At 41.0% G+C, this 144,179-nt stretch overlaps 3 protein-coding genes and 1 non-coding gene across 6 annotated transcripts; 1 reads left to right on the top strand and 3 right to left on the bottom strand.

Annotated features, from left to right (window-relative positions):
• Positions 1 to 2,721: 2,721 nt before the first annotated feature.
• On the bottom strand, positions 2,722 to 14,736 carry LOC101551537 (cytochrome P450 7A1). Its single transcript, XM_004602594.2, has 6 exons — positions 14,624 to 14,736; positions 11,884 to 12,124; positions 9,839 to 10,413; positions 7,195 to 7,325; positions 5,705 to 5,880; positions 2,722 to 4,522 (listed from the first exon to the last, which is right to left on the bottom strand). Exons 1-6 carry the CDS (start codon positions 14,701 to 14,703, stop codon positions 4,223 to 4,225), a joined length of 1,503 nt encoding a protein of 500 aa, XP_004602651.2. The 5' UTR covers positions 14,704 to 14,736; the 3' UTR covers positions 2,722 to 4,222.
• Positions 14,737 to 28,111: 13,375 nt separating this feature from the next.
• Positions 28,112 to 28,248, bottom strand: LOC129402984 (small nucleolar RNA SNORA70). Its single transcript, XR_008628983.1, has one exon. It is a non-coding gene; the product is annotated as a small nucleolar RNA SNORA70 (small nucleolar RNA).
• Positions 28,249 to 43,892: 15,644 nt separating this feature from the next.
• Positions 43,893 to 66,614, top strand: SDCBP (syndecan binding protein). Of its 2 annotated transcripts, none has more exons than XM_004602434.2 (9): positions 43,893 to 44,027; positions 51,196 to 51,261; positions 54,342 to 54,420; positions 56,013 to 56,122; positions 57,156 to 57,314; positions 60,385 to 60,560; positions 62,455 to 62,626; positions 63,475 to 63,566; positions 65,448 to 66,614. In XM_004602434.2, exons 2-9 carry the CDS (start codon positions 51,211 to 51,213, stop codon positions 65,500 to 65,502), a joined length of 894 nt encoding a protein of 297 aa, XP_004602491.2. In that variant the 5' UTR covers positions 43,893 to 44,027; positions 51,196 to 51,210; the 3' UTR covers positions 65,503 to 66,614. The 2 variants fall into 2 exon arrangements, with proteins under 2 accessions (XP_004602491.2, XP_004602490.2); XM_004602433.2 differs by having other exon boundaries at positions 57,153 to 57,314.
• An 874-nt stretch (positions 66,615 to 67,488) lies between these two features.
• On the bottom strand, positions 67,489 to 134,420 carry NSMAF (neutral sphingomyelinase activation associated factor). Of its 2 annotated transcripts, none has more exons than XM_055126645.1 (31): positions 134,212 to 134,420; positions 115,541 to 115,630; positions 109,516 to 109,594; positions 109,355 to 109,422; positions 109,237 to 109,273; positions 108,750 to 108,800; positions 105,828 to 105,899; positions 105,290 to 105,337; positions 105,134 to 105,186; positions 97,435 to 97,564; positions 94,895 to 94,966; positions 92,813 to 92,921; positions 90,571 to 90,747; positions 88,774 to 88,853; positions 87,949 to 88,039; positions 87,082 to 87,145; positions 86,103 to 86,154; positions 85,861 to 85,981; positions 85,303 to 85,434; positions 84,350 to 84,392; positions 83,837 to 84,000; positions 82,343 to 82,451; positions 80,417 to 80,475; positions 75,638 to 75,705; positions 74,152 to 74,219; positions 72,546 to 72,669; positions 71,136 to 71,219; positions 69,559 to 69,709; positions 68,869 to 68,971; positions 68,595 to 68,704; positions 67,489 to 67,934 (listed from the first exon to the last, which is right to left on the bottom strand). In XM_055126645.1, exons 1-31 carry the CDS (start codon positions 134,268 to 134,270, stop codon positions 67,840 to 67,842), a joined length of 2,763 nt encoding a protein of 920 aa, XP_054982620.1. In that variant the 5' UTR covers positions 134,271 to 134,420; the 3' UTR covers positions 67,489 to 67,839. The 2 variants fall into 2 exon arrangements, with proteins under 2 accessions (XP_054982620.1, XP_054982621.1); XM_055126646.1 differs by having other exon boundaries at positions 82,343 to 82,442.
• Positions 134,421 to 144,179: the final 9,759 nt, after the last annotated feature.

Below are 144,179 nucleotides of genomic sequence, written 5' to 3'. Positions count from 1 at the left end.
AAAGTTGTAAGTTTAAGATTATTTACAAGAAAATTCATTTTTAATGTAACTGCCTCACACTTTTTAAAGATGGAACAACATTGTAAATCGTGTTTTCTTTTTTAAAATGTCTTATTGTTGTTAAGGTAACATTATACAATAGTGTTAACAGTTATGATTTTTGTGTATGAAGTCAATGTACCCCTATCACTATCACTATCATCCCACTGATCCTCGATTTTCTCGAGTGGTCTCAGTAACGTCTCCATTCGTCCTAGCCCTGAGGTTTTAGCAGCCTCTCTTTACTCGTCCTTCCCAACAGTGCTGCATTAGAGGCTCTTTCAGGATAAGGAGAATGAGACCCTTCATTGTTACCATATTTGGCATATGAATACGCCACAGGGAACTTGCCAGGCTCTCCCGTGTGGACAGGAAAACTCTTGGTAACTTGTCAGGTTCTCCAAGAGGGATAACTAGGCTTTAAGATGTTGTAGCCATGCTCTTCCAGGAGCTCGGTTTTATAGTCTCTGAATGCTAGCTGTTGATGGGATTACACGGTGCTGGGGGCAGTTTCTGGGTGTGACTGTCTAGCTACTGGAAAATGAGGGATCTGGGTGGAAGAGACCCAGTCCCGATCCTAGCAGGTTTGGAGATCTCAGCCCCAGGTCCCTCACACCTGGGTTCCTTTGCCGGTTCCTACATGCGTGTGGAGAGGGGCATTGAGCATGGCTGTGGCTGGGTTCCGGAGGTCTTCAGCTGCCGGGGCTCTGCTCATAGCGGGGAGGGAAACTCAACCCATCTCCTCCAAGGGGCCCTGGTGAAGACAGCCAGGTGTGGGGGCAAGAGACTCTGCCAGAAGACAGAGTAACAGGCTCTACTTGAAACACCAGACCTGACAGTGCTCTGAGACTGTTCTGTATCCTCTAGTTTTCAGGAGTACCTTCATGTCGTAGTGTGTATGAATATAAAACGTACCCCTGACCCCACCAAAATATCAAAGATCTTTCATCAATGTCCTTGTGCCAGTTCTAGTCTGTCCCACCTCTCACCTCCCTCATTTTCCACCACTTGTAGCTTAGTTCTGTAGTCAAAGTGCAAAGGTTTGTTTTCATTAGATAATGACTATTCCCAAGAATGAGATCATTTAGTATTTGTCCTTCTCCTCCTGACTTGTTTTGCTGAAACGAGTCTAGATTCAGCAAAATTGTACCCAAAAAGCAAGTTTTCATCTTTCCGTATAGCCTAATATAGTATTTTATTTTGTATTTGTACTACATTTTAGTCACTTTAGTGCTACGACAGTGCTACAGTGCTAAGATAGACACCAAAAAATATATTTTCTGTGCCATGTGGAAATTTTATTTTTTAATATTTTGGGAAGGCTCCATACTAAAGATGTTAACCAGATGACATTCCCACCACTAGTGAACAAGGATTCTTAATTCAGCACATCTCAGTTAACACTGATTGTTCCTAGTCTTTTGTACATAGGTCATTCTCACTGGTATGAAGTGATATCTCATTGTCATTTGGATTTCTATTTCACTGATAATGAGTGATGATGAAAACTTTTCCATATGCCTTTTGGTAACCTGGATATCTTCGAGTGTCCTCTCATCTCTTCTAACTTTTTTAAATCACAGTCTTTGTTTTTGTTTTTAGGCCACATTCAGCTGTACTTCAGGCATACTTCTGGTGGGGTTGGGTAACCATATACAGTGCAGGAGATCAAACCAAGGTCAACCATGTGTAATAAAAGCACCTTAACTTCTCTACTCTCTCTCTAGTCCTCATAGTCTTTTTTTAAGTAGAAAATAACTTCATATACCAATACACATATATATTTAACACTTGTAACTTTAAGTTAATAAAGTTAATGTTGAAATTGGCATTTCTGTACAACAGGAACTGAAATTTTCTGTAAGGACTACTTTAGGTTTCACACCAACACTCTCCATTGAAACAAATCAGCTCAGCAACTATTTTACAAGAACAGCCCCAGAAGCAAATCTTGAGTGTGCCTGTGCCTATTCACTTCAAATTTATGTCAAAGTCTGAGTTTTTTATATTGTTATATGTTATAAAATATAATTCTTTTTATCTTTTCAACTCTTTGGAACTGTAGTGACTACAAAGACATTAAGTATGACATTAAATCACTTTCCTGACAAGTGGCTGCTTCTGCTGTGATCCGGATTCAGTCTCCAGCACCACATATGGTCCCCCAAGCACCATTAGGAGTAGCCCCTGAGCACAGAATCAGGAGTAAGTCCTGAACACCACTGGGTATGGTCCCCAAAACAAACCATTTAATGGGGTAGTGATCTAGCTCAAAGGGATTTATGCCTCCTATACATATACACTGTCAGGTCCAATTTCTATCCTCATGCTTGATGGTTTTCACATGTGCCGCCTGGCTACACACAAAACCATCAGCAGTCACCAGTGTATGGAGTGTCATTGGGTGTGACCCTGAGTCACTAGCTCTTCTGGAGAGGCCTCTAAAAAAGTTTAAAAACTTTTCTTAACACCAAAACATGTGGAAAGGCACATGTGTCCTACCAATTGCCAACCTCTGGTGTGTAAAAAATAAAGATGTAGAAATACGTATGAGTACATTTAGGAAGACAAAAAATATTGTAAAACCATATTTTAAAATATATTTTTTAAATCTAATATAAAAGAGAGTTTTATTGATCATGAACTACATCTAAAAGAGTTTAATTTTTTCACTATGAAAATAATTCGTGTGACAGGTAATTCCATGATAATATTAAATAACAAGATTTTTTAAATTGATAAATGTTATGATTGGTAGAGAAATTTTTGAGTGAATCACAATTTTGCTTCTTATAAGGGATAAATTTTGAACATAATTCTTGCAGTTTTCAGATGAGTGTATTAAGTATTCTGAGTATAAAATTTAAAACATATCCACACATATTTCTGAAAGGTGAATCATTTAAAAATTATAAAATTTAACAATATATTCTAGTACAGAAATATTTGTAATACAAGAAATAAGTAAGCATAATTTATAAATAAATATGTACAGAAATACCAATAAAATGTAACTGATAACTCCAATACTTAAAATATCTTACCTCAGCACTGTAATACACAATAAAAGCTATCAAATAACCTTAAATTATATTTTCTTCAACTGAATGATATTGAAATATAAAAAGTATTTAAATACAATACTAGATTATATTAAATTATCTCTTTCATGGGCTGGAGCGATAGCACAGCGGTTGGGCGTTCGCCTTTCACACGGCTGACCCGAGTTCGATTCCTCTGCCCCTCTCAGATAGCCAGGCAAGCTACCGAGAGTATCGAGCCCTTGCCCTCGTGGTAGAGCCTGGCAAGCTACTCACGCGTATTGGATATGCCAAAAACAGTAACAATAAGTCTCTCAATGAGAAGACGTCACTGGTGCCAGCAAATCGATGAGAAATGGGATGACAGTGACAGTGATCTCTTTGATATCTCACATTTTATGTCCAATGCTTTTAAATGGCTATTTAAATAACTATTTAAATGGCTATTTTCTCTTATAGGGTTAATATTTTATTTTAACTTAAAAACATGCCACATAAAATCTATATTTTTTAATTGATTCAGGTTTAGTAATGCCAGAAAAATTGCCTTTTCTGAAAAAAAAACGCACATTAAATGAACTCTAATAAAAACATAACTAAGATAGTTGAAACCTGAATTTAAATGGAAATATTCAACTGTCTTTAATGTAGTTCAGGAATTAATGTTATAATTATTTTTTAAAGTGTGAATGCTTGATATAGGGAAAATTAAAAGATGTTTTCTTCTTATTTAAAAAATCATGGTTTCACTAAAACGTGAATTTGTAACTTTTTCAAATTTACTAGATAACTTCCATAAAAATAAGTTCATTTCCCTAGGAAAAAAGGCTGCCAATTGGAGTATTTCATTCTGGACAAACAAAAAGCTTTTTCCTCTGGGGGAAAAAAAATGAAGCTCAGTCCTGGTTACATTACCATTCACTAACTCATTCAAACAAAACTGTTGTGCTTCTAACTAGCATAGGCTGAGATGGAATATAGAAATTGTCACCCAAATATTCAGATTCACCAGCAAAGATCCGTGAACAGAATTAGACTTGCTGCATCACTTTCATTACCAGTTAAGGCATCTGCCCAGAGAGACAGATATACAACATGTTCTTCAGTCCTGTAACATCTCCTCTCTCTGTCTAACAACATAATCAAAAAGATTTGAATTTATATTTAAACTCAACATCATTTAAGGGTGGTAAAACACCTAAGCCTGCACGGGACTGGTCCAAAGGAGGACATTTAGCAGGGTTTTCCACCAGCTCTAGTTCAAAATAGGTAAGCATAAGAATCAAAAATTGCTTGATTTCCAGGACAGCAAATATTCTCCCAGGACATATTGTGACTCCTGATCCGAAAGGCATATAATAATACTTTAACTTGTGTCCATTTCTGTAGAAGGCAGTCTTTATCTTCCCATCTTCATCAAGATAGCGATCATATTTAAAAGTCTGAAATCAAAATACAAAAAAAAAACTCTATAAGTTAATTGTTCCCTTTCCCCACCCCCTTATTTTTAGGGACTGGGGGAACATCCAGCAGTGCTTAGGGCTAATTCCCGGCTCTGTGCTCAGGAATCACTCTTGGCTATACTGGGGCTATATATAGTGCTGGGATTGAACCTGAGTCGTCTGGGTGCAAGACCATCACCCAACCCTCTGTACTCTCTCTGCAACCCCTAAACTACTTTAAATGGAATTTCCTTCCTCCTCCTTGACCTAGAATATATAGAGCAATTCTCTTTTTAATTGAAGTATCATTGCATTACAATTATTTATGTTAAAAATTTTTAATTGATTGAGGTTTCATGTTTATCATATTGCTATTAATGGTTTACACACATAATTCCAACACCCATCACCAGTACACTAGTGTACAAGTATTATAATATTATATAGTTATCATGTGAGTATCATTAAAACCAATGCATGCCTTTTTCCTGACTTTCCCAACTTCTAGTTTTCTAGCTTAACATTTTCAAAATCTAAAAATCCACTAATTGGTCAGTTGCTAAATATCCAAAGAATAGGAATTTAACATTCTCTGTGAAAATAGCACCTTCTATCTTTACCAGGTGACTAATATCTGGGAGAAGCAGATCTTCAAAAGGTCCAGAACAAAACTCAGGGCTGGAGCAATAGTACATCAGGTAGGGCTTTTGCTTTGCACATGACTGATTCAAGTTCGGTCCCTAGCATCACATATGGTCCCCTGAGTACTGCAAGGAGTCATTCCTGAGTACACAGCCAAGAGTTACCACTGAGCATTGTCAGGTGTGACTCAAAAAGTTAAAAAAAAAAAGGTTCAGAACAAAACTAGAAGAGATGGTATATCTGTCTAACTTCTGGGATATGGGGGTAAGCATTTTTAAGAAGGAAAATAAAGCAGGAGACTTTTTAAAAGACTCCAAGCTACAAATATATTTGAGCACATATTGTGTAGTAAGATTAATATCAGGAATAAAAAGATTTTGCCCATTATATCTATATTCTCAAAATATATAAATATTCAACATGATGAATGAAACTATCCTTATGGCCTCAATGATTAAAACAATTCTGCAATGGTAAATCTCTATTTTACTTCTATCTGGAGAGACAGCACCTGCATATTAAAGTTTGATAGCCACTTACCAAAGGGTCTGGATAAATTTCTGGATCTAAATGCATTAGTTGTGGATAAAGTGCTATGATGTCATCTTTGCGAATATTAAAGGAACCTTCCTGAAGGTGCAAAGTGAAATCCTCTTTAGCAGGCCGAATGTTCAGGGAGGCACTAGAGAGCCTCAGAGACTCCTTGATGATACTGTCTAAAGATTTTTTTAAGTGAAAAAAGAGAGAAGGAGGAAGGAAAGGAAGAAGGAAGAACAAATAGAGCATTTAAAAACCATGTCAAATAAAGTCAAATACTTCTAGAAGTCTGTAACACAAAGCTAAACAGACTATGGGCAGGTGGTTAGACAAACATTTCCTAAGCTTTTTTCTATTACCACTATGCTAGTCAATGATTCACTTGTGTCTGAATGTATGTTTTTTATTTTTAACCAGCTCAGGGACTATGCCTGGCTTAGTCCTAGAGAGACCATGTAATGCCAGGGATCGAACCCAGCTCTTCCGAATGGGTTGTATTTTCATTAATCCATCGGATACTTTCCCTGATCCCTAACTGTACTTTTGTTGCCATTGTTTCAGTGCACAGGGATCAGCACCTTCATTCAGGAATTTTGGGAATCCATAGAGCATATAATACTCTATGACTTAAGTCACATACTTGACTCATTATTATTCAATATGATTATCTGAGTTAATAATAATTTTTGATAAAGAATATATTCTTGGTCACAAATAGGAATTAAACTTTCAGAATTTTAAGAAAAAAAATTTATTTTTACTATTTTGGGGCATGAGGCACGCCCAGCTGTGCTCTGGGCATATTCCTGGCTCTATGCCCAGGGATCACTTCTGGCAGAGTTTAAAGAACCATATGGGATGCTGGGGATAAAACCCAGGTCAGCTACATGCAAGGCAAGCACCCTACTTTCTGTACTCCAGTACAATAATATTATTTTTTATGACACTAGGTATTTATTGTAATTGAAAATTCAATAAATCACTTTGATGTGTATTATCAATTTCTAACTTAATATGCCTATAATTATTATAGCACAGCGGGTAGGGCATTTGCCTTGCATGCAGACGACCAGAGTTTGAATCCCAGCATCCTATATGGTCCCCTGAACACCGCCAGGAGTAATTCCTGAGTGCAGAGCCAGGAGTAACCACTGTGCATCACTGGGTGTGACTTCCCCCCACCAAACTAAGCAAAAGAAAAAGAATATTAACAATATGCTTCTATCCAGTATAAAATGTGTGACAATAGTAAAACCCAAGGAAACAAAACAGGGTATACAAGCAGTTGAGAGCATGTGTAAAATCAAGTGCCTTAACACTGTATTCATATTTTGCCCTAGGCTGTAACTTAACTAAGTGCATTTGCGTTTGCTGCAGGTTTGCTATAAGGGTCAAATGGAGGAACCCATCTGAAACATTTAACAAGATGCCCAGTACAATTAAATTCACCACAACAAGTAGAACACAGTAAATGGAATATCACATAGTATTACCTAGCACAGGCATGTCATTCAGTTGTGTTGGACTCAAAGAAATAGGATGGTCCTGAGAGCTGATGTTTTGACCAGCATTCTCCAGAGTTTTCTTCACTTCTTTTGTAGCTGCTTTCAATGCTTCCGGGTTCCTGTTAAAAATTAAGAGAAAAGAATAGATGTACGAAAAAGTGAATTTTTTGTGAAACTGAGTGTCTATAAGCAAATAGGGATTTCGTCCTTTTAACCAAGTCCAAGAGAAGGTGGGAAAGGGACAGTTTCATTTGCCTTTTATTCTATTTTATGAATGTGTTTAATTCGTTCTTTATTACCAACAGTTACTGCTTTAAAGGAACCTTGCTCTTTAGAAGTTAAAGTTTGGCTAACCAGTTATGAATAAACGTTTTCTCAAAAAGATTAAATGGTCAAGTTATTCATAAATCAGAATGGAAAGGGAATCACTTGTTTGAGTATTTTAATTTGCTGGCTGAGAGGCTAGAGAGGCTGTATCCTATGTGCTTGCATGCAGCTGGCCGAAATTTGTTCCATGGCACCACATGGTCCTCTGAGCACCACTAGTGTAGACTGAAAGACCTACTGAGCAACCTTGGAGTGGCCCGGGTAGTTCCAGACACCCAGGAAACAGCCTGTATCTTCAATCCCACACTGAACTGTCGGTCTGGTTGACCGAGAATTGATGGGACTGAGCCCTGGACCCCCTGAGCATTGCTTGGAAGTCCCCCTGAAAAAGGGGAAATTTGAATTAACTCTTAAAATGCACACTGTGATTTCAGATAAAACTTTATGTGATAAATATTGTACATTATTTATATTTACATTATATTTATTTTGTAACTATATTATAAATTTTATACCATTTTGACTTATAAAAAGACTGGTGATTCATTTTTGTACTATTTGCTGAATTCTCAGTTTTATGGGATCTATATACATAAGGAAATAAATGAAGCTTGAGAAATATTTGATCATATTTTTTGTGTCTGCATAAAATGTCTGCTATCACCTCAATGATACTAAACTGATGCTGCAATCTTACTGTAGATATATCAATTTATTCAAATAAAGTTTACATAAATAAAAACTGCAGAAGAAATTTTGTATTTGAGGTAAGTTTAGAAATGGGATTTTTTTTTTTTGGGTCACACTCGGTGATGCTCAGGGATTACTCCTGGCTCTGCACTCAGGAATTACTCCTGGCAGTGCTCGTGGGACCATATGGGATGCTGGGAATCGAACCCGGGTTGGCCACATGCAAGGCAAACTCCCTACCTGCCATGCTATTGCTCCAGCCCCTTAGAAATAGGCTTTTATATCTGCAATTATTTTAAATTATGTGTGTATGTGTGTGTGTGTGGTGCTTGGTAATAAACTCATATTCTCATACATGCAAAGTATATAGTCTATCATTAAGCTACATTCTACCCCCAAAATACTTTTACATTAAAGACATAAAATGATCAACCATCTATGAAAAACCTGACATTCTCGATCCAACAATTATATTCTACACAGGAATTAATTTTCTTCTCCAGTTTAGGGGAAAGGGGCCATACCTGGTGGTGTGCAGAACTTACTCCTGACTCTCTGCTCACTGATCACTATTGACAGTGCTCAAGAGATCATGCATGGGGTTGGGGATTGAGTCTGCATCAACCACATGCAAGACAAGTGTCTTAACCCTTGCAGTATCTCTTGACCTCCTACACTTCCAACTGACCTGGAATAATTCAATCAATCATTTCATTGCCAAACCTCAAATGATTAGCACTTGAGGGAGAATTTATATTATATAACATACAATACATAGAGTTTTTCTTTACATATAGTTTTAAAGGCAAAAGTCCATCAATAATAAATAATTGCTTAATAAATAATGTATGATATAGCTGCTCCATAGATAACAGAGTTGGCCAAACAGTAAAAGTAATCACTAATTGAGAGAGAAAACAGTGCACAAGTTAGACACAAGCACTGCCTTATTTGCCATTTACAGGTCAATAAGCCATAACTTAAATATACCTACATTTTTTTTCATCATTAATTCTATATTCATGAACTTTTAGGGTCACCCTTGTTTAAGGCAAAGATTTTGCATTAGATTTTCAGAGTAATTTCCAATCCTCATTCTTTCCCCTAACCTTGACTCTGCTTCTCTAAGACACATGTTCCACTGCTTATGTTTTTGTGAGAATTGGATGATTTGAAACATATTAAACATGAAGATAAATATTGTGCTCTAGTGTGATAGCACGGGGCTGGAGCAATAGCACAGCGGGCAGGGCATTTGACTTGCATGTGGCCGACTGGGGTTCAATTCCTCTGTCCCTCTCGGAGAGCCCTGCAAGCTACTGAGAGTATCCCGCCTGCACGGCAGAGCCTGGCAAGCTCCCCGTGGCGTATTCGATATACCAAAAACAGTAACAACAAGTCTCACCATGGAGACGTAGTAACGGCCGACTCGAGCAAATCCATGAACAACAGGACGACAGTGCTACCGTGCTACAGAGTGATAGCACGAGAAGGTTCTACAAGTGGTTCTGCTCCCAACACCATCCCTCATTCCTCCCACCACCACCATAATTGAACTTCTGTTTTCTACTAAAATTTAAAAGGGATAAATCGAAATGGGTAAGCGGTTAGTTACCTAATCATCTGAAACAAGCACCAGAATGAAGCAGGAATAGTGTTTGCTAACGAAGCCCAGAGTAGAGCGACATGTGACTTGGCCTTCTCCATGTCATCTAAGGTAGACAGTGTGTCATTCATAATCCTGATCAGTTCTGATATGTGGTATCTTTTCCCCAGGTTCTCATGCTTGAAGTTCTCTTCCAGTTTTTCTCTGGCCTGGTGCGCAGTCTTGAACATGTGGATGGGAAGGCCTGCTACCAAAGCTGGAAAGATCTTGTCAAATTCCTTGAAGTTGTCAAGGTTATTAAGAATAAGTGCTTTTTGTGTATCTGGCCCTGCAACATCTCTGCCAAAGAGTGTTACATATCCAGCTTCAAACATCACTCGGTAGCAGAAGGAATACATCCCTTCTCTTTCCCAGGTGGACTGTGAGTTAGCAGTAACTTGAAGTCTCATGACCCGTTGGAGGTTTTCCATCATTGTTTCCGTGAGGGAATTTAAGGCATCACCCTGTAGGGTCTTGATCAAAGTCTTGTTTATGTTTTCAGTTGTGTCTCCATCATTTGGATCAATGCTTCTGTGCCCAAATACCTAATAACAAATAAAATATATAAAAAAAAATTAGACCTGACCAGACAGTACTAAGGGCTGTAGCACTGCAGCACTATCATCTCATTGTTCATCGATTTGCTCAAACAGGCCCCAGTAAGTCTCCATTTTGAGACTTGTTACTGTTTTTGGCACATTGAATATACTATGGGTAGCTTGCCAGGATCTGCTATGTGGGCGGGATACTCTCAGTAGCTTGTTGGGCTCTCCGAGAAGGATGGAGAAATCAAACCTGGGTTGGCCGCATGCAAGGCAAATGCCCTACCCGCTGTGTTATTGCTCCAGTTGTCAGTCGGTATTAAGAGCTAAACTGTATTATATTATTTCATAATATTTTATTTGTTTAAGAAGATAAAATTGTTTTTTTCCATCTTATCTTCTCACAATTTTATAGTGCAACACAAATGAATGACCAAATAGTACCTTTTTTTAAAGGGCCTGATTTAAATCTCTTCTCTTCAGTATAAGCCTCCCACCTATCCCCCAACTACTACTTGGTGCTTAAATTTCTTATTTTTCTTATGGTACTACATTTATTTCTACATTAATATGGTGCTAATTAATATGTCTTAACAAGATTTTAAGCTACTTAGTGGCAGAGACCCTGTCTAATTTTTTTACAAAGCCTCAGTAAAATTTAGTTAATTTTTCTATGAAAGATACTATTGGATAAAAATTATATAATAACGAAAATGTCTGGTCATGTCTTTAAAAAATTAAATAAATATGTATCACATGTGTGATTAAATAAATGTTAGTATTGTATTTCCAGCTTTCACATGCACTCTGGGCATTGTTCAGATATTTCTGGTCTGACTATATTTGTACCTCTTACTCAGAGCCACCTATTCAAGTAAAGCATTCTATTTTTACATGATTCTCATTAGCTGGTTAATAAATAGCAATATAGATTCGTGGGGAAGTAGCACAGCAGATTAAGTGCTTGCCTTACATGTGGCTGTCCCAGGTTAGATCCTTGCCATCCCATATGGTCCTCCAAGCACTGCCAGGAATAATTCCTGAGTACAGAGCCAGGAATGAACCCACAGCATTGATGGGTGTGGCCAAAAAAACAAAACAAACAAAAAATCTGGGCCAGGGAGATAAACAGTCCATGCTTTGCATGCTGGAGGCCCTAGTTCTATACCCAGTACTACATGATCCCCTGAGCACTGCCAAGAGCAAGTCCTGAGCTCAGCAAGAAATAGTTCCCGAACACCACCAGATGTGACCACAGAAACTAAAACTAAAATTGGTCATTCATATTCTTGACTTTTCAAACTATTCGTATTCATACATTCAGTCTAGTCTGATCTAAGATCCAACATGTCAGAGTAATTCTTCAACATCTATAACTAGAAATATATTAAAATAATTAAATATAATGATACACCGAAAGGCAGAAAACAAATAGTATTCTATACAAATAATGACTAATGCAATATGGGTTACCTTTACAGAAGTAGTAAAGTGAAATTTTTTCCAGTCAAAATATTTCCCATGGCATAACACTTTCTGGTATGACAAGGGATTTGTTACAAAGTGGACATAGTTTCCCATTAGTTTGCAGGTGAAAATATGACCATGTTTTCTTTGATTTGCTCTCAAGAACTCAAGAGGATTGGCACCAAATTGCAGAGCACATCCAAAATATGGAATTAACCCATTCTCCAGAGGCGGTTCACCTATTTGCCTGTGAACACAAATTTATGATAGATATAGGAAATTACATTCTTTTTAAAAAATTTAAATCAGATTTGCCATTGATTTTTAAACATCAAAATATTACCTATAGTTTATGCCACTGAAATGTAGTTCCTGCTCCTTTACTATATTAAGTCACTTTAATGTAATAATATGTCATAGTAGTAGAAATTCTAATGCCATCAACCCACATATGCTTACTTTCATCAAACACGGATTGTCTAATATGTTTACTTTTCCCAATGGTAGAATAAAAATGCTAAAAGATAAAAAAAAAGTCTTCCCTTAGGGCAGAAATAAAGCTATATATATATATATATATATATATATATATATATATATATATATGAGGTACAGGCTTCAAGCAGTAAAAATGAGGCCTGGGGTTACTCCAGAGACATTTGGTCAATCAGATCAGGAGTTAGGAGCATCATCAGTCCTTGGCATCCCGTAAAGTCCCCCAAACACCACCAGGAGTGACTCCTGAGAACATAGCCAGGAGTAAGGCCTGAGCATTGCTGGGAGTGACCCCAAAACCAAAAAAAAAAAAAAAGACAAGAAAACAAAAAAAAAAAACCCTAATAAAAACAGGTCAGGAGTTCAGGAATGCAATGACAGGCCTGAGGATGTGGTGCTTCTCCGGTTCTGCCGGGCTGTAGACCAGCAATGCTACCCAGAAGTGCTGAGGGGCCTTTGGAACCACATCCAGCAGAGTTGGGGATGGAGAGCTCTAAGCACACACTCAGAAATGTCTGGGAGGGGGGCTGGAGTGATAGCACAATGGGTAGGGCATTTGCCTTGCATGCGGGCGACCCGAGTTCAAATCCCAGCATCCCATATGATCCCCCGAGCACCGGCAGGGGTAATTCCTGAGTGCAGAGCAAGGAGTAACCCATGAGCATCACCAGGTGTGACCCAAAAAGCAAAAAAAAAAAAAATGTCTGGGAGGTCCTGTGTGCTGAGGATTGAAGCTTCGCTATCTACACACATCTCTAACTCCTGCACTCTCTCCTCAAACCAATATAGTTTTTCAAGGATCATTTAATTATATTTCTCAAACCGTTTTATTTTACCATTTCCCAGTTTTCTTGGGGAGCTGCATGGGGTGGTGCTTGGTGGCTACTCCTCATTTAGTGCTCAGGCATCAAGCCTGGGGTTCTGACATGCAAACCACACGTCAGCCTATTGAACTTTCTCCCCAGTCCCCTATTGTTTTCTATAATTGTATGAACTACTACACAACACAGAAGATTATGGAATTGAAATTTTCAGAATCTGTCTAGTTTATTTTATTATATAATGATAGCTGAAGAGATGAAGAATCTCATCTGAGAAATTAACTTATGAAAATTAAATTAAGTGTTGGTAGGATCAATTTTAGTATTCTTCCTTTTGTTTTTCCTTTTTGGGTCACACCCGGCGATGCTCAGGGGTTACTCCTGGCTCATGCACTCGAGTGTTACTCCTGGATGTGCTTGGGGCACCCTGTGGGATGCTGGGAATCAAACCCAGGTCGGCCAATCAAACCCAGGTTTGCAAGGCAAATGCCCTACCTGCTACGCTATCGCTACAGCTCCAAGTTTAGTGTTCTTTCATGATATTTAAATGTTTTTAATTTAGAATATGAATGTTGATTTTCCAACATAAGTCACTGTCCATCTTAATATAATTTCATGTAAAATACTTATTTTTATTTTATTAATTAATATGTAACTTAATTGAAACTAGAAAGTATCAGGTCTGAATTAAAATATCTTAAGAAACAAAGAAGGTTGTAAAACACTTAGGATCTACATAGCTGAAGGTATTTTGGGCAATTCTACCTTTGGGAGGTGAAAATAAGGATATTTACATATCCATCTCTAAATACTCATTAAACTAATCAGAAAAACTATGGCTATACCGTGGGAACTTATTGTATTATTATACAAATTGTACATGAAAACATGCTAATGAGTGTAACATACTTAGCAATTTCCCAACTCACATTGCTCTATTAACATTAATAGATAATCAAAGATTCATAAGAATTATCAATAGAGACTCTATGTTCTTGTCCATACTATACAAAGCATAAAAACTGACAAAAGAGCATGGATTTAGTCAAAACCTCTATTTGATCCATACAACAGGAAGAAACCGTTCTTAGTGCAATTCCACTTAGCATTTGAATCTTTATTAAAATTGATTTCCATTTTACATAAAAACTACAAATATCTTATAAAATTTATGCCATTATGTTTATCAAATTTATATATTTTTATATTATCACTGTTGTATGTCAAAATTAAAAACACTTTTGTTAGATGTACTAGACACCACTTTTAAAATTAAAATTACATTTCAATAATTTAATTAAAGAAAGTAAGGAAGAAAATACAATATTCATTTCTATTTGGAGGTACAGATTACCACACTGATTAAATAGCAATCAATGTTAAATACATGAACAAACTAAAATGTAGTTTAAAAATAAAGCTCTACTTACCTTCTCCTCATTCCGAGAACAAGCCACAAACAGCAACACACAGCTATCACAACTCCCCAGATCAAAGACATGGTCAGCATATTGCAAATCTAACTCAAACTTCTATACTTAGAAGGGTAAGAGTGCAACTAAGCAGGGCCTCCAGCTAGACTTTTTATATATGGTTGGATCTTGCACTTGAGTGATCAAAGTAAACAATTATTTGTTCATCTTATTAGAAAAAAAAAAAACATCAAATGTCCTTGAACTAAGTACACAGGTATCAGAAGAGCTTCCAAAACAATCAGAGAACTGCAATACTCAGTAAGTTGAAGGTCTCTCAAATGAATGTTGACTTAATGTTTGGACCTAAAGTCAACAGCAAGTATTACAAGTTTAGTATGCTTATTAAAAGTTTGAAAAACCTTATTCAGAATGAGTATATAAAGTAGACATGTAAGATCTGATAACGGAAAGAAAGATAAGCATAAGTTATTTATCAAGCCAATGGTCTCATGACTTTGAGGAAGAAATCAGCCTAAATGATTTAGGAGAGACTGAGTGACTAAGTTCAAAGGAAAGAGAACTGGGTGAAAAGTTTCTACTGTTTCATGTTTCAGCACTTTTTAAAAATTAGGAATATTTTACTATATATAGTAACATGAAACCTACCAAACATTTCAAGATAGGTAATATGTCACATGAATTTATATTCCAGATGAAAACACAGTTCATTTATTTATTTATTTATTTATTTATTTATTTATTTATTTACAAAGCTTTCATGTTTGAGTTTCAGTCATACAATGATTGAACACCTATCCCTCCACCAGTGTAGTTTCCACCACCAATGTTCCCAGTATCCCCCGCCCCCCTTCACAATCTTCCTCTTGCCTCAATGGCAGAAAATTTCCCCATACTCTTTCTCTACTTTTGGGCATTATGGAAAAACACAGGTTATTTAAAACATCAAAACTTACCGATCTTTTTTTTTTTCAAAAAGAAAAGTTGTATGACCATCTTTACTAAAGTAAAATAGTTTCCTTTTCAACTAAAGGTAAGACTAGCTGAAACAAAACGTGATAGGAAGTGAAAGTCAGTTCTTAATTGATCTCCCTTCCTACTTCCCACTCAAAGGCAGCACCTCTTAATTATTTGGCACACATCCTTTCTCACTTCTGAAGTCTCTGCACACACACATATTAATTGAGCACCAACTCTGTGCCAAAGATTCTTCATAAGTATTCTGGGAAGAGGAGTTAACAAAACGGAAGATTCCTTATGCTAATGAAGGCTGTTTCAGTACAGAAACATAATTGAATATGTATTAGGAACAAAATCACGTGTAGAGTGCTCGTGGGGAGGAGAACAGGAAGAAATTTCTTCTTATTTTCCCCATCAGCCCTAGATCTAACCTGATAAGAAGCTGTTGCTTGTTGGCTTGCTTATTTGGAGACATGAGTGAGTCTGCCATCTTCTCAAGTTGGTAGTGCCTGCGTGAACCCTTTTTTTCTTGCATAAATGCTTGTCTCTTGGATACTGGCCTTACAGCGGTAAGCACCATACTTGGATTCTGTAAACAGAGCTTGGCAGAGCAGCCGGGAGCCAACAGTAGCTCTCGCGGTGGCTGGCCTTCTCCGTGACTGAGTGTGGCTGGCTCCAGCACCTACCAGGGCTTTCAGGATCAAATTTGTTGAGAGCTGAGATGGCCAGTGTTGTGCTGGCTGCCTGTGATCAGTGTACATAACCAAACAATCTCGAGTTTGTGGCATTCAGGACTTTTTTTTTTTTTTCCCATTTGAGGTACCTAAAGAAGAGTAACTGACTGTCCTTGCCATTAAGAGGGGTTTTGTTTGTTTGTTTGTTTGTTTGTTTGTTTGTTTGTTTGTTTTCTAAATCAGGGCTTTTTGCTATTTGGGACCATCAGGGCCCTGAGGTACCTAAAGGTGAATTAACAGACTTTGTGATCTCTACCTCTTTCCTCCTTGGATAGATTTGCATTTGAAGGAATTCCATTTGTATTTATATTTTGAATGCCATTGCTGCTTTTTGTCCTTGAGTTTGCACTTGTGCTGGGAATTTGGTTTCATTCTGTCTTGTGATGCATTTTGGATTTGGTTTTTACATGTTTGCTTTAGTCTGTTTTAATTTGCAGTGGGAAATTCAGTCTCAGTATCTCTGGAAGCCTCCTCAGCCACTCACCATTAGTTTTGTGCAAAGAAAATGATTTTCTATTGAAAACATGGCCCATCTATGTGCTAGATTACTATACTCTCTTAAAACTAGAATTGATTTTTGTCAAAGATCTGGTAAATGACATGCAATAACCTATGTTCATGTTTTTATGTTATAGCATAGCAAGGACTCCTCTCAAGAGAGCTGCTTAATTATGGAGAGGGAATTGGAAAGGCATGACTTCTCTCCCCAGTCGTAAAATCTATAGAGAAAAAGATGAGGATAGAAATCTTAAGGAACGGGACTGGAGTGATAGTACAGCATTTAGGGCATTTGCCTTGCACGCAGCTGACCCGGGTTTGATTCCCAGCATCCCATATGGTCCCCTGAGCACCACTAGGAGTAATTTCTGAATGCAAAGCCAGGAGTAACACCTGAGCATCGCTGGGTCTGACCCAAAAAGAAAAAAAAAAAGAGAGAAATCTTGAGCTTTTGAGTCCCTTGTACCCTCTTGTGTATGTCCCTGTGTCACCTCAGCAGAAGCCAGCCCTGACTTTCCCGTCATCTCACTTCAGGCAACAGCCTCCCTCTCAACTGAGGAAAATGTTAACTGGCTCCTTCCTCAGTACCACAGAGCGCTGGGAATAGTGCTATTCCCTGTTCAGCATGACTTATCCTTTTGAAGCCAGGAAATTGATATTTGAAGAGTTTTAAAAACTACTCTAAGTGTAAATCAGTTCATAGAAATGAGGAAAATAACTGAGTACCAGGAGAATAAATAATGTATTTATGATGAGACAAGGCATCAAAATGAAAATGTTTTTGTTAAAAGCGTTTGCTCTCAAGGTAACGTTGATCATTTCTAACATGATAAGGAAAGCAGAATATTAGAAAAGACAAAGAAACATTTGTCTTTTATTATTTATCTAGTTATAATTAAGCTAAAATTTGGAAATAGAAAGCACTATCTGTTTCCTCTAAATTGTTTTCAAAGATTGATTTTAGAGATACTAAAGTATAGAAACTCTGTTTTGACCGTCTGAGCTACATATATGACAATATTACAAAATTTTTGTAAAAATTTAGTTTTTACTACTTATCTTAAAGCTAAAGCTGAACAAAATGCTCACTTATCTTGACTATGGCAATGTTACTGAAAACAAAAGGGCAGATTAGAAGTCCTTTTGTTAAGTTTTTTGTTTTGTTTAGTTTTGGGGGCGATCACAGCTGTCTGTACTCCAGGCTTACTTGCATATCTGTGCTCAGGGATTACTCCTGGCAATGCTTGGGAGACCATATGGGGTGCCAGGGAGAGAAGCCGGGTTGGCATGTGCAATGTGTAGGCAGGCAGGCAGATAGGGAAGGCCCCCTCCCAAGGCAATGACAAAAGCCAACGTTGAAGAAAACAGGAAAAAACAGGACCTAAGGCCTGATAAGACCCTCACCTATCTACAGCAACAGATTCAGAGAAGCTCCTGCAGAAACAGAAGGCCAGGAAAGGAATTTGAAAGAAGACCCATGATCACTCCAAACCCTCTGAGTAAGCTCCTAAGCATCAGACTTTGACCTAGGTAGAAGTTCACTTGGGGGCAGGTTGGAGAAACCCTATAAAGGCACCTTGAACAAAGGGCGGGGGCACATATGCTGCCCAGGCCCATGTGCTGTTTGTGCCCACGTGGCTGAGCACATGTGGCGCTGGAGCACATGTGTCTCCCGTATCTCCCCTCTTGAGATGTGGACATTCATGCTCTCGTGCCTAATGCTGGGGTGTGTGTAAGGGTCTCTCTGCCCTTGGAGAAGCCCTGGTTCTCTCTTGAGCACCTTACTCTCCACTCTCCCACTTTCTCTTCCTCCTTCCCTTCAAAACCTCGGAATAAAATCTCTTTTACTTCACTGCTTGTCTACTCCTGAAATTATTTTCTATGAGGCGAGATAAGAACCCAGTAACCATGGGCCTGGGTGGCGGAGGCGGATTGAGAGAAAGTGACTGTCTTTCTCCGCCCCTCTTTACATGAGCCACCAGTGGGGCCCACTGATATCATTTGCAAGACAAGTCACTTTCCTACCATAATATCTCTCTGGGTCTGCCTATGTTAATTTTTTCTTAATCTCTTATTTCGTTTTTATCAATTGTGCTTTCCACAGTGCAAACACATTTAGAAAAACCATAACTCTGAAACACTGCTATCCGATTTATCTGACACTGCTTAATCATTACACTAGTTATTTTACATAGTCCGCAGTATCTATGATTGGACAAGGATACTGTGTTGGATAACTAATCCATAAAGATAGTTATGCTGAGGCCTAGAATGTGTTTCAGTTCAGAGCATATCTCTTGCATGTTGGAGGCTTTAGATTCCATCCCTGGCAGCTAATGCCTTACCTCCTCCACTGTACTGCGCAAAGTGTGATCCCACACACAACAATTTTAAAATTTTCTTTTTGCTTTTTGGGTCACACCTGGCAATGCACAGGGGTTACTCCTGGCTCTGAACTCAGGAATTACTCCTGGCAGTGCTCAGGGGACCATATGGGATGCTGGGATTTGAACCCAGGTCGGCCGCATGCAAGGCAAACACCCTACCCGCTGTGCTATCACTCCAGCCCTCTCCCACACAACATTTTAATTTTTTTTAATTATTTTTTAATTTTTAATTAGTGAATCACCGTGAGGGTACAGTTACAGATTTATACATTTTTGTGCTCATGTTTCCCCCATGCAAAGTTTGAGAACCCATCCCTTCACCAGTGCCCATTCTCCACCACCAGTAAACCCAGCATCCCTCCCACCCTCCACAGTACCGTCTCCCCCCACCCCACACTGCCACTATGGCAGGGTATTCCCTTTTGTTCTCTCTCTCTGATTAGGTATTGTGGTTTGCAATAAAGGTGTTGAGTGGCCATTGTGTTCAGTCTCTAGTCTACTTTCGGCACGCATCACCCTTCCCCCGAATGACCTCCGACCACATTTTACTTGGTGTTCCCTTCTCTGAGTTGCCCAGAATGAGAGACCAGCCTCCAAACCATGGAGTCAACCTCCTGGTACTTATTTCTACTATTCTTGGGTGTTAGTCTCCTAGTCTATTATTCTATATTCCACAGATGAGTGCAATCTTTCTATGTCTGTCTCTCTTTTTCTGACTCATTTCACTTAGCGTGATACTTTCCATGCTGATCCACTTATATGCAAACTTCATGACCTCATTTTTTCTAACAGCTGCATGGTATTCCGTTGTATAGATGTACCAAAGTTTCTTCAACCAGTCATCTGTTCTAGGGCACTCGGTTTTTTTCCAGATTCTGGCTATTGTAAACAGTGCTGCGATGAACATATAAGTGCAGATGTCATTTTGACTATGCTTTTTTGCTCCTCTGGGATATATTTCCAGCAGTGGTATTGCTGGGTCAAATGGGAGCTCAACCTCTAGTTTTTTGAGAATCATCCATATTGTTTTCCAAAAGGGCTGAACTAGTCGGCATTCCCACCAGCAGTGTAGAAGGGTCCCTTTCTCCTCACGTCCTCTCCAACAGTGGTTGCTTTTGTTCTTTTGGATGCCACGCAACATTTTTAAAGTGTTAAAAAGATAACAAAATATTGACCATACTGATCATTCCAACACATTCCACTGTGAAGAGTGCACAGCTACAACTTCTCCCCAAAATTTTTACAGTCCTAAACGCTGTTTTATTACCCAACCAAAACCTCTATTCCCATTTTATAATTTAAGTCCAAATGAGCCCAAACTTTTAAATTGTCTCAAGTTATCTCTTAGTACACTAAATACACAACACATAAATATAATTTAAGTATTAAGAGAGCTGTCTTTATATTTTTAACATAGGTATGTAACTTGTGGATATTTGTGGATACTTGTAGTATCCAGAGATACTACAGTCTTTTTGTAGTTTCAGAACTAAGCATGATTTGATTTACCTTTATCTTATATTCCAGATTTCTTTTTTGTTTTGTGTTGGCTTTTTTTTTTTAGGGTAGGGCACATCTGGTGGTACTCAGGGCTTACTCCAGGCTCTGCATTCAGGCATCACGGCATCACTCCTAGCAGACTCAGGGGGAACTATACGGGGTGCTGAGGTTGAAGCCACCTACAAGGCAAACAACCTAGCCACAGAACTACAGTTCCAGCCCCTCTAAATTTCTTTCTTTTTTTCTATTTGGGCCACACCCGGCAATAATACACAGGGGTTACTCCTGGCTCTTTACTCAGGAATTACTCCTGGTGGTGCTCAGGGGACTATATGGGATGCTGGGAATCAAACCTGGGTCGGCCGTGTGAAAGGCAAACACCCTACCCGCTATGCTATCGCTCCAGTCCCCCCACCCCCCTAATTTTATGTATCGATAGTTTGGTACTAAGTTGTAGATTATTTTAAAGTTTTGTATTTCTTTACATTTTTACACCAACAATTAGATCCTATATTTCGCCAGCATTACTCATCGCTGTTTTGTACAGTTCATGTATTTCTTCCTTTTTAGTCATTGTTTATTTTGCTAGGTTGTCTCCTCAAGCAACTCTCCCAGAAAAGACAAGTGCACTAAAACAACCTTAAGTTATGTTGCCCTAACAGGGAATGTTGCCCCATCAACACCTCTTGGGTGCTTGGGAGAGTCTCAGGAGATAATTTGTTCTACTGGGGCCTGTCTGAGGAAGCTCACAGCACAGAGGAACCTCCCAGTTGAGTATGATATGGCTTTGGTGAGTTGTGTTCGAAGCAGAAAAATAGTATAGTGTCTTCATGTTCTTACAGTGACCATACATGCTAGAGCAGAGCAGTAGAGAGAATATGATCTTCTAAAGATAATGTAAGTACTAAAATCCGGTATACACATATATTAACTTACATTTAAGAGGAATTTTGTGGCATGATGAGTTAAGGATTATGAGATGAGGACACTCGCCTGTGGGCTAACTGTAATCACAAGACACTCATAACAAAGAGGAAGATGATGAGGGCAGAGAAGCCAATGTGGTTACAGAAAAGAAAGTTTGAATGGCACACTTTGAAGATGGAGGGAAGATCCATGAACAAGAGAAGGCAGGCAACTCACAGAGAGTGGAGAGATAATTTATACCCTAAGGCCTCAGCCAAGGCCTTGATATGAACCTATAAGGCCCATTTCCAACATCTCACCTTCAGAACTTTAATAAAACTAATTTGTGCTGTGTTAAGGCACTAAGTTGGTTGTAATTTTTACAGCAGCAAGGAAACCTAGATTAAGTGGCATCTTTCTCCAGAAATAGTGATTCTTTGGTGTGGGTTACCTATCCTCCATTCTAACTTCAAGGAAGGGCAGTGCCAGACAAAGCAGCCCAAGCTTTAGAGATAAAGCTGATTTCCCCCCCTTCCCTAGAGTTAAAAGAACAGATATGTGCGGCACAGATGGGAAGCTATGGTGATTTGCACTTCAGTGGAACAGAGCGGTTGGATCTGATTGGATGATGCAAAGGCAAAAATAGCTCAGTAATGTAATTTCACTAGTGAAAGATGAAAAATATTCAGGAATGCTGGGTGGGGAAGAAGCAAGCAATAGAAGGTTTGTTGGACCCTGATGACACCATCTCTGAGAACTGAAATGAAGTCATATTCCAGCTACTAAATTATCTGCGCTAACCATTCTTCCAGAAGACTAAAAGCTGTGCATCTACAGAGAAAAAAAAAATATGTGAATCTAACGGAGAGATCCGATGGAAAAGGAATCTGTTGAATCTATCCTACTAGTCTACATTCTCAATTGTTACTTCTAGATACAACCTCTTTTTTTCAGATGTGCATGTGCTTCCTAAACAGAAATTAGAGACTGGACCAGGCCAACTCTGGGACTAATCAGTCACCAGGGCTGGAGCGATAGCACAGCGGTTGGGCTTTCGCCTTTCACTGGGCCAACCCGTGTTGGATTCCTCCGCCCCTCTCAGAGAGCCCTGCAAGCTACTGAGAATATGGAGCCCGCATGGCAGAGCCTGGCAAGCTACCCATGCATATTGAATATGCCGAAAACAATAACAATAAGTCTCTCAATGAGAGATGTTACTGGTGCCCGCTCGAACAAATCGATGAATGTCAGTCACCAGAACTGCAAGCCTCATTCCTTCCTGTTACTCTCTGCCTCAGTGGTACAGCAGACTCCCCTTTAACCATTACAGTAATCCCTTCTCAGTAGCACCCTATTCCCAGACTTGGCTCTGAAAATGTATCTTTGTCACCCTCATTGATACTGGGCGAGTCAGAACTTTAGAATTGTAGGATAAGGGGTATCATCTAGGCTTCTTTCCTCCAAGAAGTCTCTGAGATCTTAAACAGATTGATGCTTATTATTCCGCAAGTAACAAAATTCTGCTCTAGCTGATTTTTATGTTCCGAACTATGACTGTGAAACAAGTTCTACATTTTTTTTAATGTGACACAAATCTGTGACAAAAATCTACCTTTTCATCATGTAAAAAGAATCACTTGTATCACTTATCTTCCCATTGATCTTCTATTTGCTCCAGCAAGTCATGTAAAAAGAAAAGAGAAATAAATGTAATTTGTGATAGAGGACTTTGAGGGAGGGCACACAATTGTAGTAATACCGTGGAAAAATTGCTGATTGCCTCCTCTAGTGTCCATGTTGTCTTCTCTAATGAAAGATCTCTGAGAAATATGCTTGGCTACAAGATGATATTTCTCAGACTAGATACAACCAGAGAGATATAATTTTAGAGCTTTGGGAAGCTTCTAAGGAGATTTTATAAAAGCAGAGGATTCTGTGCCATTTAGCCCAACTGTTCTTTCTTATTTTCAGTATCCAAAATATACATACGATGGCTGAAATAGAACAGGAATGTTGCCTCATAACGTTATTTTTGTTCCATATTTTTTTATGTCACACAAATCTATGTCTCTCTGGTTTAAACTATTTAATTTTAGGTCTGCATGTAGAGGATTGCAAACTTAACTAAATGAAGAATACTTTTTCTGACTAGAAGAAATGAAAGCAAACACAGAGAGTATTAGGAAAGAGTTGGGTGGGAGGAGGAAGTTCGGAGGCAAACAAAATCAGTGCTAGGTTTTAAGGGTAGTAAACTTCCTCAAGAATTTCAAAGAACAAAACATAGTCTGTTTTGCTGTTACACGTATTTCTGCACTGCAACTGGTAGATGGGGAGATGATATCAGTGTGACAATGCTGACGCTTATTTGACTCACATGATTTCCAAGAAAGCACGAACAAACTTTTTCCACAACTAGAAGACTTTGATCAGCCTCTGTGTCATGGCACTATAGAATATGTCATTTATTTCTCTTCTTAGAGCTACAACTGATGCATCAGCTAGTTTCTGACAGGGATTCCTCTGTTGATCACCCAAGGACACTACAGAAATCCTGTATTCAGCTGCTGGTGGTAGGCCCAGGGAGTAAAGGTGGCAGGGCCGCTTTCCTGAACAATAGGCAGAGAGAGCAGAGGTTCGACACAGTGAAGAGGCCCATGCCTTTGCCCATGTAAAGCCCAAACTCTAGAGTTGAGTTCACCACTGCTCAGGCAAAGTGCTTTCGACTTCAGTTCCCACCATTATTAGCATTCGAGCGGGTACCAGTAATGTCTCCATTGTGAGACTTGTTGTTATTGTTTTTGGCATATTGACTACATCACGGGTAGCTTGCCAGGCTCTGCTGTGTGGGCAGGATACTCTCTGTAGCTTGCTGGACTCTCCGAGAGGGATGGAGAAATCAAACTTGGGTCGGCCGTGTGCAAGGCAAACCCCCTACTCACTGTGCTATCGCTCCAGTCCACTTAAACACACCAAATCAGTAAGGCTGCCTCACAGTGTACTGACATTTGACTAGCAGGTAGTCTCTGATCCAGAAGCTCAAAGAGCAAAGGTACAGCGATTTGCACATAAACTAAGCTTTCCTTATGTGGACTGTGCACAGCAGTGATTAATCCCACTCTGTAATTTCCTCCTTAGTGACACAACAGAGATTCATCCACCCTCCTAGGTCACCTGAAGTGCCACCAACAGCCAATGGTAACCAAAAAAACTAAATCTACAGCGCCACCTATTCCCATAGAAGAAGAAAGACAGCAAATGATTAAGTTGCTATTTAGATTTTAAACAAGAAATGAAGATGGTGCTAACCAAATGTATAGAGTATTATACTAAATGGAAACTTGAGACTTTGAGGCAATTTGTGATCCCAAAAAGATAATGAAAACTCCCAGGAACCAAACTAAAAAAATATACAACATTGCAACCATGATAAAGAACTCAAAAGAGCTGTCATGAAAAAACTCGAAGAAATATTTTTAAAAACTTAGGAAGGCATTTCAAAGAGCTCAACAATTAAGTTACCTGACAGAATTACTTCGTAGATTAAAAAAATGATGGAAGCTAAAAGTAAAAATCTATCAGAGATGTAGGAGTGGTATAACCAATAAATGAGATAAAGTGTGCTACCAACTGGAAGGACAATTTAGAAAACTGGAAGATCATCATCATCACTTGTCATCACTTGTTATTCCACTGATCTTCGATTTGCTTTAGCAGGCTCCAGTAACATCTCCATTCGTCCCTGTGGCATGCTAGGGTAGCCCAATGGTATCTACTCACTCCAGGAATACGAAAAGCCTCAAACCGTTCATTCAGGGATTGGAAAATCAAATCCTAGAATTTATTCAGGTGGAAGACAGAGATATAAGATGTTTAAAAATGGAAAATGCAAAAGGTGCTATCTGATTCCACTAGGAAATTAACAAAAACAACAGGTATCCTAGAAAACTTTTTTAAAAAGTTAAACATAAATAAATAAATAAATAAATAAATAAATAAATAAAAGTAGAGGGAGCTGCAAGCTTATTCAAAGAAGAAATAACCAATAACTTACAAAACCCAGGAAAGAAACTAAATATACAAATCCATAACAAAATACCAAATTAGCAAAGTGGAAAGAGGCTTGCACCAAGATACTTATAGTGAAATTTGTCTAGTATCCAAGACAAACAAAGAATATTAAGACTAGGAAGACAAAAGTATGCAACAATCAAGACACTCCCACCCTATTTTCAGCAGAATTCCATGGGCCAGGTGAAATTATTATTAAAAAGCACTCAAAGAGAAGACTATCATCTAAGAATACTCTTTTCAGCAAAGCTATCTTGGAGAAATGAAAGAAAAATATGTTTTCCCAGACAAATAAAAGATGAAGTTCAACACCACTAACCTTCCCTTACAAGAAATGTTGAAAAAAGCTCTTGTATATGAACAAAAACAACAATATCACTTTCTTGAATGAGAAAATCTGTGGAATCAGAAAGTCATGACTCTATTCCAGAACAGAATATTAAAAATTAAATTTTATAATAGGTCAATAGGAAGGCAATCATAAAAATAGTTGTAGTCACTCAAATGTACTAATGATGTCACAGTATTAAAAGGTAATGTATGGGAACCGGAGAGATAGTATAGCTAAGAAGTTACTTTTCTTGCATGAAGTGAAAGAGGATTTGATTCCCCAGTATCTTATTTGGTCCTCTGAGTACTGCCAGGAATGATTACTGAGCAGAGAGCCAGGAGTAGACCTTAACACTGCCAGATGTGGCCCCCAAACTAACAAAAGATAATTTATGAAAATAAAAATAGGTAGAATTTGTATAAGTAAATAATGATAATACAACATTAACTAAAAATAAATATTATTTGAGATAGTAGTATATAGTATATATGGAGCACTCTAATGGATAGAACTTATTTGTGACACAAAACAAATGTAAACAAAATCATAAAGATTAAAACCATATCAAGTATCTTTTCACATCAAAATTCTGTAATAGTAGAAATAACCATAAAAAGAAAGCTAGGAAACACTCTAAAAATTAAATAACATGATACTGAAAAATTGGGTCAATGAGAAAATCAGAGAATATGTAAAAAAATACCTGGGGACAAATTAAAATGAAGACAAGAGTTGCCAAAACCTCTGGAAGGCAGCAAATGGTACACCAATAGTGAAACTTATAACAGTGCAGACAAACCTCAGGGAACAAGAGAAATAACAACTCTTTCCTCATACCAGAGGGAACTAGAGAAAGAAGGGGAAAACGAAACCAAAAGTCAGTAGAACAAAGGGGAAAGGAAAAATAAGAACAGTGAAAACAAAATATACCCTCACCCCAAATATTTTTAAAAGAAATGAAGAGCTGGTTTTCTGAAAAGATAAACAATAGAGATATCAGACTCACAATTTTTTTCAAAAGAGAGTTAAGATAGCTCAAATAACTTCACCAATAATAGAGTCACAACAGAGACTGAAGAAATACAATGGATGGCAAGAGATTACTATGAATATCTATGTAGCACTGAAGCATTGTCTTCTAATTGTTCCTTGATTTGCTTGAGTGGGCACCAGTAACATCTCCATTGTGAGACTTGTTGTTACTGTTTTGGGCATATTGTGAATATGCCACGGCGTCACAGGTAGCTTGCCAGGCTCTGCTGTGCGGGCGGGATACTCTCGGTAGCTTGCCAGGCTCTCTGAGAGGGACGGAGGAATTGAACCGGGGTTGGCTGTGTGCAAGGCAAACACCCTACCTGCTGTGCTATCGCTCCAGTTCATGAACATCTATATGCCAACAAATTATAGAATCTAGAATAAATGAAGAATATCTTTTTTTTTTTTTAACATAGGAAGCAGGATTTATCGAGACGGAGTGAAATGAGTGAGGTGGGGAGGGGAGGGCTGGGAAACAGGAATTCAGAGAACTAGGCTCCAAAGCTCTCAGGAATGCTGTGCTCACCATTTGTTCAGAAATTCATTATTATGGATGTATTATGATCTCACATCCATCTGAGATAGCTACCTTTCAGTCTTCATGCCTTCAACTTTATCTGCACTCAAATTGGTAAAGTCTCATTACTTGAAAATGTACGGGCTGGAGCAATAGCACAGCGGGTAGGGTGTTTGCCTTACACACGGCCGACCCGGGTTCGATTCCCAGCATCCCATATAGTCCCCTGAGCACTGCCAGGCATAATTCCTGAGTGCATGAGCCAGGAATAACCCCTGTGTATCATCACCGGGTGTGACCCAAAAAGCAAAAAAAAAAAAAAAAAAAAGAAAGTAGATCTTCTGGGGGACAAGGAATTTGAACTTGGCTCAGTGATAAACCTAAATCCTATGTTCCTTGTTTTGCAGTCCAGTGCAGACAGACAAGATGACTTGAATAATGTGGACCACGGCAACTATTCTCTGGAGTTTCCCACAGGCACCATATATACCTGTTTTGAGCCTATGGTGTGGGTCAGTAGGAGGGCAGATATGACTAACCACTGGAAAGAACTGTATCTAAAATCCCTTATGGCAACATGTAGGAGTAAAAGGCTGAGTTCACTACAAAGGGGCTGCTATTTGTAGCCACTGCACACTGGAGTGGAAAAATTCTTAAAAACACATAGGAATTTTCCTAGACTGAAAAATAAAGAAATTGAAAATCTGGTAGACTAATCATGAGAAAGAAAGCTGAAACACTAATCAAGATTTTCAAATACTAAAATTCTAGGACCAGATAGCTCTACCAGTTAATTTTAATCCAGTGGTCAAAGAAACAATATGTATTATTTTCAAACGCGTCTAAAAATTTGAGGTGGCAAGAAAGTTTCCAAGCACATTTTATGATACCAGCATAAGTCCATTTCCAAATCCAGACATCATATGAAAAGAAAATGATGGATTAATATTAGAAAATTTGGAAATAACTAGCATTACGGATGTGGTGTAAAGATAATCTCTTCTCTATAGGTGGGACTGTCTGGCTTAGCCTCTGTGGAAAAAAATATGAGAGTTTTGAAAAATTTAAAATAGAGTTTCCACATGACACAATGAATTCACTCCTTGGCATCTAGCTCACGAATACAAAAACATTCATTTGAAAAAATATATGCACATCTATATTGATTGCAACACCATTTACAACTGTGGATATTTAGAAACAACTGAAAATGTCCAAGAAAAGATAAGTAGATAAGGAAATGTAATAAAATAATACTCACTTTAAGAAAGAGATGTAAGGGGGTTGGAGCAATAGCCTTGCACGCAGTTGACCCAGGTTTGATTCCCAGCATTCCATATGGTCCCCTGAGCACTGCCAGGGGTGATTCCTGAGTGCAGAGCCAGGAGTAACCCCTGTGCATCGCCAGGTGTGACCCAAAAAGAAAAAAGAGAGAGAGAAAGAGAGAGAGAGATGTAAGATTGCCTTTTGCAGATTGCCTTTTGCTATACAATTTGGATGGAACTGGAGCGTATCATGTTAAGCAAAATAAGCCAGGAAGAGAAGAAAAATAACAAAATATTTTACATGTGTATGGAGCATGAAGGGAACAGAAATGCCCAAAGAAAAAAATCTTGTAATTTTGCCAACAAAACTGCCAAATGGTGGTAGTGTGGGTTGAAAAGATATAGGACCTAAGGCAGGAGGGAAGGTATATTGGCGTTCTGGTGGTTGGCGTGGAGTGGTAATATAGAATAGCTATAACATTAATATTAATTCTATCATGTATCTCAATAAAAATAAAACTATAGACCAATATCTCTAATAAACATAGATGTAAAATTCCTCAACAAAATACTAGCAATTTGAATTCGTCATTCAACAAAACATCATTCATACAAGATGATTGCACACAATAAAATAAAATAAAAGTGAGTATAAGTACAAAACCCACAAAATAATAAGGGACAGACATAAAGGAATACAGCTAACATCATGTCTAATGGTGAAAAACCTTTCCTCTAGTATGAAAAATAAGGCAAAGATGCACATTTTCATCCTATTAGTCCACATAATATTGAAACTCCTACTCAGAGCAGTGAGGCATGATAAAGAAACAGGTTATCCAGATTATAAAGGAAGATGCAAACTATAGCTGTATTCAAGCAATGTAATACACTATATGAAACCCTGAGAACTACACTAAAATTATTAGAAATGTTCAACATACAGAGATCTGGTGCATTACATACACAAATCAACAGAAAGCAAAATAGAGCAATCCCATTTATAACTGCATCAAAAGGAACTGAATACCCAGGAGTTTAACTAAGTTTAAGTAATACATTTAATAAAGGAGTAGTAAGGGCTATACACTACAAAATATTGAAAGAAATAGGTGACACAAAGAAGTGGAAAGATACATTGTGCCATGATTTTAAATGAACATAATTAAAATGTCTTATTGCCTATGTCAATATACATAGTCAGTGCACTCCCCAACAAATCCAAATACTAGTGTCCACAGAAATAGAAAAGTAATTCTAAAATGTATTTGAAATCATGAAAAACTCCAAAGGCTCAAAGAAATCTGAGAAAAGGAACAAATATAGAAGTTTCACAATCCTTGCCTTCAAGGTAACCGACAAAGAGTAATAGAAATAGCGTGATAGCAAAACAAACAAAATGAAAAACCAGACAAACAGATCAGATCGACAGTACAGTGCTGACACACATAAAGCCAAACATATATGGACTTATGACAAAGGAACTGAGAACATATAATAAAGGAAGTAGTGCTTAAGTATACTACTTAATTCAGCCACGTGACAGAGAATGAGACTAGCTCTCTTACACAATATACAGTGAATTGAAAATGGATTAAAGATTTAAATGCAACACCAGAAATTGTAAAACTAGTAGAAAAAATAAGAAAAAAACTAGAAGAAGATAGTAGACAATATGTTGCTCAATACTGCTTTTGAGATTTCTTTGAGGACTCGTTTCCAATGGCAAAGGAAATAAAAACAAAAATGAAACAAATGGAGCAATATCAAGCGAAAAGGCTCTTTTGCACAGAGGCAGAAAAAAAAAAGTCAAAACAAAAAAATATCCTGGGAACTGAAATATGACTCTACAATAGAACAGATTTCTTGCACACATGAAACCTGGGTCTGAGCCAGAAAAAGAAATATATCATACTAAAGGGGAGAAAACGTTTGCATTTCATACATCGGCCAAGGGCAATGTTCAAAATATAGAAAGAACTCCTACGCTGTCACTAGAGAACAGCTGAGCGGGGGTCGGGATAAGAGGGCATCTGGGAGTGCCTTTTGACCTTCGATCCTGGTCGGTGACTTCCTGCTCAGGGAGGGCTGTCACCACCAGTCCCACAGGGTGGCTTCAAGGAATTCCTGATTCTGCTGGACCTGGAAACGAATCCTGGCCAGCCTGGATTTCAGGGGAGAGAAAAAGCTAAGATTAGGACAAGATTGAACTCTTTCAGGTCCAGAAAAATATGTGTGAATGGCCTCCATGTGAAAATCCATGCTCTTTGATGTGTGTAAGAAAGAATTCAAGGACAGGATACAGAGTACATCACAGCAGAATATTTTTTTTTTTTAAGGAGAGAGGACACCTCTGAGATGTGGGTGTGAAGGGATTCAAGGGCGATTCACACATTGGTTGTTAGGGCAAGGACTGATGTAAGGAGTGAGCAATGACGGGGAGAAATCTGCAGGAGGCGCTGGCATGAGCAGCGTGACAGGGGTGGTGCTGAAGATGCACTGAGTAAAAGGATAACATGCTAGTTCATGGATAGCATGTATCATTAGTGTCTAATATGTTCTAGATATTGGCTGTCACTTTTTTCTAAGCCCTCTTTTGGGGAGGCGGGTGAGGGCACACCCAGCTGTGCTCAGAGCTTACTCCTGACTCTATGCTCAGGCATCACACCTGGCAGTGCTCAGGGGAACATATGTGGTGCCAGGAATTGAACTTTGGTTGGCTGTGTGCAAGGTAGATGCATTATCAATGTATTATCTCTCTGGCACCCGAATCCTTCTCTATCAGGACATTGGTAACTGCAGGACGCTGGCTTGGTGGCTCAAGGTTCCTTTAGTTTTCTTCATGGAACACGGAGATAGTCTTTTTTTTGCTTCTCAGAGCAGTTTTTCATAGTCTCTCTTACAACACAGTTGCACAACAAAAACAACCATATTAAGTAAAAATTGGACAAACCTAAATAGACATTTCTACAGAGACAAACAGATGGCCAATAAGCACATATTCATTATCACATTTTTTAGAGAAATGCAAGTCAAAAGCACAATAAAGTATCCCCTCATCTGTGAGAATGGCTATTAACAAAGAGGCAAGAAGTAGCAAGTGTTAGGGACATGTATATATGGCTCAGTGATAAAGCATATGCCTTGCATGTGTGAGGCCCTTGGTTCAATCCCTGGAAAAGGAATGAAGAAAAAGAAAAGAAGGAAGAAAGAAAGGAAGGGAAGGATTCTTTGTAACGTTATTTATTATAACAAAGATTTGAAAACAACCTAAATAACATAGAGAAGGATGAATACATTTTTTAAAAGTGGGACATATAATCACAGAACACCATTGTATTATTACAGAAAAAAAAGAAATTTTAACAAACAAATTTTGAAGGCATTATGCTAAATGATATGTCAGAGAGCAAAAGACAAATTCCAAATTATTTCACTCTTCTATGGAAAGGTAAAACTATAAAATCATTGCCAAGCAAAGCAAGATGAAACAAACTCTTTAGACTAAGGATGTTTGTAAGGATTCTTAAGGATAACATAGACATTACCAGATTGTAAGGGGGAAGGAGGTGGATAACTAAGGTAAAAGAATAAGTTGTATGGGTGGAAGATAAGAACTAAAGTTTTTGTAGGGATCACAATGTAATATGTACAGAAATAAAATACACTGGTATACATATCAAATATATTTAATTTTATAAATTAATATTACTTCAAATTAAATAAAAAAGAAAAGTGAAATCTTAGCAGCATGCATCTCTTTTTTGAAATCCTACAAACAGAACTTGCTTTAGTGTAAATATTGACTCTTAATACTTTTGAGAACATTTGTCCATGTCTGGACAAAATTGGTGTCTATTGTTTCTATTTGTGCTCTTGTTATAAAATTAGCGATACAGTCTGACTAATCTTTATGCCTATGGTTTTCAGCATGTGCTTTTGTAGAAAACAAAGCTTTATATAAACACATATATTATTTTATAAACTGCCTATACTAAGGGCAGAAGAGACTAGGAAAGTGAGAAAGGAGCTAGTGAGGAATGAAGGGCAAGAGGGATTGAGGAATGAAGAGTGTGTGAGATGGGAGAGACGAGAAATTGAATAAATGGCAACTAGTCAGCAACCAGCTCGGTTCTTGTTATTCCTTCGTCTGTCCAAGGCAATAGCTGTCCTGGGTAGAGAAGCAGCTCAAGAGCACCAAATGTGGGAGGTGAGAGAGAGAGAAAGAGAGAGACAGACAGAGAGAGAGAGAGAGAGAGAGAGAGAGAGAAAGCCACCTGCATAGCCCATGAACACATCCTTGTGCACATGTATTTTTTACAGTATAAGATTCTTCTGTCCCTCTCAGAGAGCCTGGCAAGCTATGGAGAGTATCCTGCCCGCATGGCAGAACCTGACCAGCTACCTGTGGTGTATTCGATATGCCAAAAACAGTAATAACATCTCACAATGGAGATGTTACTGGTGCCCACTCCAGCATATCGATGAACAATGGACCAGTCCTGATAATAATCACTGGCAGAGTGGGTATGACAATGCTCAGGCTATTGGTGCCCCCCATCCCCACCAGGACTGTAGCCTGGGTATCACGGGCTATGCAGTGCTAGGAATCTAGCTCATTCTTGGTATGTACTATTCCACATAAGATATCCACCCACCACACATACCATGTTTGGACAAAAAATTGGTGTCTGTTGCTTTTATTTGTGCTCCTGTTATAAAATTAGTGATGTGGTCTGACTCTAATCTTTTTTTTTTTTTTAATTTATTTATTTTTAATTAGAGAATCACCGTGAGGGTACAGTTACAGATTTATACACTTTTGTGCTTATACTTCCCTCATACAAAGTTTGGGAACCCATCCCTTCACCAGTGCCCATTCTCCACCACCCGTAAACCCAGTGTCCCTCCCACCCTCCCCAATCCCATCTCCCCCCCACCCCACCCTGCCACTGTGGCAAGGCATTCCCTTCTGTTTTCTCTCTCTAATTAGCTGTTGTGGTTTGCAATAAAGGTGTTGAGTGGCCGCTGTGCTCAGTCTCTAGCCCTCATTCAGCCCGCAACTCCTTTCCCCCACATGGCCTTCGACTACAATGTAGTTGGTGATCGCTTCTCTGAGTTGACCTTTCCCCGGAACGTGAGGCCAGCCTCGAAGCCATGGAGTCAACCTCCTGGTACTTATTTCTACAGTTCTTGGGTGTTAGTCTCCCACTCTGTTATTCTATATACCATAGATGAGTGCAATCTTTCTATGTCTGTCTCTCTCTTTCTGACTCATTTCACTCAGCATGAAACTTTTCATGCCCATCCACTTGACTACAAAATTCTTGACCTCCTTTTTTCTAACAGCTGCATAGTATTCCATTGTATAGATGTACCAAAGTTTCCTCAACCAGTCATCCATTCTGGGGCATTCGGGTTTTTTCCAGATTCTGGCTATTGTAAACAGTGCTGCGATGAACATACATGTGCAGATGTTGTTTCGATTGTACTTTTTTGCCTCTCTGGGATATATTCCCAGCAGTGGTATTGCTGGGTCAAATGGGAATTCAATATCTAATTTTTTGAGAGTCGTCCAAATTGTTTTCCAGAAGGGCTGAACCAGTCGGCATTCCCACCAGCAGTGAAGAAGGGTCCCTTTCTCCCCACATCCTCTCCAACAGCGGTTGCTTTTGTTCTTTTGGATGTGTGCTAGGGTCTGACTCTAATCTTTATGCCTATGATTTTTCAGGATGTGCTTTTGAGAAAGCAAAGTTTTATATAAATACATACATTATTTTTATCAACTGGCTAAATTAAGTAATTGGTACAAATATCTTTAGAACAAACTATAGCATACAACATTTTCTTTCATCTTTTTTTTTTTTTTTTTTGTTCTTGGGTCACACCCGGCGATGCACAGGGGTTACTCCTGGCTCATGCACTCAGGAATTATTCCTGGAGGTGCTTGTGGGACCATATGGGATGCTGGGAATCGAATCCGGGTCGGCCGCGTGCAAGACAAATGCCCTACCAGCTGTGCTATTGTTCCAACCCCTCTCTCATCTTTTTTGGAGGTGGGAGGTGGTGGTTCCCAAGCTATACTCATGGGATACACTCCAGTAATTCTTCACTAAATGGACCAATGGTTGAGGTAAGGGCCCTACTGAATCTTAGTCACAGTACTCTCTCCTGCCCCTCCTTTGTCATATCTTAACACCAATTCTACTGTTAAGGTTTGCTTCTATAAATGTTAATGCTCTTTGTCTTTTAGAATAAAGCCTTGAACAATGTGAAGACTTAAGTATTTCCTCCCTTTTCTTTCCATTTCTCAAGAAGCTTCTAGAGGACAAGCTAATTATGCTCTCCTTAAAGAAGAGAGGAGGGAGTGGATGTAGAAGTGAAAGGTTTAGTGGGAAAGAGTAGCAAGGTCACTGGATGGACACCGAGAGAAACGCTCTTCCCATCACTGGCAGAAAAGCAAACTGCTGAGATGAGGTTCTGGAAGAGAGGAAACGAAGCTGAAGGACTCTGACATGCTTAAGAGCATGAAATATTAATGTCTGGGGACTGGAGCAATAGCATATCGGGTAGGGTGTTTGCCTTGCACAAGGCCAACCCGGGTTCGATTCCCAGCATTTCATATGGTCCCCTGAGTACCGCCAGAGTTAATTCCTGAGTGCAGAGCCAGGAGTAACCCCTGTGTATCGCTGGGTGTGACCCCTCAAAAAAAGCAAAAAAAAAAAAAGTAATGTCTGAAGGAATGTTCCTGATCTACTAAGGACACCTAAAAAATCAGAAGTACACACACACACACACACACACACACACACACACACACACCAGTTCTTACTTAGGTTGGAAAACAAGCGATACAACAGAACTTGTGCTTTTTGTTATGTCTAGTGAATCACATTTGTCAAATTGGCACTTAGTATTCAAAAAAGTTTTTTAGAAGTTATTTTCCTGTTGCTTTTCAGGAGGTCTAGTATCAACCTTGTATATTTAATAGAAGATTTGCTTGTTCTGAGAACAAGTAACACAAGAAACACTTCCTGCCTCTGTGTAAGTTGGCATAGCTCAGTCATCTCCTCCCAAATCCTGGTCAGGAAACCCCTGATTGGATCACCCACGTTGCTCATCCTGAGTGTTTGTTAGACCTGGAGCTGAAGTTGAGATATTCCTCTCAGTTTCCTTTGTCTAGTCCAAATCTTGTAAGTGAAGATTCCTTGGCGCATTTAATTTACCTCTTTAACGGATGTGAGATTTATGATGATGTAGGTCTCCTCTGTGGGCCCTCAGAACGTTAAGCATTCAAGAAGAGACACAAGATAGACTCAAAGATAGATTACAGGGACTAGAGAGATAGATTAGCAGGTAAACTGTTTGCCTTGCACATGCCAACAGGGTTTGTTTTCTGGCATCTGATATGGTCCCCCGAGATCTCCAGGAGTGATTCCTGAGTGCAGAGCCAGGACTAACCCCTGAGCAGTGCTGGGTGTGGACCAAACACAAAGAAAGAAAGATTAACTAATACATTTCAAATACTTAGCGTGTAAGAGAAGAAAACCTCACCTATTTCTGGCATCATTTGTTGTTTTTGCACAATATGTTTCTTACCTAGTGGTTTTGAGTTACCTCACAGTGTGTAATCTTTGGAAGGCATTTTCAGTGACAACAAAAATCCAAACTTAAGTAAAAACGTTAGGAGTTGAAGTTCAGTGAATGTGAAAAATAAAACCAAGGTGAAAAGTTCTGCAAAGGATATCTTCTAAGCATGCCTAAAGAGTATGCAAAATGAACAATCTCAACTTATTTTTTCACCTGGAAGTTTAAATATTCTTTTGATATTTATTATTATTATTATTATTATTATTATTGTATTATTTTGGGGTCACACCCAGCAGTGCTCAGGGTTTATTCCTGCTCTGCACTCAGAGGTCTTTCCTTGTATACTCAGGAGACCATATGGTATCATCTCTCCAGCCACATTACTACAGAAATGTTTAGTTCTGAGGTTCTGGTTAGAGGGAACAATCTATTGCAGATCCTAGAAATAAGTCATTATAGTAATTCTAAAATCAAACTTTTCTACCTCTCAAGTTTTGTGGCAAGCATCAAAGACTATTGAAAGCACAGCACCAGCCCTCAGGAAGGTTCTGTAAAATAATGTCAGTTAATACAAAATAAACACAGAAGAAAACGTCACCTCTGGTGCCACTCAAAATAATACAGTAAAGACTGTAATAAGAGTTGAAAGATGAGGGTGAGTTCCAAGGCCAGATTAATCCAATTTCTCATTTAGCCACACACAAGAGGCTAAATAAATAAAAAGAAACTATAGTAATTTTTCTTACGAATGCAGTTCAGAAATTCTGCATTTCCCTAACTGTATAAAAACAACTAACATGGTTGATTCTGAACATCTGGTACTTTTGGCCACGTAGAACTTGGAAGAGTGCCCTTGGCAATCTTTAAGTGTTTACAACTTAGGGAAGAATCCCAAGTAGAATTCGACAACTAAAAGTAAAAATCATTTCCCGCCATTCCTTTCTCTTTGTTGTGTGGCAGTGGTGCACTGGGGATGCACACACTTGTTTGCAGAACCACACCGGCACAGCAGGCATTGCACACCACGAGGTGAGGTGAAACTGGAGACCAAACTCATAGTCTCACAAATGCAAGGCAGGCATTCTAGCACTAAGCTATATCTTCAGGTCTTACAAAAACAAATTTTAACATACTGAGACAGTACCATGACATAGCCAATGAATGAGGAAACAAGGACAACCCAAATGCCAGTATGCACACAATTCCAGATGTGTGCGAGATTTTTTTTTTTATGTTTTTATTAGAATGTCAAGGATCTAAGAAGTATTTCAAATATTAAAAAGTAAACTATATATAAGAATACACAAGGCATAATAATAAAAGTTCTATAATTTTTTTTGAGCAGAACGATAGTACAGTGAGTACTTGGCAGACCTGGGTTTGATCACCGGTCTCCGGTCTCCCCTATGCTCGCCCGAGCCTTCTAGGAGAGATCCCTGAGCTCAGAGGTAGAAGTAAGACCTGAGCATTGCTGGATGTGCCCCCAAAACAAAACAAAACAAAAATTTCTGTGAGTGGGGAAAAGGGAGAGTGCTGTCAGGACAGAGAAAGTATCACTAAGACAATGATAGTTGGAAATGATGAATCTTGTCAAGAACTGAATACTGAGAGGTGGTAAAGTGATAGACATCATAACTTTCCAGTACCTATATTATAAACGACATTGCCTAGAAGGAGAGAGAAGAGAGACTGATAGAAATAAACAAGAAGGGGGAGGAAGAAGATGAAGTGGAGGAGGAGGAAGAGAAAGAGGAAGAAGAAGAAGAAGAAGAAGAAGAAGAAGAAGAAGAAGAAGAAGAAGAAGAAGAAGAAGAAGAAGAAGAAGAAGAAGAAGAAGAAGAGAAGGAGGAGGAGGAAGAGGAAGAAGAGAGGAGGAGGACGAGGAGGAGGAAGAAGAGAGGAGGAGGACGAGGAGGAGGAAGAGGAGAAGGAGAAGAAAGAGAAGAAGGAGAAGGAGAAGAAAGAGAAAAAGGAGGAGAAGAAACTGGAAACATTGTGGTGGGAACTGTACAATGGTAAAGGGATGGGCACTAGAACCATTGAACGAAATCAAATGAATATTTTTGTAACTGCATATCTCACCGTGATTCAATAAAAAGTAAATAATAAAAAATTAAAAACAGAGATCATGTGAAAGGGCTTCATAGTGTGTGCATCTGGGAAAATGGCATCTGAGGAATGCAAACTTAGAGCATTTCTTAGTTTGTCATACATACTTGAATCTTATACTATGAAAGAACAATGGTTTAGTGGTTTCCTGGCACTGGAAACATGTGGAGAAATGAAAATGGTGAAGAGCTGCAAAATATATAGAATATAATTTGTCTGCCACATGTGAATAAGACCAACGAGATAAAGTAAAATACAGAATCTTAAGACACAACAAACGAGCCAGTTGAAAACTGATATTGCTTTTCCTAAAAGTTAACAATCATTTTGCCTTTTCCTTATTTTTTCAGCACCCACAATTATTCTTATAATGCAGGAGAAAAACATTGCTAAATATGGTAAAGTTTGTTTTAATTTCTTTTTAGGAAAACAGAATTCAATGCACACCTTTGAAAGTGAGCCAAAATGGACTAAAAGTATATTTAATTTATATTTATAGTTTGTGACTTACTTACTGGTATGTCAAACAAATATATTTTTACCACTGACCAAAGGTATGACTCATAATTTGGAAGAAAACTAGGACAAATGTCATCTTCACTTTAGAAAAATAATTTATGGTGAAATAACTTTTAAAATGGTTGGTAAAAACTGGAAATAACATCAGAAATACTTAATTTAGTAAGGGCAACTGTTATTACTTATATAAATAACACTCTACTTCTAAAATAGCTAGTTATTATGGATTAACCATTTACTTTTACAGTTTTACAGGTTTTATAAAGCGATACATTTCAATATTTCAATGTTATTTTTAGTAGTGACTTCTGGGCTACTCCAAATGGGCTCAGAAGCTACTGAGTTCAGTGCTCGGTGGTCTCTGCTGCCAGTGCTCTCGGGACATGTAGTCTCAGGGGTTGAACCTGGGCCTCCTGAAATGAGGCATACTTGAAACATGTTAATCATTCTGGCCCTCAACCTTCTTTCAGACTAGGGAGCACCCTGTGTCTTTAGAAGGTCATTAAATTAATGAAAAATAATGTAGACGATTTTTCCAGAAAGTTACTCTCTTTCAAATGAGATTTTCTAACTATACATACAACTTCCAGGAAGTTCAACCAAGTAGTTTTTTTTATGTGGTGGTTTGTTCAACAAAACATTATTCAAATTGTTTAACAAAACATTATTCAAAATCTTGCTGATATAAAACCCCGAGGAGGGAACTGTGTTCCGGAATAAAGGCTATCATTAAAAGGAGTTTAGGACTGGCCGGCTGTCATGTGATTGAGATGTTAAAAAGGAAAAGGCAATTTCATAATTCAATAGCACAAGTGACCTGCAAGTGAACTCTTCTGTCTTTAAGGTAAAATAAAGCTTTTAGAAATGACATCAATGCTAACTATGGTAAATTAATATTTCACAACTTAAACAGAGAAAATTCTTTTGAAGACTGAATAAAATATTTAGGATTATTCTCATCTTTATTACTAGCCATATGTAGTATTGTAAGTCAGGAATAGTTCTAAAAGGTTTTTTCTTTTTTGGTCACACCTTGTAATGCACAGGGGTTACTCCTGGCTTATGCACTCAGGAATTACTCCTGGCAGTGCTCAGGGGACCATATGGGATGCTGGGGCTACACCTAGTAGCACTCAGGGCTTACTCTTGGCTTTGCACTAAGGAATCACCCCTGGCTGGGTTTAGGAGAATAAATTGGGTGCTGCAAATAGAACCTCCTGGGTCAGCCACATGCAAGACACCCTCCCAGCTGTTCTATCCCCCTGGTCTAAACTAGATTGATCTTAAACCAGTCCTTCTTTTACCATTTCGGTGTAGCCTTCCTGGAATGCACCAAGTGTTAATTTAACTACAATGTTTTCCTGTTTGTTATCCTCTATGTGAAGGATAGTTCCTTTTACTACTTGGCTAATTTTCACTCTTCAGCATAAAAGCTGTCTTTTTAAGGATATTATATTTGAAATCCTATGCTAGGGGCTATGGTACAGGAGTTAAGACACTTGCCTTGCGAAGTTGTCAAGCCAGGTTAAAACATGGAAGGAACAAACCCTGAACACTTCCCTCAACAACAATATCATCATCAACAACACCAGCAACTTTGAGAAATCATGCAGAATATTGGTAATATCTTTCTATGATAATATTTATTCATAGTCCTGGGACCTTTTTGTTTTGTTTGCTTTTTGGGCCACACCTGGTGGTGCTCAGAGATCACTCCTGGTGGTGCTCAGGGGGCAATATCCTGGCTGTGTTGGTTGCATGCAAAGTAATGCTTTAACTTCTGTCATCCCTCAGCCCACTCTGAACTTTCTCTTTAAACACTCATCATAACTCTCTTTAGAGTTATTATACCTCCAATTAGTAGAAAAATCTTAGAACAATTTTAGATTTACAGAAAAAAATGAGCAAATGGTAGAGCTATTGTGATGCCACTTTCTCTGGCATCTTGTATTAATGCAGTGAACCATAAGATCAATAAATAAGTATCAGTACATCCTTATCAACTAAAGCCCATAGCCTACATAATGTTTCACACTTAGTGTTACGCTATGTGTTTTATTTCATTACCAATTATTTCACACTGGAAAAATGGCTCAAGGGCTGGAGTGCCTGTTTAGCATGTGGGAGCTCTGGGTTTGATCCCTGGCACTCCATGGTCCCTCAGGTACTGCAGAAGTGCTTTGCCACCCACACAAATATATTATTTGACACAAATTTGGTATCCTATAATTCAATTCTATTATTATAAGGTGGTTTCAGATGCTATAAGTTAAAGAAAACCATATCTAATGAAACCAACTCATTTCACATAGGAGCTGCAATTAGGGTCTAATTGATATCTCTTCTGTTCAGCGTGGTTCCAATTTCAACATTCCCCCTTAAGGTACATACTCAGAGAGAACGCTTCACAGAAATCATTGAAAGTACTATACTTGTGACTGCAGACTTATCATAAGAGCAAGATTTGGGAGAGATATAAGTAGAGGAGCGCTCTGTCCTTCTGGCATTGAGGTGAGCATCACTGACCATGTCCATGAATGAATTTACCAACCAGAAAGCACCACTGGGTTTTAGTGTTGAGTTTTTATTTGGCTTTTCATGCATAAGATTGATTAAATTACCCTGTTCAAGAATGAGATTTCTGGGGCTGGAGCGATAGCACAGCGGGTAGGGCGTTTGCCTTGCACACAGCCAACCCGGGTTCGATTCCCAGCATCCCATATGGTCCCCTGAGCACCGCCAGGACTAATTCCTGAGTGCAGAGCCAGGAGTAACCCCTGTGCATCGCCAGGTGTGACCCAAAAAGAAAAAAAAAGAAAAAAAAAGAATGAGATTTCTAACATCCTCTTCTTTCTGAAATTTTGAGAGTAGGGGTGAAATTTCTAAACCTATAATCTAATACTTTTTTTTTAAGGTGACAACTTTCATAATGAAGCTATGTATCAGGAGTCTCTTTTCCCACCTGAACTACTGAAACTGTGAATGACTAGTATCACAGCAAGGACACGACACACCTATTTATCACTCATGAACCTCCAAGAATATATGAAGGTCTTGTTTATGTTTTATTATACAACATACTGTCCTGTGGCATTGGACAAATGCATGATGTAATAAGCCTATTATTACAGTATCATACAGAATAGGTACATCATCTTATTAAGAAAATTCCCTGCATGTCACTTAATTATCCTCTATATTCCCCAAGCCGCTGACAACCACTGATCCTTTTTACTATAATTTAATTTTTATCCGGAATGTCATATAAGAATCACATAGTGTGCACTGACCTTTTACTTTTTTTAATTTTAAATTAAAAATTATTTTTGGGTTTTCCAAAGTGGTGTTCAGAAATCCTGAGGGATCACCAAGCTGAACTCTATTAAGTGCAATGGCACAGCGGGTTGGTACCCAGGGATTATCCCAGTTAAGCCCCTACCCCACCCCCACCAGTGTTACTGAGGGAGGAAGCTCCAGGATTATATGGGCAAGCTTGGGGGACCATGTGGTGCTTTGAATGGAGCTGGGGGGTGTATCTCCGAGCCCCTACACTAGTTTTGCTTTTTTTTTTTTTTTAAGAGTGAGTTCTTTCTTAAATCAGTATTTAAACTTCCTCATTGTCCTTTCAGAACTTGATAGCTCATTTCTTCTTGTTACTGAATACAATTTTATTGTGTGGAAGCACAAAAAACATTTAGCAATTTTCAGCCATGGTCTATGAAAATGCTAGTGTAGCTTGCAGGTGTGGAAAAGCACTATGTATTCTATGGTAAACTTTTGCTTTATTTGCTTTTCGGGTTACACCCGGCAATCCGGGCTGGAGCGATAGCACAGTGGGTAAGGGCGTTTGTCTTGCACTCGGCTGACCTGGGTTTGATTTCTCCATCTCTTTCAGAGAGCCCGGCAAGCTACCGAGAGTATCTGTCCAGCATGGCAGGGCCTGGCAAGCTACCCGTGGCTATTGATATGCCAAAACAGTAGCAAAAAGTTTCACAATGGAGATGTTACTGGCGCCCGCTCGAGCAATTCGTTGAACAACAGGAGGGCAGTGCTACAGTGCTACCCGGCAACCCACAGGAATTATTCCTGGCGGTGCTCAGGGGACCATATGGGATGCTGGGAATCAAACCCAGGTCGTTTGCCTGGAAGGAGAACGCCCTACCCACTGTGCTATCGCTCCAGCCCCATTCTATAGTAAACTTAAACGCATTATGCCTTTGTCCTATTGTGTGTCACTAGGGATGTAGTATCTATGATACAGGTTGATGTAAGGACAAAGGAAAACATCTGCATCAAGTTCTTAGGACATTATATGGAACACAATTAGCCCCCCAAAATTTTGGCATTAGGACACATACTATTTTCGCGTGGCACCACATATAAATGCCAACAGCGAAGGAAGGTACAAATTATGATCGGAGATAGACACAGAGTAACAAAAATCAGTAAAAAGTCCACCAAGAGGGGAGGAGTTGGAAAGTTTTAGTGGCGAGAACGTTTCTGAGCCTGCAGCAGGTGGAGAGGTTAAGCAAAGTCTGTGAGAAGCGAGACCACGGGGGTGCAAGTGCTCAACTGGTCCAGGACTATTCTAAGGACTGATTCTGGGGACCCTTTGTCTAAAGGTGCAGACATTCACTGTGGACCAGTCGAGGGGTTAGGTAGTGAGTGGGTGGTACCCGGCCCTCGGGCACGCACAGTCGGAGGGGAAAGGCTCGGACCGGGGCCAGGAGACCCCCCACGGCCCCCTATGCAAAAGTAGCGGGAGGGGATCCCACCCCGCTCCGCCCCGCCCCGCCCCCGCCGCCTCGTTTCCATGGGGACGCGGTCAGCTGACTGGGCGCCGCGCCTGCGCGGGCGGAAAGCGGGGGCGAGCGGGGCGGGCGGGTCCTCGGGCGCGCGCCTGCTCGGGCCCGCGGCGTCTGGTCAGTCTGTGCGAGTGGCCCGAGGCAGCGGCTTCCCGGAGCGCGGTTCCTGCGGCCTAGGTGAGCAGCCCCGGGGGGAGGGGGCAGGGACGCTCTCGCGGGGGCCGGGAGCTGGCAGGTGGGGGGTCCCCCCGCGCGCGGCGCTCCTCCCCGCGCCCCTGCGGCTGCCCCGCCGCGTCCCGGGCGAAAGTTGGCGCGCGCGCCGCGCCCCTCCGCGCCTGCGACCCCCCGTGGGCTTCCAGGACCCCCTCACCCCCACTTCCACCCCCCACGCGGCTGCTGGTGGTGGTGGGGGGATGCGGCCCGGCCTGGGGGGGCGACCGCGGCAGCTCCGGCCGCGGCGAGTGGACTCCTGGCCCCCGTGGGGGTCCCGTCTCCCGGGACGCGGGGACGGGCGCGCCGGGCCGGGGGCCGCCGCCCGGCCTCGGGGGTCGGGGTGGGGGTCGCTGGGGACGGAGGAAGGATTTGGCGCCCGGGAGGGGCGCGCCCCGCGGCTTTCCACTTTGCGGGGGGCGCGCGGGCGGGGTCCCGCCGCGGGAGAGAAGTTTCGGGAAAGGCGCGGGGCCAGTGGAGCGAGGGAGGGACACTCGGGTCGGAGGCGGCGGGGCCGGCACCCGCTGCAGCAGATGTCATGACTCAGAGCCTGGGTTCCAGGATCTCCGGGTCCGAAAGCGAAAGAAGAGGCAGGTCGACGGGGGAGGTTCTGGGTTTCACCCACGGGGAATTATTCTTATTCTTAAACACCGAGTCTTCCCCCCGGGACACATCTCGGAAGGCACCGCCAGGGCTCTCGCCCCCCCTGCATCTGCGTGTTCACTGGGTGCTGCTTCTCCCTGGATGGGGTTCGAGACGGAGAGAGTCCCGCTTGGCGGAGCAGATGCGGCACGTCCACTGGGTTCTCGGGCCGGGGTGGGGGTGGGGTCAGCAGGTTTAGAAAGTCAAATTAATTGGAAAGCCAGCGGTAGCTTTAGCTCAGATTCTGTGGTTCAGCGCACCTTGTGTTCTCTGTCTCTGTCTCTCTCTCTCTCTCCCTCCCTCCCTCCTAAAGTGTTCCCCTCCTTATTTCCCGTTAGACCCGAGTTCTGAGTTCTATCAGGCTTTGTGCCTGAAATGGAACATAAATATTACAGTACAAATGGTTATGCCCACAGAAGAAAAAACACGGAAGTGGGCTCAATGTCTTATGTTCAGGAAATGGTTACTTCACTGTACTCCAAATTTAACTTCAGCAACATTAATTTTTGGTTATGTTTGGCATTATATGAACGGATATAAAAAAGTATGACCAAAAGAGGGAGCATTTTTTAGTAGGTGGCAGTTGAATGTATGATTCAACAAATCTGTATCCTAAATTTAAAATGACTTAACTGTTTTTTTCCTTTTTGCAAGATTTAGATGATTTATTTTTAGGGGTAAATAAATCCCGAAAGAGATTTTCCCACACAGCTTTAAAATTACCACTTCCATCTAATGTTAGTAATATTAACATTTATTGATTTATTTCCAAGTGCTTCCAACAATTTTAGTTTCCAAGGAGGCAAGTAATCACATGACTAATAAAAACGTCTACAGTAGGAAGTCTCATTTCTCTATCCAACCATATTCCCTTCTTTTTTATTTTGTTTGATAGCAGCCATCCTAATGGGGTTGAGGTAGGGTACCTCAAATCAAATTTTATTTGCATTTAACATAATTATTAGTCATGTTGAACATTTTTCACATTCTTACTGAATGATTCCTTTGGAGAAACATCCATGCAAAAGTTTTGCTTCTCAACCCCTACAGCCCCTTTGAATGAGCTTGTTTATGTTGAATTTTAGGAGTCATACAAATAACGTGAAGATTAATCCCAATTGGATATATCCAGATATTTTCTCCCATTTCATGGTTGCCTTTTTTTTTTTTTCTCTTTTCTTTTTGGGTCACACCCAGCATTGCACAGGGGTTACTCCTGGCTCATGCACTCAGGAATTACTCCTGGCAGTGTTCGGGGAACCATATGGGATGCTGGGAATTGAATCCGGGTCAGCCGCATGCAAGGCAAATGCCCTACCCGCTGTGCTATCACTCCAGCCCTTCATGGTTGCTGTTTAACTGTGAATACTATCTTTTGGCCTACAGAGTTTTAAAATTTGTATTAAATTCAGACATATCTTTTTTTTCCTTTGTTACCTGTGCCACTGATGTCAAATCATTGCTAAATTCAGTGTACTGAATTTATTTTAGGTCATATGCTTGGGTCCTTCATTGGTGTTGAATCCTTGTGTTACATGCTGTTAAAGATTGACCTTCATTCTCATTCTTTTCCACATGTATATCCAGTTTTTCCTAGCATCTTTTGTTGAGAAAACTGTTTTCTGTTTTTCTAGAAAAATGGGAAAATCTAAGTACAACATTAGAGAAATACATATCACATAAGCAAAAGAAGAACAAAAATATCACAGATCATTGAATGTTTTTGCCTTCCCTTTGTCAAAAGTCTTTCGATAATGCATGCAAGGATTTCTTACTGTGCTCTGTTCTATTTAATTTCTTGCTTTGTGATTTCAGGAAATCTGAGTCTTCCAGTTTCTTTCTCGAGATTGATTTAGCAATATGGTGTTCCTTAAGAGGTCATGTGAATTTTAGGAATTTTTTTTTTCTGTTCCGGTAAGAGATCATTGATGTTTTAATAGACTTTGCATTGCTTTGGTTTTGGTTTTGGGGACCACACCCAGCTGTACTCAGGGCTTTCTCCTCTGCTCAGATGAGCTGCATCCTCCTGATGAGACTCGGGGGACCAAATATGGTGCTGGGAATCGAACCTTGGGTCAGTTGTGTACAAGGCAAGTGCTCTACCTGCTTTACTCTCTCTGGCCCCTAGTTACCATTTTTGATTAATTGTTTTCTGGTTGATTTGTGATGCTTTTCTTCTTATTTTGCTTGTGTGGTACGAATTTCTTTAGTGTTGTACTTAGATTTCTCTATTTCTCTTTCGAGCAACTATTGGATTTTGTTTTGTGATTACCATGAGTTTCACAGAAACAGCTTTATTGTTATCTATTTCAGGTTGATAACTTAAATTCAAATATATTCTAAAGTACTACATTTTTAATCACCCCAAGTTTTATATCTTTGTGTATGCATTAACTACATATGGCTATTATTACTACTTTTGTTTCTTAACCTTCATACTAGCTCTATGAAAGATTAGTCATGGCATACATGTTACATTATTTTGAATTTTGCTGTATATTCTTCTTTACCAATAAGATACATACTTTCCCATGTTTTCCTGCTAATTACTTGTGCCTTATTTCTACTTTAAAAAAGGGGTCCCTTGATTGTATTTTGTAAAACTTCCATTTTGTGTTTTTGGTCTGAAAACTATGTCTATTCAGTCCTTTATTGTTCTTGCTGCTTTTGAGTCACACTTGGGAATTCTCAGGGCTTATGCCTGGCTCTGCACTCAGGAGTTACTCCTGGAGGTGCTCAGGGGACCATATGGGATGCCGAGGATTGAACTCCTGTCTCCCGTGTGCAAGGCAAATGCCCTACCCCTTTAAAACCGCTATACTATCACTCCAGCCCCTTATTCAGTTTTCAAGGACAACTTTGCTGGGTTCAGTTCTTTTGGGTAGTGTTTTTCTTTTTCAGTACTGAAAAAATATACTATTCTAGTCTGTAAAATTTTCTTAGGACATTCTTCTGTGTCTTACGTAGGGGTTCTTTGTGTCTATTGCTTTTTTTTACTGCTTTTAAGGATGTGACCTTCAGTGAATTATTAGTGTCTTGGTAGGGATCTATTTGTGGTGATCTTTTGTGGAACTTTTTGAGCTTCCTTCCTTAGATTAAGGAAATCTTCAGCCATGGTATGTTAGCAACTTTCTCTCTCTTTTTCTCCTTGGAGCTATAATGAGATTGTTGTTCTATTTGATATTGTCCTATTGGTCACTTAAGTTGTGTTCATTCTTTTACCCTTTCATTTTGCTACATTGTTAAGAGTTAGACTGCTCTGCTTTGAATTTAGTGATAGTTTTCTTCTGCTTCATCTGGTCAGCTGTTGGATCCCTGCTGGCCAGTTTTTCAGTTGTTAATATGTATTTGTCTTTATTACAATTCTGATGAACTCTCTGAGATCTTCATAATCTTTATTCTAAATTTCTTATCAATATTACCATTTCCATTTAAGTAAGGTATTTTTATTCCCCTTCCCCCCCCTTTTATAACATTAGCCTTGGTTCTGTCTTGGTTAGAGTCTATGATTAGGTAAAATCCTCAACTTCCTTGAAGTCACAGTCTCTGTAAGAGCTTTATTCCATTTTTCAACCCTGTTACAGATCTTAGTTATCTTGCAACCCTTTGAAATCGACCCAGCAGCGTTTCTAGTGGCCCCAGAAGTTGAGGTTGTGCCAAGATCTGTGTCTCACATGGAAAGGTGTCAGAAACATTCTGATTCTTGCTAGAGCTTCAGAGTAAGTTTTTAAGTGTGCAGATTCTTCTCTCAGAGGGGGGCTAGGAAGAGGGGTGTTCCTGTCTGCTCCACTAGACTAAACCCTGCATTGATGCCTAGTTAAGGACTGTCTGCGGTTACACCTGTAAACATCAGCCCCGCTGCCCTGCAGAGCTGGCCTTCCCAGCAGTGTGCCCTTTGAACAATAGCCATAAATGTCTGGACGTGGGCCCCAGTTTTTTTCTTAGAGATAGGCAGTGTGTGCAGTGGGCAGCAACCCCCCCTCCTCCCCCAAGTTTCTCAGCCTGCTGTCTGTCCACTGAGCCCCAAAGGTGTGGCAGTTAAGAACTGTATGTCCCGTCATTACATTCTTAAAGGACCTGTGTGTATGCGGCCTTGCTGGCCTCTCGAGCTGGAGGTGTCTGAAGGGTAGCTGCTGCAAAACCCAGAGCACCAAGTGTATTTTTCCGAAACTCAGTGATTCTGAAATCTCAACTTTTATCATCCTAAGGTGTTTTTTGAACAACTCAAAATTGAAGAAAAAAAATTGGCGTATTTAGTTTTCTGTTAACCCCATCCCTTTATTAATATTATTGCCCTAACCATGTCGCACATATGCCTGCTGTGGAACATGCGTTGTTTCCCAGCTGTGGTGCTTATAGGGGGTTGCACTTCAGGTTTGATGCTTGCACATAGCCGCAGTAGTCACCTTTGTTCAACTGAAATTATCACCCGTTCTTAAGGGAGACTGGTAAGAGAAGGTAGGTATCAAATCAACAATGAAAAAAAAAACCAACAACGATGCAGTAATTGCCATTCCTGGTGATATTATCAAAATATATGGCTGTGGGTTTCCTTCATCACAGTAACAGAAAACAAAATAAGGAGCTATTCTTAGATATCAAATATAGTCTTTCAACTATTGAGATTTTGGGTCTGTACACTTAAATTAAAGAGTCTGAGGAATTTACCTGGATATTGCCTGGAAGGGAGGAAAGAAGGATTAACTGGGACAAGACTGAGGCAGATGGTTGTTTCATTTTAAAAATCTTTAAATATCCTAAGGAAACCCTGAAACTATTCATTCTAGAGCACTGAGAAGATTCTTAGTAGAAATCTACTTTGGGACTGTTTCCTAAGGGTTAGAGGTATCTTGGGTGCAATAGCTACCCTTTGAAACTAAGGCCTTCCGTAAAGCATGGAGAGTGTCAGGCAGTCGCACAGCACAGAGTGGCCTGAGCCTGGCTTACAGGTATTGTCCCTACAGGGCCTGAAGGGGGAAGGACAAGAGCGGGGAGAGAGGCCACAAGAGAGCTATCTGACTGCTGCGTTGCCCCCCAAGATGTTCCTTAGTGAAGTGAGTGTCCAGGAGGTCTGGGCACTTGTGCTTCCTACACAGCTTGGGCCGTCAAATCCTGCGGCCTCACCAAGACAGCCATCAAGCTGAGATCCACATGACCTGTGCGGCATGGAGCTGTTTCCTACCACTAGAATTTTGGGGAAGTTGTGGTTCTCAGGATGAGACGAGGCTATGCTCTTTGCAGGAAGTCAGTCCTGAGTTCCACCGACTTTTTCTAGCTTTGTTGTTTGTCTCTCAGACAGTTTCGGGAGATATATCATGAAATGAAGTAGTTTGATTTTGGAAATCTGGGAGAGCATCAGTGGTCTTCAGCCACCAGTCCATGGGCCAGTGCTGATCTAGTGCCAAGAGTTTGAAAACCACTGGTCCACTGCCTTGTTATAACTGCTGTTCTGTGGACCGGTGTACTGGACAGAACACAGGTGTAAACAGGTTGGAAAGCACTGCTCCAGAGGAAAGGAAGAAGGAACGCTCTGAACTTGGATGAGAGCAACCCCAGAATGGAGTGAATTGAGTTCCCTTGTGTTCCAGAGGCCTTTTCCAAGTTCCCGAGCGGTGCTCTCTGTGGAGGGAAGAGTCCACTGCAAGGGTGTCGTTGCGGATCCTGAACTCTGCTAATCCCCTGTTTTCCGTCTTCTAGAGACTTTCATTCCAGTTGTCTGCTGAGCCAGCTTTTGGGTTTGGGATGGGGTGTTAAGACAAACCTCAGCCTGGTCTTAAGTCCAGAGTCTCAGATTGGTCTTAACTCTGGATTGCGGCAGAATAACTTCATCAGATTTTTCTTGGCTTTGTGGCTTCCAGAAATTGGGGGTTTCACAACTCTCTCAATATACTGAAGTCTATTAATTTACATGCCATAAAAAATGAGTTTTATGATACACAGAAGTATATCAGTTACAGAATCATTATAATGCAGCAATTCAACCAAGACACAGAAAGAAACCATATATACAGTGGAGGTTTAGCATCCAGAATTAACTAAAATGTGATGGAAGAAATAGGTATCACCAGTTAGTAAGATAGAAGAATAAGACCAGTCAGATTCTGAGTGGTAGAGCACTTCCTTGTATGTGTGAGGTCATGGATCCAGTACCCTTGACATACAAAAAAAAAAAAAAGAATAAAGAGAACACAGACTTTATGTTTATTTATTTTTTGTCTAAATTTCTAAAATGATGGGACATTTACCATAAAGGAAGTTTAAAATCTGAATTAGCTACAGTTGTAGAATAGTAGGGAGAGGGAGTGGTTGTTTCATAACACTTAATCCTTTAACAAATTTTGGAATAGCCTGGAGGTCAGCATTTTTCCATGAATTTTGCAACTGAAATGTTTCTTACTGTGTTAACCATTCATACATGTCTATGTGTATGTTGCTGGGTACAGTATTTTTCAGTGGAATTTGAATCAAAGAAATTCAATTTTGTTTTCTTTAGAAAAACCTTGCAAAAATGTCTCTGTACCCATCTCTTGAAGATTTGAAGGTAGACAAAGTAATTCAGGTATGTTTAAGTTGTTTAAGTACTTTTTGTTTATCGTATTCTAATTACAGGTCAAGTGGAGCAAGAAACTTAAATGGCAATATATTCTTTTTTTTAACTTACAAACTTTTTTCCACTTTATTAATTGCAGTACAACAAGTTGGTGATTCTTTTTCATTTCTATTTCATTTCTTTTCATTTTCTTTAAAAGTAGCTGATTTTATTGCTAAAATATACACTACATGCAATTTATTTAAATTGGTAAAGTATGTTTAAACTATTTAGACATTTGAAGTTATTTAAAATTGGAAAATTATTTGGTATCGTTAGGTATAACCCTTTTTTTTTTTTTAATTTGGGATCTGCTAGAATTCTCCCTGGCACTGCCGCTTGGTGAGTAGAGGTCTCAGGGCCCGTGGGAACGCCCCAGCTCCTGTCTTCCCTGGGAACCAGTCTGTTGCTGGTGAAACCTGACATTTTTCAGAGAACAGCATAGATTAATTGGCCTTGTTATTGCTGGCGGCCGATGGGTTGGGACGTGGAAAGCAGACATCTTTGGATGTTAGCAGTACTTCAACCTTGCCCTTCACTTGAAACTTCAAGGACAGTGTTCCAGCAGTTTCTTCCTAACTCCTTTCTCCCTCCTACATGCACCCTGTTCACTAGTGCATGTATGTAGGCACACTCCTTCAGCCTTTATCTTCACCACTGTCTCGCCTAATAAACTTTTATCATATGACTACACGTCTGTGGCTCATGTGGCTGACTTTGTCCTGGTCGTGCTGCAAACTCGAATCTTTGACCATTCACTGCTCTAGGTTCGAGGAGTCATCTTTGCATTCCCGGGATATCAGTAGCTGCAGAACAGCTGCAGGGATCCTGAGGTATAACCAGTTTTAGAAATTATTCCTTGTCCGCTCTTGAAGGTTAACAGAAGTAGTGAAAGGCCTTTAAAAGAATAGTTGAAAGCACAATGAAAGTGCAGACTTATTTTCTTTATGATGTAAGCAGCAGATAGGCAGATATTCTACTTGTTCATTCTCTGATCATGTCAAGAGTTTACATTAATTCTAATTGCAACTGTTTTTTTTTTTTTTTTTTTTTTTTTTTTTTTTTTTTAGTTCTCCATGCTACGTATTTGCTTAATATGCAAAAGCTTCTGCTTTCTAAAGAAAGCTTAGAGTTCAGGAAGTTTGTGGTTCTAGCTATTTTGTAAATTGTTACTCTTTTTCATGGGGATAACTTGTCATATTTAATGGGTCAATCTGTTCACAGTTTGCTTTCAGCACACACACACACACCACAGTCACACACACATTCAAAATCTCTTCAGATACTGTAATTTGTAAGAGAAACTGTGCTTCTTCCTTAGTCCCCAAATCTTTTGAAATAGTACATGTGATGAAATTGATTCTGAGTTTACTTAGGGCTGGGATCACACTAGGTGGTCCTTAGCTATTCCTGATTCTGCTCAGGAGTGATCCCTGGCAGTGCTTGGGGGACAGTAGACAGAGCTGGGGGTTGAGTCCATGTGAGCTGCATGTAAGGCAAGTGCTGTTACTTCTTGTTCCATCTCTTTGGCCCCTTCAGAGCTTTAATGTTAAAAATCCTGTTCTTTAGGTCTTGACCTGTTTACTTTGAGATTTACTTGTGCAAGAGCACAGAGTTTATGAGCAGGATTAGCTCCTGAGCTCTGCTGGGTGTGATCTCAAAACAAACAGAAGAATAACAAAACTAGAAGAAACGTTATGGAACTTCACAAAAACAAACATTTTCACTAATGAAATGTTGACTCTTTTTAGCTTAAAAAATGGTAATGGTAAAAAAAAAAGTGTGTGGATATAATTATTAGCCATGTTGGATGATTTGGGTGAAAATAGTGAAGATTATGAACACGTATTTTTCATCCGCTGTGGGTATTATAATGTGGTTTGTACGTCTCCAGCATCTACTGTTCAGCTGCCAAGACTTTGAAGTCTCACAGTTCTAAGTGGCCTGTCCAGTCATCTGAAAAAGCTCTATCACTTCTTTCTTTGGTATTTTTCTCCTGTGGTTTTATTTCCCCAGAATTCAACTGAATAGCATACTTCTTTTAAAAAATGCTTTTTTTTTAATCAGAAATAGCCTTTAAGAACAAAAAATGAAAGGTCCAGAAAAAGAATTCAAATGGGCCAGTGTGCATACTCTGTACACCATAATCCAGGCCCAGTTGCTGGCACCACATATCCCGTGAGCACGGCCAGGAGCCACCTCCGTGCAGCAGGCCTGAGGGACCCCTGACTACTGGTAGTTGTGGCCCAAAGAAACACACAAAGGACCCAAATTTAAGCTTTTAAGATGGCATCAGAATGCGAATTTTTTTTTTAAAAAAGCCCTATCTCTGTAAAGTAATAAACTTTTCATCTGTGGAACATGGGCTTTAATGACAATCTGGACAGGAGCCCCCTCATACTTGAGCATGCCTGAAGTCATCAGGATATAGCTTGTTAAAGTGATTTTGGCAAGGTTGTTTAGCAGTTAGAAATTACATTAATATCTTTTTTATGTTGATAATTTGTTATGACTTTGCGTAATTCTTTGCATTTTTATGTTTATGTATATTTTAACTGTACACTGCCTAAAATGACAGTTTAAGTGGGATGTAATAAAATAAATGAAATAAGTATTAGCAACTTGTGTAAACTTTTAGATATTTTTGTTAGTTACTGGTATGTGACTTTTTCTCCAACTGTTGTTGAGCTTTTTTTCTGTTCAGCTAAGGTACTTTTTGCTTAGGCTGATTAGAAAATAGTAATGAAAATATGAAATGTAAAGTTATTCATGTTTGATTGTCATTGAAAATATTAATTTGTTATAGTACTATAAAATATTGATTATTGTATACATAGAATGATGCAGTAAAGATTTTTTTCTGGTAGCATTAAAGTATCTTTAGAATATGTAATGCTTTTGATCTGCAGATTTCCTTTGAAGTGTTTGGAGTTAAACTGTTTTTGAATAGTTTCAGTGTTTTAGTTCCTAAAAGTGCTGAACTTACAAATTATGTTGGAGTTTAAGTATATATAGTATTGTCATTAGAACTTTCTTCTCGGCTTTTTCAGGCTCAAGCTGCTTTTTCTGCGAACCCTGCCAACCCAGCTATTTTGTCTGAAGCTTCTGCTCCTATCTCTCATGATGCAAGTAGGTATACTATTAGGGTTCATTCTGGAGTAGAAATGTTTGTTAAAACTTATTTGATGAACTGGACGATCCAATTTGAATCTACGGAACAAAATTGACTGCTAATGCTCTGTTGTAAGAAGAGAAAATATTATGTCAAAAAATTAATAAGCCTTTAATTAAGAAAATGAATTATGGAGCTAGAGAGGAGGTACAGCAGGCAGCTTGCTTTGCACATGACCAGCCTGGGCTCTGTCCTCAGCACCCTGTATGGTCCCGGGAGCCCTGCTAGGAGTGATCCCTGAATGTAGTACCAAGAGTAAACCCTGAGCACCACTGGGTTTGGCCCCCAACCCAAAACAAAAAGAAAAGCAAATGGATTTTAAGTATGTGAAGATAGATTTTACTTTCTTGGAAATGTGAATGAAGTCATAGCTCTCATAAGTCCCTGGCTTATGACTGATTTATATTTGGAAAATAAAGAAAATCATAAGTGAACTCTACTCCATACTATTGTTGTTGAGCTTACAGTATCTTCTGATTGGGGCAGGAAGGATGGGTGAGGCATTGGAATTTCTTGCCATCACCTTTTGGTGGGTAACTTATCAAATCCTGGACTTTGTATCCGGTCTCCCTAGCCTCTTAGTCTTTGTTTTCTAGGTTTAGAGGGATTTATCCTTGTGTCCCTAAGTATAACAAAATATAATAGGTTATTGTGACATGTCATAACTTCTATTTTTGTTTTGGGGCTGCTCCAAATACCCAGAGGCTGCTTACTCTGCATCCCAGCTCAGTGCTTTGGGGTTGCTCCCTTAGGTGCTCAGGGAACCATGCAGTGCCACGGGCCAAATACTAACCATCTCTTTAGCCCCATAATATTCTTGTGTCAATCGCAAATAAGCCATGTAATAAAGAGCTTTTAGAAGTAGGGCCCTGTGGGGCCCAGTACAGCAGGTAGGGGGGCTTGCCTTGCACGGGGCTGACTCAGGTTCAATGTCCAGCATCCTATATGGTAACTTTGAGCACCATCAAGAGTAATTCCTGAGTGCAGAAGTCACAGTCAGGAGTAAAACCCTTGAGCACTGGTGGGTATGGCCCAAACCTTTGCTGCTCGATCCCAGGAAAGAAATAGTGCCCAACTCTTCTAAATACTATTGATTGATATTTCAGTAGCATATTTAATTTCATACACTGTTTCTATAGTTTTATTGGAGTGAGGCTAAAATTCTTAAAAATGAATATGACCCTTGATAAATCTACGTGGTTTGATTTTTAATACATTTTTTTGAGAAATCATAGCCATGTTCACTAAATGAGTTACGAAGTAGTTGGTTTAGTAAAAATTGTTTTAACAGTTGTTCTGATATTCTTACAAAATTGTTTATTCAAATAGGCTTTTTTTGAAGAAAAAGCAAGAAAACTCATTTAACAAAATATTGAGTTTCTTTCTATTATAAATGCTTTTAACTATATGATCTTGTTACTACAGAGATGCTTTTCCAGAATTGTTGTTTTATCAACTTAAGTGGAAGCTGATAATGGCAGCAGATTTTATTTTGAGTATTCTACTTGTGTTTTTTTCCTTTCTTCATCCATTCCTTCATTTTTATTAGATCTTTATCCTAAATTGTATCCGGAGCTCTCTCAGTACATGGGCCTGAGTTTAAACGAGGAAGAAATACGTGCAAATATGGCTGTAGTTCCTGGAGCACCAATGCAGGGGGTAGGTCTAGTTTACTTTTTCATTATATGAATCATACTGTATACATAATAAGAGCTTTGCTGTTTGTGACTGACTCACAGATTTATAACCTTGTTAGAAACTTTAGACTTCATTCTGGATACCACCTCTTAAGGAATCTTATTTCCTTTGGCACTGCTTCCACTTTTCTGACAGATGACTTGAATTAGTTCCTTCTTTTTCTGTTTTTTTCTTTCCTTTTGGGGGGAGGGCGGGGGGAGTTTTGGAGCCATACCTGTGGGTGCTCAGGGATAACTCCTGGTTCTGCACTCAGAAATCATTCATGGTGGGCTTTGGGGACCGTATGGGATGCCGGGGAATCAACCCAGGTTGACTGCATGTAAGGCAGTGCCCTGCCCGCTGTACTATCACTCTAGCTCAGTTCTCGTTTTCTGTGAACTCTGTCTTTTCTGTGTTCTTTGCTTTTGGTCCTTTTGCTGATGGTCCTTTTTTCTTCAGTAGCTGTTCAAAGACAGTAGCACCTTTGTAGCACATCTAGTTAAATACACCAGGAAAAGGACCCGTGTCTCATTCGTTGCCCTAACCCTAATGCTCAAAACGGTATCTGGCATTCATTTATCAAACATTAAATGAAAAGTTGCATGTATCCAAACATATCGAGGACCCATTATCTGAGAGCAATCCACTTTCCCCTTTGCAATCTGCGTTAAGTGCCTGAGCCAGTTCAGTAACCTCTTCTTGTCTTTGTTTTAGTAGCATGTGAAATTAGGTGGTGATTTAATTGAGGGAAAACATCGTTGTGATCTCATTGTGGAGGACACTTTTAAATAACACCCTCCAATCTGCACAATCAAATGTGTGGGGATAAGATACACCAGGAATTAATATAAAGAAGAATTCTTTTTGCAGAAATCAGACTTTATCCAAAAGAAGTCATTGCAGATTATTTTGTGGGAAGCCACATTTGGAGCATATATAAATGGTCACTTTAGATTTTTTTTTATGAAATATGTTTCTAAATATTGACGTATTATGTGTGTGTTTTCGTCAGCAGTTGGTAGTAAGACCTTCCAGTCTGAACTATATGGTGGCTCCTGTAACTGGTAATGATGTGGGAATTCGTAGAGCAGAAATAAAGCAAGGAATTCGTGAAGTCATTTTGTGTAAAGACCAAGATGGAAAAATTGGCCTCAGGCTTAAGTCAGTAGATAACGTAAGTATATATCTATTTAAATTTGTCTAGATGGCTTGTTGTTAAGTTGTCAATATTAAAATAATTTGAAATAGAAATGTTTTTATTGTTGTAGTTATATTATTTTAATAATCATTGTAGTTATTTAATAATCTAAAATAATTATTACTTCATTTTTCTCTCTTTTTAATTGAATCACCATGAGATATAGCTACTAAGCTTTCATGATTGAGTTACAGTCATAAAATGATCGATCCACCAGTGGGCATTTTCCACCACCATTATCCCCAGTATCCCTCCCGCCACCTCCACCCTATCCTACCTGCTGCCTTTTATTTCTGCTAACTTAACCGTATCTCCTTGGAGAAGTCCTTTTCTGAAGAGGCAGTGTTGGTAGTTCCAACATTTTCTGGAAGACCATTTTCCTTTCCTGGACCCATCTTCCTGGAATAAATTTCACTGATTGTATACATCAGAATACTTTTTTTGTATAGTGAAAGTCTGGCACTGAAACAGGGTAGCAAATAAAGAGGTGAGGAAAAAATAGGCCCTTGAGAATAAGTGGTCTCATGTGTATTTTTAACCCAACTCATTGCCATCTTTTCCCCTCAAGTTTTTATTTAAGTTGTGTGATTTACAATACTGCTACTAATGTTGAACAATACTGTTTCGGGCATCCGGTGTTCCCAAAGTGCACCTGCCACCTGAGTGTCAGTGTCCCTCCTCAGGTGTGTCTGGGTCCTTTGCCACCCCCGGAGCAGGTTTAGTTCTCTAGGCTGACTCTCAGGGTTTACCATCATTGTCTATTTTTCATTCCTTTTCTGTTTCTCTCCATTCTACATAGGGGACAGATCATTCTGTATTTGGCCCTCTCCCTCTGACTGGCTTCACTCAGCATGATACCGCTGAGTTCCACCCATGGGGCAGTAGGCTGTAGGACTGTATCTTCCCTTAGAGCTGATCAGTGGTCCACTGTGTAGTGAGCCAGTTTCTCTATCCACTCATTTGTTCTTACCTTGTTTTCAGTTCTTGACAGTTGTGCATAGCATTGTAGTGACAGTGCAAATATAGACCAAATGATGGTCATCTAACTTGCTGTTTTGTAGGTTTGTTACCTCCATCTTTTCATTTGAATTTAATAGGTTGTTTTCTGAGTAAAAGTGATTTTCTAGTATGGGAATCCATTACTTTTATAATCATTTCATCAGGCTGGGTATGTAGCCGAGTGGTGGAGCAAGTGTTTCATATGCATGAGATCCCGGGTTCAGTTTCTGGCACCAAAGCAAAACAAAACAAAAATAGGTACAGTTATGTATCTATAAATATACATGTATATACGCACATACTGGAGCGATAGCACAGCGGGTATGGCATTTGCCTTGCACGTGGCTAACCTGGGTTCGATTCCTGTGCCCCTCTCGGAGAGCCCAGCAAGCTACCGACAGTATCCTGCCCCCATGGCAGAGCCTGGCAAGTTACTGGTGGCATATTTGATATGCCAAAACCAGTAACAAGTCTCACAATGGAGACATTACTGGTGCCCGCTGGAGCAAATCGATGAGCAATGGGATGAGAGTGATACAGTGATACAAATGTATGTATTTATTAATGTATAGCTACTTTACCTTTTACTATGCTGAAGAAATAGGGTTGCTCTTTGAGGAAGCATTTAGGGTTGAGTACTTGCCTATGTTCTGAATAACAGTTTTGCCTTCTTGGTTTCCCTTTTTAGTCTTAAGATTTATCAGCTTAGTGTGCCCATTATTTTCACACAGGAAGTGATGAGTGTAGCTCACTGTGGGAAAGGGCCCAGGCTAGTTTTGGCACAGAATCAACACCGTCTGCCTCTCCCGAGGTCCGAGTCTCTGCACACATAACCTGTTCAGGACCCGCGTGCGTCCTTGGGTAGGCCTGACCGCCACTCTTCTTTCCTCTCCAGCGAACAGAGGATATGCTTTCCCAGGATTTCTTCTTGCTTCTTCCTTTGTCCTCAAGAGAAAGGACAGTCCGCAGCCTTCTCCTCACTGCAGTGGCCTTTTACAGAAGATTGGCCCACTGAACCAGAGCTCACTGCTCTGAGCATTTCATAGGCTGTGCCTGGTTTCACATGTACCCCCTCACAGTGACAGGCACGTGGCAGAAATCAAGACGGAGACAGCTGACGGTGCTAAAAGGGATCTAGGTCTACAGATGGCCTCTATTTTTATCACACACATTCTCCTGTTTTGTTCATCATCCGAAACTGAATCTTTATAAGTAAAAATACGTCTGTGGGTTCAGGTCAAGTCAACCATGCTTCTTGGACTTCTATATTATTTCACTATGGATTCTTGGTAACAGTGGTCTTCAACCACTGCCGGTAACAATGTAGAAAGGTTGAAAAACACTGGACCTACAACCATTATAGTGGCTGATGGACTGGTAACTAGGAGAGGTGCCCGTGTGTGGGTGAAAAGCTTGAAGAAGGCTGCTACATAAGGCCTAAAGTGGTATTTATAGTGCCCATTTTTAAGGCTATTAAATCCCAATATAGTATACATAATTTAACAAATGGGTTTATTATACCCATTTATAAAGCCATTAAGCTTCAATTTATTTTAGTATACATAATTTAACAAATGAGTAAGGAAATATTTTGGCTGACAAGCAGCATTATGACCTTAAGCTATCATTTCTAATCTGTTAAATCAGACAACTATAGCACCAGTTGACGTGATTTGCCCATGTACTTATCATATTGCTAATAAATATATTCTGTCAGATGCAGAAGCTTACATTTATTAATTAGGCCTACTTTATTTTCTTTAGTCTTTTTATTAGATAAGGGAATGATTGCAGTTTATTATGATTTGAGGTAGACACTGCCACCGTGGAGATTTGTTTACCTTGTGTTTTGGGCATTTTGATACTTCATAAAATTTCCAGTTTCTTTTTGAGGGTGACATCACATAGACTAGTGATTTCTCCCCCACCTCCTTTATTACAACCTTTATTGCAAGAATTGTCTCCCTAAACAGTTTCTAATGTTCCAGCATTTTAAACCATGCATAACAGTGTTAAATGTCTGTGTGTATTTTCTTACTCCTTTTAGGGTATATTTGTTCAGCTAGTCCAGGCAAATTCTCCAGCCTCATTGGTTGGTCTGAGATTCGGTGACCAAGTACTTCAGATCAATGGGGAAAACTGTGCAGGCTGGAACTCGGATAAAGCCCACAAGGTGCTCAAACAGGCTTTTGGAGAGAAGATAACTATGACTATTCGTGACAGGTAAGTTGCTCCCAAACAGTTCAAATGGAAGCACAAGACTAATTTTTTTTTGGGGGGGGGTGCGAGGAGGGGAGTTTATAGATTTTGTGACTATAATGTTTTGTTGCAGCAAATGTTAGTGGTTAATTATATAATCTTAAAATTCTCTGGTATAAACTTTTTACATATGTATTTTTTAAGTTAGTATTCTGATTTAGCATATACTGATTACAAAATTACAGATTTCATCCTCTTTTTAAGCCTTAATCCTCCATCCTCTTTTAATGTTTCTCTAGAAAATTATTTTACTTTATTTTTTTTTGGAGGGGGCACTTTTTGGGTCACACCCAGCGATGCAGAGGAGTTACTCCTGGCTTATGCATTCAGGAATTACTCCTGGTGGTGCTCGGGAGACCATATGGGAGTCGAACCCAGGACAGCCGAGTGCAAGGCAGATGCCCTGCCCCGCTGTGCTATCGCTCCAGCCCCTACAAGATTATTTTAAAAAGGTTTGTTGGAAAGATAGTAAGCAGGCTGTTATTCTGCTCGGACTTTCCAGTTCACTTCTTAGCCATCAAATCTAGGTTGTCCCCACAAGGGAGCAGGCCCCTGCGGAATGTCCAAATGGTGTGTGAGTTTTGAGAACCAATTCTGGCCTTTGGTCATAAATCTCTTGTCAGGGTGGGAGGATGGAACATTTTATTTAGCAGTTCATTGTAATTTTACACATGAAATAGGGACCTCCTTTTTTTTTTTTTGCCTCTGTTCTTTAAGGATGGCGTCACATCAAATCGTTAACATTTAGGTAGATACTTCCTGCTTTTGCTCTATATCTAAGGGTAATTTCAGAAAATAGTGTAACAACAGGAAGATGACTGTTGAAATCTAATCATGTAAGTGTGAGTTTATAAACCTCCTGCAGAGGGGAGCAGGTATGCCTGGCAATGTTTTTGAGTCGGTGGCCAGCCAGATTGCCTTCCTTAGGTCTTTCTTACGAAGAGCCTTGAGGAACTTCCTTACTGCTTCTGCAGTGGTTTTAAAGTACAGCAAAACTCCCGGTGGCCACCCCCCTCGCATGCCCCCTGCATCGCCAAGAGCACCCTCGTCTCAGCACCAGGCAGGCACAGGGCAGAGCGTGGCTGGCATCAGCCTTGGGCCAGCACTGCCTGCTGGGTTTCCTTATAGAGAAGTATACAGCAGAACTGTCTGATAAGAGTTTCAAAATCAAGACGTGAGAAGTAAAGATTTTAAATAAAAGTACTTCCTGCAGTAACTGAGCTCCAGGAAGTAACTGATTTTTGTTGAAAGTATATTTCATTCCTAATGTTAAATCACTGATAACTCTTCAAAGGAAATCTTAATTTTTTTAAATTTTGAGTCATCCCCAGCCATGCTCTGGGAGTCGGATCCAGCAGTCTGGGCAGATGGTGGTGGTGGTTGTGCGGTGACCATGTGTTGCCTGGGATCTAACCAGGGCTCCTGAATGCCAAGCATGTACCCTAGACCCTTTAATGATCTCTCCAGCCCAGGCGGAAATCTTTCTTAGGGATGGTGGGATTCCCAAATAGTACTCGGGGATTCAGAGTCCACTCCCTGTGATTCAGCTATGTGGGCATGATGGTTCCGTGCTAGGAGTCCACTCCCTGTGATTCAGCTATGTGGGTAGGATGGTTCCGTGCTAGGCCCCAAGTATGCTCTGGTGCCTCTCACGCGCTGTGGTGCCAAGGACAGCCAAGCCACTCTAATGCTTCTGGAGGAACCTTGTGTTGGGGTTGGCGTCTCAACCCCTGCACTAGCTCCCTGGCCCCTTAGAAGGAAATACAAATTTACTGGAACATCCTAGTAAAAGAGAGTAGAAATCCATAAAAATGTTTACCGTGGGACTAAAATTATAATAAAAGCTTTGTGTTTATAGGCCCTTCGAACGTACAATCACCATGCATAAGGACAGTACTGGACATGTTGGCTTTATCTTTAAAAATGGGAAAATAACTTCTATAGTGAAAGATAGTTCTGCAGCCAGAAATGGTCTTCTTACAGAACATAACATCTGTGAAGTCAACGGACAAAATGTCATTGGGCTGAAGGTAAGAACACACTTGTGCCCTGTTTGGATGCAGTTTTATTTTAGCCAAATAATTTTCATTTGTCTGTGTAGGTGGTGATGTTTTTACATTGACCTCAAGATTATAGAAACTCAGTGGAAAGATGGGCACACATAGGGCATGTTCTGTGCTCTCACCCAGTCACAGGAAGTACCTGGGCTATTATCTGGAGCTACTGTTGCTTTTACAGGGGCAGTACTAGGTGATCTTTGGTCCTTTTGGCTGAGAAATCCTTGGAGATAAACACTTAGGATTTTCAGGATACTGTGTTTAATGGTTATCCAACTTCTTTTAACCCAAGAATTGTTGGAAATAAGTATTAGTTTATGTTCATATTAGTAATTTTTATAGCTTTTCCCCTTATACATTCTAAATAGGGCTGTTTTCATATCTGGTTGTTTTCACGAAAATATACTCATGACTTTGGTTGAGAATAGTTATCTAAGGATAGACATAGTAGTATTCTGGAACTTTGTTTAATCTTAAATGATAAAAATACAACTTGTGGGTAATGCACTCAATTCAGTTTACTTAGCAATTTTGTCCTGTTGTTTTGGCCAGGAAAAAGAGGAATACTGAAGTTTGGCTTTCTTTTTATAATTCTGGCCCAAGAAAACTCTCAATTCCAGGTCTGGGGATATACCTTTTAAGAAATTCTTGTTTTTTAGAATTAAACTTGGTAAGGAAAACTAGACTAAGTATTAAGGATCAGAAGCTTGGAGGTGCAAGCGAAACATAAGAGGACATAAATTGTATTTTTTAAACTAAAAAATACAGAGTTTTATACATTAAAGCTTCAGAGGAATTTCCATTATGTCTGTTTTCAACAGGACTCTCAGATTGCAGACATACTATCAACAGCTGGGACTGTAGTCACCATCACAATCATGCCTGCTTTTATCTTTGAACATATCATTAAACGGTAAGTTGACAGCTCTTCACCTGGATGCTTATGCTTTTGTGATTTGGTACATTCTTTTAACTACCACATCTTTCATTCTTTGAAATGTATGATGATGTTGGCGTTTTCTCTAGAAATCTGGAGTAAGTTATTTACAGCAGAGGAATTGTTTGGTTAGGACAACCACCACACCACCCTCACGCCTCTCAAGTAAGGAATAAACTTTTACCATATGCTCCCTCGATTTTGAAATTTCCTTTAAGAGGAATGATAGCTAAAGATGGGGCAGGCTTTCATTTTGGCTTTCAGTTTTTCAGTAAAATCAGCAGTGGCTATACTCTTATTAAACCTTCTCGACCCGGGGTATTGTGGTTCATGATTGAGAATGCTTCCCAATGGGATATTAGAAGTAACGTTCTGGGGCCGGAATGCTAGTACAGCAGATTGGGCGTTTGCCTTGCACATGGCAAGGCCCAGATTCGATACCTACCATCCCATATGGTTCCTGGAGCACTTCTAGGCATAATTCCAGAGTGTGGAGTCAGGAGCAACCCCTGAGCATCACCGAGTATTACCCAGAGAGCCAAAAAAAAAAAAAAGTAAGTTTCTGTTGTTTCCAGTACTTCAGGAGGCAGAGATTGGGGGTCGGGGCTAGGGGTGGGGAAGACAGATATGTGTTGCAAATGCTGTCTCTTCTCAAAACTTGAGGGGGAGCAAAAATTATTTTTCATGGATCTTTGAGGATTCTGGCTTCTACAAAAAACTATAGGTACTATGGCCCATAGTACCTTAGTGAGAGGTTTCGTGCCTCTCTTGATTCTTCACCACAGCCTCTTCCAGAAACTTCCCTCACTATCCTCACCATCGTGCCAGTGTCTCCCCTCCCCCTGCTTCTCTCTGGTGTAGCTGCCTGTGAAAATCCTGGCTTCTGCCATAACTGTTTGTTGCCAGGTTACCTTGGAATTCCTTTTAGAGTCTATTACGTGGAAATAAGATTTAAAGATTCAAAAAATTTAAAGACAGGGCACCTGTCACGAAACTGTTGTTTCAACTTCTGGGTAGAAGAATACAGCTGGCTAGGGGATCAGGGGTAAGGAGTTATTTTGAGTTTTATCTTTCCTGACGGCAGTTACGCACCTTCTTATATCCAGCATTACCATTTTTTTTCTTTCTTCTTTAAAAACAACAACAAACTCCAGGCATTCATGTACAAGGGCTTTTATCTAATCTAATTTTTCTAGCCAAAATAGTTTTTTGCACTCGGTACTTAAAAATAAGTTAAATTACCCTAGACTCTTAGATCTAAATTTATTTGAAAAACCTCCCCCCTTTCCCAACACACACACACGCGAGCGTGCGCGCGCGCGCACACACACTATCCCACTTGATGTTATAGGTGCTAAATTGGCTGTTTGTTTTTTCTGGTGTTGATCAGACCAGGCCTCACACATGCAAGTCAAGCACTCTGTCACTGAATTAGATTCTTGGCCCTGGGATTTGGTGTTTCCTTCCATCAAAAATAGCATTTTTGTAAGAAGAAACTCAAGCTTTAGTGCTTGTCTTTAGTTTTTGGGAGGCTGGGGTGAGGGTTAGGCCTCATCTGTCAGTGATCAGGATTTACTCCTGGAAATACTTGCGGGGGGGGGCATTTGTGGTGGGGGGAATTGAACCAGGTCAGTATCATACTCTCTCTCCATCTCGAGCTTTAATATTCATTTATTAGTTTGGGGGCCAAATCCAGAAGTGCTCCAGGTTTCCTTCTGGCTCTGAGTTCAGAGATCACTCCTGGAAGGGCTGAGGGGACCATGCCAGGTGCCAGGGACCCGGCTCGGCTCGAGCATGTGTAAGGTACCTGCTAGACTCTGGCCCGAGCTCTAATATTTAAAAGCGACTCTCTTGTAGGATGGCGCCGAGCATTATGAAAAGCCTGATGGATCACGCCATTCCGGAGGTTTAAGTCACGGCACAGTGGAAATTTGCTGAACTATTCCAGTTTACTTCTTCGGCAACTTCTCTATTATGCACATGAAGCTTTCTAGGAGCCAGAGAGCATATGCTGCATGAAGACCCTCTATCTTATGGCTGGGAATCTCACCGTTTGATCTCATATCTTGTTCAGACTTCAAGATAGTTGTAGCCTTATCCTGGTTTTACAGATGTGAAACTTTGCAAAAGATTTACTGACTTTCACTGAATAGTTTCTCTACTGGAAACCTGATGTTTTACAAGCCATTTTGATAGGATGACTGATACAGGCTTTGCTTTGTTGTAGAACCAGTCACCTTTATCCTAGACATCAAGTAGTGCTGTTCTCAACTTTAATTCGATGGCATATTTGCATTTTTAGTGTGTTACCATAGTACATTTAGAATGACTGCTTTTGATAGATTTTCTTTTTAGTTCTGTGTGTGTGCATAGTATGTGTGCATAAAGCCAATGAAGTAGCATTTGTTTCATTCCATGGAAGCATTAAGCAGTGTATGTAGGTTGCAAGAGATTATGTTAATTATCATTAAATTTTAACTACCTTCACTTAATATGCTTAAACTGTCGCCTTAACTATGTTAAGCATCTAGAATAAAAGCCAAACTATAATTAATGCTGCCTTTTTAAAACCCAAAATGCAGTTCTGTATTAAACTGAAATGTACTCTAGGCCAGAACAATGTAATACTAAGTTCATATAGTATACCTGCTTAGTTGCATTTGAGATTTTCTAGTTAATGTGTAGTGGAAACTTCTTTCTTCTAAGTTACCAGAATCTTTTTCTGAGAAATAAATCACTATATATTTAATGTAAAAATTCTTATACTATATAGGATAAATTTTTGATGGCCTTTTTTTCATTTGTAGATTAAGTGAGCTAATACCCTGTCTTGGCATTTTACTCGCAGTAGTATGTAACCTAGCTTTCTGTGTCTTAAAATGTTTTTTTCTGGTAATATTTCCCATTTTATGACTTCTCCCTGTAAACAAAACAGTAGGGTTACTTTAATCTGATTTTTTCCCCTTCTTTTTGATTTATGCCTATCTATCTTATATTAAATATGTTAAATAAAGTTAAATTTTAGTTTGTTGTTATTGCATCTTATGGAAAAAATTTTGGTCGTTTTCACCAAATTTGTGCATGACCTAGAAAACAGGCATGTGAAATTTACTTCCCAGAGCAGTACTCAGTAGCCCAGAGAAAAACTTGCTTGTGTTTCGAGTTGTAGATGTGGGGGAAAGGCTAAGAACCTCAGGCTGACTGGCCCGCACACTTCCGCTGAGGGTCAGGAACTCAATGCTGCTATTGATTCTCCAAGACAGCCCAAGAGCAAGTAATGTCTAGTGACATTCAACTAACTGAAAATTGCATTACCCTGCTCTGATTCAAACTATCTTCATGCCCCACTGCAGACAAGATATAAAGATGCTTTTAAAGATTATAGAAACATTTAAAACTGTAATTTCTGAGGTTCAAAGATCAGATATAAAGGAAAAGCAGTGGTGCTGCTTTATAGCCTATTTTGTTTGAGGCTGTTTAGAAATCCAAACCACGTTCTCTGCCTTGCTGATCTGGATCTGGTCTGCATACAGTGATGAGAATGTTTCAGTACTTTTGGAACCAAATATATATTTTTTTAATGTAGAAGAATCAATATAAGGTATGTTTTTATAATATTTAAATAAGGAAGGAAACTTTTATTACAGAAAAATATTTTAATGTTGTAGAAAAGATGAGCATTTAATAGCTATAATGAAATACACCGTTCCCATACAGTAAACTGATACAAGAACTGCTGATTCTTCCCCAAGTTCTCAGAATCCAGGGCCAGTAAGGTTATAGGAAGTCACCGCTCCAGGAAAACACACAAATCCCCCAAACCAGTGAACAGCAATGGGTCACTCTGAAAGGCAAACTAGAGCAACTCAGAAGGAGAGAATACTGCGCTTTTTTGGGGGGGGGAGGGGTCTGAACTGTTGAGTGCTTTCTGGAGCTTTCCCCAACCCAGTTTCTCATCATCTGGCTAGTCTCTTTGTCACTCAAACCTGCCTTCTGACCATCACTATACTGAGCAGATCTTACACATGTCAAGGTTTCTCCCTAATGCTGCCATATCTTTACCTGCCTGAGAGGGTGGCAACTAATGGCTCTCAATGAAGTCATGATTTTTAAACAGTTTAAACCCACACATTTCTCATGTGGTAAACTTCTAATTACTATCATTGCACATTCACAAGTTCATTTAAAAGTTTGGCTTAAAAATACATTAAGAACAATTCCATTTAATGGTCAAGAGAGGAAAAGGCACTTAATACTGCAGTTTCCAGAACATAATTTGTCTGTCTTCCCCTCCTGTGATGATACTGCTACACTGTTCGTTCATCCATATACATGTCACTGCCCCTAAAAGAAGGAGAAATTGTAATTAGGTGACAAGCGAACCAGGAGACATTCAAACTTTGTTTCCTCTGAAGAGAGACTAATTGAAGATACTAGAAAAGCTAAAAGTCATAAATCCTCCAGATGATCAAAAGGAAAAAAAATCACAAACATAGTCAATAAGCAATAAACTTCCAAGAAATGGTTGTTAAGTGTATAAGAGGCAGAATTATTATATACACAATGGCCCTCTCCTTAATAAAGGCCCACACGTCAGGACACTTTACGTCCTAGAAAAAGTTCTCCAGAGAGAACTGGGAGGTAGAAGTTGGCAGTGAGAGAACTTAAAAAAGCTTACACCCACATTCATCACTTTTCTAATTTTTAAAGAAACTTTTATCTTGGGGGTGGGGTGGGGAAGAATATGGCTATGACTTTTAATTGACATTTAGAAGTTAAGGTGGAAATTTCCCTTTGGGATTCAAATTATATCTGTGAGCACCACTCTAAATCCTGAGGGACCTAAGCAAGAGATGCTGAACACGGGGCCAAATCAGGATGCTGGTGGTAACGGCTGGCCCACAGAGAACAAGGGATGTTTTCTGCTTGGGAGGTACTCCCTGACGGAAGCGGCAGGGATGACTTCAGTATAACGGGAGTAAGGCCAAGGACATAAATGCTTACCTGTGTGGCCCTGTATTCGCTCACTGATTTTTCCTCCAAGAAGGTCCCAAACAAGCAGCTGACCCGACTGACTTCCAGACAGAACCGAATTCCCATCCCAGATAAAGCATCTACAAGAACGTTTTAGAAATGATTTCATCATTCAGCACACAGGAAGGCCTTTTTTTTTTTCACGCTGGCCAAAGCAAGCCCAGCCACTGACACGATCTTGAGCTTTTTTTTTTTTTTTTTTTTTTTTATGTTTTACCCTAGTAATAAAGTCAAGGAGATATACCTCTGGGGCTCGTCTGAAGTCATAGAGGAGATGAGCATCCCGGTCTGTACGTCTATGACGTTCAGACAGCCGTCTGCTCCAATGCTGAGGATGTGGCGACTGTCTGTGACACAAGGCCAAGCACAGATAAGGGTTACACTTGCAGAAATACAATTCTGAGATTGTATTACTGAATCTAATGGTCTAAGCAGCCCCTCCCTTTTTTTTAAAGCGACTTATACTCAACCAATGATGGTCCACTCTTGAAAATACCTTTAAGGTACTGGAATTTAATAACCTTTGGTCATGAGTTTAATTTTAAAATACATTTATTAGGGCTGGAGTGATAGCACAGTGGGTAGGGCGTTTGCCTTGGGTTCGATTCCCAGCATCCCATATGGTCCTCCGAGCACCACCAGGAGGCATGCCTAGTGCAGACCCAGGAGTAATCCCTGAGCATTGCTGGGTGTGACCCAAAAAGCTAATAAAGAAATAAATACATTTATCTGGTGAGAGGGCAGATCAAGAACATCATTCAAATACAGCCTCTCTGCTTCGGTATGAGCTGCCGTAAGTACAAGTATGAAGTGTAGCTTTAGCTCTAGATGTCATCATCAAAAGAACTGCTTTTCTTTTGACATTTTTACTATGTATTTTAAAATAATCATTCTCGGCCCCCTGGTATTATCGTAATGACGAGGACAATACTACCTGGGCTGAATGCAGTATCGTAGATCGTCCCCGAATGGCAGGGAATCTGGTGCAGTACAGCAGCTGTGGTGAGATCCCAGAGAGTCACAGTGCCTTCTTTAGTGCCTGAAACCAACAATGTGCTTGCAGCATTTAAGCTGATTGTATCTACCTGAGAAAGAAAAGACAATGAAATGTATTTGGTTTAGAATTTTGATGATTTATTCTATTTTCTTGGGCCAATCCAAATCGGAGGATATAGCATTTAAAATTGTGCTGCTGTAACTAAGAGAATGTATCTTGAAATCACTTACTGAATGATTTAAAAAAAATCATACTTTGTGAATGAAATTTCACTAAGGTAAATATAATACTCTTTGTAAAATAGCCTACAGCTGGCCATCTCAGATAACTCCATGAATAGCAAATTGTAGCAAGGGGCCAAGCTGCCTAAAGCATAGCTTGATCCCTGGTTACTTAAGGGATCTGGGGACTAAGAGGGATCATCTATCCAGGTTATACTTGCACACCTATAATAAATTACACACAAAGCCCTTTTTTCTATCTACTCTTTAAACCATTCCAATTCGGCAGCGATTCATAAGTTTAGAGAGAAAAGCAGTATTATAGCGTAAGACAGAAGTGCGATCAAACCAGGAGTAACACAGAAAGTGCCAGCCTTGATTCTGCCCAGGAAGTATGCTCTGGGGCCAGCTCTTTAAGAAAGAAAAAAATTAATTAGGGACCAACGCTGGTTAATAGTCCCAAGACACTCAGATCTGGTGGTGCTAGGGTGAGGGACAAGTGAACGCAAAGGTAGGGCCTGAACTCGGGGCTTTGCACATATATGCAGAGCATGTGCTTTACCATTTGGGTCATATCCCCAGTCGCAAGTCATAGGTTGTCCCGTCCCGAGGGACTTGGTCAATGTGGGTAGCCGGGAGAGGGTGCGAGAGTGAAAAGGAGACAGACACAAGAAGAAAGAGGCAGACACAGGCAGGCACAAGAATGGGAGCAAGCTCCAACTTTATTTCTCCTAAGCTAGTCTTTCATAATTGATTATATGAGGAAGTGAGCAGAATGGGAGAATAGCAAGGAATGCAAACGTTTAACGAAACTGGATGTGGGCCCTGATGGCAGTTTCTCTGGGCATTGTTCTGCAAGCTCTCCCAAGAAGGGGTTGTTCCTTAGTTACAGGTCAGTTTGTACTGACATATTGGTTCCCAGGCATTGGTTCCCGGCAATAGGTCATTGCCCCAGGTGTTTGAGGGGTGTTTCTCTGTATAGTTTTTGTGTCACGGAAGATGATGGGCCCTAGTCTTGTCCCCCCAAAGTAGTTGGGGGTGGGGTGATATCCAAATATTCAATATTGTACACAGATACTGCTATTTCAGATATCTAGCTCACGGTAACTAATTATCAGGGAAATAGCGCCTGGGGTGAGGTGGGGACGGGGAGGAAACAGATGGGAATTCCAAAGAGTAGTCTATGATCTCCAATAAAGAAGATCCACAAAAGGAAATATCACGAGCACTCAAATGAAACCAATTCTCTGCTCCACTCCCTCGTTTTGAAGCGGTCTTGTGGCCAGTACTTACACTGACATCATGTTCCAGCTCGGCCACCAAGTCAAACTGGTGTTTTTTAGCACCAGACATTTCTGCAGGAACACCGGACCACACCTAGGAGTGAAAATATTGCAGGAGGCATTTGTAGACATCTATCAAAGCATTTCTAACACATTCAAGGAAGAAGCTTTGACTAACTTCCATTTCATACACTTGTCAACATGATGCGGCTATTTCTGGCTTCTCCCCTGCAGGGCCAGACACCATGTGTTTACCAAGAGTCAACAATGTGTGTTTGTGTCTATTTCCATTACTTGTGTTACAGTTGGATTTGTGTGATGTAAATTTTGTGTGAACTAATATGTGTGCAAAAGTGTAGTATATTAATGTTTAAGAAGACTCAAAAAAGTCTTCTTAAAAAAAGTTTTCAGTGACCAAAAAATACTGAAAAGTAATTTTTAAAAAAAATTATTGAAAAGTGCAGAGGATAAAATTCATCTACACAAAATCAGGATGAATCCTAAAGCACTTATGTTGGCATTCTAATGGTTTTAGTTTCCATGCTTTCTCATACATAAATGAAAGTAGGATATTGGATATGATGAATACTGGTATGGTCCATGCAAGAAATTTATACAGGATTCCAAAGAAAGAGACTTTGGTTCTACATCAAGGAAATGGGGAATGGATGTACATAGGCATGTTCAGATTTGAAACACAGTATATCATTTTAGTGTTTCCCTAGTTTAATCTGAAAATTTCTGGTGAACTATTAAGTTAGATAAAGAAGGATATCTACCCAGAATTTCCCTGGAATTGATTTCAAGTGAAAATAGATCATCATCTAATACTCAGTTGAACACAGTAATAAAGTCATGAAAATTTCCTATTAAGTGTCCATATTAAAACAGAAAATACCATTCAATATTCCTACATATCACATAAAAACTGAAAAATTGTGAAGTGGGCTGGAATAATAGTACAGTGGGCAGGGGGCTTGCACCACACATGGCCTGCATGGGTTCAATCCTCAGCACCCCATATGCTTCTCCGGGTCCTGCCAGAAGGGATCCCTGAGTGCAGAACCCGGAGGTAAAGCCCTGAGCACTGCAGGATGTGGCCTCCAAACAAAATTGTGCAGTGACTGAACACATTAATAATAGGTAGCTAAGTGCCCTATAATGTATTTTAATGTATTTTCCAAACTTATTTTGTTTCAAACTTTTTTTTTTTTTTGCTTTTGGGTCACACCCAGCAATGCTCAGGGGTTACTCCTGGCTCCGTGCTCAGGAATTACTCCTGGCAGTGCTCGAGGGACCATATGGGATGCTGGGAATCGAACCCAGGTCGGCCGCATGCAAAGCAAACGCCCTACCCACTGTGCTATCACTCCAGTCCTCCAAACATTTTAAGTTAGGTAATATATAGATAGATATAGACCTTCACTGTAGAGTCCCACGATGCAGTATACAGCCTGTCATCGTGCCAGCATATCTTACTAACAGCATCATCATGTCCCATTAATGTGTCCTGACGTCTTCCAAAGGCTATGGAATAAAAATAGCTAACATAAAAGATAATGAGAAACATTAAAACAACATTCCAGCTTAATTTTATGGCTCAAACACATATCAAGATACACTGCCATACTACTTAATAAGGCTCAATGGAATGAAAATTTGTCATGTTATTCAACTATTCAAAATGAACAAAATTCAAATCTAAAACTAGGACTGTCTAGGTCTGGCTCATCTGGATTTTTACTTCGATTTCAAGTCGAAAGAAAAATTAGATTCCAATTAAAGAAATTATTAAATTCAAAATTCACATTTAAATCCAGAAATTCTGACTTTATCCCTAATTCTTGTTCCTTTCTGCAACTCAGTGTCCTACCAGTGAAAGATTCTGTCCTTTCCTGCTTTACGGTCACAAAAGTTTGTGTGCAGCATATGGAATTGATGTATGCATTCAGGAAAAGTGCTCCTTGGGAGGTCTCTAAATTTCAGGGAATCATTTAAAAAACAGTATTTGGGTAGAGAAGATATATTCTGAAAAGGAGTACTCTGTTATCAGTTCAGGATGAAAACTCTGAGGTGTTATGGTGAGGAATGATGCCCTGATAAGATCTGGAGGAATCTCCGGATTGGCCAAGACTAGAAGCCCCTTTCAAAGTGACAGAATGATAGGACAGCAGATCCAGCATGTGGCAGATCCAGGTTTGATCCCTGGCATCCCATAGGATCCCCCGAGCCCACCAGGAGTGATGCCTAAGTGCAGAGCCAGGAGTAAGTCCTGAGCACCACTGGTGTGCCCCCCTTCCAGCCCTGACACTGTCACTGTCACTGTCATCCCACTGCTCATCGATTTGTTTGAGCGGGCACCAGTAACGTCTCTCATTGAGAGACTTATTGTTACTGTTTTTGGCATATCCAATACACACGGGTAGCTTGCCAGGCTCTGCTGCTCGGGCTCGATATTCTCGGTAGCTCACCAGGCTCTCTGAGAGGGGCGGAAGAATTGAACTCGGGTTGGCGAAGTGAAAGGCGAATGCCCAACCACTGTGCTATCGTTCCAGCCCTGACACACACAACATTTTATTTTTAAATCCTTCTTAACAGCTACCAGCAAAACAATGGCCCAAGCCAAGGCAGCTTGTGGAGTGAAAAACACAAACCAAAAGAACACAGCCTGTTTATAAGCCATGCAAAGACATAGATATTCATCCCCTTCCAGGGTCCCCACGCCCCACCACTCAGTGCGACTTCTCCTTCTCCCTTTCTCTCGGGCATGCGTGCTTCTGGAGTTGCCCTTACACCTCATCTTGGGGTACATCATGTGTCTTTTATACTTTATGGGTCCTCTCTTCTCTAGTTCCAAGGACAACCATTTTACTCCAGAGAACTCTGTGTTCTCTGGAAATCTTTTCTGCGAAGGAAAGTCAAAAGCCTGAAGCAGGGGTGGATGGTGACTTGTTGGCATCAGGGCCCCCCCACCGCCACCCACCCACGGCCACCAGGATTACAAAGACGCGACCCGAGATACATACACATTATTATCCCATGAAGAAGTTATGACAGTGGCATCTCCTGGTAAAAGTAAACAAGATGATAAAGCCTGGAATACAAATGATTCAACATTATTCAAGGACAAGAGAAAATCCCCAACATGACAAAACTACAAGTTCCTCAAAAGTGAATTCGAATTCTGTTGATGAGTCTCCCTCCTCATACCTGCCCAGGTTTGCCTGCTTGGTTGCTTGGTTTGGGGCCACACACCAGTGGGGCTCAGGGGCCATTTGTGATGCTGGGATTCGAACCAGCCACACGCGAGGCTAGGCAAGCGCCTTTCTTGTACATCTCTCTGATTCCCCAGGTTTTCCAAGCTGGTCCATCCCAGATGCTGACTCTGCTCCCAAATGTACAGAGCCGAGGGCGCTAGCATGGAGCCTGGCCATTTCCAGGCACCTGATGCCTTCCCTGCCCTGAATCGGAGGGGATCCTCCTGGCTCTGAGAGCCGGCTCGGGGAGGGGAGCTGGGGAGCGCTCACAAATGCCAGTTCCCGCACTGGACTGTGGTCTTCTGTGGGTATGGAAAACTTCCAGGAATCCTTATGGAACCTCAAAGTATACTTTATGGAATTACCAGTGTTAGTTTTCTTTTTTTTTCCCCCTAGAAAAATTGGCTTAGTACATTAGGTATCCTACCCACTCAGAAACGTGTTAAATGGTTGAAGTCATAGTTTAACAGTTCCAAAGAAGGAATCATTGACTAAGGAGAATTTGCCCAGGTGACTCTTCGAATTCTGTTTTGCTTTTGTGCCACACCAGGGGAGTGGGAGATTGTCCCCACAGTGCTCAGGGGACCGTGTTGTGCTGGGGTTGGCTCCTACGTGCCGAGAGAGCTGCAGTTCTCCGAGCCACCTCCAAGCCTTATTTTAAAACCTTTGAGGTTACAAATGAAAGGACAGTATTAAGAAAAAGGGACAATATGATTTAAAAAAAAAAAAAGTTTCACCAGCGTGATCATTCAGCAGGGAGGGTGCTTGCCTTGCATGCAGCTGACCTGGGTTCGATCCTTGGCATCCCATATGGTCCCCTCAGATCTTCCAGGAATGATCCTTGGGCACAGAGCCAGGAGTAAGCCCTATGCACAACTGAGGCCCCCCACACAAAAAAGTTATACTGAATTTTCAATTAATTCAAGGGCTGGAGTGATAGCATAGCGGGTATGGTGTTTGCTTTGTACAAGGCTGACCCGGGTTCGATTCCCAGCATCCCATATGGTCCCCCGAGCACTGCCAAGAGTAATTCCTGAGTGCATGAGCCAGGAGTAACCCCTGTGCATCACTGGATGTGACCCAAAAAAAGCAAAAATAAATAAATAATTATAATACAATTTATTCAGGAACTTAGTAAATACCACAGTAGAATAAAACTGTCTGGGAGAAACCAATTATGTAAAGTACTAAGCATACAGCAAAGTGCTATGCGAATTTCCATTACAGCAACGATTGAAAATTAAAAGGAACTCACCATATTTGAAAATGATATACTTCTTTGCAGCATTTTGGATTCCTTAGAAAACATCTTCAAGGTGGAATCTAGTAAGGAGAGATCAAAGCCTTAAGACTTCCTGACCCCGGAAAGTGAAGTCAGGAAATGTGCCTATCAATGGATGGACATGGGGAGCATCGTGCAGAGTAAAATGAGCCAGAAGGAGAGGGACAGATACAGAATGACTGCATTCATTTGTGGAATATGAAAAATATATCCAGTAGGAGATGAATATCCATGGCCAGGGAGAACAGGGGTCAGGAGGGCTGGTCAGTGGTTGGAACTAACCGCAAGTGTGTGTGGGGCGTAGGGTCGGTAAGATAGAGAAGAGACCGCTATGATAATAATATCTGGGAATGACCTTGCTGGACAAGATCTGAGGGTTAAAAGTAGGAAAGGGAAATTCTTGATAAGCTGCTTTCTGTGTAAGTATTGCAAACCACAATACCTAAAATGTGGGGCAACTGGGGGGCAGGGGGAGAGGAGGGGAAGGGAGGAAAAGCACCTGCCAAAAAAGGCAGGCAAGGGGTGGGGGGTGATGGGAGGGAACCTGGGGACACTGGTGCTGGGAAATGTACACTGGTGGAGGGATGGGTGTTGGAACACTGTATGACTGAAACCCAATCGTGAACAGCTTTGGATCTATCTCAGTGATTCAATAAAAAGTTAAAAAAAAAAAGGGGGCTGGAGCAATAGCACAGCGGGTAGGGTGTTTGCCTTGCACGCGGCCAACCCGGGTTCGATTCCCAGCATCCCATATGGTCCCCTGAGCACTGCCAGGTGGTAATTCCTGAGTGCAGAGCCAGGAGTAACCCCTGTGCATCGCCAGGTGTGACCCAAAAAAGACAAAAAAAAAACAAAGACAAAAAAAGACTCCCTAACCCTGACACAAAGACAACCTTCCTCTCCTTGCTCAGAGCAGCTGACAGCAGGCCCCTAGGGACCACAGGGGACACTTCAGGCCCACCCAGCAGCGGGGCTCAGGCACGGGAACTCCATGACAAGGATACCATGGCTCCCACTGACATTTCAGGGAACCATGTTAACTAAACCAAACCGTTTCTACATTTTGGATTAAAAAAAAAAGTGCCTCATTCCTGAGTTTCAGGGCCACTCTGAGAAGTGCTCAGACAGAGTGGAAGAGAGCTTCCTTGCCTTTAAACATACACTTTTCGATTTATTTTCCTTTTGAGCAGAGGGAGCAGTTCAACAGGGGAGAACCTTTTATTTGAAGCAAATGAGAAAGAAACAGCATTTGTATTTTGGGAAGGCTCCAGGCCATCCCAACAGCAGCGTGGGTGATCAAAGACTGCATTTATGTATCAGGGGACTGAGAATGTCTGCTAGGCAGGAGAAAATTCAGTCCTTGAGCTAAGAATTCATAAAATGTTAAAAGAATGTCAGGGCAATAGCTGAAGAGATAAGCAGAGTGGGGAGGCAACGGCTGGAGAGATAAGCACAGCGGGGAGGGCCTTGCCTTGCAACACGGCTGAACCGGGTTCATTCCCCAGCACCCCCTATGGCCCCCCAAAGCTTGTCAGTAGTGATTCCTGAGTGCAGAGCCAGGAGTTAGCCCTGGCTTCCTTCCACACTCCCAGTGTGGCCCAAAAACCAAATACCAAAAAAAGAATTTCAGGCCAAAAAAAAAAAAAAAAGAGAGAGAGAGTGAGAGAGAGAGAGAGAATGCCAGGCCAGTTTCACAGCTATTAAAAGCTATTTACCAGCAGAGGCTGAGTTGGAAATTGGGTGGGGATCACCCCAGCTCTTCCACACTCAGAGCAAAAGTTTTCTCTTTCCAAAGAAAAACTGGGAGAATACATGACAAATGTCAGAACAGAATGTAATTCTGCAGAGTACAAACTTGTATCTCAATGAAATTTTATAATGCTAACATGGAAATCCCGAGATTTTATTAGCAGAAGGCTAAATATTCTCCAGCATTAGCCCGGGAACAAAAAAAAGAAGAATGAGTGCAGTATCACCTGTTCTGTTCTCTGAGGTAAATAATTAACCCTGATATTCCCCTCACCCTTCTTTTTATTCTAAACTAGGTCTGTTCTCTCAGGCACTTCTCAGCACTTACTACCAAGTCTACATAAATGTACTAATTTGGGGCACCTTGCAAGAAACTAGAGGCCAGCCTGTGTATGACGATGCTTTTCTCAAATCAGATTTCCTCCTGGTCTGGAGGTTAATCCAGTCAAACTCTGCTTATCAGCAGGGTTCCTGGGGGCAGGCCCCAGGAGTGCCCACCTCACTGAAATATAACCTGAGGAAGAGAAGAAAGTCAGGCTGATGATCAGAATATGTATAAATCAGAACTGTGAATTATTCAGATCTGAAAGTGAAAAGAAAGAAAAAAAGAAAGAAGGACAGAAAGAAAGAGAAAGAGAGAAGGAAGAAAGGGAAGAAAGGAAGGAAGGAAGGAAGGAAGGAAGGAAGGAAGGAAGGAAGGAAGGAAGGAAGGAAGGAAGGAAGGAAGGAAGGAAGGAAGGAAGAGAAAGGAAGGAAGAAAGAAAGAAAGAAAGAAAGAAAGAAAGAAAGAAAGAAAGAAAGAAAGAAAGAAAGAAAGAAAGAAAGAAAGAGAGAAAGAAAGAAAGACATCCCAGGCTTTTACATTTTAAAAAAGTAGGAAGACCAAAAATTACAAATTATATTTTCAGACAGAATTTCTTCTTTTCAAAATCACTGATCAAGGAGCTGGAGCAATAGCACAGCGGGTAGAGTGTTTGCCTTGCACATGGCCGACCCAGGTTCGATTCCCAGCATCCCATATGGTCCCCTGAGCACCACTAAGAGTAATTCCTGAGTGCATGAGCCGGGAGTAATCCCTGAGCATCGCCGGGTGTGACCCAAAAAGCCAAAAATAAATAAATAAATTAAATAAAATTACTGATCAAAATTCAACTGTCAACTAAAAAACAAAACAAAAACCTTCTCTTCTTTCAGTCAAATTTGCAAAAATCAGTGTCACGCTTAACAGGCCAAAAAGGTTTCAAGGCTTGAAGCTCTGGAAACTCATGATTTACAAGGTCAGACAAGTACAATGAACTGAAGGATTTAACAAGTCACGTCTGAAAACTCCAGCAAAGAACATAGGCTTTGTTTAACGATAGAGCATTCTGTCTCGGGATCAAGAATGTTGGCAAACTCAGCAGGTAGGAACTCTGGCAAAACATGTGTTGTTTCCTTATTTCAGAGTCTCTGATCCCAGTGACCCCAAAGGGTACTGTGAGTCTCACTTCCGTCAGTCCACAGCTGAGTCATTTTCTACATTTGTGGGCAGCTGTTTTTATGAAATCTGAGGGAAAGTTTGAAAGAGTAAGGAGGACATGCTCCAGGTAGTCAACTGTGACACAGCGGGGTTGGATGAGCACCTTTTCAAAGCGGAGGGGAAAAATATTGCTTCCCGTTAGGACTCTTGTTGCTCATATATGTTTTACCTTGTCATCTGTTGAGTCGGATGACAGAGTGGGGAGTGACTCTGGCTCCTGGGTTGCCTCAGCCAGAACGGAAATTTTTCCAAAAGCTGGCCTATTGTTCCTTCCCCTCCAAGGTGAAAAATCAAACAAAGACTTGGATCCCAATGTTCTGTGCTTATAAGGCCAACGCTGCACTGAGACCAATATCCCAGCCCGGACCCCTGTGCAGATCCAGGAGACTATAGCGTCCACCGGGGGAGCACTATTTTGAGAAACTGACTCATCATGCCCCTTCCCAGACTATCCCAGTTCTCTCCCAATCAGGTGTTTGTGTTCCAGAGCCTGCAGTGAACAGCCCTGCTTTCCAGAAGCCTCAGTCTTCTGTGTGATCCTTCTCTCATCACATAGCAAGAACCCACCAGCCACGAACATGTTCCCACCAACACCTGCTGGCAGATAAAAAGGCAGCCTCCACACAGCCAGTCATTTCATGAGAACCAGCGTTCTCAAATCCTATCAGGGAAGCCATGCTACCACCCCCCTACGCCACCACAGCTTCTACAAAGTCAAGTGGGAGCACTGGCAGGGAAGGCAATTGTATGGGTACAGAGGGACATTTTAGTTTAGTCTTGCCTTGAGATCAAAATTGATACTGTCAGGGCTGGAGGGGCTGCAGAGTGGGTAGGGCGTTTGTCTTGCATGAGGCCAACCCAGGTTCAATTCCCAGTATCCCATAGGGTCCCCTGAGCACCGCCAGGAGTAATTCCTGAGTGCAGAGCCAGGAGTAACCCCCGTGCATTGCTGGGTGTGACCCAAAAAGAAAGAAAGAAAGAAAAAATGATACTGTCATTAATCTAGATCTGTAAGCCTTATTAAGCTGAGGCAAGAGCTTTCTATAACTTTGATAAGGTGTAAGAGAGCACATTAATAATGTACGAAGTTAGATCTTGAGCCAAGCCACCAGTAATAGCCTGAGGAGACACAAAACACTTGACAGCAAATCTGTCTACCCACATGCTCGCCAGCACCATGCCTTCTGGGGTCCCGTCCACACGGCGGCTGCAGAGGCCCGTCGAGCGAGGGGAGGGGAGAGCAGCGCCTTCTGAGATGCCCCTTACACCCTGGGAAACCTCACCAGCAACAGGAAGGCATTTCAGTATTACTTTTGGTTAACCACACTAAAATCTGTAGAACATGCCACAAGTTGCTCTGATTTTATTTTACATGCAGGAAGCAGAAGCACACACACACACACACACGCACACACACACACACAGTTGAAAAATGTGGACACTTTATGATTCTGGGGGAACCACTTTCACATAGAAAAATATACCTTGTGAGGTCGTGAAGACTGAAGACCCGTTGCAAGAGACAGCTATTCCAGTTACCGCACTGTTAGAAATGGAAATTTTACAGATTAGTGTCAGCCATGGACCAGAACATCATTTGCTTCAAGTCATGGAGTTATTTATTTTTGGTTTTTGAGCTTGGGCGCCTGGGGACTACTCCTGACTCTGTGCTCAGAGTTATTTCCAGTGAGTATAGTACTTTCGGGGGGAGGTAGCGGTGGCATGTGGGACACGGTATTGATGGGAGGGAGGGGCAGAAACCAAGGCCTCCTGCATGAAAGCATGAAATCAACCCTTAGAGCTACGACTTTTCTTCCCATGTCAGGGAGATGTGTCTCCGCATACACCTTGTATTACCAACCCATCACTGGGAAAGTTCTCATTTCACACTGTGTATGCCGGTAGCTGGAAAACAGTCCCAAACCTGGCCGCCAGAGTTGCGGTATTCAGTTGAACACACTTCTGACAACTGGAAAACTAGGAATGAGTTTCCTTCAGTTCTGTCTTATTTGACTATCATCACCACAACTAAGGCTTTTCTTTGTACGCACTCTACTCGCTTCTTCCCTAAACAGGACCTACCGACCATCTGCCAGGGACTGATCCCAGGTCTGGTTATACCACGACCTCTTAAAAGGCTCACGGCATTTGATTATAAGGTTCCTTTTTAAATGCCTTGTAGGGAATTTAAGCAAAGAAAAGCTATTGCCCTGCCAAAGTAGGCGGAGCTGCTTATTTCTTCTCAGGATGCCTTGCGCAGATGCCTAAGGTCACTGGGCATGTTCAACCCCGCCCACGATCAGCAGCAGCATCCCTGCTACCCTGACGTCAGGGGAGGGGCTCCAAGGCCAGGGGCCAGGACAGCGGGTCTTGTTCCTAGTGCCGAGTAGAGCTAGGAACTAATTTCTAATGGGATGGACCATGCAAGGTCAGTGTTCTCACGCTTGGTATACCAGAGCACAGGAAGCCTCTTAATGGCAGAAGAGAGGAAACATTTAGAACCCCTCTTGGGCCCAGTTTCTTAGGTGTCTATATGTTATTTTTAAAATCCATGAGAATCTCTTAGTACGATCTACCTTTTTTTTTTTGAAGTAGATTAGCTAGGGGTGGAACTGAGAGTGCAGGGGGTAAGGCACCTACCTTGTACGTGGCTAAGCCTGTTACAGACCCCAGCATTGCAGAGGGCCCCTGAGCAAAGCCAGGAGTGACCCCTAAACACAGTGTCAGCTGTAGCCCCTGAGCACTGCTGGGTGTGACCCAAACTGCGAGCCCCTCAAACAAACAAACAAAACTGTTCCCCCTGCTCAGAGCAGCAGCAGCCTGCACACCTGGGAAGCTACGCCATGTTCCTCCCTCCTCTGGCCTCATCCCATCAAAGAACAGATTAGCCAGTCTGAAAGGCATGAAACTACCTGCCATCTGCAGACAGGAACTTTTTTTTTTTCTTTTCTTTTTATAAAATAACTTGACTAAGTCATTAGTTTAGCTGCTTACATTCAATATTCCAACACCAGTCCCACCACCATTGCACCTTTCTACCACCATAATTTCTAATTTTCCCAAGCAGCCTTTGAGCTTGCCCCCGTAGCAGGCAGGCCTTCAATTATTTGTTTACCAATTAATTTATTTTTAATTTATTTATTGAATCACTGTGAGAACAGTGACAGAGCTTTCATGTTTGAGTGCAGACAAAATCTTCACCTCTCGATGGCAGGGGTGGCCATGGCGGATGGTGGCCCAACACAGAGCCATTCTTCGGACTTTCTCTTGCCATACTGAAAGTCCAAGATAGACATTTTGGGGGATAAAAAAACAGGACACTGAAGTGGAAACACCTCCCTCAGCTTAAAGGAAGATCCAGGCCAGGCCAACGCCTTAAGTTTTACAGAATGGCAGAGATGAACTCTTACTCTTTGTGGATTTTGTAGTGCTCGTGTAACTGCAGTTTGGTCATGTTATTCCAGGCCAGGGTCTTGCTCTCTTCGGTCAGGTCTTCGAAAGACTCTTCACCTGGAGAGACTAGATCAAATCATTGCTGAGCTAGTTAACTGCATTGCTGGCATGCATCAGAGGTATGATATTTCTCAATTAAAATAAAAAAAAAACCCTGCCCTACCAAAATGAAACTGGAAACATACCTATTACAAAGGATGATGGCCATCAAGGGAAAACAATGAAATGACACAATTTAAATAAAATAAAAAATAATTTGGGAAAAGATTATTTTTAAAAACTATCTTAGGCTACTAAAGTCATTTCATACTTTCATCAATGTTTGCCAAGCTCTAATTTGGCTCCTAAAGAACAGATAACTATTTCTTTGTCAGTGAGTGTTCTTTGCGAAAACCCGACAATTTCCTAAGAGGGCCACAATTCTGTTTTGGCTTCAAAGGGGGGGGGAAGAGATAAAATAAATTCCTCCAAGTGCTTCCAGTCAGGACTAGTTAAGTCACCAGTTCCTATTAATGACCAGAATGATGACCCTTTCAGGAAATATCACAAGACAGTGGGGGAGTCTGATGATTAAGTAGAACAAGGGGTTAAGTGGCATCACAAGATAATCTGATGGTCTTTATGACTTAACCCCGCCAGTTCAGTATCCCTTAGCGAAGTTCTCCCAGCTTGCCTGGGGTCACTGGCTCTGCAATTCCCCTACGCCGAGACACTGCTCAGCCATATGTGCCTAAGACTCCAGAATGTGCCCAGAACAGAGAATAAAACTGAAGATAACAAAGAAATCAAGTGATCCATCTGTCAAGCTTCCATGCCATGTTAAGACTTCTGGGAACCTGTACGTGTGTGGCTGTCTTATGTGCTATAAAACAAGGACAACTGGGTGGAGGAGAGTGTTCTTTCCTTCCTTCCCAAACACTCGGTGTATGAACTGGGTCAAGTTCATTATTAGCCTCTAGCATATGCTTGGCACAAAAGCCAGAGTCTCTAAACGCCAAATGATGAATAAGAGAAAAGAGGACCAAATCAAGAAAACAGTATACTCTGAGTTCAATATTTGTATGAGGAGATGAAGAAGTCAGCCTGGGTAAGAGTAGGGAAGCGTGAGCAGAGAGTAACCCTCAAGGCAGCTGCGGCCAGAAAACCTACAAGTATGAAAAAGAGACTGGACAATCACAGAGAAGAATGAGAACTCTAATAATGAAGAGTATGACAAAGTTTCAATTACTAGAAAATAAGTGGTTTTTGATTCTTTTCAAATGAACAGTTAAAACAAGACAACAAAAATATGTACTTTCCCCCCACCCCGAGAGAACAATCAAAAGAGAGTAAAGCCTAATCATCTCTTAACACAACAATGCATATTTCTCCTCTTTCAGCATCTTCACAGACATTTTAATTGTAAAAGAGAAAGAGAAGGTACATGCATTTGTTCTATTTACAAGATTTACCTGGAAAATCTGGTATGGGAGTACTATAACCAGAAATCTGGGACACACTTTTAAACTTCGGGGTGATCCTCCGAGGATGTGGTGTTACAAACAGTTGTTTTGGTGTCTGTCCAAATTCTAAGATTTGGGTGAGCATGGCCACTTTCTCATCTGGGTCTTCAATGCTGAAAGGAAAGAAAACAGTGTAGAAAACTGCACACTTTAACGGAAATAAATTTTGAGCATGTGTATTTGAAAAGATGCATAGATCAACCCTCAAACAGTAACTGCAACTCTAAAGCTCATCATAGAACTTCAGATTGCTTGAAGCTTACACAAAGGCAAAAAGCAAGAAAAAAAATAGATCACTTGTTAAAGTTCCCTACTATAGTATTATCAAATGACAGCATACATAATTTCAGGTCAGTGGTTTTATACCTGTAGACCTGGGGACCTGAGGCCGGAAACCACTTGTTTTCAACAAAGAGGTAGTTTGGAGTGCAAGTAAGAAACCCTGTATAGACACTGAAGTACCTGTTCAAGTCTACGCCTCCTTCATAGGTCAGCGGATGAAACACTAGAAAGAGAGAGGTGAAACAGTGTTGAAAGACGGGCTGTTCGGTTAGAAAATGCACTGTTGAGAATTTAAAAAACTTGGTGGCAACGTTACGCTTTTATTCAAATAAGCTGATTTCATGTTGTGAGCAGACACGCATCCCACCTCAGGAACTATCACCGGAACTGTTACCTTCTGCTGAGCACAGAGCGCACTGGCAGGGCAGCAGGGCTGTGACCCGTGCACTCCTGCCAGCATGACTGTCCCCTGGGGAACATTCCAGGCTACCGTGTGAGAACGTCCCTTCCCACTGCACTTCCCCGCTGGCTGTGTGAGGCCGAGGCACCAGGAGTCAGGGAGGAGCTGAAAGTGAAGGGCAGGTGCAGTGTAGCTGGTCATGTTCCTTCTGCTCAATTTAAAAGAAACTCTGGGCCCATCACAGGATTCGAGAATCACTGTTTTAGCTTTTCACTGAGATGTAAGTGAACTCACTGAACTAAACAAAGAGGACAAATTAAAACGAAATTTTACTGAGCAACAGAACTGTTGGGAATATGGTGAAGCTGATGATTTGTTTTGCCTTTTTCTTTTGGCTTTTTTTTTCCCCCCCTTAAGTCATACCCAGTGGCACTCAGGGGATATGCCCAGCTCAGTGCTTGGAGAATAGGGGGCAGTCCTAGGTAGGGGCAGGAAATCCTTGGCCTTCTATAAATAAGTCCTTTAGAAGTCCCATCTCTCAAACATGAAGGTGATGATCTTCAGGTTACTCCTTCCTCTTGGGTACTCAGTATTGAACCCCAAGTTGCTGGGCCCATAGTTACTATTTGCTGGTTCTGCTAAAGTAGTACACTTGGCTGCTCTGGCCTTGCTGTACTTCCTTTGCTTCTGTTTTCATCAAATGCAAAGCGAAATTTCCTTGAGTACTACTTACCATTGTGGGCGCCAATAGCATTACTCCCTTTTTGCTTGTAGCCAAATATTAGATCAATCCACTCATGAAGGTGCTCTGATACGTAAGTGCTTTCCAAAGCATCTTTGCTCTTCTGAAGAAAGTCCTGGGGACCTATTGCATCGGACTTGATCAAAACACTGCCAGGCATCCAGTCCATTTTCTCCCTCCTTCTCCCGCCCTCATCCTTACAGAGAAAAAGCTAAAGCTTCCAAGCTAAGCAAGAGGTACGTTTTTCCTAATAAGGATCTTCCTGCATCATATGACACAGAATCTTTTTTTCTTGAGAGTGGGGGAGGGAAGGGGGAAGTGGCAAACATCATTTACACAATATTTGAGCTCTCAAATACGTACTAAATTTCCATCATAGATTCACAGAATACTTTGAAGTTGGAACAGGACCAATACCAACTCATTTAGACTGAAAATTATAATGTTTCAGTTTTTTTAATCTAGGCAATAAAGTGATTGATGAGAGTGAAACTATATTGGGATGTTAAAAAAAATTCTCTAATGCAGTCTCTCCAAAGTGGTACTCACTGCGTGCCCAAGGGGGAAGTTCCACATCATCGACCATCTGCCCACCTTGTCTCTTCCCCAAGTCCAACTTCAGACTGTTGACTAAGAAGCTGACATCATCTCCATAGAATTCTGGAATTAACTGAAAGTTTGAAAGGAATTCTTTTAAGCAGCCATAAACTTTTTTTTTTTTTTTAGCAAAGTAGTTAGGAGACATGAGTTCAGTAAATCATTACCAGCATTAACTGCTATTAACTGCTTACCTCTTTAAAATCTGTTGCGCCATCCAAACAGTTTTTCCAAGTTTCTGCAATACTAAATATAAGAAAAATTCAATGGGCTTTGATGTAGGGTATGGACACAAGAGAAGCAGTGCTTTTTTTTGGGCACCTCAGTTTGGTTCTAGTTTTCTCTACATTAATTAACTTGTCCTGTTTGCTCTTAAATCTCAATAGCCACAGGACTATCCCCCTTCATAGTAGAGAACGCTTCTCTTGGGTCACACAGGGCGTAAGTGTGGAGTCAGGACACAAGACCAGCTGTGATCGCCCCCAGTCACTGTCTTCAAGCCTCTAATCACACCTGGGCTCATCCTCCCAAAGGGCCCAGGGAGGCAGGTGCTTAAACACAGGAGAGTTAACACGTCTAGTATCACAGCTCAATTCAAAGAGGAATGATAAACAAGCATGCACAAAACTTCAAAAACCACTTGAGAGACACAGACCCATGGGTGGCCAGTGAGTTATTGGTGGGATGTCTATGAACATTGTCTACTTCTTTATATCTTCAAATTTTTACATAATTCAACAAAATAAAGGTTATTTCACCTGTCCCAGGGAAATGGATTCTATTCATATCATTCGTTAGAATGAGAAAAATGTCAGAAATAATTTAAAGGGTTAGCAAGAGAAACAGTTAAGTATTTTAAATTATAACAGCTTAAGATGTGATACAATAATTTATAAGTGTGTTGAAAAACATCTAACGATATGAAAGAAACTTTGAGATCATATTAATATAAAGCTACAAGTGAAAGGCATGACAAAGACTTAAAAAATATGTCCTCACATATAGAGAAATATGAACAGAAAAAGCCAGTAAGGAACAGATAGATAAAACTATGAATGATCTCAGAGCTTAAAAAACCTGTTTATATTTAGTTTTGAAACTAAAGATAGATTACATGTATTTTAAATATATATGATTAGAAAGTTTAAAAAATGTGAAACATTTATGTCCAACCTGTTGAACATTCGATCTGCATTATCAAACCTTCCGTTCTGTAGACACAGCATATACTCTGGTGCTGGAAGAGGAAAGAAAAGCTTAGACTCACTGAAAAAGCCACATAAAATAACATGTAGTTGAAAGTAACCATTCAGAGTCTTACCATTTCGAGTCAGAAAGAGAGGGACAGACATAGAGGTCATAGAGGGACTTCACTTATTTCTGGAGTGTAGGGTAGCATCACATGAGGCTGACACCCAAGGACAGTAGATACAAGGGTCAGGAGGACTGCCCCATAGCTGGTAGACTGCTTCATGAGCGGAGGGGAGAAGGCAGATGGAATAGAGAAGGGATCACTAAGAAAATGATGGCTGGAGGAACCAGTTGGGATGGGAGATGTGTGTTGAAAGTAGATAATGGACCAAACATGATGACCTCTCAGTGTCTGTGTTGCAAGCCATAATGCCCAAAAGTAGAGAGAGAGAGTATGGGGAATATTGTCTGCCATGGAGTCAGGGGGAGGGTGGGAAAGGGGGGGTATACCCAGGATATTGGTAGTGGGGAATGTGCACTGGTGAAGGGATGGGTGTTTGATCATTGTGTGATTGTAACCCAAACATGAATGCTTGTAACTATCTCACGGTGATTCAATAAAATTTTAAAAATTAAAAAAAAAAAAGAGTCTTACCATTTCTGGGCCAGAGAGATCATACAGGGATTATGTTGCTGGCCTTAGATATGACTAACCGTGTTCTATCTTGGGCACCAAACAGAGTACCCCAGGCACTGCTGGGAGCAACCTTTGAGCACAGAGCAAGGAGCAGCCCCCAAATGCTGGTTCTATCCCTGCTCCCATGCCCCAAACAAGGAAAAGAATCTTACCAATTCTGACAAGATAAAACAGCACATAACCAGGGGAAGAGTAGTGACTGCCGTACATAAACTTTGGCTCTGGCATTTCCTGGTAACGTGCCTACAATATATGTAAAAAAAAAAAATACTGCTAAGTGTTGGCGATGAAAAGGAAAAGGGACTCAAGTAAGCAAGCCTGAAAGAAACGATGGCATGGAAACACCTCGCGGAATCTCTCTCTGACTGTTTCTCTTTCATACACACAAAGAAAAAGAGAAAACAGACAGACAGAAAGCAGAAAGCAGAGAAAGAGAAAGAAAGATATGGAAAAATCTGTGAATGAAAGTCACATGGCTGTGACAAGTAGGAATTCTGCTGTTCTTGGTTCAGCTCTACCAGTGCTGGGACAGGCATGCGTAGGAGAGATTATATGTGTCTCATGCAACTTAGCAAAGATAACTTTGAGGGGAATAAACCAGTAACTCTGTAATCCGGTGAGCTTCCCACTTCCTGAATTGTCCTCAGGATGCCAGATTCAAGGCTCGGATGGCGCTCATCTCAAGTGGATGCTCGGACTATAGGAGAGACTATCGGTGAGATGCCCCGGGAATGACCCCTGAACCTGAGCCTAGGAGGATCCCGGAGCACCACTGGGTATAGAACAAAAACCTAAAGACAAACAACTAAGCAAAAGCAAACCACTAAGTTCATGGGAAAAGGCAGGGTGGCAGAGAAACAAGACAAACTATGATAAACCTTGGGTCACCTCCTCTAAGTCTCTGACAAATGAGTTTCAGTTACTACACAAACAGGTTTTGGCTCTGAAGTTACTTATAAACCAAGATATCTGCATACCAGGAGTCTCTCCAGCCGCTCCTTATTTAGGGCTCCAACTGGCTTACTAAGATCCCGAAACGTTTCTGGATTTGACAAATCTGTTACAAAAAAAACCAAAAACAAAAACAAGTATTAATAAAGCAAACAAGCAAGAAATATCCCCAAGCAGATTCAGATGCAGAATTTAATTCCCATCAAATATTCCCTATTCCCATCAAATTTTTGTTAAGAAAAACTGAAGCAGATACATTAGAATGGCAACATTCCTGCTTTTATACGTGTTAGAACTTTTGGCTTTTACGTTAGTAATAGTCGTATAAGAGTAATAATACCTGAAATCTGAAAATGCACTGAATACTGATTTTTTAAAAGACCTTACTGATAATAAATATATGTATATATTCCGTATATATGTATATAAATGAAAGAGCATAAAATCTGTCGCCTTTCTGTCATGGTTTTTATTTAAAATTTTGATTTACAGTGAATAGTACTATCCTGTAACAAAAGTGTAATTTAAGAATGGGGGTTCTTAATAATATTAGAAAAACAAATTATATTCCTAGAGGGGGCTGGAGCAATAGCACAGCAGGTAGGACATTTGCCTTGCATGTAGCCAACCCCGGGTTGGATTCCCAGCATCCCATATGGTCCCCTGAGCACTGCCAGGAGTAATTCCTGAGTGCAGAGTCAGGAGTTACCCCTGTGCATTGCCAGGTGTGACCCAAAAAGAAAAAAAAAATATTATATTCCTAGAAAGTCTGTCTCATCAAGTACAAGTGTAAAATTAGTGAAATCTGTCACTGTCACTGTCATCCCATTGCTCATCAATTTGCTTGAGTGGGCACCAGTAACATCTCCATTGTGAGACTTATTTGTTACTGTTTTTGGCCTGTTAAATATGCCACGAATAGTTTGCTGGGCTCTGCCGTGCGGGTGACATACTCTTGGTAGCTTGCTGGGCTCTCCGAGAGGGCCGGAGGAACCGAACTCGGGTCGGCCATGTGCAAGGCGAATGCCCTACTGCTGTGCTATTGCTACGAAATCCGTGTTCTCAGTATATAGATTTAAAATATCACAAAATGAAATTACAATCTGATCACAACTGTTAAAATAATTTGACATAAGTATGCAAACCACAGAATTAAGATGGTTCTGCTTCAGCCAGCCAGAATGAATCCCGCTCTTTTCTGGCAACGAGTATAACCTGTCTCAGCCTGCATCCCAAACACAGCTCCCCCCGAAACTCAGACAGCAGGTGGGTGGGGCTGAGGTGCAGCCTCACAGTCGCTCCAGAGCTGGCAGGCCCCCAGGCCCATGCTCCCGCTCTCTCCTGGCCAGCAGGAGGGTGTAGACCTTTCTCCACTGTGGCTACCTGCTGTGACCCCCACTGTTCTCAACACTAGGAACCAGAACAGAAGACACATTTTCTCTGTGCATCCTTCTAGACACATCTGTATGTCACTCAGGGCATTTTGTCTGTGTTTTTTTTTTTGGGGGGGGTATGGGGGGAGGGAGGGGATCAAAACTTTGAGATGATAGAAAACAAGCAGAATTTAAATAACACTCATTCGGAGCCTCGGAATGGAAGTGGGGACTCTTGAGTAATAAGACTGAATGGATTCTAACTGTAACATTGCCTGTCACTATTCTACAACGCAATGGACTGTCTCCTTTAAGGCCTTGAGTGCACACACAAGGGCCCCCAAGGCTTCCTCATGGGCACTTCCTGGCACCTGATAGCCTGAAGAAAACACCACCACCACCACCAACAACAACAACACTAGAACAAAAGCTCAGTGCCGTGGCACTTACCCAGTTCCAAACTGCAGTAATCGCTTATGGTCCACGGGAACACAGGGTACTGGGAGAGGTCGCTGCAGCTGCGGTCGGCCAGGTTGTTGAGGTGCAGGAGGTACTGGCGGTTGGAGAGGTGGCCGCGCTGCCACTGCAGCGTGTAGCTCTCGGCCGTGCGCTCCACGACATGGTGCTCTGAGGAGGAGAGGACACAGGTCACCACTCAATTGGGCAAACTCTGGCAATGTTTTACCGAGCAACCGAAACTAGATGCTCTGAATATAAACCCTTCATTGTATTTTTTGTGAAAAAAAAAAATTTCCCACAGAAAAAGAAAAGAATGCAGTGGTTGGTTTTCACCAAGTAGTTGTTCCATAAAACAAAGTTAGGATTCAGGAGATAAAACTATTACATGTATGATATTAACAGCAAATATTGTTAACATATATAGAAAATGTGAAAGGGTGGGGCAAATACATACCCGGTAATGTATTCTGTTTATTATGTTAAAGCTAACAATTCGTAGCACAATTCTTCCACCTGTACTTTAGTTTTAGTGCATTTAAAGAATCCACAACCATTTGTGAAAATTCAATTCGCCTATTTCTTGTGAAATCAAAACAAAACTATATTTGAGAGCTCTTTCATTTATTTTTAGTTTGGGGGCCACAGCCAGCTGTGCTCAGCACTCACTCCTGGCTCTGCATCAGGGATGAGCTACTGGTGATGCTCAGTGGGCCATATGGGATGCGGGGGGTTGAAACCAGGTCTGCCATATGCAAGAGGCCTACCCGCGGTGCTATTGCTCTGGCCCCTTGAGTGTTCTCTCAGGCAGGAAAGAGGTGTTATTAGTATTATTTACAAGTATTATTTATACATCTGTGGAATAAGAAAAAAAAAAGTCTGAATAATAAAGGTATTTGGCAGGAGGGAGAGATTTCTCAAACTGGAAGGACAGAAAGACCACCCCCAGAAATGACACCAGGAAAATGGAATCATAGACTTTGTAGCACTTATGGAAACTTTTTCTTCCAGAGTATGAAAGAGTCAACTGTTCCAATTTGTTTAGTTAACTGCTTTTTTCAAATCTTTACTGGCTCCATCAAGAAACTTATCTCATTCGTTGACTCAATATTTATTCGTATTTACTTTTGCTTAAGTTTACCCTCAAAAGGACTTGACCAAGTCAAAACACTTAGGTCCCCACCTCAGCCATTTTCCAGTCTCAGAATAACTCTGAGAAGTCTTTATAATCTTAGGGATCAACCGAGGAAGAATGGATACTCTATGAAGACAGACTTTACAGGCCATGGTAAGTTTTTCAACTAGAGATTTTAGGACTCCCCATGAAAACTGAGAAAAAATATTTGTGTTGTAATTGGAAAAAAAATAATTGCAAGGTCAGGAAGCTGGGGGTAACAGTTAATTTGTATCAAAGCTAAACCTACTATAAAATAGATTCCTTATCACAAATAAAAGGTTCTTTAAGAGAAAATTTTACTTCTAAGGAAGAGGAAATTTTGCTCTAGACCTCATTAATGATTTCACTAGAAATGTTCACTAGATCAGCAAAAATAATTGTTTTAAGATGTCATGAATAAAATTCCAGTACTTAGATTTTGAAGATCATTCTAGACATATCATCTGACAACTCTGCAAAATAAGAATAATTTATAAAAATACATGGCTGTTCTCTCTGATAAATCTGGGGAAAATTACAATTTCCAGTGAAGACAGGAAATATTAATCCCCATGTGTTACAGTGAACATAGTTTCTGTGTTTCTTTGTGAGTAGTAAGATCATAACTAATGATTACAAATATGAGATAAATCACTGGCCCACACCAAGAAAATTAATCTTGGTTTTCATAAACTAATATAAGGCATGAGTAGATATAAAATAATCAAATTCAATCTGGGTGAGATGTTAAGTATGAATAAAAATTTCAGTTTTTAAAATTTAAAAAAAATTTTAAAAAATTTAATTGCCCTAAAAACAAAAAAAATTTTAAAAAAATTTGCTAGGCATTTGCTAGGCATTTTAAAAACGCACTACAAATGGGCAGAACTATTTCCAAAACTCATTTACATTTCCTAGCTTTTAAAAAGCTCTTTTATCAACTATAATAACTAATGAGAATAAATTGAATTATAGAAAGGCACTTTCAGGTAAAACACACTCTTATGTTTTCTAATTGAGTTATTTAAAGCTCTAAATGGCTTTCAGATGAACAGATACAATGAAGGGTTATCACCAAACCTAGATATGTGGCAATATAAAAATAGACGTCATCTCTATCTTGGGATTCATAAAACTTTAGGTAGATGTCAGAACACAGATCATCTTCTGTGCAAAATACTTCCAGGCCCTATAAGTTCAGGGGAGGAAAAAAAAGAAGAAAACAAATATCACTATATGCATCTTACAGTCTTAACATAAGCTACTTAATTAACAAAAAGCAACCAATGAAATATCTGTTTTATATATAGCTCCTACTATATCCGTTTTCTTTAAATTTGATTCGGTGACATATCTATTTTCCTGAGAACAATACATGCATCTCGGCAAAACTTTGTTAAGTCATTTTTGATGCTGAATATTTTTAGACACAAGAGTTGAATATTTTTATTCAAAAACAAATGTTTAATTTTCTTTTTAAAAAGAAATAACAATTTGTTGTCCCTTTTTTGTTTTTGCTCTTGGGCCACGATATCTGCTGGTGACTGGGACAGCAGGAGGTAGCAGGGAACCATGTACAGCATGCACTCGGCCCACTGTGCTCTCCCTAGCCTCCAAAATTGTATTTTCGGGGCTGGAGCAATAGCACAGCGGGTAGGGCATTTGCCTTGCACTCGGCCTACCCGGGTTCGATTCCCAGCATCCCATATGGTCCCCTGAGCACCGCCAGGGGTGATTCCTGAGTGCATCGCCAGGTGTGACCCAAAAAGAAAAAAAAAATACAAAATTGTATTTTCCCAAACTTAACTGAGTAACTCATTCAATTATTAAGTTGTAATTTTTAAAAGAAAACAATGAGTTTTTGTGCTTGAAGGCTGAGATAAGACAAGAATAAAGAAAGGATAAAAATATAGAATGTACTTGTTTCAAATACAGGCTTTCACCATTTATTATCAAGGTAACTTAGGGAGTTAAGTCTTAAAGTTTCAGTTTCTTTGTAATATATCATCTAACAAAAAGCTACCATCTAATATCACAGTGATTATGACGATTAAATGAAGGACATACTGTACGTAAGTTGCCTAGCTAGCTCAGAGAAGGCATTTAATGCTAATTTTTTCTTTTTTTTTTTCTGATGGCATAAACAAAGGAAGATATTCTTTTTTTTTTTTTTTTTTTTTTGCTTTTTGGGTCACACCTGGCGATGCACAGGGGTTACTCCTGGCTCTGCACTCAGGAATTACCCCTGGCCGTGCTCAGGGGACCATATGGGATGCTGGGATTTGAACCCGGGTCGGCCGCGTGCAAGGCAAACGCCCTACCCGCTGTGCTATCTCTCCAGCCCCAAGGAAGATATTCTTATACAGTTTTGAAACTTTCTCCCTAACCACGTATTAATACTGAAAAAGAAAGTCAACCTACAAGTAAAATTAGCAGGGAAACAGTTAAATTTCACCAGCTGAAACACACAAAAGAAAAGCGCTTAAAATTCCACAGTGCTTTTGCAATGCCACCGATTTACTGGCTAATCTTCAAAAGAGAAAAATAAATTTATTTTACAGTAAAACATTTTAGTCACTCATCCCTTATGAAGGAACTGTTCTGCAAAGAACAAATAAGTATGAACAAAAAAGCTTTCTCTAGGGGATGGTGTGAAAAATAACCCATGTGTTTCAAATGATTATTTTACCCAGTTTTCTCTCTCACAAAGGCTGAAGGTTTAGTGAGTATAAGTTAACTTAGGATATATTCTATCCTACTACAGTTCCACTTGAGAGTTAATTTTGGAAATTCTTCCCAATTTTACTTTAAGACCAAACTGCCATGAGCCTATTCATAGTACTGGATTGATTCTTTACACATTACCCCAGAGTAAGCCAAGAAAGTCTGAGCACACAGGAGCCAGGAACTCCACGCTATGGAAATCTGGCTCATTCAGCCAAAACCACTTTCACAATAGCCCTAGAAAAAGGAATTATTCCTCTGTAAATGTCTGGGTGTCCAGGAGAAAGAGCAGCAAGACTCATACTGCATTTGCCTAGAGAACAATAGACTTGACCTTAACAGCTATGCCCTAAGTGTTTATATTTCAATACGCCATTGACCGAACTGAAGGTATTACAAGCATCCACTTCAACAAATATTCCACTTGAACTCACTCACCAGAGGCATGAGGCCGTGCCTCCTTTTGTAAATGCGGCGGACATCCTGGAGTGTTATCTGGACGACAGGTTTCTTTAAAAGCAGAAAGATCGTCTTAAACATCAACATTCTGATTCTAATCAAACTGGTGCCCACCATTCACAAGGTCTTAGAACAAGGCAAATCTGGCTTTCATTTTGACCTGCCCCTTTTCCCTGACTTTACAGCCAGGGACATGGTCCCTTTGACCTTCCTTGGTACTCAAAAATCAGTAATACTATCATCTATCTTAAGGTAACTGAAAGGATGCTGAGTGAAAAGGAATAAGGGTGAGTGGAAATAACCTCTGAGGAATGTTGTTACCTGTTCATAAGACAAAAGTATTGATTCATGTTTTTTTAGAATCCTCTTATCTGCTTACAAAACACATTGTGCTCAGAAATAGCTGCATATTAGAGCAAGGCCTTGAAACTTTTTCTTTCAGGAAATTATGCTTGCTTTTCTGGAGCCTTAAAAAGCTTGCGAGAGGAACGTGGTTAGGAAAGGGTGGAGACTGGCCGACAGGCAACACAATCATCTTTCCCCTTTGGAGGGGGGAGGAAAAAGAGCCTGCTGAGGCCCCGTTGTCTGTACGACAGTGGAAACTGCCGGGGGACTGGCTGAGGACCCAGGTTTGCAGAACTGTGGAGGAATAAATGCCCAGACCGTGGATCCAGAAGCTACGACAAATACTCTGGTACTTTCCCACATGTTTCTGAACCAATGCTAGACAGCCCAGACTGGAGCGATAGCACAGCGGGCGGGGCGTTTGCCTTGCTCGCGGCCGACCTAGGTTTGATTCCTCCGTCCCTCTCGGAGAGCCCGGCAAGCTACCGAGAGTACCCCGCCCGCACGGCAGAGCCTGGCAAGCTACTCTCGGTATACTCGATATGCCAAAACCAATAACAAGTCTCACAATAGTGACGTTACTGGTGCCTGCTGGAGCAAATCAAGGAACAAGGGGGTGGGAGGTGGGGATGACAGTGCTACAGTGCTACAGTTCTAGACAGCCCATTCAGTGCATTCAGTGGTGTATCCTGTGTCTCCCGAAGGGTTTGATGACGGTGCCCCACCACCTGGTGGACAGAACTGTTACAGCATCATGTTGCACATACAGATGCACTAGCTATTTGAGTGACACAGGAAGTTAGATCAAGCTGGAGATTTTCTGTAGTGTCTTTTTTTTCTTTCTTTTGGCCACATCCTGAGATGTTCAGGAGTTACTCCTGACTTTGCACTCAAGAATTACTCCTGGTGGTGCTCAAGGGACCATATGGAATATGCCAGAGACTAAACTCTGATGGGCTGCATGCAAAGCAAATGTCCTCCGTCCTCCCCTCTGAACTTGGCCCCAGCCCCACAACAGCGTCCTGTGTTACCACAGAAAACACTGTGCTTTTTTTTTTTTTTTTTTTTTTTTTTTTTTGCTTTTTGGGTCACACCCGGCAATGCACAGGGGTTACTCCTGGCTCTGCACTCAGGAATTACCCCTGTTGGTGCTCAGGGGACCATATGGGATGCTGGGAATTGAACCCGGGTTGGCCGCGTGCAAGGCAAACGGCCTACCCGCTGTACTATTGCTCCAGCCCCGAAAACACTGTGCTTTATACTGTCCTGCCTCAGGGTCCAACTGCACAGGCCGAGTATACTAAGATGCCTGTTCTTCTAATCAACACCTCCAGGGGCTGGAGTGATAGCACAGCAGGGAGGGCGTTTGCCTTTCAAGTGGCTGACCCGGGTTCTATTTCCAGCATGCCATATGGTCCCTCAAGCACCACCAGGAATAACCCTGTGCATTGCTGGATATATATTGCTTTTGGGGTCACATCCAGCAATGCACAGGGTTAAAGATGGTTCCTGTTTCTCAACTGGAACCATCTTTACAGGTGTTAGTGCAGAACTCTGAGGCCATCTCTATGTTCAGATCCCCTAAGGCTAACGTCTGTGAGAGAGAAGACTTCTCAGCAGCGCGGCAGGACCTCCACGGCTGCCCAGGGACACCACCTCCGCCACCCTGGCTGCAGCAGGGAGAGGGCACATGTTCTGATCACTTTAGGGAATGTTCAGATCTTCTGATTTTGTTCGTAGTACAGGGGAAACCAAAAACACCAACACACTTGTACATATACGCAGATACGCAGGAAACAATCAGTCTTTTCGAGCTTATTTCATTGACTTCTTCATATTTCACTGGTCTCTGCAAGTGTTGCTTTGTTTAAGTCTCTTAAGGACCCTTTACTAAAATTGGGATGGGCAGGGTTTCCTTTTGAAAAAGGAGGACAAGGGATTATCTGAGGAGTGCAGACTTGAGTAAGTCTGTATCAGGATGACACAGGAGCCTGTCCCAAACTCAAATGCTGGGTGGCAGGGGGGCAGATGGGACGGTTGGGATTCTGACCCTCACCGAAACATGAAGACAATGCAACTGTGAGGGCAAGTTCCCAGCAAGGAGAGTTTAAAAATGAAGTCCTAGGTACTAAGGTACAAGGTGACTTTCCATCTGATGCTGCATCTGTACTTACTGGGTACCCATTCAGAGGCTGAAAATACAGATTTGTGTCCGTGATGCACACATGCCCGGGGTTGGTCACGAGTGGTGTCACCATCTCTGCTTTGCATTCCATGTGGAGCTTTTCAGAAACACTCTGGAATCTGAGAACAGATTTTTCAACAGAAGCAAGAAAAGTCAGACATCTATCTACTTTCCAAGTTTAGCTCTATCTGAGGACTGGCACTGTGCCAAATTTGTAAAGGAGTCATCCAAACACTATTTAAATACCTGGGCTGAAAATAATCTCCCATATAAACCACAGGCCAAAAGAACATACGAGAAGACTTTCCATTTCCAGGGAGGATTTGAGAGACTGCCGTAACACTCACTCCAACCACAGAAACTACCTAGATAACCAATTTATTCCTCATTAGTGCAAACAGGCACATGAAAAAAGAGCAGAAAATAGAGACGTAGATATTTCTGGAGAGACCAGGGTAAGCAGCTTCAGAGAAGGCAGGGTGGGTAAGAGCATTTTTGTATGAAAATGTTATCAGCTCGTCTGCAGTTTTTTTTTGAAACAAACCCTGCATACAATAAAAAATTATGAGTCAGCGAGAACTATTGCCCAAGCTCAGGAGAGAAAAGACTCATGAGCATTATATAAGATAAGCCTTGTATTGGATCGAAAGGAGACTTTAGAATCCCAAATTCCATGACGTATAAACCAGTGATACATCAATTAATATTTATAAAAGTTTAAAAGGAGGCTTTGGGGTCAGAAAGCAAGCACATAAGGCACTTGCCTTGTGTGTGGCAAACCCGGGTTCGACCCCCTCCCAGGTCCCCCACCCGCCCCCCCCCCCCCCCCCCCGTGAACCATATTTGGTTTCGTGAGCACAGAGCCAAAAGTAATTTCTGAGTAGAGCCAAATGTAGCTCAAAATACCTCCTCCTTCAATACCATCTATGAAGAATGAGGCAGGGGAGCCTCAGGAGAAAAATGATAACCTCAAAGAAAACCAAGAAGGAATGCCAGATGTGAAAAGTGTGAATGACACAAATCATTTTACAAAGTTAATGACAGGGGCCAGCGAGACAGTGTCAAGGGGTCGAGCATAAACCCTGCATGAGTCAAGTCTTTGGGTTTGATCCCTGGCCCCACAAGGGCCTCAGAGCACTGCTAGGGAGTATCTCTGCTGGCCTCTAGTGGTGGCCACTGCGCACTGCAGTGCCAGGGCGCCCTGAACTGCGAGAGCCACAAAGCTCAAACATAACCCGAGTGTCAGCAGGGAGAACGCTTAAGGAGTGGGTCCAAGGGCGGGTCAGATGGCGGTCACGGTGTGGGTCAGAGGGAGGGTCAAAGGACAGGTCAGAGGGGGTTCGAGAGAGTGGTTCTAAGTGCGTGTGGAAACCACTTAGGGCACGTCACAGGGAGGGTCAGTGGGCGGGTCAGGGGCGGGTCAGAGGGAGGTTCTGAGGGCGGTCCACAGGGTGGGTCAGCGGGCGGTCCTGAGGGTGGGTCAGAGGGCGGGTCACAAAAGGCCCCAGGGTGGTTCAAAGGTCGGGTCAAAGGGCATATCATAGGGCGTGTCACTGGGTGGGTTACAGGGCATGTCAGAGGGTGGGTCAAAGGGCGTGTCAGAGGGTGGGTCAAAGGGCGTGTCAGAGGGTGGGTCAAAGGGCGGGTCAGAGGGAGGGTCAAAGGGCGGGTCAGAGGGGGTTCGAGATGAAGTGCAGGCCTTAGGGCATGTCACAGGAGGGTCAGTGGGCGGGTCAGGGGCGGGTCACAGGGCGGTTCCGAGGGCATTTCACAGGGTGGGTCAGTGGGCGTGTCACAGGGTGGGTCAAAGGGCGTGTCATAGGGCGGGTCCAAGGGCAGGTCACAGGGTGGGGCGGTGGGCGGGCCAGAGTGCGGGTCACAGGGCTTGTCAGAGGGTGGGTCGGAGGAGGGAGGGTCAAATTGCGGGACAGGGGTGGTCCTTAGGGCAGGTCAGATGGGGGTCTGAGGGTGGGTCAGATGGGGTTCGAGGGGGGTCTGAGGGTGAGCCTTAGGGCGTGTCAGAGGGCGAGTCAGGGGGCGGGTCAGAGGAAGGTTCCAAGGGCGTTTCACCAGGGTGGGTCAGTGGGCGGTCCTGAGGGTGGGTCAGAGGGCATGTCACAGGGTGGGTCAGTGGGCGGTTCTGAGGCATATGCCCCACCCCCCCAGCACTGCCATAAGTGAGCCTAGAGCACAGAGCCAAGAGTAAAGTCCTGAGCACTGCTGGGTGGGTGTGACCCAAAAGCCAAAAAGAAAAAAAAAATTAGGGGGAGAATGGACACAGCAGAGAAAAAGGTTAGTAAAACGGAAAACAAGTCAATAAAAAAACTGCAGTAATTAAAACGAAAGGGGAGGGGCTGGAGCCATAGTACAGCAAGCAGGTGGGGTGTTTGCCTTGCATGAGGCCGACCCGGGTTCGATTCCCAGCATCCCATATGGTCCCCTGAGCACCGCCAGGAGTAATTCCTGAGTGCAGAGCCAGGAGTAACTCCTGTGCATCGCCGGGTGTGACCCAAAAAGCAATAAATAAATAAATAAATAAAACGAAAGGAGAAAAAAACTAAATACAGGTTAAGACTGAGCTCTGAGGAAGTATGTAAAAATACTATACTGGATCTTAAGTTACTGGAGAAGTTACTTAAGTTACTGGAAATGGGGCAGAGGAACTCTTGGGGAAAAGAGCAGTTAAGAACTGAAGAATGATGTCAATTCACTCCTTCTCCTCACCCTGGAATTTCCACATAGGATAAGCACAAAGAAAACCACTCCTTCCATGACAATGAATCAAGAGGTACCTTAAATGATTCAATGCTACTGGTCAAGAAAACAGAAGTAAAAACAGATGGAACTACATCAAGATATGAAGCTTCTGCACTGGGAGAGAAATGATAACCAGAATTTTTTTTTTAAAAAAAAAAGAAAACACTCTCCACAGATTGGGAGAAAATATTTGCCACCACTCATCTGATAAAGGTTAATATTCAAAATATGTGAACAGAGCCAGAGCAATGGTACAACAGGTAGGGTGTTTACCTTGCACGTGGCTGACCTGAGTTCTAATCTCCAGCATACCATATGGTCCACTATCAGGAGCAATTTCTGAGTGCAGAGCCAGGAGTAACCCCTGAGCATCACTGGGTTTGACACTTTAAAAAAGCAATAAATAGGTTCCCCGGCGCGCCTTCCGCCCAGAGATGAACCGGGAGCCATGGCACGAGAAACAGACCCTCCGCGCCTATTGACTGTGATCCTGAGGTCTCCTAACCCATTTTGGCACCAGAGCGGATTCTTGCAGCCATGCATTTTGACTGTGAACTGAGCTACAACCTCGAGCAGCCTAGGAAGGGATTTTTTTCCCTCTCCACCCCATTTTTCTGAGCAAAAATGGCGGCAGCGGTAGCAGCCACATGGTAAGAGCCACCCTCTAAGACCCCTCCACCAGGAGGTAGGACTTTCTTTAGTGACGTAGCCTGTAGGTGGTCCTGGGAGGGGGGGCGTTCCCGGCGCACCTTCCGCCCAGAGATGAACCAAGAGCCGCGGCACGAGAAGCAGAGCCTCCCGCCTACTGACTGTGATCCTGAGGTCTCCTAACCCATTTTGGCACCAGAGCGGATTCTTGCAGCCATCCATTTTGACTGTGAACTGAGCTAAAATATTAGAAACCCAATATTTATAGCGGCTTCTAAAATATTAGAAACCCAATATTTATAGCGGCCGCGCGGACTTAAAGTCTTCACTCTTAGCAATGAAGAGAAATTATTAGATGATGCCTATTCGGCAGGCCTGATTGTTGGGGAAAATTTCCAATCAATAATAGTGAGTTCTGTATGGAAATGTGGAATGTACTCAATATATATAGAGAATAATGGGAATATCATTAGCTACTTAGATGGGGGGTGGGGTGGGAGGGGGGTGTATTGGGGTTCTTGGTGGTGGAACGGGTGCACTGGTGAAAGGATGGTGGATTAATCAGTATTTGACTGTGACTTAAACCTGAAAGCTTTGTATTTTTTTTCTTTTTTTCACGGTGGTTCAATAAAATATTTCTTAAAAAAAATAAAAAAATAAAATGCTAAGATAAATTAAAAAAAGCAATAAATAAATAAATAAAACACGAGAACACTGGTAGAACTTTGCAAGAAAATAAACAACCCATAAAAAATGGGGTGGTGGAGGTGGGTGGAAGAGATGAACAGAAACATATTCAGAGAAATACAGATGGTCAAAAAGGTCTAAGAAAAAATCCTCTGTGCAACACACATCATTAGGGAAATGCAAATCAAAACAAGGAGATACCATCTCAAACCTGTGAGACTGCACATATTACAAAGAACAAATACAACTAGTGCTGGTGTGGATGTGGGGAAATGTGGGAATGTGAACTGGTACAGTCTTTTGGGAAAATAATATGGATACTTTAAAAACTTAAGAACTGAGCTTCCATATGACATAGCAATTCCACTTCATGGCATCTACCCCAAGGGCCCCAAAATTCTATTTCAAAAAAAAAAAAAAACTATTTACACGCCTGTGTTCACTGCAGCCAGCACTATACACAACATCCAAAACCTGAAAATAACCCATGTGTCTAAAACAGATGACTGGATAAAGAGAGCATGGTACATGCGCGGCTACTACTGTGGCCTCGCGACTTTTTATCTCTTCATTCTCATCAGTGGAAAACTAATTATCAAATATTTCCCTGTCAATAGGGCCGTATTCTTGGGGGATAAATTCCAACAAGAATAGTGAGTTCTGTGTTGAAACTCCAACAACAATAGTGAGTTTTGTGTTGAAATATGGAATGTAATCAAGGTAAAGAGAAAAGGAAGTGGAATTTATCAGTTATGCAGGGGGGGTGCTTGGGGGGTGGGGGGTGGGATGTATACTGGGGTTGTTTTTTTTGGTGGTGGAATATGGGCACTGGTGAAAGGACGGGTGTTTGAGCATTGTATAACTGAGACATAAGCCTGAGAACTTTGTAACTTTCCACATGGTGATTCAATAAAATAAATTAAAAAAAAAAGAGAGAGCATGGTACATATGCACAATAGAATACAACTTGATTTTAACAAAAGATAAAAATCATGCAATTTGCTGCTACATGGGTGTGTCTAAAGAGTATCATGTTAAGTGAAGCCATACAGAAGGATAATGAATGATCTCTCATATAATTCTAATTAAATGATAAATTTAATGCAAATATATTTATCTAGTTTTATACCTACGTACAGACATACATATATAGAGTACATGCATTCATGCACCTCCACAGATGCACAGAGAAAATAAGAGAATAAGAGCACACGATCAAAATGTTATTGACACCTAATGACAGAGAGGATCTGTGTTAACTACTCTTATAACTTGAGGATCTGCAAAATTTCAGAAAAAAACAGTACTAAAGATAGTAAAAAAATAAATAGTTTTCCCTTATTTCTTTGATAAAGGTATTTCTTCAGAAATATGATAAAAGTTTTTTCTTCAAAAAAGTATACTTATTTAAGAGAAAGTGTGCAATATTGGAATAGCTCACTTAATGCTACAAAAACTCATCCCAAGTTCTTCAGTATATTTTGGAGATTGAATAACTTAAAACTTTCATAGTGAAGCACTTTTTTGAATTAATGTCATCTCGAAGCCTAGTATTGGAGTCTAAATTGCTAGTTAGAAAAATTATAGATAAGCAAGTGAAAAGAACTCAATTCTCAGTCCATTTCCTTCTTAAAATGGTAGGTAATCGTCCCCCAACAATCCATTTACCTAATATATCTTGCCAGTATAAAAATGGAAAGGAAATTGATGCTATAGAAATGACACAGTTAAACAAACACACAGAGAAATCATAAACATATCATTAAGCTGATCATAACTTTACTGGCAAGTGCGTTAGCATTTCAACATGCAAGTGAAAGAGTCCATATGACTCAAATTCACAAATACCACAAAGATTAGCAATAAAGTAGAATTTTCCAAACTCATCTCATTTATAAACTAATCTTCTAGCAAAAGCTTAGCACATAATAAATCCATAAGTGGATTTATTCAACCATAATTTTCATCTCTGTCCTAAGTCAGAATAACTGCAACTGCAAAAACTGAAAATGATTTGAAATGGATAGAATGCAAGAATTAATAAATCAAAAAATTTCACATATTAAATCATCTACATATAAAATTTAAAAAATTGGCCATAGGGTTTGGCAAGAATGCTAAGAATAAGCATATAGAACATAATTTTCTATCACTGTGATGGAATATGAGTATCATTATTGTATCAATGAGGGAAGTAATTTTTAATATATTTTCTTTAATATCATAAAAATATGAAGCACAAGAAAAGTTCCAGTAAAAAGAAGGCTTTTATGGAAAAAACCCACAAGGCATATATTCAAAACTTAAATATATAAGAAGACTGTAGATTTACTGAGATTATATCCCTACAGTTTTTCTTTTCTGAAAGAATTCTGGAGTTTTGTAGAAATAAATAAGGCTGAGAATTGTGGAGACAGAAGTTAAATAAGTAAATAAGGCATAAGATATATCAAAAGTTACCATAAAGCTACTGAAAATAATAGGAATTGGAGATTTAGATATAGACAGATAGCCAAAATCTACTTAACATAAGGCAAGAAACAAGTCAGAGAAAAAGTCAAATATTAAGATACGTTTTACAGAAAACAACATATTGCATACTCAGAAAAGACAAGAAAATCAAGGAAAAACCATAGAACAGTATAAGTATAGTCTTTTTGTCTCTATAGGGCACTACAGAAAGGTTCCTAGAAAAGTCAGGAAAGAGATACTAGAGGAATAGGTACGCTGAAATAACTGAAATAGCTGAAATAACTGAAAAGTGCCTAAGAGGAAGAGACTGAGTATTCCAAGCGAAGGGAACACTCAAAGGCTCAGCAGTAAGAGATTGTAGGGCACATCTGGGACATACCTAAAAGGCAGAGAACTCTAGAGAAACCACTCAGGACCAAAAGCAGTGAACAAGGGCCGGCTGGTAGCCCTCCGAGTTGGACGCCTGAAGCTGAAGGTAATGGAAATCTTCAAGAACTCTAGGTAGCCAAGTGATATAAAGAGGCTTATTAGGCTGCACTTTAATTGATCTGTTTTTCCGAGGGAGACAGAGTTACAGGCAGTGCTCAGGGAGCCGAGCGGTAAGTCTGGTGCAAAGACCTGAGCATGCAGTGCTCCACCCCGACTGTGCTCAGGGTCTTCCATCGCCATAACTGGGGTGCTCGGGGTCTCCCAGGACACATAGTGATGCTCAGGAGGTCTTGTGGTACCCAGAATCCCACAGAGGCACCCTCACTTCTGTAGAATCTCCCGTGCCCTTAGGGAAAAAACAATCTACAAAGCACAGGGGAAAAGAAGCCTTTCCAAAGGAGTGTGTCAAGCGTGGCACGCCTGGCCTTCACGGCACACGAAAAAGGACTAGGAAGACCCCCTAGGGCCCAGTCAACAGTCAAGACCCAACAGCTGTCAGGATGGAGAGTCCAGGAGGCCTGAGCTGACCTCTGCGCAGAGGAAGCCACTTTCTGAGAGAAGCAGATTTGGGGTCATCCTAAACTTTGGACATACTGGATGAGTCACACAATGGTAACATTCATTACTTTTTTCTTTTTTCTTTCCCTTCAGGGAATAGAATCGTAAAAAAGAAAACAAAGCAAAACAAAACGTACCTGTTTTTATCAAATGATGTCCTAGCCAAGCGGGACTGCAAAATAGCTGTGATCTATTAAAGCAGAATCATTTAAAAACAGATTTCAGTATTTATAAAATAAAATGCCACTCCGGTTTCATTCACAATAAAAATGTGGATTTATAGGAACACTTACCATAGCAGTTTGGTCCCCAAGTTTGTCCAGGCAAGACGCTCTGTGAAGCTATTATAACATAAGCAATATGAATTAATTTTTATCTTAGATGGTATGAAAATACCACCTTTAATGCAATAAAAGCACCATTATAAAGTAACGAAACTTTCTAATATACCTATGGCTTCTTAGGTATAGTTTATCAAATACAAGATATTTAAGTAAATCTGTTTCACAGTTATAATAGAGATTATGGCTTTGGTAAATAGGAAATCTCTCTCTCCCTCTCTCTTTTTTTTTTTTTTTTGCAGGGAGGGGGGCACACTCAGCAGTGCTCAGGGCTTACTCCTGGCTCTTACTAAGGGATCATTCCTGGTGGGTTCAGGTGACCATATGGGGTCCCGGGGATCGAACTCTTATGGCAAAGTGAGGCAAGTACCCTACCCACTGTGCTATTACTCTAGCCTAATAAACGTGAAAATTGAAAAAAAAAGTTTTCTGCCTAAGTTTACTTTTCCTTTTTTGCCCACTTGAAGGCCTGAGTAGGGTAAAGGCATACCTGAAGCAACGTCTCCACAACATCTTCCACTTTCCCTGAAACATCCAATTCAAAGATATATTCCATTTTGCCCTAACAAAGAGGAAAATAAATCAAAAGAGAAGCAGCAACATGCCTAAGTCTATGACCTTAAGAACCTTTACCACCCGCTGTTGAATTCTGTACGGGCCAGGCGTATCCTACCCCACATCACTGTAGAGTTAGGATTCCAGGGAAGCAGAGGTATCTACTGATCTTGTCAAAGTTCCTCTGTGTGGAATGAGCACATTCCTCATGCTGACTGCAAAATTCTTTCTCTCTTTGACTTCTGCTGATTTCATTATTCAAGGCTTGCTCCTGGCTCTGTGCTCAGGGGTCACTCCTGGTGGTGTTCATGGGACCACAGCGGTGCCAGGGATTCGAACCAACGTTGGCAACATGCAAAACAAGTTCCTCACCTAATGTACTATTTCTCAGGCCCTTGGCAATTATTTCTTTAAATAAGCACTCTAAGATTTTTCTCCTGTTTCTTCCGAAACTCCCAGGTATATACTGGTCCACTGACAGGTGTTCCAAAAATTTCTGAGCTTTTCTTTACTCTATTTTATCTTTTCTTTCTAGTCCTCTAACTAGATACTTTCAAACAGCATGTCATGAAATCTGCCAGTTCTTTCTTCTCTTTGATTAAGTCTACTGTTGAAACCTTCTAGTGAATTATTTGATTTGATTCTTGTATTTTTCCAAAAATCTTCCAAAACTTATGTTTGGTTCTTTTTATATCTTCTATCTCTTTATTGCAATTTTCATTTGTCCATCCACTTTTCCAACCTTACTGAGGATACTTAGGATTCTTAATTTTAATTTTTCATCATATGTCCATTTTAACCTATGTTCATTTCTAATTTCAGCTTCAGATTATTTTGTTTCTTTGAACAAATTATTCCTCCCTTTCCCTTTTATTTCCCCATGTGACTCTTAGTTGATAATGACTCATCTGAGCTTCCTCCCCATCTTTACAGACTGGCTACAAGGAAACATTTTCACCCATAACCTAGCTAAAGATTCTGGGGCTTCTCAAATCTTTTCTGTCAAAGCGTCTCCTCTGAACTTATTCATGTAGATCTCAATTAATCAGGGTCTTCTCTTGAAGGGAGAAAGGGAGCCCATAATCTCTTGTTTCCTCTGCTGTCAATTTTGGTACTACTAGTTCTCTGGAGCTGTCATATGCTGTCCAGCCTCTACACAACCAGTGAGAGAGCAAGTTCCTTGGGAAACCAAAACTTTGGTGGGACAAATCACTCTTTTCTTTCCTCCGAGGAAGAATCGCTGGTCTCTATGGGCCTCTGGTGGCTGTGCCACAGGCCCTTGAGATGCCTGTTCCCTCCTACTGCAGTGGTCCCCAAGCTCGAGTGTGCCAAGTCCTCTCAGCACTCAGAGGCAGGTGAGACATAAGACCCTTCAGATGGCACCACCGGAAGTGAAAAACAAGGACACATGCTCCTGTCTTCTCTTTCCCTCCCCAGGAAGCATAAAGGAAGTTGTGAATTTCCTCCCAATCATACAGAATTATGCTGGGATAAAGTCAGTGGTCAGAGGTCAGAGACTATTGTGAATTTTCCTATTAGCCATGATGCAACTAGTTTTATACTCAACTAGGATAGGACACAGGGGTCTCTTAAAATGGTTTCTGGCTTTCTCAAAGAGATTTGGGTCCATGTAATTTTTTTTTTAATGTAGTTTATGTAACAAGGTTGCAACAGTGTTCATGTTTATGCTTTTGAATAAAGTCACTGCACCTTCACCACCAAGAAAGTGTCAAAGACCATCCAACATGTGCTTAGGTGCAAGCACCATTCAATCAGTGTCTCTGGGACAAGGATGAGGGTCTGAGGCTTCCTGTTTTGCCATCACTCAATTTGTATCCCCACCCCACTCTTTTGCATCTGAGAATTTTTTGGTGTTCTAATCCACTTCATTTGAACAAAAGAGCTTTCTTTCCCCTTCTTCTTCTTATTTTTTTTTCTCAAACAACCTCAATTATTTTCTTTCTTTAGTTTAACATAATTTTTCAACAGACCAAGTTCAATTTTATACTTTAAGTGGAAACCTTGGCGCTTTAGAGGGAGAGAGCCCGGGACAGTAGTACTTAATTTAAACAGGGAAGGGCAGCGTCCTACTTCATGAGGAGGCATTTGTCAATACAGAGCTGCTCGATAATATATGTGGCAAGTATATTTAGTGAGTGAAGACTGAATCCAATACCTAGGCTCAGTAAAAAGGAGACATATCTTCTGGTAAATCTTATTTATCTTCCGATAAATCTTGCCAGATAATTTATCTCTTTACTACACAGTCAGCTGAAGCATAAGGCATTGAACAAAGTGCAAAATGGTGAAATGTGGCATCTATGCTAACAACTTATAGAAAGCCAGACATTCTGGTCAAGCAAACTTAAAGCTTCTGAGTTATCAAATAAGGGTCTTTAAACTCTATAAGTACTTCTAAACACTCAAAAAGCAAATTCTCAGGAATACTAAGTAAACAATCTTATAAATGATGCACATTCTGAGTTTGATTTCTAGTGTAATCATTACAGCTTCCCTCGCTAGGACGCTTTTTTAAGAAAATCAAAAGCAGTCTTTTTGATGAAGGACTGATGGTGCATGTGGTAATATTATATAGAGGCATAAAGATAAACACCTGGAATTTCCTATTTCAAAAACCAGTGACAAGTCAATAAAAATACGATTTTTTAAAAAGTTAATTGAAAATTTTTTGATGAAACTATAAGGCTTCCTTTAGGAACTCTATTATAACTGCTAAGTAGTACAATTTTAAATATTCATCACTATATTATTAGACTAAATACATAAACAGAAAAGTAAAACCTTATTGTTCAAATTATTATAAAATTAGTGGGAGTATATGAAAATATTTACTTACCCTTTCAATTTTATATGGTGCAACAATATTATGTTCTTTAATGAAGTATACCTGAGGGGGGGAAAAAATCCATACTTGTAAAATAATCAAACTTTTTAGTTACGAGTGTATATAAATTAGGACACTATGAACTTTCACTGTTATACAATCTTGTTTTCAAAAGCAGGCATATTAATATTAGCATACTTTTGAGGTTTAATGTTAAAAATAAATTTAAAGGATAATTACCAGGAAAATAAGATAGCAAATATTACAGATGAAACATAAAATTTGCTCTATGAATATCATCACTTGCACCAGTAACTAAGTAAACAGGTGAAGGAAGCTAATCTAAGAACTATTTTCTGACCAGTGGGCAGAACAGAGCCACTGTAGTATGAAATCCACTCATCACAGAGCAGCTTCTTCCTCGCCAGATGGTCGGGGTACCGGGGCTTCCTCATGCAAACGTTCAGGTTATGAAAAAATAATTAGACATGCTTCTTACCTGACTAAAAATGAGTGAAATGCCCCCAGATTTTGCCCTAAAATATAAACAAGAGCGTTAAATATACACAACTTTTTTTTGTAGAAGTAAAACTAAGCAGTTAGTGATAATGACATACTTGGTAAAGAGTTTATTGGCTTCGCTGTCTCCATGTTTTCCTATGTGTATACAATCTCTCAGAGGAATCTGGATAAAATTGAAAAATAATTATTACTTGAAAAGCAACAAAGTCGAGGAAAAAGAATAGGTATGGCTCTGTTAGCATAGAAAAGCATTTACCTTAATGATAGGTTCAGATATTGCGTCTGGTTCAAATATAACTGATTTTGAACATATTTTAAAGGAACCTCTGATTTTCCTAGGGAGTAAATGAAGTACAATGAATTATTGTCAGTATACATACCAAAAGTCAAAGAAGAATTTTAGTATACCTTAACTAGATCACTGTCTAGTAACTTAACTAAAGTATCCTTAAAATAGCCATAATGAATTTAAGAGGGTTATGAAAGGTTCGTAAACATAGCAAAATTAATTTCCTCCACTAGATTTTAATGAAATCTGCCTATAGTTGTGGTTACATTTTTGTACTGCTATCCCATGCATTTTAGTTTTACTTCATTTGAGACATACCTATCCAAAGGGGAAAGTGAGGATGAGAAAAAAAATGGTAATTCTTTATTTTGTTGTTTTTTTTTTTTTTGCTTTTTGGGTCACACCTGGCGATGCACAGGGGTTACTCCTGGCTCTGCATTCAGGAATTACTCCTGGCGGTGCTCAGGGGACCATATGGGATGCTGGGAATTGAACCTGGGTTGGCAGCGTGCAAGGCAAATGCCCTACCCACTGTGCTATCCTCCAGCCCCCCCCCCAAAAAAAAAAAAAAGAAAATGGTAATTCTTAAGAAACAGATTCTGGCCAGGGTACAGCTTGGTCTAGTGACTGCTTTGCTTTATTTCTCTAAGGTCCTGATAAGGTCCTATAAGGCCTATCCCAGGCAGGAATGCAGAGCGGGAGGAAGAAGGAATGGAAGGGAGGAAGGAAAGAAGGATGGGAGGAAAGGAGGGATGGAAGGAAAGAAGGAAGAGAAAGAAGACAGGAACAAAGAACATGAGAAGCACTGATTCCATCTATCTCCAATAAACTCCTCTCCAGCAGTCTCTCAATGACTTCAGTTTTTCTTACGGCTGAGAATTCCACTTTGTATATGTATCTAAGTAGTTGTTGTTTTCCTTTATCCAGTTATCTGTCCCTGAACACTTTTGAGTTATTTCCACTTGGCTCGGGATAGATTCCAAGAAGTAGAATTGCTGACTTTTGTTCCTTTGTTTTGGAGTCACACTCGGTAGTGCTCAGGCCATATTCCTAGCTCTGCACTCAGGGATCATTCCTGGCAGTGCTAGGGGACTCTGTGGGGTGCCAGGGATTGAACCTGGGTCAGCCACATGAAAGGCAGGCACCGTACCCAATGTACCATCTCTTTGGTTCCAGAATTGGTTTACTTTCAATAGCTTCTTTCTCAAAATACAATTCAGAAAGGCAATGTTGAGTATCCAATATTGGTTTATATATACTCTAGAAAAGCATCTAACTGCCTTCCCTGTTTCTTTGCCCGACCCCCCTGCCCCATATTATTTCGTGCCTATCAAAAACAATCTCATTTCCTTCCTTGCTTACAAACATGCCAATGTCTTCTTAATTTACAAAAATAATTCTAATAAAATTAGAACCATGGCAACCTCTACCTCATAGTCAATAATTTTGATAGTAAAATTATGTGACTCTATAGTCTAGTTGTGATCATCTTGCTCACTTACATGTTTAGTGTTGTACATGCTATTTACTCTATCCGTAAGCTAAATGCATTCCATTTGCAACTTCCAGTCTGGAAAAGCCCCAATCATCTTTCAAGCTTTAGTTAGAAAATACTTCTTGCCTAAAGAATTTACCCCTTTCTGGGGCCGGAGTGATAGCACAGCGGGTAGGGTGTTTGCCTTGCATGCGGCCGGCCCGAGTTCAATCCCCGGCATCCCATATGGTCCCTCAAGCACTGCCAAGAGTAATTCCTGAGTGCAAAGCCAGGAGTAACCCCTGAGCATCTCTGGGTGTGACCCAAAAAGAAAAAAAGAAAAAAAAAGTATCCCTTTCCAATCCAATACATAAATATTTTTTTATCAATCTTTGAGTGGCCAAGAGGAAGCAAATGGATTTTAGGTAGGATTAATCTGTGATTATAAATTAACTGTGTGGAAACAAAACATGTGATGGTAATTCTTTTTTTTTTTTTTTTTTTTTTCTTTTTGGGTCACACCTGGCGATGCACAGGGGTTACTCCTGGCTCTGCACTCAGGAATTACCCCTGGCTGTGCTCAGGGGACCATATGGGATGCTGGGATTTGAACCCGGGTCGATCGCGTGCAAGGCAAACGCCCTACCCGCTGTGCTATCTCTCCAGCCCCTGTGATGGTAATTCTTAACATTAATAAATCAAATGCTAGATTCAGGGTTTTTAATTGAACTGGGATGTATTTCTACCTCCAGTTTAATTATGATACTGATTAGACTAGATTTTAGTTTGATTTTCTGATAAGAATGGTCAAAGGGGTACACATGCACTTCCTTCACTTGAGGAGGCCCCGTGGATTAGGAGATGTCAATCTTGATTCAGTTCATTATTAAATTCCTCAGCAGATTTTTTTTTTTAACTTGGTGGCTTAAAGTCTACTAGACCAAGGATTGGCAAAGTTTCCTTTCAAGGATTAGTAACTATTTTGAATCTGTAGACTCTATACTCTCTGTCATGACCATTCAACTCTGCAGTTCTACCAGGGAGAGCAACCAGACACAATATACAAGGGGATATGGCAGTGTGTCAATAAAACTTAATAAAAATATGAGTTGACAGATTTGTGTGGTGGGCTAGCGTTTACAGAGCCTGGCATAGATCCATTACTCAATAGAGATTAACATTTTTATCATTTTTTTCTGTATTTGTTGCAATTATTCAGAATTTCTTGCCAAAGAACTGTTCTGTAATTTGGCTACCCTCTTAGTACAATTTGCAAAAGAAAGGCAGGAGTAACTTTTGATTCTTTACCTTCATTTATAAAGTTTCAAAAAAAATAAGCTGGTATCCTAATATCTTTCACAGGTAACTGACTAGCATACATATGTACACCGTTGTTCACATACAGAGGATTTAATATTTCTGATCCGTTTCACTCCACTGAGGTCATTATTCTCTTCTTGATGCTCCTTTGTCCAATATTAGCTTCTACAAGTTGGTTCTGTATCTTTTATATTTGATCTATAGTCATTTTTTTTTTTTTTTTGCTTTTTGGGTCACACCTCGCAATGCACAGGGGTTACTCCTGGCTCTGCACTTAGGAATCACCCCTGGCGGTGCTCAGGGGACCATATGGGATGCTGGGATTTGAACCCGGGTCGGCCGCGTGCAAGGCAAACGCCCTACCCGCTGTGCTATCGCTCCAGCCCCTAGTCATTTTTTTTTACTATATCAAAGCACCTTCTTTACTTGTCTGTATGATAAGATGTCCCAGTCTCACACATTGCCTGCCCCGGACTTAGATACCATCACTTCTCCAAAGATTTATTGCTCATTTTAGTGGAAAGTGTTACTCATAGATCCAAATCTTGATGTCCACAGCCGCCGGGTTGTTTCTAGACCTTTCTGGAAGATACACTATAAAATACATTCTTTGCAGAGGAGGAAGGAGCTGCCAAGCAGTGCTTGGGGGCCAAGGAACCATTCCTTGTGATGCCTGGCCAACCAGACAGCACTTCAAAGCAAGGGCCTCAGGATGGTGCTGTTAAGGTGTCCAGGTGCTGCAGGGAGGACTTCAGGGCTATCCCAGGCAATGCAAAGGTGGGGGGTAAGGAGGCGGTATACAATACTGGGCGTCTAACTGCATAGCCCATTGGCCCTTGTGTCCTAGCACTACTCCTCCTATCCTAGAACATTCATTTATCTTTTTTTGTTTTTGCTTTTTGGGTCACATCCGGCGATGCACAGGGGTAACTCCTGGCTCTTCACTCAGGAATTACTACTGGCGGTGCTCAGGGGACCATGTGGGATGCTGGGATTCGAACCCGGGTCGGCCGCGTGCAAGGCAAACGCCCTACCTGCTGTGCTATCAACCAGCCCCTCATTTATCTTTCTTTTATCTTTTGTGAATTTATAATTTTGTCTTTATTTTATCTTTTGTGAAACAAAAGTAGTTTTTACTAAAGAAATTTACTTAATGTGAGGGGAGAGAAAGAGAGACAAATTCAAGCGAGGACACAGGCTAACACAGGTTTCCCCAGAGTAGAAAAAGCAGAAAATGGCTGTGGAGACCAAGTTGTATAAATGATGTATAATGTATAATGTTGTATAAATGATAACATGCTATATACAATGTTCAGTCACTTTCTATTTTTACTTAATATATGCTAGAGAGCACTTCTCTATAAAATTTCTTTGTTCCATTATTACAGCTGCAGAGTACTCCATTATGGAGACATTTCGTGATTTATTCTATAGTTCTTTATTGGATTAAAATAACTTATACACAGCCCCATTTCATAATTCCTAGTGTGCCTTTGATATATCCCTTGAAATAACACTGCTACATCAATTGATGTAATCTAATGCCATAATATTAATAACCTTGCTAAATACTACCCAATTCACTCCTAAGGAGTTGTACCATTTCATTCTATGAATAAGAATTTTAAATTTTGAAAAACAGGTTTCCATTTGTTAGCTTTTATTTGTGTGTTGGTAGTACCCCAAAAAGTACTTCTTTATTTAACTTATTGGTTTGGGGGACACATCTGGTGATGCTCAGAGGTCATTCCTGGGTCACCACTCAGAGGTCACTTGTGACAGTGCAGAAGGGACAGTAGGGGATGCCGAGGATCGAACACAGTAGGCTGTGTGCAAAGCAAGTGCACTACCCGCTGTATTATCTCTCCAGCTCCCAAAGTGTTAAAATGTAAAGCATTAACTATATTATGATAAGACAGAAGTGTTGAGGAAAAATAAGATAAATATATAGAATTAGAGAAAAGGGGTGAGTTCTAGAGTTCAAAGGAACTGTGTCCATACTCTGCATGTGAAGCCCCAGCTCAATCCTGGCACCACAAAGTTACCCAGGCACCTCCAACAACAACGTGAGCACAAATCCAGGAATAGCCGCCAAGCATGGAACAAATATTTTTACAAATAAATAGGATAAGATAAAAGAATATGGAAAAATCTGGTAGTTAAAAAAAAAACACACCAAGATTCGTGGCTGGAGAGATAGTACAGCAGGTAAGGTGCTTGCCACACATGCACCCAATCTAGGTTCGATCCAGGGCATCCCATAAGGGCCCCTGAGCAATGCCAAGAGCAATGCCAACTCCTGAGCACTGCTGGGTGTAACCCAAAAAGTAGAAAGAAAAAAAAAAAGCAAAACAGCAAGGTCCATATTCAAGGAAAATTCACGGTCGAATATGACTGAATTAGGATTATGGAAACAGACATGTCCTAAACTACTAAATAATAAGCAAAATGGTTTTTCCTTTACTTGCATTTCTGAAAGTATAACATGGTTTTTAAACCTTTCAAGAAAAAACTCTGATGAACGCTAAACACTAAAGTACTTTACAAGATGTGGTCAGTGGTTTTCAAGTAGTATCTATCATGCTCTAAAAATGATAAACAGACTTCTTTTTGCTGACCAACTTTTGTTACAGTTAATACCTACTTGAAGATACAAGCAAAAGTCTTCATTGATTCTTTACACTTCTGCACGTAGTTTTCAAAAGGCAAACTCAAAAGAACAGAAAGTGCTTAACTATTCAAATAGAACATTTTGTTATATACTATATTTATTAAAAGACAGAGATGTTATTTCTAGTTCAAATATTTTTCAGTTTTTAATATTTAGTTCACTCTATTTTATTCTAATGTAGGATTTTGTGATAATTACTTTGTAAGGCCATAACCCAAATAACTGACAATAAAATCACAAAAGTAATGCATGAAATAAACAAAGGAGTCAGTCTATTCAGCAGTTTCTCAATACCAATAACCGTAGAGAAACCAGAGAGCACACTGTTTCTTAGTTTTGAAAAATATTTGAAGTCATAGTGAAACTTATAAATCCTTCTCCTCATCTCTTACCTAGTAAGATAATGGGAGAAAGAGGTGGAATTTATTCCATAATACATCTGATTTTAGATATAGATATAGATATGATATAGGTATAGAGCATCAGTAAGATGTGTTAGTTCACAGAGATCTAAAAATTATCCTTACCTTTCATCCTGAGTGCCCCTTTGCTGAATATGATTAGCTGTATGCTGCTCAAAGTAGTATTCTTCCAAGTTAAGTAGCAACAAAGAAAACCTAAATTGAGGGGAAAAACAATTTCAGGCTTATTTTTTTTCTTATCTATTTCTTTTAAAAGGGTTTCATTAGTGAAAAGGCAACTTGTGAGTTGGTAAGCACATTTAACCGGCACACACTGTAAAGCAAGCATCCACATTTGTTTTTTGTAAAGCATAAGAAAGGGAATCACTGAGCTAGAGAGACAGTGCGGTGGGTGTGGCACTTCCTTTGCATGCGGTCAACCCCCATTTCAAATCCCCTGCACCAGATAGGGTCCCCTGAGCACCACCAGGGGCCACTCCTGAGCACAGAGCCAGGAAGAGTCCCCGAGAATGATCGGGTGTGGCCCACCCCTCCACCTCCCCAAAGCAGCCTTTCTGCAGTCAGAGGTGCCCAGAGACGCACCTATGCAAGAGGGAAAATCTCCTGCATTCTGGAAGTGTGGACCCTGGCAACTGTGACTTCAGGATCTGTGCCAAACCATCTCTACCTACCCCACTCAGGTAGCCTGGGGTGGGGTCTTCCTGAGCTATGGCAGATCACAGAGCCTCCAGTTAATTCCCCCCCCCCCTTTCATATTGCACTGGATCCATATCTTGGCCTCTTATACCAAACTCTCACGAGGAGGGCCTCAGCCCCCCCCCCCCCACAACCACATTAGGACCATAGTCCATTAACCCCTACCGGTCAACATAGTGCCCAAACTCACAAAAATAATGCTAAACACAAGAATCAATACAACCCCAATCTAAAAGTAACAGGAAGCTCAGGTCAAAGAACACGTCCACTCAATCAGCGCAAGTGGCCCTACACACGTGACACAGGAGCACTGGAGAGCAAGGTAATATCTTGAAGGGGAAATAAGAGACCACCACCTACCAGGTTCCCCCAGAGTCCCTGACCAGTGAGAGGGGGACAGTGGTAATGAACTGGAAGGAGATGGCTCCAGACTCCCACAGCATCATGGGGAAATGGCTCAGATCACCATTTCAGGAGTAGATGGTGTAGTAGGAACAGTAGATGAAGATAGGAGCCCTTACGTCTCAACGAGGAATACCCACACACATAATCTCTCTGATAAAGAATTCAGAAATGAAATGGTGAGGATGTTTAATGAGCTCAAAAAAAATAGTGTAATGGACATCCAATAAAATACAGTAAGTAGGATATGGGAGAAACAGTGGAACAGAGAGCCAATAAAATACAGGAGAAAATGAGAGCAGAAATTAAAAAAAAAAGTACAAATAGAAGTGTCAGTAGTAAAAAATTCAACAGACAAAATGAAAAACTCAATGTGTGCCTCACCAGTAGAAAGATAACAGAATCAGTGAGCTTGAAGATGAGCTGCAGAAAGTATAAGAAAGCATTCAGGCAACAAAGAAGATGGAAAAAGACCTCAAAGTCTTGAGATCTTTGAGAACATGAGAACTGAGGAATGAATTCAAGAGGAACAACACAAGAATCATTGGAGTCCCAAAGGGACCGGGAGGTAACCTCATTGAGGTAGTAACAGTTAAAGACATTATTGCTGAAAAGCTCCCAGACCTGGAGAATGCAGACATCCAGATCCAAGAAATCCGAAGGGTACCAGGTAAAAGAGATCCTAATAGGAAGACTCCAAGACATATCCAAATCAGAACAACGAATACCAATGAAAGAGACACAATACTGCAAGCAGGAAGATTATCAGACAAAATCTTCCAAACCAAAGACAGTGGTGGGATTTACTGAAAAAACTCAAGGAAACGAATGCCTCACCAAGTACACTTTATCCAGATAGACTCTCATTCAGATTTGAAGGAAATATACACAATTTCATGGATAAATAATAGCTGAGGAACTTCAGAGACTCAAAGCCAACTTTGAAAGTAATGAAAAGACTACTGTAAGGCAAGACAAACCCCACAAACACAATAAACTTCTACAGAAAGACAGCACAAAACCCCATGACAATAATCTCTCTCAATGTCAATGGTCTAAAATGCACCATTAAAGAGACACAGAATGGCAAAAAGGAATTAAAAAACTGAATCCAACATTCTATTGCCTACAAGAAACACATTTTTAACAGTCAGAGCAAACACAAACTCAAAGTCAAAGTCTTAAACAATTCTTTAAGCAAACGATTCCTTCAAAAAGGTCAAGGTGGCCATATGCGTATCCAATGATATAGATTTGAGGCTGAAAAAAAAAAGAAGGAACATCAAAGGTCATTTCTTAATAATCAAGGAAATGTGTATCAGTAAGAAATTATACTCCAAAACACATATACACTCAATGAGGGGCTAGTAACATTCTTAACACTGCTAAAAGACTTCAAGGAGGGCATCAGTAGCAACACAATAGTAGGCTGGAGACTTCAACACCACCTTGTCAACTCTTGATAGATCTATGAGATGAAATATCAGCAAGGATGGGGCTGGAGTGATAGCACAGCGGGTAGGGCATTTGCCTTGCACACGGCCAACCCGGGTTCTATTCCCAGCATCCCATATGGTCCCAAGCACCACCAGGAGTAATTTCTGAGTGCAGAGCAGGAATAACCCCTGTGCATTGCCAGGTGTGACCCAAAAAGCAAAAAAAACAAAAAAAAAGGAAAAGAAAAATCAGCAAGGAAATGCTAGCTTTGAAGAGTAAGAAATGGAAGAGAGACAGCTAAGTAGACATATACATGGCTTTTCATTCCCATAAAGCAGAATACACATTCTTCTCCAGTGCACATGGAACATTCTCCAAGACAGACCCCATACTGGACCACAATAACATACCTCAATAAAATCAAGAAGACAGAACATGTTTAAACTATCTTTTCAGACCATGATGCACTGAAAATAGAAGTTAATCACACACAGAAATGGAGAATCAAATCAAACACCTGGAAATTTAACAGCTCATTACTGAACAACCAGTGGATTAGAGAGGAATTCAAAGAATAAATCAAAAGCATCCTTAAAACAAATGAGAATGAAGACATGAGCTACCAGAACTTGAGGGACAAAGCAAAAGCAGTGTTAAGAGGAAAGTTTATGCTCTGCAAGTGTTCATCAGAAAAAAAAAGGGCCTAGCCTAAGATCTTAGTAAATAACCAATAAAATGAGCCCAAACCAGGTAGGAGGAAGGGAATAATAAAGCTTAGAGCAGAAATCAATGAACTAGATACCCAAAAATCAAACCAAAAGATCAATGAAACCAAGAGCTCGTTCTTTGAAATGATGAACAAGATCAATAAACCACTAGCAAGACTTACAAAGAAAGAGAAAAAACTCCCATAAACTGAATCAGAAGTGAAAGAGGAGACATCACAATGAACCCACAGAAATTCAGAGATCATTAGAGATTACTTTGAGAGTCTGAAACAAAAGAATCTAGAAGAAATGGATAAATTCTTGGAGTTCTATAACATTCCAAGACTGAACAATAAAAACTTGGAATACCTGAACAAACCTATCACCGTTAAGGAAACTGAAATGGTAATCAAAAGTCTTCCCCAAAACAAAAGCCCAAATCCAGATGGATTCACTAGTGAATTCTTCCGAACCTTTAAAGAGGACCTACTGCCAATCCTTTCCAAGCTTCTCCAGGAAATGGAATAAATAGAAACACTCCCAAACCGTTTCCATGAGGCAAATATCACCCTTATATCAAAGGCAGACAGAGACATCACAACAAAAGAAAATTATAGGCCAATATCCCTGATGAACATAGATGCAAAGATTACAAAACACTAGTGTATAGAATCCAGTGACTCATCAAAAAAGATCACACACCATGATCAAGTAGGATTCATCCTAAGGATGCAACATTCACAAGTCAATCAACTTAATACATCATATCAATAAAAAAAAAACCATGATCCTATCAATAGATACAGAGAAAACATTTGAAAGATCCAGCACCTGTTCCTGATACAGACTCTCAACAAAGTGGGAATTGGAAGAACTTTCCTCAATATAGTCAAAGCTATTTACCACCAAGCCCACAGCAAGCATTATTCTCAATGGGGAAAAAATAAGAGCCTTTCCTCTAAGATCGAGAACAAGATGAGATTGTCCACTCTTGACTCTTCAATTCAATATAGTTATGGAAGTACTTGCCATGGCAGTTAGGAAAGAAAAGATGTTAAGGACATCCAAATAGAAAAGGAAGAAGTCAAGCTCTCACTATTTGCAGGTGACATGAGAACCCTAAAGTCTCTACCAAAAAGTTCCTAGAAATAATACATTTGTATAGTAGTGTGGCAGTTTACAAAATCAATACACCAAAGTCCACGGATTTCCTACATGCAAATAATGAAGGAGAAGAAAGTGATATTAAGAAAACAATCCTGTTCACAACTGTGCTGAAGAAAATCAAGTACCTTGGATCAGCTTAATTAAGAAGGTAAAGGACCTGTACAAAGAAAACTACAAAACTCTACTTCAAAAAATTAAAGAGGACATAAGGAAATGGAGACATATCCTCTGCTCATGAATTGGGAGAATTAACACTGTCAAAATGGCAATGCTCCCCAAAGCATTATATAGATTAATGCAGTCCCTATAAGGATAGCCACGACATTTTTCAAAGAATAGATCCAACACTCCTGAAATTCATATGGAACAATAACCCCCACGAGTAGCTAAAGCAATCCTTGGGATAAAGATGGAAGGTATCACTTTCTTCAACTTCAAACTGTACTACTAAGTGGTAGTAATTAAAACAGTATGGTACTAAAATACAGACCTTCAGGTCAATGGAATAGAGTTGAATATCCTGGCACATATCCTCAAGTATATGATCATTTAATCTTTGATAAGGGAGCAAGAAATAAGAAGTGGAGCAAGGAAAGCCTCTTTAACAAGTGGTGCTGGTAAAACTGGGCAGCTACATGTTTGAAAATGAACTCAGACCTCTGTCTAATACTATGCAAAGAAGTCAGATCAAAATGGATTCAGGCCTCAATATCAGACCTGAATCCAAAAGATACATGGAAGAAAATGTAGGTGAAACGCTCCATGATATTGAAGCTAAAGACATCTTCAAAGATGAAACATCACTGACCAAGCAACTGGAAGCAAAAATAAACAAATGGGACTACATTCACGAACTTTGCATATAAGTGGATCAACATGGAAAGTATCATGCTAAGTGAAATGAGCCAGAAAGAGAGGGACAGACATAGAATGATTGCACTCATTTGTGGAATATAAAACAACAGAGTAGGAGACTAATACTCAAGAATAGTAGTATATAATACCAGGAGGTTGGCTCCATATCTTGGAAGCTGGCCTCACACACTGGGGGAAAGTCATCCCAGATAGAGAAGGGAACACCAAGTAATATGTGATTGGAGATCCCGAGAGGGAAGGGAGATGCGTGCTGAAAGTAGAGACTGAACAGGATGACCACTCAATACCCTTATTGCAAACCACAACACCCAAAAGGAAAGAGAGATATCAAATTGGAATGCCCTGCCACAGAGGCGGGGTGGGGGGGACGGGATTGGGCGGGTGGGAGGGATACTGGGTTCATTGGTGGTAGAGAATGGACACTGGTGGAGGAATGGGCTCTCAAACATTGCATGAGGGAAAAACAAGCACGAAAATGTGTGAATCTGTAACTGTACCCTCACTGTGATTCACTAATTAAAAAATAAATAAATTTAAATAATAAAAAAATGGGACTACATTAAACTAAGAAGGTTGAGTACTTCAAAAGAAACAGTGACTAAGATACAGAGATAGCCCACGGAATGAAAAATATTATTCACCCAATACCCATCTAATAAAGAGTTAATATCAAAGATATGGAAGGTACTGGTAGAGCTTTACAAGAAAATACATCCAACCCCGTCAATAAATGGGGAGAAGAAATGAACAGAAAACGTCCTCAAAGAAGTCATTCAAGTGGCCAAAAGGCACATGAAAAAAATGCTGTTCATCACTAATCATTGTATAGATTTAAATCAAAACAATGAGATATCATCTCATACCACATAGATTGGCACACATCCAAAAGAACAAGAACAACCAGTGCTGGCACAGATGCAAGGAGAAAAGGACTCCCATTAATTGTTTGTGGGAATGTGGATTGGTCCAACCTTTTTGGAAAACAATATAGACAATCCTCAGAAAATTAGAAATTGAGCTCCCATCTGACCCAGCTATACCCCTTCTGGGATTATACCATATGGGCCTGAAAACAAACACCAGAAACACAATCTACACTTCTATGTTCATTGCAGCTGGACTGAATCTGGAAAAATTCAGCTGGAAACAAATGAATTATGTTGACTACATTAAGAAGCTTAATGAGTCTGGAAACAACTCGAGTGCCCGACAACAGAGGACTGAATAGAAAAACTATGGTACATCTACACTGTGGAATACTATGCAGCTGTTAGGAAAAATGAAGTTACAATATTTGCTGATAAATGGATGGACATCATGATGAATGAAATGAATCAGAAGGACAGGGACAGATATAGAATGACTACACTCATTTGTGGGAAATTTTAAAAAAATAGCATAGGCGAATATCCAAGGCCAGGTAAAACAGGGGCCAGAAGGACTAGTCATAACTGGTTGGAAGCTTGGGGCTGGAGTAATAGCACAGCAGGTAGGGTGTTTGCTTTGCTCGGGGCCAACCCAGGTTGATTCCCAACATTCCATATGGTCCCCTGAGCACTGCCAGGAGTAATTCCTGAGCGCAGAGCCAGGAGTAATTCCTGAGCGCAGAGCCAGGAGTAACCCTGTGCATTGCCAGGTGTGATGCAAAAAATATAAATAAATAAGCTTGGAAGCTTGCCACATGTGTGTGGGAGGCAAAGGACAGTTACGATAGAGAAGGAACCAGTATGGGTGGGGGGGACAGACAGACAGACAGACAGACAGATGTACCTGCCATAGAGACGAGGGGCGGGGGCGGGGGAGGAGACTGGGGATATTGGTCGTGGGAAATGTACTGGTTGAGGGATGGGTGTTGGAACCTTGTATGACTGAAACCACATGATGCAGAGCTTTGTAACTGTATATCTCACAGTGATTCAATTTAAAAAAAAATTGACTGTGAGGTATCACTTTATACCAGCAAGGATGGCTTATATCAAAAAGCTCAGAAACAATAAGTGCTGATTGGGCTGTGGCAAAATGAAATTCTCTTTTACTGCCAGCGGGATTGTTTCTTGGTTTGGACTCTGTAAAAAACAGTCTGGAGATATCTCAAAAACTTAAGACTAGAAAAAAAAAATTAAGACTAGAGTTCCCATTTGACCCTGCAGTTCCACTTTTCAGCATCTACCCTCCAAACAAAAAAGCATTCTCAAAATCATACCAATGTTCACTCTACCATTATTTACAATAACCAAAATAAAACAGCTGAAGTGAACAGCAACAGAGAAGTGAATAAAAAAAAAATCATAGTTTAGTTACACACACAATGGAAAACCACTCAACTACTAGAAAAAGATGAAATCATGCAGTTGGCTGTAACTTGGAGGGAATCTGAGGAAGTCACACTAAGCCTAGGTGAATCAGAAAAAAAAAAAAAAAGGCAAGCACCAGATGATCTCACGCATTTGTAGCCTATTAAGAAACAAAACAAGCAGGTAGAGAGTCCCCAATGGGAACAACTCTGAAATAAGGTTAATAGAAGTGTGACCTACAGTGCCAGAGGTGGGAAGGAAAAGAGGGACAATGGTGGAGGGATTCAGCCACCCCACTAGAGGGCCTACCATAGCAGCAACGTCCTAGGAAATAGTAGGATTAACAGTATTGTAAAAACAGTTACAAAACAGAAAATAGCCGGGATGGTACAATGTAGTGGAGTAAGAAGCACTGTCCATGACTGGTAGCACTGTAAAATGGTTCTGTAAAATGTTTTCTATAGAAAACAACATGGAGGTTTCCAAAAAGAGTTAAAAACAGAACTACCATATGACCCAGTAGGTCCAACAGAAGAATAAAATCTCCAAGAGATATCTGCATAACCGTGTTGACTGCTGCATTTTTCACAACCGAGAGTGGGAAGCAACAGAAATGGGTAAAGAACACGTGACATAAGCAGCCAGGCTTTGTTAAACAAAGGGGTCAATGAAGGACCACATAAACCATGAACCCAGTGGTCCTGGCAGTCTCAAAAGGCTTTACCATAGCCCGGATGTGCCAAAAGCAATACCCCCTAGAGCTGCATTCTGTATTTACATATAAATATCCTATATTTACATAGCACTGTAGTCGTCCTGTTGTTCATCTGTTTGCTCAAATGGGCACCAAAAATAACATCTCCATTGTGAGACTTGTTGTTACTGTTTTTGGCATATTGAATATGCCAGGGGTAGCTTGCCAGGCTGTGCTGTGCGGGAGGGATACTCTGGGTAGCTTGCTGGGCTCTCAGAGAGGGACAGAGGAATCGAACCAGGTTGGCTGGCCGCATGCAAGGCAAATGCCCTACCCGCTGTGCTATCGCTCTGCCTATATTTACATACAGTTATAGTTATACAAGTTATATTTACATACAATTATATTTACATATATTTACATACAGTTATATTTACATACAATTATACAGTTGCAAAACTATATCCTATATTTACACAACAAATCACTAATAAATTATGATTTAATATTGTTAGAATGATACAAAAATTATATAATGCTAAAGAATTAAATTTTTCTAAGTCTGTCGATCCTTTTCACTGAAGTATTCAGTTACACTTTCATTTTTTTTTTAATTTAGAAGCTGGGTATATGGATCAAGGGAGGATGAGGGGAAAAATGCTTGACATCAAGATTACAGAAGCAAGAGACATACCAGTGAAGATCATCTACTGAAAATTGCAGAAGAAAGGAAGTAGAGAAAAAGAATGAAAGAGATCATAGAAATGAAAGGGTTGGTTCTGAAGAGGTCATTTAGAATCTAGACTCTTGCTGGACACTGAAGTTATCTATGCTAGGAGGACTCACAGAATTCATGAGGATCATGGATAATGTAGGTGAGAACATCATGCAGGGGGAGACTGAGGAAAATAGGTCATTGAAGTTTGAAGCCACACGATGGTCCAGCACCAATTCATTGACTGGTGGTGAAAAAGACAACATCAGCACTGCACTGGAGATGTACACCAGGTTTCACTGCATTGAGGACTGTGGTATGGGCATACTGGGAGAACATGCCAGGATACCCCAGTGCACAGGCAGAGAAAAGAGCACAAATGCCACATATGTACCACTCAAGTCTGAGAACCACAACACCATCAGTGGATTAGATAAGACTCTAGAGCCTCCAGCTACAGAGTGGAGAGTTGATATTATTAAACCAGTCATTTGTTGTAAGCTTCTTCAAATGGCCTCTGAAACAAGGAAGGAAATAAGAAAAATGTTGAACAGACAAGGGAAATTGCTGGGCAGTCCTATGACCCACCATTAGAAAGGTTCCCTGGGCAATACACTCAACGGCAGCCTTTGAACATGCAAACACATGCTATCCCACCTAAGCATACAAACATTAAATTCTTCTTTCTCCGTTCTCCAACTTAGTCATTATAAAACAAATCTCATTTGTCTAGCCACAGCTCAGATGAACTAACTTCACTGTACATTCTTGCCATTCCAGTCAGAATTCTGTCTCAAAAGGTCAGATTTAGCAGAGACACATGCTGCATATTAATTCATGCTGAAGACAACTTCCTCATTTGGTGGCTTATAAATGATGTAAAAATAGCACTTAGCTTATTTGGAAAGAGAGGTTCTTTCTTCACCTTTCCAAATTCCTAATCCACTAAAACAACTCTATGGTTCCAAACTCAAGCCCTCCCCGGAGTTTGCTGTGGCAGTGTCCTCTGCATCTTCACCCTTTTATGAAGATGCATCCTGGCATTTTCAGTCTGATGGTCAGCAGTCAACACGGTTGACTGATGGTCTGATGGTCAGCATAATTACCGGAGCACAGAATCAGAGTCACTTTCTTTGACAACAATCTATTTTAAGGGAAACAGAAAGATAGTACAGGAAATGAGGTGTTTAATTTGATCCCTGGCCCGGAGTATGGTCCCCTGAGCACTGCCAGGAGTGACACCAGAGTACTGGGCCAGGAATAAGTGCTGAACAAAGCCAGGGTTGGCCCTAAAACCCACCCACCTCCACCCTCCAAAACCTCAATTTTAACCAGGCAGAGATCTGAGCAGAAATTTGGTTTTAAGCACAGCCTTTCCTGTGTTATATTTTTTTTAAATTCTAACTTCAGAGGAACACACACACACACACACACACATTCTATTTATTCACTTGTTTTCTATAACTCTTCATCAAACGCCACTTAGGATGGCTGTTCTGAATTAATCATTTTTTAACTGCTTCACAAATTTCTATATACTATCCAGAAATCATTCCTTTTATTCCTTAAAACTTTCCATATCTGTTCTGTTAAGATTTCATGTATGTTGGGATCCTTAATACTCTTCTGATTCAACAATAAATAAATTGACTGTTTTTCTTTTTCTGAAGGTTTCTTCAATGCTACTTGGTTATTTTTTCTTCCATGAATTCCATACAGTTCTTTGGCTTGATACAAATTAAAGTGTTCAACAAGGTAAGTCAAAAACTCTATCTCTCTGACCACTGAGGAAGGCGTCCTTTGGTTTCCTGAATCACCACTTCCTGGTTCCCGTCTATAGCAGGTACATGTCCGCCATTTTTCCCCTCACCCACTCTGGTGGCCTGTAACAAGGAGTACAATTATGTTATCTTCGTTTCTCTTTCTCATATGGTGTTTTAATTTTACCCCTGGTTCATGGATACCACTGCCCGTGTATTATCTCCGTGACATTCTGAGCCCACTCTCTCACGTCCTAATACATCATTTCCAGATTCCCATCTTGACTCTCATCCTAACAAACCTCATAACACTCAGAAGAAGCATTACTCTTCTATTGTAATAAAATTCAACTGATTATACTATCCATGGAGTATACACGGATAATAGAGATAGGTGAGGGACTGAATTATATTTTTAGTCCCAGAAAGAATGGGTTTCTCACATAAATTACTGGTCCATCTCCCCTGTAGTAGTATTTCATCTTCTTAAAATGCTGTCACCGGTACAACCAATTTCACTATTTCATCCGGCCTTTTGATCCCATCCCTTGGGTTTAAAGCTCTCTCTAACAACAGGTCAGACCCCAGGAAATTACATTTGCCTCTGACTACGAGATGCAGTTATTTCCCGGTCCAGATGGCTCTGATATGAAAGCCCTTTCACTGACACCATCCATAAACCCCATTTCTATTTTCATTTGTGAGAACGAATGTCCAAAACATCACTATTACTCTCAAAGTTCTTTCCTCATCAAACGTCCCAGCTCTGTGTTGATGCTTTCATAAGCCTTCCCTATATTATCAAGAAAGAAAGATGGAAGTATAGTTTGAAGGAACCGGAGAGAAGCGGCAGGCATTCTGGTGAGCAACGCGGCCCAGAAAATGCTCCAGACCCGAATTGGGGCCAGCAACACCGGGGAGCCGGAAGGAGGAGGTGCCGCCTGCACACCTTCTCCAGATGGAGCCCTGGCGACACTGAGCAGCAACTAACACGGCTCCAGTTTGAAGGAACCGGAAAAAAAAATCGGGAGGAATGATAAATTATTGTTATCTAGAAAAGAGCATCTTAAAACTTCAACGTGTGTACAATCATCAGGGGACCTTAAGAAACTGCAGATTCTGATGTCAACCATTAGGGTGGTGGGGGGGAGAATGGCAGGACTGGAGATTCTGCTTATCCGACAAGTTACTGGATGATGCAGATGCTGATGGCTCGTGGATGACACTTCAGGGGAACATGATTCCAAACAGGTTCTACTCATTCCTGAGTCATTCTAAACTTCAGATAAAAATACACTCTAGCTGGGTGCTGAAAACACAAGCAACAAATTAGAGTGGAAAAGGGAATGGATTTGGAAGCTCGGCTGAGATGATGGGAAAGTAAGAGAAAAATCATAGTAGGAAATAAAGTGGCCTTTGTCCAACTCTCTGAGTAGCTGAGAGCTTGAATTCCTTAGGGTCACATGCTCTCGAGGGAGAGTCATTAGGAGAGATAGGAAAAACTAGGGGAGGGAGGAATAAAAACTGCATACCCCTGCCTTCCCTAGAGAGAGGGGGCCATGCCTTGGTTCTGGGTCTGGGGCAAATGAGGCTCCTCTGGGAATGTGAAATCATGTGACTGCCCCAAGATAGATGTTGGACCAGAACTTACACTAGCTATTCAACCCCAAGACTCAAAGTCAAACCAATGCAGTCCCTCCTCTCTACCCCTCACCCTTAAGTACAAGGAAAAATAAATAAAAACACCGTCTATAAAAATAACATTTTAAACTTAGGCATTCGAGAATTTACAATCATAAATTTCCAAAAACAAGAGGCCACAGCCAAAATTCCAAAACGAATCAGAAAGTGAAATAAGTGAATGATCATTGATAAATAAAATAAATATGTGCTCACTGAAATAAGTATGCTTAAAGAAATAAAGGAATACTAATGAGAAGTATAACAGGAGAACTGACTTTTCACCAAAATGGCTGTAAATGATCCAAAAAGAACTGAAAACTCAAAAGTGAAACAACAAATTAAAACTTAAACTAATGGGATAGGTAGCAATACCAGATTATTAGAGAGAAAAGTCATTAAGTTGCAAGACCAATTTAGGAACCCACAGAGCAGCACAGGAAAGTTAAGAGAAACATTAAAGAATCATCATGAAGCATTTAAAAATGGGGAGAAGCAATATTCCAAGCGCAAAATGCTCGATTCTCAATTTTCCAAAAATGCTTCAGCTTGCAGCAATAGCACAGCAGGGAGGGCGTTCGCTTTGCATGCGGCCGTCCCACGTTCAATTCCCAGCATCCCATATGGTCCCCTGAGCACCACCAGGAGTGATTCCCGAGTGCAGAGCCAGGAGTAACCCCTGAGGATCAATAGGCATGACCCAAAAAGGAAAAAAAAAAAAGCTTCAGCTTCAGTATTAGCAACCTCTATCAGGAAAGAAGAATAAAGTCTGTATAGTCAAGAAAAAAACAAAACAAAACAAAAGCAGCCAGGTGTAAGGTAAAGAAAACTTAAAACGAACAAGACTAGCTGAGAGCAGGCTGGACTCACAGAATACAAGTTCCATGGAAGCCTGCTGTGGTCTCATTTAAAACAAAGAGTTCCTGGTCAACCACAAGGTTTGGACCCAAGTTACTTCATCGCATCAGACAAAGTGCTGGTGTTTCCCTAAGATGACACTGATAAAATCCAGCATGTCCAACAGGGACTCAGGAAGCCCTTATTAAGCCAGACAGGAGCAAGGACAACGCAGGGCCACAAAAGAGCTCTGCTGAGTTCTGGCCCTCCGTCACTGCAGAGGGCCGGGCTTTCCCTGGAGTCTCAAGCAGGCCAGGTAGCCGAGTGCTGTCCCTGGGGGCCAGGACATACATGCTACTGGCTTTTTCTTCTTCGGAGCTTCCCCCACCAAAAGCTATTCCAAAGAGGTCTGATGCATGTCCCCTTGCACAAGGTCAAAATGCTCAAAGGTATAGACTATCAAAATACATTTTGAAAGCAAAGCAACATGAGACGTTCGAGCAGGCAAAAGCATTGTTGGTGACCAGCCGAGTTACAACAGGGAAACTTCTAAAAAGTCTTCAAGAATGAAGAAAATAATTCCATAGGGAAAATAAGATAGACAAGAAGGAACGCTGAAATAAGACAATGATAAAATGCAAAACCATTGGTGAGACAACCATGGATGAGATGATCACAATTTTTACTTTGCAATTTAAAATACAGATAAAAATGCTGGACAACAGTAGACTATAATTGAGGATGGGACAATAGGAGTTAAGTATTCCAAGGCCTTTACCTTCTTGAGAGGGAAGAGCAGGGAGTAAGAAGAATGTTTAGTTTCAAACTAAGTGTTTAATACAAATGTCAAAACCTTTCAAAGCAAGCACTGGAGAAACAGAAATAGAACATACAACATGCGTATAATCAGGAAAATTAAAAGAGAATAAGGAAGGCTAGGCTAATCAAAATGAGAAAATAATAAGATAAAACTGAATAATAAAATGAATGAGTAAAAATGAACCGCAATATATTTACAAAAGTTATAAATGAACTAATATATCACAACAAAAATAAGCAGAATAAATTACTTAAAACCCAGTTACAAGCTATTTATAAGGAGTATGACCTGGGTTTGATTCTTCCACCCTTCTAGTAGAGCCTGGCAAGCTACTGAGAGTATCCTGCCCCCACTGCAGAGCCTGGCAAGCTACCCATGACATACTCGTTATGCCAAAAACAGTGACAAGTCTCACAAGAGAGACGTTACTGGTGCCCGCTTGAGCACATCAATGAACAACAGGACAATAGTGCAACAGTTCATGACAAAAATATAAGGACACAAAAAAATTGAAAGAAGTAAAATGCTTCATGCATTAAACCCTACTAGGAACAGTATTGTAACCCACAGTGCCTAAATTTTTCCCAAAAGTACCTATCAGAGAGACAGGCATGAAAGTAGGAGGGAAACTGGAGACTTTGGTAGATGTGGTTGACAATGATAATGGGACTGGTGTTGGAACACTGTATGCCTAAAATTCAATTATGAAGAATCCTGCAAATCACAGTGCATTAATAAGATAAATAAAAGCAATGTGTGGCTGGAGTTATAGTATAGCGGGTAGGGCACATGCCTTGCACACGGCCAACCCAGGTTCTATGTCCAGCATCCCTTATGGTTCCCAAGCACCGCCAGGAATGATTCCTTAGTGCAGAGCCAGGAGTAACCCTTGATCACTGCCATGTGTGACCCAAAAAGCAATAAATAAATAAATAAATTGATGTGAAAGGAAATCTCAAGTAATGTATCACTGTATCACTGTCATCTCGTTGTTCATCGATTTGCTCGAGCCGGCACCAGTAACATCTCCATTATGAGACTTGCTGTTACTGTTTTTGGCATTTTGAATACACCACGGGTACCTTGTCAGGTGTGACCCAAAAAGCCAAATAATAATAATAATAATAATAATAATAATAATAATAATAACAACAACAACAATAATCTCCCAGTCTTTCTGCTTCTAGTTGCACAGAAATATAACTTATGGCAGCAACAATTGAACATTTTGAGAAATAATTGCTAATTTCACATTTTTTTCTTTTTCCAGGGTCATTATTTGGTAGCTACAGAAAATTTTAAATTTCTTAAACAGCAAGAAAGGTGAAGAGGTGAAGTCTTATATGAGTAACCGCTAAACAATCCCAAAGAAAGTAGCAGTCCCCCTGGGTAGAGGAATAATAATTGTATATATTAATCATAACAGTCATTGGCATATATTGCCACAAAAGTCTGAAAAATAAGGGATGGGTACTCTATCACTGTATGACTGAAACACAAGCACGAAAGTTTGTAAGTCTGTAACTGTACCTCATGGTGATTCATTAAAAAAAATTTTTTTTAATTTAAAACAAATAAAATATTCTCTTCTCAGGGCCAGAGTAATAGTACAGTAGGGAGGGCTTACTGAGCCCACCAGGAGTAAGTCCTGAGCACTGCTGACTGCGGCCCCAAAGCAAAACAATAAATACATAAAATACTCTTTCTTTTTTCACAAGTAAATTATTCTCTTTTATTTTGGTCAGGGGGATCAGGCTACACCCAACGGGCAGCCCTGGCCGTTTTTGTCACCCTAGCAGTGCTTAGGGGATGGATATATGTTGTCAGATTTGGAACTCGGGTCAGCGGCAAGCAAGGGGAACGCTGTAAACATGTACTGTTTTCAGGATCCATGCATTCATCTTCACCCAAACCAAGTGCTCTAAATTGCCTTGCTCTTAGAATGAATTCTAGGATGAGTAAGAGATTGCCTGATTCTAGCTCACAGCAGATTGCAATAGATTCCAGCCATTCAAATTGGTATTTTGGTATTACTCTGGACAACATCCTAGTTAGGGTATGCCCATCTGTCCAAGGTTGCAAAAACTACAAGGCAAACTATTAAACAATTTGGGTGTAAGCAAGAGAATTCAAATAAATATAAAATAAATGGCATCTTTTTCCCCCCAGAAGATTGCTGTTTAAGATTGCTGCTGCCTCCTCCTAACTGATGCATGAACGTGTTGTCTGTGAGTACTGTAGTTATCTGGGAGTGTGGTACTCCTGTCACCTTATATAACCAATGAATGCCAACAAAGCAGATGTCATACAGAAACAAAGGTGCAAACTTTGACGGTCTGTGTGATAGCACAGAGCTGCATAGGCAAACTTAAATACAACTTCCTGTCACCAAAATAACCTGCAGACCCAAAGAACCAGTATTATACTGCACATCAAACAGGTCAAAGAATCGTTACAAATGACTCCTATGTCATAGAACATAATGGTAATTCATGTTTCAAAAGTTCCTATATTGTGAATCAAAAATAGAGAAGAATACCAAATCTTAAAGTTGGTAGGGAACAAAAACAACAAGAACAAAAAAACTCCTTCAACAGGAAATAAGCATTACAAATGGAATCAAGAGTAAGTTGCATTATGATTAATGCAGGTATTAGCAAATAAGTTTCTGTAGCTAAAACCTACTTATTTTTTTTCAATGCTGGAAAGTTAGTATAACAGGTAGAGCACTTGCCTTATATACAGCTGACCTGGGTTTGATCCCCAACATCCCCTTAAAATCCCCCAAACAACACCAGGAGTTATCTCTGAGAGCAACCCCTGAGCACTGATGGGTGAGGATCAAGTCCCCCGCCCCCAAATAAAATTATTGGAAGCCATACTGAAAATACGATTTGCTATATCTTATCTTCTCTTCAAGTAGGTGAATGAAATTTCAGACTATGGTTATCCTGGTCAGGCCAATGTTAGACATTACAGATAAGAATGTTTGGACAAAACTCACATAAAGTCAACATCTATTTTAAAAATGTAGCTGCTTTTTAAAGCCACATAAACTTGAATCTGTTTGTATTTCCGTGTGTAACCTGTTTTGTCGGTGTCCACAGTAAAAGAAGTTTAACCTGAAATGGATAGGTACACTGGAAAATCTAGGTAGAGTGGAAAATCTAAGGCAAATGCCCTCAATGAAATGAACTTAAAGCATGAAAGACTGATATCCAGGAAATGTCTGATTCAGAGACATTTAAAAAAAAACTTTTTTTTTCCATGTAAGGTTAGTCTTGTAAAATACAATGGCTGAACTTGAGCTTCTTTTTGTACATGTGGGGAATTTTCAAGACCTTTAGATTTGATGCTAACACTCTAACTGAATTCTCCAACCCTTTCACATCCCCTTCCATAAATACAACCTGGCCAAACCCGCAAACGAGTGACATTGACTAGTTCCAGTTTTCTTGTGCAGAATGTCAGTTCCCAGACTCTCAAGCCTGAGCTTGCCTAGGTTACTCTTTAAGTTGACAGCAGCAAACAGCATGACAGCGCTTCACAGCTAGCAGGACTCCAAGCTCCCCCATCCAAAACAATACGTGTAAAATTATCCCTTCCAGCTCCCTGGGACACCACAGACCCGCATCACTGGGAGCGCACTTGCAAGTCTACATAAAACACAAGTGAGGGGCTGGAGTGATAGCACAGCGGGGAGGGCGTTTGCCTTGCACGCGGCCGACCCGGGTTCGAGTCCCAGGATCCCATATGGTCCCCCTGAGCACCACCAGGAGTAATTCCTGAGTGCAGAGTCAGCCCTGGGCATCGCCGGGTGTGACCCAAAAATAATCTCGGGATATTCTCTCGGGTGCTTGGGCATCCCAAGTGTCTTAGAAGCTGCATCCGCACCACCCCGGAACAGGGCAGCTTTTAATTCGCGGGACCCCGAAGCCTTAACCCGGGTGGGGGCTGATCCTAGCTGGTGGTGTCACACAAACTTTTCCAAAACACACAGCCTTGAAACTTGAAAGCAGTCTTGTTTCACTGCTCAGAAGCAAACGTTGCCTTCCCTCCCCGCTGCCCCCACCCCAAAATAAGCCCTTTCTTCTGCCCTGTGGAGCAGTCGGGCATCGGCACTCCCGCTTAAGAAGTTGGCCACCGGAGAAAAGGGGGTGCGTGATGAGATCTCTCGGAACGCCCCCCCACAACCCACCCCCACCTCCAGGACCGGGGAGGTGGGAGTGTTTGGGGGGTGGGGGGTGGGTGTGCGTGCTTGCTGGGGTGCAGTGCTGGGACCTCACCCTGCGTGGAGGGGTGCGGGGAGACGGGAAGGGGTGTCTGCGGAGCCTGCTCACCCGGCCCGGGCAGGGAACGCTCCCCTCGGTGCCCGCCCGCCCGCCCGCGTCCCTGCGCCCAGGCGCGGGCACCCGGGGAGGGTCCGCGCGCTCGGCCTCTTCCGGGTGGGCCGGGCCGCGGGGCTGCCCCGGGTCCGGGCGAGCCGGGCCGGGCCGGGCCGGGGAACGGGCTCCGGGCCCCGGCCGCTCGGGCTCCCGCAGTCGGTGCTCCGGGTCTCCGTCCGCCCCGGCGGGCCCGCGCGCCCGACCCCGCGGCCCCGGCTGGGACCCCGCGCCGGGCGCCGCCGACCCGCGGCTGTGCGGCCCCCCGGCCCCCCGACCCCCGGCGCCCGGCCCCCGGCCCGCGCTCACCTCTCCCGCGAGCTGAGCTGCAGCTGGCGCGGCCCGCGCTGCTTCCGGAGGAACGCCATGGAGGCCCGCGGCCCGCGCCGGCGGCTTCCTGTGCGGCGCCCGGGCCCGCGGCGTCCCGGCCCAGCTCAGCGCCGCATCCCGGCGTGGGGACTCGGGCGACGCCGTGACTCAGGCCCGGAGGAGGGGCGCGCGCTGACCCGAGGCGGCCCCAGCTCAGGCCCGGCCCAGGTGCTCGGGGAAGACCCGGAGGCCGGCCGGAGGCGGCGTCCCCGGCGCGCCCAGCGCGGCCCCCCGCGCCGCCGACCGCAGCGCCGCTCCCGGCTCCATGGTGGTGGTGGGAGGGGGGCCCGCGCGCCCCGCGCCCCCCGGCCGCCGCGCTCCGGCCGCGCTGGGCGGGTCTGCAAGCGGGGGGCTGAAGTCCCGGGTCCCTCGCGTGCTGGGTTGGGTGGTGGGGGTGGTGGTTTCTCCTACAAGCTTTGTCGGGGGTTACGCCGAGCGCTTTATTTAGGTAATACTGGGCAGCCCACCCATTTAAAGCGGGCCCTGCAGCTAGGGGGCTTTAGTGGATTCACAGACGCGCAGGATCGCCCCCACGGTTGGGGAGCATTTTCATCACCTCAAAAGGAAACACATACTCTGCATTATGCTGCAGCACCGGCCCCTCTCTCCTCTCTCTCTGCTTCTCTCTCTCTGTCTCTCTCATCTGTCTCTTTGTCTCTCTCATCTCTGTCTCTGTCTCTCTGTCTCTCTGTCTCTGTCTCTGTCTCTGTCTCTGTCTCTGTCTCTCTCTCTCTCTCTCTCTCTCTCTCTCTCTCTCTCTCTCTCTCTCTCTCTCTCTCTCTGTGTCTCTCTCTAACTCCTATTCCAGCAGATATTCTTCAACTTTATGTCAAGTTGCCTATCTTGGACATTTCTTTCACATTTAGCACCATACCACATGCGGATCATATGTCTTATACAGCACAATATGTAATTGTACAATTCATCTTTGGTGCCTTTGGCATATGGCTTCTTTCATTTAGCAAAAGGTTGTAGAGTATTGTAATTATTTTTGTATTGTCATTTTTTTTTGTTTTTGAGTATTCCAATGTATGAAGGCAACATATTTTGTTAATCCACCAATAATTATCCATTTAGCAGTTGATAGGCATCTCAGTTTCTACCGTTTGGCTTTTATGAATAATGTTGCTATGAATATATATATATATACAAGCTTTTCTGATTATTTATTTTTTTCATTTCTGTTGATTACAGACCAAGAAATGGAATTGCCTGGAACATAGTAACTCTATGTTGCAATTGCTTAAAAAAGAAAAAAAAAAGCAACCTGGGAACTGTTTTCAGTGCACGTGCCATTTTACATATTACTCACACTGTATAAGGTTCCAGCTTCTTTATGTTCATTCAATACTTGTTAGTTCTGACAAGTACTGTGATCCTCATTGGTGTGACTGATATTTGTTTCACTGGGGTGATGACTCCTTACTGTATCCTGAGAATGAAACAGTGATTCTTGAATGTCAGATTTCTAAGTGATAGGTATGAATATAGATAGAGTATGCTGGCATGTATATTATTGTCTTCAGACACAATCCTTTGAGGTTAGGATTTTTATTTATTTACAGTTTGTTTGTTTAGATCTACATCCTGTTGTACCTCCAGGACTCACTCCTGGCTAACTTGTGAGACCATGGGGGTAGGGGGAACCAGGGATGGAACTCAGGTTGGATACATGGAAGACAGAGCACCTTACCTACTCTACTATCTCTCTGCCCCCTGGGGTTATATTTTTAAAAACTTCAAAGTGGTATGTTCATCTCGCCTCTAATATGTGGGAGAATTCTGATGAGAAGTTATGGGGAGCCAAGAATATAGAAATTGATCCAGTAGCATTGGAAAGAGGGATACAGAAAGTGGACACTCATTAAAAACATTTGCAATGAATGAGGGTTGCACGAATTTCCCCTGACCATTTCCATGTTCAATTATTCATGGAACTTAAAAGTGGTTTTAAAAGTGGTTTTAAAAAGAGAGAGAGAGAGAGAAAATAGATCAGATACTAGCAAGTGTTCCCATAAAAGTTGTAATCTAAACCAGAATTTCTTATCTGGGCCATATGACCCCCAAGAAATACTAAGGGAGCACAGGTAAAAATCAGTAAATGGGGTGCCAAGAGCTCAGCAGGTGATGAGGAAGGAAAGAAGGTGGGAAGGGTCAGAAAGAGGTTGAGAAATATTGATCTAGTAAAGAACCGAGACAAAATATATGTGCGGGCATATGATGAAATACAATAATAATATTTGCCAAGAGGTATGACACAACTTTTTATATGAGATGTACTAGAACAGATGCAATGAACTCAGAGAAGGGAAAAAAAATCATTTGGATTGGAACAGGACCCAAAAAAGTGTTTTCTTTTTTTAGTTAAATGTTAAAGGTTGACGTACTCCTGGAGAATGGCAGATGGCTCTCCTTGATGAAGGCTCTTTCCTCTACCAGACCTCAACCTTAGCCTATAAAAACTGCAGGCTCTGGGCCGGGGTGTGTGGCAGTGGTAGAACACACCCCTTGCGTGTATCTGGCCCTAGATTTGATCCCTGGCATCATATGCACGTCACCCCTAACAACCCAGGTTGAAGACCCTGTCCCCTAAATAATGATAAAAGCAAACAAAGACTCCAAACTCTTGCCACAAACTATTTTGTTCGCCACCTTCCATCCACATGAAAAGACCTAAAACACGAACCTTTTCTAACAATTGAATCCCGAGTACCCCTTAAAAATCCCTGTCTTTGAAAGTTTAGGGCATTTATTGACTTGAAAGGGCTTACAACTGTTAATTCTTTCTCTCTGTGTTTGAGACACACACACACACACACACACACATGTCTTCTACAAGTCAAGAGTTTTTCTCCAGAAAAGTCATTTCTTTGAAATGTAACCTCCAGGAAAGCCGGCACCTCTATCTCCCAGCCTTTGTGGGAAGATAATCGTCTGCCAGCAGGTTCAGCTGGGCTTATCGCTTTCACCCTCATCAACCCTTTGTAAAGTTTCACTTTCCCAGCTTTCCCTTTGATAAGAGAAAAGGAAGAAACCCCATTCAGAAGAGTTTCTTGAACAATATAGCAGAAGATAGATGTTTCTGCACTTCAGTCTTTGTGTCTTTAAAGAATTAAGTGAGAACTTGACAGAAACTTCCTCACTCACACGCCACCAAATTGTCTAACCCACCAGCATCTGTTCCTGTCTTCCTTCCTACTATTCTGAGTTATATTTGCATCTATCAAAGGCCCATTTCTCTTTTGCAACTATTTAACCTTTGTAATTGTCCTTTCTGTTTCTCTTTTCCCCTCTCTTACTCTATTTCTTCCTCAGTGCCAAATCACTCCAGAGTGTGTGTGTGTGTGTGTGTGTGTGTGTGTCTGTACATGTATGTGCGTACGTATATATATGTATATATATATATATACACACACATATATCACTGCCACTGTCACTGTCATCCTGTTGCTTATCAATTTGTTCGAATGGGCACCAGTAACATCTCCATTGTGAGACTTGTTTGTTACCATTTTGGGCATGTTGAATATGCCACGGGAGCTTGCCAGGCTCTCTGCTGTGTGGGTAAGACACTTTCGGTAGCTTGCTGGGCTCTTTGAGAAGGGCGGAGAAATTGAACCCGGGTCGGCCGTGTGCAAGGCAAATGCCTTACTGCTGTGCTATCATTCCTGTGGTAGACTTTCACTTAAGGGGCCTCTCAGCAATAAATTTCAGGGAGGGGCAAAACTCTATAAAAACAACAAGATCAATTTAGAGAGACAATCACTGTATCACTGTATCACTGTCATCTCATTGTTCATCGATTTACTCAAGCAGGCACCAGTAACGTCTCTATTCCTCCCATCCCTGAGATTTTAGCAGCCTCTTCTTACTCATCATTCCCAACTATTAGAGGCTCTTTCAGGGTCAGGGGATGAGACCTATTCCTACTGTTTTTGGCATGTCAAATACGCCACAGGTAGCTTGCCAGGCTCTGCCCATGTGGGCAGGATACTCTCGGTAGCTTGCCGGGCTCTCTGAGAGGTGTACACACACACACACACACACACACACACACACACACACACACACACATTACTGTCTGTGATTTGTTGCCTACTGTCTGAACTCCATCAAATATGGTGTGGTAATTATGTAAAATGGGTAGGAAGTGTCTTATAGTGTGTCCAGAAAGTGGCCTGGAGTGTGGCGGTGGTTGGGTAGTGGAAGTCAGCTGCCGAGGCTGGGTCCCCTGGGCCGGGGATGGTTATTTCCTGCCCCACTCTGGGGCACCCAGAGTGAAAACAGTCTGGTGCGGAGTCCCTAGAGAGACAAAAATCTTAAAATTTAGAAATGGCCAGAGAGATATATTCTGATGAAGGAGTCCTCTCAGCAGGAATCCAGATCCTATCCAGAGATCACTGACAGCCAGGAATGAAGTGCAAGAACACAGTGGAACAAAGAAACACCCAAGATGAAAACAATAAATCCTCCAGGCTGAGTCAGCCTTGGGGGTGGAGGCTCCTGGGAGCAATCCTGTCTTTTTTTTTCTTTTTGGGTCACATTGGTGATGCACAGGGGTTACTCCTGGCTCTACACTCAGGAATTACTCCTGGTGGTGCTCAGGGGACCATATGTGATTATGGGAATTGAACCCAGGTCAACTGTGTGCAAGGCAAACCCCTACCCATTGTATAATCATTCTAACCCCAGCAATCCTGTCTTAAAAACCTCCCTAGAGAAAGCAGATGGAATAGAGAAGGGATCACTAAGAAAATGATGGCTGGAGGAATCAGTTGGGATGGGAGATGTGTGCCGAAAGTAGATAAATGACCAAACATGATGACCTCTCAGTGTCTGTGTTGCAAGCCATAATGCCCAAAAGTAAAGAGTATGGGGAATATTGTCTACCGTGGAGGCAGGGGGAGGGTGGGAAATGGGGGGGAGGTGTACCGGGGATATTGGTGGTGGGGAATGTGCACTGGTGGAGGGATGGGTGTTTGATCATTGTGTGATTGTAACCCAAACATGAAAGCTTGTAACTATCTCACGGTGATTCAATAAAATTTAAGCACACACACACACACACACACACACACACACACACACACAAACCCTCCCCAGAGTGGCTCAAGGCACTGTACTCTGGAAAGCACACATCCCAGCTCTGGGGGTATCATTTCTCATTCAAGTCCTCCAACCAGAAAAGGCCCATGTCCTCCTTTAGGCTGCCACTTTCTTTACTCTAGGGGACTCTTGTCTAAGCATCTTCCAGAGTAATTCCTGTTTTACTTAGTATCCTTCCAAATTATTTACTTCAGGACTAGAGCAACAGTATAGCGGGTAGAGCTGTTGCCTTGCACGCGGCTGACCCTAGTTCAATCTCCGGCATCCCATAGCACCCCAAAACACCCAAAGCACCGCCAGGAGTAATTCCTGAGTGCAGTGCCAGGAGTAATCCCTGAGCATTGCTAAGTGTGACCTTCCCCCCAAAAGAAAATTACCTCACTATTTCTCTTTCCCAGAAAATCTTATCTGTGACCTGAAGCCAAGAGCCTGATGGCAGATTGAGAGTGAGCTAACTCCATAGCTAAAAACAGGCATTCGCTACAGCCCTGTGTTAGAGCGTGCCCTGCCCACCGTTATTCCAAGGTGCCATTGTTTTCTTGTTTTCTTCTTTTTTTCCTCGATTTCTTAATCTCCTTGGATAGTGTATTGCCTACCGACCTTCCCATTTTGAAAAAATCAATTCACTTCCCCCTTTACCTTTTTGTTCCTGTCACTAGGGGGACCTACACTTTTGGTCACGGTGCTCACATATACTAGGTCACTGTGTGGCAGAGATCACATCTTTGCTGTGGCACTGGGGATCCTGAACAGCAGTGATGCCTTCATTACTCTTTATCTTGAATGTTGTGTGGCTCTTACTTGCAGCCTTATGTTTGCAGAACAAACATTCTACTTCTGAACTATCCCCAGATCCCCACCTAGCTTCTAAATGTTGATTCTCGGTACTTGTTTTGTAGATAGGTCTTTTGCCGTGAGTAGGGAAGGACAGAGAGTAGATAGGGAGGGAAGTTTTCTCTGTTTTATGTGTGGGTGTATGTGTGAGAATTAAATTGAGTAGCAAATTTCTAAAGTGCTACCATGTCGACCAACTACCAGGAAAGAGAGCTGGAAAAAAGAGAATCAAGACATATAGTATACTTTGCTCTATGACAGAATTCAGTAGGGATCGAGAGAGCTTATTTTGAAATGTGTGAACTTCAGGAAATAGATGTTTTGGAGAGATTTTAATACAGCAGAGTAAAAGCTGAAGCCAGTCATACCCTTTATCTTTAGTTGCTCTCAACAATATTTAGTGTAGTATTGCCCCCATTGAAGGTAATTGCATATCACAGGAGTACAGTAAACTGTAGTAAAGGTCTCATTTCCTCATCCTTTAATTCTTATCTTGATAAAACTTGGAGCTGTTCTCTTGAAATGATTTTTGTCAAATATTTATAAACACAAAACAAATCTTTGAGCCCTTAGTAATTTTTAAATTTGATTCCATAGACTTAGCTGTAAACAGTTTGAAGAGCTTTTACTCAACGTTTTCTATTTATTTTACATTTTATTTAATTTTTGGCTTGGGAACGACATCCAGTGTGCTCAGGATGCTCAGTGCTTGGGGGTCACCCCAGATGGTTCTGATGGGTCACTTCAAATAATGCTCCCAGACCATGCAGTGACAAGGATTGAACCCAGGACCTCACAAACACGAAACAAGCACACTAGTCCTCTGAGCTACTTTTTACCTCCGACTCATCAGAGTTTTTGTTACTTGTTTGCTTGGAGTTTTTTGGAGGGTCATACATGGTGATGCCCAGGACTTACTCCTGGCTCTGTTCTTAGGGATCACTTCTGGCAGTACCCAGGGAACCATACAGGATCCCACTGTTCGAACTGAGGTCATTTGTGTAACAAGCAAATGTCTTGGCTCTTGTACTATCTCTCCAATGCCAAAGGGTATTCCAGTTTCTCTTTTCTTTTCGTTTTTAATTATTTTAGTTTTTAGTATTGGCACCACCCACAGCAGTGCTCAGGGCCATGCCTGACTCTGTGTTCAGGGATCACTTAGGGAAATCATATACGGTGTTGGGGATCAAACCAATGTTGAGGCAAGCGCCTACTACCTCTCTGACACATTAGTTTTCAAATATTGCCATTTGGGAAAGACATAGCGGTGAATCCCGGAAGACAGCAGCTCACCGGAGGTCTCTCTGGACCCTGTACGGAGACAATTCCACCGGGACGCTTCAGATGGAGCAGGTGTGCCTCCCACCAGCTCCAGGTGAAACCCCTGTGGCCACGAACTTCCAGAAGCAAAACCCAGGAATGCCGGTTTCAGGACTAAGACTCCAGGCCACATTGTGGCAGCAGACAGGCCGACCCTCCCCGTTGTCTCCCTGCCCGCTTAGGGTCCTGGCTACAACACCCATGATCTGCCTCCGGGCACCATCTCTGCGCATCGCATCGATGCCTTGAGCCAGAGACTCCCATATGAATCTCAAAATGGATTAGCTCCCTACAGAGATATCAGTGGATCCCAACCATTTAAGATTTTAGAATTTCAGAAGCATGCGACCTCTCATGATATTCATAATAAGCAATAGAAAATAAGTTATTTAGCATCTGCCCCTGGCAGGCAGATTCGAATGGTGGTGGGAATATTTGAGCAAACCATAATGCCTCAAAGTAGAGAGAGATATGGGGGAAATTGTCTGCCATAGAGGCAGGGGGAGGGTTTGGATGGGAGAGGTAACTGGAGATATTGGTGGTAGAAAATGCACTGGTGGAGGGATGGGTATTTTATCATTGTATGATTGAAACTCAAACATGAAAGCTTTGTAACTGTATCTCACACAGTGATTCAATATAAATAAATAAATAAAATTTTGCCATTTGGGGTGATATGTAAAATTATATATCCTATTTGAGAGATATCATCAGTATAAATACTTCCATTGTCTTTATAGTCCTTTAGTAAAAGTTGTCTTTCACAAATGCAAATGTTTGTAGAATACCTGCCTAAGTTGTTTTTTAAAATCTTACAAAAACACAAGCAATTAAATATTACTCTTTTTTAATTTATTGGTGATAGCAGTGACCTTTTAAATCGAAAGAAAATGGGAAATCATCATGCTTGTATATAAATTGCTATTTCTTTACTTTAAATCTTGAAGTTTCTTGTTCTTTCTTTCTAAAATGCCTTCTTACCTTTCCACTGAACTTTCCCCTTTCTTATCTGTCTATTCACATAATTTATTTGCTTATAAATCTGAGAGGGGAGTTTAGACTGCAACCAGAAGTGCTTAGAGATTATTCCTGAATCTATGCTTAGGAGTGACCCCTGGAAATACTGGGGACTATATCCAGTGCCAGAGTTCAAAGTGGAGATGGCTGCATGCCAGACCAATATCTTTGCTCCTGTGCTATCTCTCTGGCCTCCTTTTGAGTGATGTCCATTCTTCAAGTTGATTCTTAAAATTCTGAAGCCTTCTCTTATACACCCCGATGCAATTCATCTCACAGTTATTCGCTTTATTTATTTCACGGTGTTAGAGGGGAATTGGAAGGGTGGAGTGCCAGGTAATTCAGTTGGCATTTTAAATCTAACCCATGGGACATGCCCCCAATCAAAGTAGATAATGAAATGGCGGGGGCGGGGGAGGGGTGGCAGCAGATTGAAGGACACACCCACCAGGCCTAACCCTCCTTTCCTCACCCTTCTTTCACTCCTTCTGTCCTTTGGCTCTTCTCTCACTTTCTTATGCCCAGGAAGAACTGCAGGACCAGATAGGAGTCTAATGTTAGATCAGAGGAATGCAGGCTAGTGACTTAAGGAAAGCCAGGACAGGACTTCAGGGACTCTTGGAGGCAGACTGGGAAAGGCCTGGGGACATGACTTCAGACAAGGAAAGCAGACAGTGCAAAGAGAATGATGCAGGCACAAGACCAAGTCTTTGTACACTGGAGGCAAGTAGACCACGAGGGATGGGGCAAGGAAGTTGTACACAGAACCGGGTCAGCACGGGACTGAACAAGTGATGTTGTACACAGGTAAAAGAGAAGCCTGGACATTTGGGGAGGGAACCAAACCCATCTACTTAAACTGTACAGTAAAATCTAACTTCAGAGTTTTGTAGGCAAATCTTTTTTTTCCTTTTTATTTATTTATTTATTTATTTATTTATTGCTTGAGAGAGTATTATTTTTCTTTTTTTAAAATTTTTTTAAATTTTTAATTAGTGAATCACCGTGAGGGTACAGTTACAGATTTATACATTTTTGTGCTCATGTTTCCCCCATACAAAGTTCGAGAACCCATCCCTTCACCAGTGCCCATTCTCCACCACCAGTAAACCCAGCATCCCTCCCACCCTCCCCAGTCCCGTCTCCCCCCACCCCAAACTGCCACTATAGCAGGGTATTCCCTTTCATTCTCTCTCTCTGATTAGGTGTTGTGGTTTGTAGGCAAATCTTTTCTATAATTCTCAAGAACCCAGCAGCTCAGAAAAATCCACTTTCACACTAATGATATCAATATAAGTCATATATTATTCTGTGCCCTAGACAGTGCCTTAACAGAGCTCACAGATGGGGTTAAACCCTACTATCTCTTAATTTGGATCTCTTCATTTAATTTAGAAACTTCTAAAGAATATAAGCTGAAACTTTTTATCTTTATATGTATATTAAAATAATGTCTTATGGCTATTTGTTGCTCAACAAATATTTGCTCAAAATTGTACTTTAGTCACTACTTTGTATGCTATGATTTGTCATACAGTAAGTAATGAAAACTTTGTCAATTCTGTTGGAGTTCACTTTTTCATTACAGGCATTGTTTGAACAGCTCAGTCATAAGATAAAACTTTTCTGTT

Source organism: Sorex araneus, chromosome 2 (assembly GCF_027595985.1).
Source record: "Sorex araneus isolate mSorAra2 chromosome 2, mSorAra2.pri, whole genome shotgun sequence".
In the NCBI taxonomy this organism is placed as follows: Eukaryota; Metazoa; Chordata; class Mammalia; order Eulipotyphla; family Soricidae; genus Sorex; species Sorex araneus.
The sequence above is the reverse complement of the archived record's forward strand: the minus strand, read 5'-3'. Positions and strand labels throughout refer to the sequence as shown.

Coding starts and splice junctions, on each gene's coding strand:
- SDCBP (XM_004602433.2), top strand. CDS start 51,211: ATGTCTCTGTACCCATCTCTTGAAGATTTGAAGGTAGACAAAGTAATT. Junction 56,123..57,152: donor CTGGAGCACCAATGCAGGGG/GTAGGTCTAGTT, acceptor TGTTTTCGTCAG/CAGTTGGTAGTAAGACCTTC. Junction 60,561..62,454: donor ACTATGACTATTCGTGACAG/GTAAGTTGCTCC, acceptor TTGTGTTTATAG/GCCCTTCGAACGTACAATCA.
- NSMAF (XM_055126645.1), bottom strand. CDS start 134,270: ATGGCGTTCCTCCGGAAGCAGCGCGGGCCGCGCCAGCTGCAGCTCAGC. Junction 109,595..115,540: donor AGGGGCACTCAGGATGAAAG/GTAAGGATAATT, acceptor TTTACTCCCTAG/GAAAATCAGAGGTTCCTTTA. Junction 85,982..86,102: donor GCGCAACAGATTTTAAAGAG/GTAAGCAGTTAA, acceptor TCAAACTTTCAG/TTAATTCCAGAATTCTATGG.
- LOC101551537 (XM_004602594.2), bottom strand. CDS start 14,703: ATGCTGACCATGTCTTTGATCTGGGGAGTTGTGATAGCTGTGTGTTGC. Junction 10,414..11,883: donor ACTTTACTACTTCTGTAAAG/GTAACCCATATT, acceptor ATTTGTTATTAG/GTATTTGGGCACAGAAGCAT. Junction 7,326..9,838: donor TGCTTGTTTCAGATGATTAG/GTAACTAACCGC, acceptor AATTTTTAACAG/GAACCCGGAAGCATTGAAAG.